General features: G+C 39.9%; 2 protein-coding genes across 5 annotated transcripts; one reads left to right on the top strand and one right to left on the bottom strand.

Moving 5' to 3' along the window:
* Positions 1 to 6496: 6496 nt before the first annotated feature.
* NSUN2 (NOP2/Sun RNA methyltransferase 2) lies at positions 6497 to 27022 on the bottom strand. Its single transcript, XM_040548291.1, has 19 exons — positions 26711 to 27022; positions 26470 to 26627; positions 26277 to 26381; positions 26037 to 26142; positions 25321 to 25392; positions 23593 to 23677; positions 22409 to 22601; positions 21972 to 22046; positions 19740 to 19870; positions 16180 to 16253; positions 13634 to 13764; positions 12958 to 13054; positions 11788 to 11963; positions 11190 to 11282; positions 10611 to 10746; positions 9190 to 9270; positions 8823 to 8961; positions 7813 to 7852; positions 6497 to 7167 (listed from the first exon to the last, which is right to left on the bottom strand). Exons 1-19 carry the CDS (start codon positions 27005 to 27007, stop codon positions 6762 to 6764), a joined length of 2595 nt encoding a protein of 864 aa, XP_040404225.1. The 5' UTR covers positions 27008 to 27022; the 3' UTR covers positions 6497 to 6761.
* Positions 27023 to 53374: 26352 nt separating this feature from the next.
* TENT4A (terminal nucleotidyltransferase 4A) lies at positions 53375 to 115466 on the top strand. 4 transcript variants are annotated; one of them, XM_040548288.1, is made up of 12 exons: positions 53376 to 56565; positions 69942 to 70065; positions 71488 to 71534; positions 72427 to 72547; positions 74288 to 74395; positions 75204 to 75332; positions 76383 to 76596; positions 82891 to 83017; positions 91419 to 91519; positions 91777 to 91949; positions 103344 to 103502; positions 113237 to 115466. In XM_040548288.1, the coding sequence occupies exons 1-12, from the start codon at positions 55685 to 55687 to the stop codon at positions 113411 to 113413; spliced, it is 2361 nt and encodes a 786-aa protein (XP_040404222.1). In that variant the 5' UTR covers positions 53376 to 55684; the 3' UTR covers positions 113414 to 115466. The 4 variants fall into 4 exon arrangements, with proteins under 4 accessions (XP_040404224.1, XP_040404222.1, XP_040404221.1 ...); XM_040548287.1 differs by having other exon boundaries at positions 53379 to 56565; positions 113234 to 115466; XM_040548290.1 differs by lacking the exon at positions 103344 to 103502 and having other exon boundaries at positions 53375 to 56565.
* The last annotated feature ends 717 nt before the right edge of the window (positions 115467 to 116183 follow it).

Raw genomic sequence — 116183 nt, 5'->3', positions numbered from 1 at the left:
AAACTGAAAGAGAGGAGACAGGAAATAATGGAAAAATCAGCTTAACTTCAAGGCTGTCATTCTGGCACCTTCCACAAGCTCTAAATTACTTTTACTGTAACAACAAAAAATATAAATCCAAATAACCTAAGCTGATTCTGCAGCAATTTCACACATACACCAAGAAAATTTATTACTAAGGTGTAAAAGAACACGTTTTTAATGTGTTTATAATGGCCTCTTCAACTCACAGCTGAGTGCACTTATACCTCTACACTTAAAAAAAACCCAACAAACCAAACCAAAAAAACAACCTCAGATTCAAAGCTAGGAAATTGTAGGATGTAGAAATACATAATAAAATGAGTTTACTATAAACTCAATAAGGTCTGTGCCTACGCAAACGACAGATGTACAAACAGGAAACAGATCAACCGCGACTGCAAAACATGAGGTGACGTTAAGATGTCTGTGGCACAAGAAAAATGGCAATGTTCATCCCATTTGGAAAGTGAGGGGTGTCTTTTACTTCTTTGTAAATTGCCATAAAAGAAGGTGTCAGCTCATTGTTTCTGTGGACTTATGCTTAATACCCTATAAGCACTAAGAAGGGGCATTACAGAAGATGGAGGGAGCTTTCGTCAGAAAAGATACATACCTGACTATGGGCCTGTAACACCCAGCTCCACCTGTTATCTGTGGGAGAAGGTAAAAGCTCTAAGAAATATGAACTCCTCTTTCTCTGCAGTTTGGAGAGCATTTTCACCAACATGGCAGGTAACCTACTGCAAACAGCGAGACCTGATCATGTGGTAAGGGCCTTACACCAAGTAGTGCACGTCCTCTGCTATCCTGGCTATCTAGAGGCCTCTCAGCAACGTACCAAGCCTATGGAAACACGTTCGTTATCTTCCACCCATCCTGCTGTCATAATTATCCTTTTTGTTAATTGTTTTCTAGGAGGCTGAAGAAGTTAATTGGATTCTATTTCTCTGATGAAAAAAACATCATCTAAAACCCTGACTTGGATGTCAAACTAAGGCAGACACACACAGAAATCCAGGACAGACCTCAGGCAAGGGGATGAGAAGCAGTTTGCATCGCTGTTTCGTTAGCACTTGAGACTGTCCCCAGGAGCAGATCCATTATACATCAACCCAGACAGTAAGACTCAAGGCTCTCAAACACCCCTTGCTTGTAGGGGAAGTGGACGAAGCTGGGAGCTTCTGCCTGTTCCTTTTTTTAAAAATGGTGCAGTCATGACCTTTAGCTCCATTCTGCACTGCAGACAGAAGCTGAGGAACACATTTTCTGCCTCCACAGCCCATATTTCTTGGAAATTTTACAGGCCCACTGAGAGATCGTGAGGCATTCCCACAAGTTTTTCTGCATTAAGAGGTACATATTTTAAATTGGGAAAAAAAGGTATGTAACTTTGCATTAAAAATGATCCATGCAATTAATATGATAATTTAAAAAATCGTCCTTCTAAATAACTGACATTATTTATCATCATGAATATGCCACCACATAAAAAGCTCTTAACCTATGATTACTGAAAAAAAATATATATATATTTTTCGTATTTCAGAGAACTTTGCACAAAGCTAGTTATATTTTCTCGTTGTTTACTAAATTGGAACATTTCACACATCTACAAGGATTTTTTTCTGTCATCAAGAGAAAAGCAATTTGAAAAATTAGAATATGAAAATGAAGTTATAAGGCATGGAAAACCACCGAGAAAATTCTAGAATAAACGCAGCAGCATAAATGTCATGAAAATACAGAGACATGAAGTAGCCAGGGGGTTGAGGGTAGTGATCGTTTCCCTCTGCTGATAGCTTGTGAGCCTGTACCTGCAGTACGGCCCATTACAATACAGCCCAAAGTCCCCCATTAGAAAAATTATCAACATTACTGGAGAAGCCAACTAGTAAAGACCCACCAAGAGCGTTAGGAGGCTAGTCTATGACGAACAAGGAGAGGAGAGAGCTGGGTTTGTGTAAGCCTAGAGAAAAGGCTTCCCCCCCTTAGCCAAGGGTTCATAACAATCCATTTTATCAGGAATTTCCTATCATCCTTACCACCATTCCCTGGAGTTTACCAGTCAGCCTGTTCTCACTGTTACTGGGCACTGAAGGTGTTAGCGCTATGACTGTTGCATCAACAGCAAGCTGAAGGTTTAACAGATATACTCACCAATACAAGGTGAACAATCGAAGGTACCTGATTTTTCGTAGTAAAAAGCATTGTATATGGGCAAAGCATAATCAACTGCACATTTGAGTACTTTGTATTTCTTCAGGGAATGCTAGTGCCTCAGTTCTACACCCCAAAAACCAGATGTAAGCATTAGCGACCTCGTGTTGGAATTGGGATAATCAGTTTCTCTGTAGTAAACTGAACACTTAAAAGTCACCAAAAAAAAACAAACAAAAAAAACACTTACCCAGTTCATCTCTCTGCTTGTTTTTAAGTGCCTGACTTCAGTCTTCCACAAGGTCTTTAACAGTTCCATCTGCTGACTTTTTATTTTAGCATTTTCTTGCAGTTACAGAGTATGCTGTTTGGAAGGGACCTCTGGAGGTTTCTATCCCAACCCCGTGTTCAGAACGGGACTGTAATAAACACTCAATCACGTCAGCTGTGACTTTGGCTGACTCTTGAAAACCTCTGAGCATGGAGATTCTATTTAAATGTCATTATCTCAAGAAACAATACATTGTAGAGTTGTCTAAACCTTTTTTTTTTTTTTTTTTTTTTTGGTCAGATATGTTGACTTCTGTACATTTATTGTAGCCCTGGAAGCCAAAAAGAAATCTGATGTTTGAGTAATGACTGCAGATGAGGCATTATGAGTACTAGATACATACAGAGTTTTGCGCTGCTGCTCTGTTTGGAAGGAGGCCAAACAGCAGATGCTAGAATAAATATAAATGAAAGTGCATCTCTTTCCGTAAGTGACAACAAATTGCTCTGGGTTACTCGTTTACTCGTTTAAAGAAAAAAAAAGCAGCATTAAAGGCAAAAGTGTATGTAGCCAACAGCCTGCTTAAATGTAACTGAATAGAAATACCAGGTGCAGAAGTAAGAAAACTTAATTTACATTCAAAACAAGGAGCCATACTGCGAGTAGTAGACAAGACTAGTTGAAGAACAATCCTCAGGTCTGCTGCCGTGGCTGTCCCATCTGTCTTCCAGAACAGGGGTTTTCTTTTCACTCTCTCGTGATGCCTGAACGCTTTCCCAGCCACTCTCACTACCTGTCAGTGTTCAGGTTACAGCGCTTGCTTCAGGGGAAGGGGAGGGAAAAAAAATATGTGCAGTGCTATGAGTGCATCAAGCAGACTTTATCAGGATGCTCAGTGGCAGTAATGAAACGGCCGTGCTGCCCGTGCTGCTCTGCTGGAGCTTGTTTACAAGACTCGTCCTGCAGAGACACCACGGCACAACCACGTGCTGACCTCGGCTCTGCCAGCAATGCGGCATGAGCACACAACTGCTTGTTTTCTCCAGGCCGGAGTTTTCCCACTGGGAGAAAGCAGCACGCTGATTGCCCTTTGCTGCGGCCCGGGATAGGGGTTGTCACGGGAGCTGAATCAGTTTCTTTTACCGATAACACTTTACTTTGCAAAGTCCTGCTGACTTCTAATAGGCTTCAGATGTTTAAGGAAAAAAAATAATCATCCTGGTGCCAAGAGATTACAGTATATTAATTCAGAGGCAAACCAAACTGTCAGAATTCTAACTTCCAGAGAAGCAACTAACATTAGGTAAACACTGAAGACAAGGCTACAAAACAGTATCCACTTGGTGTTTCCCCTCCTTTTCTTTCTAATTTTCTCATGCAATGGATGATTTTCTAACAGCGCCATCAACTTCTTCTGAGGGCATCTCTGAGCAGAACCTAATCAGAATATTCTTTCAGATGCAAGAAACTTTTTATTTCCCCTCTATCACATTTAAAACACCCTGCCACCAGTGCAAGCATCTACAGTCCCTCTGTTTCTAAAAAATGTCAACCTGGAGAAAACTCTCAAGACATTTAATAGGGACTGTTTACAAGGATGGACTCAATTCATGAACTGCAAACCTAGTCATTTTGAAGACTTCTACATTCTCAGACTTAAGATTACTGCATCACCTCTCTTCCTTTTAGACTGTTCAGTTATCTGCAGCAACCAACGCTCAAAACCACCCAAGCAGAGGTTCAGCCATCTGACCATTAGAATCACAGAAGCACATAACCTCACAGAGAAAGACAAATATACACCTTTTCATTGGATTTCCAGTCTGGGAAGTCAGGACAGTGTTTTCAGCCACTGCCTAGAGTCTTGGGCTTCTTTCTGGCAGTCAAGGCAAGAGTAACTAACTAGGACAGAGCAACCACAATAAGCAAACCAGCACTATTTAAACAAACAACAAAAACGTCTGTGCAGCGTTGTTGTTTTTTGGAGGGGGTGGTGTTGTTTCTGAAATACAGAATAAAACTGTTGATCAGTGCAAGAAAAGTAGACTCCCAGTTTCTTGGCTCAAATCTCCCATTACGCTTGACAGGAAAAAAAAAAAAAAAAGGCAAAATTTTGTAGATATTGCAGGAAAAGGGGACTACTCAAAGAATTTAAAATGGTCTAGATGTGGGCTCTTCATCTATTACTATTAAGTTATACCTGATTTAAATAAGTTAATGATCTAAGACTGCACTTTCCTTTAGCTCCCAGACATAAACTTTCTATTCTCATTTTAGTCTGACAGTGGCAAGCTGTCAGAAAAAAAAAAAAAAAGCCATCAAGGCTGTTCTTTTTTTATACAGACAGCTTTTTGCCAATTGTTGCAATCAGCTGTATCAACAAGTACTCACATCAACTGAACCTGCCATAGAATGGAAACCTTTGCAGAGTCACAGATTGAAACAAAGCTTAATTTACTGCTCAAAGGCACCAACAGATGCAGTAGATGCAGCCATCAGTTCTGATTTTTTTACATAATTTTTGACCTTCTGATAATCTGCGGACATCATTAGACCATAAAAATAATGGCTGCGTTATATAATTAGTCCTTAAGGCTGAGTACTGCAGACTGTGTGATAGTGATCTTCCAACTCTTCCTCCATTTCAAATACCCAATATGTAAAAATAAATGCAAACATATGAAAACCAATGCTAATTTCACGCTTTAAGTTGGATGCTGCTGTATTAGCAGGATGTATTTTCTTATATACCTTGTTAGAATTAAAAATTATACTTTATATATACTTTCTTTCAAAGGAAAATTCCGCTATGCAGGACCTGTCAAAAAAGCTACCCATCCAACTGCAGCTCTCAGTTCAAGGAATGAATTCAAACCTTGGTTGTGGATATGTACAATCCAAGCAAAATACACGGGTAAGAACGTTTTTATTAACCTATTTTATGAACTCTCAAGAGGAAAATGAGTCCTGTCAATGCTTTTTCACTGCATGAAACTTCGCATCTTACCAGAGGACATGTCACTATTTTGGTTTTACACCTCTCCCTCAAGAATACACCCTGTGATGAAGTAGTTCAAGGGCAGGCATCAGAAAGTCTGTTGTAGCAAGGTACAGCAAATGGATCCAAGCCATGTTAGGACTTCATCGGGAAAAGCAAACATTGTAAATTTAGTTTGACAAGCAGCACAAATATTTGCATCACGTGGTTCTACTGGAGGACAATAACTTGTACCACCCGTCACTTTCCTTTCAGGTCAACTTGAAAAATGTAGAAAGAAACTAAGCCACAAAGGGTGGAATGCAAATTATAAACTTTGAGGACAGCCAAGTAATTTTTTTAGTCAGCTTATGTAAATCACCCTTTTGGCTGCAAATACCCTCTTTTAAACATCTACTCTATGACAATATACATACCACTTTTTTAAAAAAAAGTATTATTTTAGCTATAAACAAGTATCTTGCAGAAATTAGAGACAGCTCCCACTTGATGAAATGACTGAGAAACAGAGGACTACTGTAGTCGTGAGGCACAGTCACAGACTCTTTCAGGCACAATTTCAAGACATGAGTCTGAAGACGTTCAGCGCACCTGAAGATCTGGTTAAGGACACTATCTCCCTTACAAAGAACTTGCCACTCTGAAGAAAAATACCAGACACCACTCCCTCACAAAATGCATTCTGCATTTTTTTTGCCAGGATGCTGCGCATTATTTTATTTGAATAAATGAAATGGGGTTTTAGTTAGGTATCCTATATGTTTGTGTAGTTGTATGCATACTTGCAATGATTCCCTGATCCAGTAAAAAAAAAAAAAAAAAGCATGTAAATAGTACTCAGGGTGGGTGGTTGGTGGGGTAAACAATCTTAAAGGAAAAAATGTTATTTCTAAAACTTTTATGCTTTGAATGAAACACCGTGGGGTTTTTTTTGTTTTGTTTTTTTTTGGTTGTTGTTTGCTTGTTTTATTCTGAAGTAAGTCTTCATAAAATGCAGAACAGTTCCAGAGACAGTTTATTTGTACATACCATTATTCCATTTCAAAGACAGGCTTTAGATTTTATTGGTGCATGGTCCATTGCCAGCAACAGACACTCAACCCACCAGTGAAACTGAGCTTAAAAATGGTACAAATAAGACATGCTTGAGGAGAAATCTCTTTATAGTTTTGATTTAAAAAATAAAATAGGTTAAACTTTAAAAAAAGAAACATCACATCCCAACTGAAACTTTAAAATATTCTTCTATATTAAAAGCAAAAGACTGAATGTGAGTTCTCATGGAAGCAGCTAAGTAACAGAGAAAGAAATTTAATCTTTCACATCATTTGTATCACTGTCTTTACTTTCCTTGCTTACATGATTGTTGTTATTTTTACTAAACTGACCCAAATCCTCAATTTTATTTTCTACTTCCATAGCACTGCTTTCCACAGGACTGTGAGAAGATTCTTCACCTATTTCTGCTTCCATTTTTGTGAATGAATCACGTTCTTTATCTTCCACATCCATTCCTTCCTCCGTTTGCGCTGCTCTGTATTGACCTTCTTCCTCCGTTTTACCTTCTGATTCCTCCTCTTTCCTCTTTGCTTTAAACACTTCAACTCCCATCATCCTCAGGTAATGAAGTCTCTCATTCTTGGGCACAAAGGCACGGAGTGATGTCTTTCCTTGCCAACCACATAGCACTATAGGACACTGAAGCTCATCAGGTTTTCTACAAACAAACAGTTACATTTGATCAACTAGGAAAAGGTGAATCTTGAAAACAATTTTATAGGCATATCCTGATAAACAAACACAATCTTTAACAGTAAATGCAGTTTATAACTATTTGTAGGAGATACAAGTACTTTGTTCGTAACTTCAATATCTAAACATTTAGCTGCTTGTCTACCAGCAAGGAAGGAAAAAAAAAATGAAGCTCAAGGCTATTAATGTCTGCAACATGTAAAATGATTTTCTGGCTCTGATGGCTTCTAAAACTAATTTAAGCAACAGTGAGATATAAGCTTACATTTAAAAAGATATCTCAAAAGCTTCTGAAACTGCTTAGGCAAAAAAAAATGAACAACGGAAATGTTTATTTTTTTCCTATTCCTTAACAGGGAAACAAAAACATCACATGCAACGATACTGTGCATCTCTGGCAGAACTAGTGGCTCTCCTTTATAGAGCTAGAGTCCACAATTGTTTTTGAAAGCACAAAGCCAAGATAACTTCTTTACCTTCTAGTTCATGGCATTCTGTCTAGCTTTATTGTTGATATCAATGCATCTCCACTTTTGTTTATTGCAGAGTGAAAACAAGCTTTTAAAATTTGGACAAGAACAAGTAAATGGAAACCAACGTATCTACTTACTCGGGGTCTGGGTCATACTTCAGAACTATACTTCCCATCGCTAGGGCACGGGGAGTGGGGAGAAAAACAACAGATGTGTCACTTGGTGCAATGTTAATGTTGAATGATTGTAATTCGAAAAATATTGAAAAAACACAACATTTTTAGACAGCCTCACAGCATGACTTTGACAGCTGATTAGCAGTTACCTAAATCAATAGCATAAATTATAGACAAAGCAGTGCTTATTTATTTATTTATTTTGGCAGACCAAAAATATTTACAGTTACATCAGCAATTGCCTAAAAAGGCCCCTAAAGCAAACAAATTAAGCTACAAAACCACACAGTGGATTAATTCACTCAGAAAATCCAGCACGGAACTTTTACTTAAGTAAAAGGGACATGGTTTAGTGGCTGATATTGGTGGTAGGGGGACAGTTGGACCAGCTATCTTGGAAGACTTTTCTAAGTTTTCTAAGATTCTACGATAAGAGTATGCCATCCCAAACTTTATTTCTGAAGTTTTTCCCATTTTGTCTCATCACATATCAAAGTAGAAGAACCAGTGATGACTTGGAAATAAAATGATATAAATAAACAGAAAAAAAGTCTTAATTTCTTCAAGCACCCAGCACGGAGGAAAAAAAATAAAAAAATCAGCATGAGTACATATTGCTCCCTATATTTAAGACAATAAAATCTGAGTACCTAACTTTGATACGCAGAATCATGAGAAACAATTCCAGATGACAAGGACTTTCAACTGGCACACTAGGAGGAGCAAAGATCAATAGTGAACCTAAAAATCTTTCTTCAGGTATTTTAAACCTTTCTGTGACCAGAAAGGACTACAAACCCTAGTAGTACACAGGGCTTCAGTAATGCTTAACTACCTAATTAACAGGTTTAAGATAACTTTAGTCATTTTTTTAAGCAAATACAGTTTATGTGACAGGATTTTTTTTCCAGTTTTCCATTTTAAACATCATATAATGATTGTTTTGTCATATCACAAACTAGAAGACTTACCCATGTCTTTGACTTTCTTCTGTGTTTCACTGCTAAATTTACTTAAGAATGGATTTTCCTGGGTTAGCAGGATTTTAACATCTTCTATGCAGACATTTATAATCCTTGCATGAATGAATGGGTATAGAGTATATATTCCCTGTATAATAGATAAATATAATTATTTTGAAATGCAGCCTCTGCTTTCTGAAGGAGAAATGTTAAAAACAGTACATGCTTTAGCCAATACCAGAAGAAAATTTTCAAATGTTAAAACATCCTAAAAATGCAAATTGCCCTTAATCTGACAAATTTAGTGCCAACTGTGCTCTAAGCTCAAGAGGACTCCAAGGTTATCTTCTCTGAAAACACAATACTATATAATTACCTCTTGTGCTAATCTGAAGGCACATCCAAACTGCTCACCATCACTGTTGCGAGACCATACTTTTATCCCTGTGTTAATAACCTGCAAATGGCAAAGCAAATAAGCATCATGAAAGAGTACAAATTCAAAATTACCACTTTGCTTTTCTTCAACTGCTCGACTAAAACTAGGAAAAAAGGCTAACTCTGACACATCTGCTCGTTTGCACTAGGCACTTATTTAAATTCATGTGAAGATTCATTCAAGGAAGAAAGGAATTTCCAATATCAAAATACAGTTCTCTCTCAAGTCAGACAACTTTTATTCCTTTCCATGTTGAAAACTGAACAATGAGAAAAAGAGGTAGTCTTAAAATGAGGGCACCCAACTATCAAGGTCTAATTTTAATCTTTGTCAGAAATTTCTGTGTGATTCTGGGAAAGTCAATCAAGGACAGGATTGTAAAAACAGAGATGCTTAATATTAGGACACATATCCTTTGTGGTACCCAAAGTCTTACTGTCTAGTGAAACGCACCAGTTTCTTGAAATTTTCAGTTTTGTAGCCATTTCCTGCATGTGGGATAAAATAATAAGTATTTATCTATCTTGAAGACCTGTAATGTGTACTGGACATGCTCAGAAATTTTCAGTTTTCAACTGAACAAGACCCTAAACCACATCTGATCTAGCTTTGAAGTCAGACCAGTTTATTCAATGACTTTTAAGGCAAATCTTTAGCATTTGGACTATTTATTTATTTATTATGACTTCCATTTAGCATGGGAGTCATAAACACTAAGATGCATTTGAAGATTTCCAATGCAAACTATCCTCCATGGCCTGACAAATCCATTTAGCATGGGAGTCTTATTAAAAGAAAATAAATAATTCTCCTCCTCGATCTGTAATTCACAAAAAATATTTTGTATGTCAACATTATTCGGCTTAACCGTTTTATAAAACATTCAGTTGTTGAAATTACTTTAAACAATGCCCCCATATAACGCACACAGTTAATAGTTCAACTGAAGTTAGCTGTTGTTTTTGGTAGGCTTTCAAGGTCTTAATACCTCCTATAAGGGGCTCATATCTACAACAGCATCAACGTAAACTTGTGATTACTTGTGAAAGTACTTGAAGATCACAGAAGAATTCATGTACACACAGTGCAGCAGTTATATAGTCCCTTCCTCTATTTTTCAGTTCCCTTCCACCTGCCAAGCATAATAGTGATTTTAATCTTGGAGACTGATATTTACCTCTCTGAGGTAGTACTTCATCTCTCTAACAGAGGATGGAAACAGAGGAAAACATTCACTCAGACTACGAAGACGCCTATTAGAGGGCTACTTTTCCATATGAATGGTAAACTCTGCAAAAAAAAAGTTAAAGTAGGCATCCACTGATGCTTACAATCTCTGTTGTGAAGATGAACCATACCTTCATCTTTTCACTGTTGTTCAAAAGCACGTTCCTTAGCTCCTTAGAAACCATGTACAGCTGTCTCTTCTTTCCTTCTTGAGTTCGAGTTAGTAAATTCATCTTGGGAAACGAAGGGTCCAATGCATAAAACTTCCTGTGGCCATATAATAATTGTTTTGGTTAAATGAACACTGAAATCACATACTCAAAATGTACAGGTTAGCATATTTGCTCAAGCTATCTCTACAAACACCTTCAGTCACTTGACACTGGCTTCAGTACACAAAAACTAACATTTCTGAGATTTCTAAGTACAAAAAACCTAACATTTCTAAACATGAGAAAAGATTCTCGGTCATAAATACTAAGATGCATTTGAAAATTTCCAATGCAAACTATCCTCCATGGAATGCCAAATCCAGACATTTTAGACTTTCATTTTAAGAGCTCAACTGTGGAGGAGAGGGGCATCTTGTAAAAAGTTAGGGAAAAAGCTTATGTATGATCGAGTAGACCCATCTTGTGTGACTAACTAAATTATTAATATTCCTAGACTATTCATAATCCTACTGCAAAAACAGAAACGTTTTTTCTTACTGGATAGGTTCGAACAACGGATCATCTTCAGGGAGAAACACAAAAGGATCTTCTTTAAAACCAAACATCTTCATTTTTTTAGACGGCGGTGGTCTAAAAAGCAAATACCATTGTCAATTTTAGCAAAAAGTAATCAGTTTAGAATCAGTATATCCAGTTCATTTAGTTAACACTTGTCTTATTATAATGGTAGCATGCCAAACTCGATAGTGACATTTTCCTGTACTTCAGTAAGACAATACTACCTATAATTTAACCTCTTAAAATGAGGAAGTGAAAGTAGTGCTTGAGAGCAGAAACCACATAAACAAGTACGCAGAGATTTGTGAGGGAAAAATTCTGGAGGCAGTTAAAGATCTTCCAAAGGTTAACTTCTTTTCCTTGACAGAGAATAAAGAGCTAACAGACTTTGCAAATGCTAATAGGCAAGATGGTCATTTTCTAATTTGCTTAAATACAAGACAGACACAGTAATGTAGACAACTGAGCAAATTCAGTAATTCTTATTGACCCATTTCTAAAAGTGTCCAATAACAGAAGAACTAAACAATACTCAGCTATAATGAGGCTGCCACAAGACGAATACTTAGTCTCTTACCCACATACTCCTCCTTTTTTGCTTTGCTCAGTGTCTGAATTCTGAGATTCCTGCATTTTCTTAGACTCTTCATTTTCAGCAAGTGTTGGTTCCTCAGCAGTATCTTCAGAACCATCATCTGCATTCGTTGTTGTTACTTCAGCATCTCCTGTTCTTTGTGGTAATTTCTGATGAACCTATTTCAAACAAAGTATTTTCAACAAAGCCAAAGCAGTACTTAATTGGTAACAAAAGGTACCTATGTCCTCTCTTTGCATGTGCTTAGTTCTATCAATTTGTATGGAAGTGCTTCAACAGATCCATTTAGTTAGTTAATCTAACTACTGAGGCCCACAGGTTGCATTTACCGCTAAGCATGGCTCTAGACAATGTCTTATCAAGTTTACAAGAAAGGTATTCTTGTACCATTTATAAAATCACGTTCAAGCATTCACAGAGATGATCACTTAAAGCCAGGACCTGCTGCTTTCCTCCTAGCACTCAAAATGACACACACAGCCTGCTGCACAAGATGTGTAGCATTAAACTGCACTTGAGTGCTACAGCATTAAACTTAGAACAGTATAAACTATTTGGATGACGCTTACTTCTGAACAAAAGCTCTCTCCTTAGTGCCACTGAAGTTTTACTCACAAGGGCTTCTAATGAATTCAAATAAATTGAAACAGCTAAAAGGGATTCACACAAGAAGTTTCTCAAAGATACAAGCAGCCTAAGAGATCAGACGAGTCATATCAACTTAAAATGCTAATAATTAAAAACCACACAACTGACAACAATGGATCAAAATCAAATGGCTGAAGCTGCTGCTGCTCCTTACAGTTTTACGTCCATTCCCCCTGCTGATGATCTGCTGGACTCTTAATCTGCTAGCAAATCACTTCTGAGCAACCCATCACATAGTAAGATAAAGTGAAATCAGTATTAGCTTACAACACGGTAGAAAAAAAACTTTAGCAAACAGATCACACAGCTGAAGGCAGTGACAGCTTTAGCTACCCTGTCCAATCTGCTTCTGTAATTCTTTCACAGTCTTAATTTTCTGTTCAACTTTTATCTTGCTATTTCACAATGATTTCAGAATTCCCTTTTTCTCCCATATTAAAAGGGGACTGTAAATTCCAGAAATGTTATTGAAAGGTAGCATTTTGCTCTTTTAAAAGAAGTTACCTTAGGCTGGCGTTTGTTCCATGGCATTGGAGATTTTTTTATTAAAACAGCCACAAAAAAGCCTCCCGTGTTCTGGTGATGCGGCAATATCCTAAGACTAGAGGAAAAAAAAAAATTGCAACAGATTCATCATCAGCATTCAGACTCTTGCAAAGTACTGGAAGTGTCACATTTACTTTCAGAGTAAAGTATCCCTATCAGGATTACGCAGATTTAATTCAAGGTAGGAACAGGATCTAAAATAGAGCGTTCTGACAAAATTACTTGCATCAGTGCAACGCATTCATTTCACCATTCACATCTGAGCTTTAATGACTCATTTCTAAACACTATTTTTAGAATAGCTATGAAAAGTCCTTCATAGAAAATAAGTCACGGTGTTGAATTGATAATGCTTAGTATACTTTTCCAGTAATTTTGCCCATGTATCTTTATTGGTTGCAAAGAAGCTGACCTGTTGTATTAATACCTATTCCTTGTAAGCAACGTTCACTGAAATCTAAATATTATGTATTGACATTACCTATGAAGCAATCGAACTATATTCAGACCTATACAAGCATAGCGTAGACATACTGCAACACATTCCTAATCTGAACTCCTACTTATAATTTGCCCATCACTATAGAAGGTAGCCATCAAAACCTTGTAAAATCTACTCAGGAAAAACTCTTACCAACGCTCTAGATTCATTGCCTTTAGCTTCTCTTCATCCTTTACTGGAAACATAGTGGGACGTATTTGTGTTTGTCTATTTAAAGGCACATCTTTCCACTCTTCAAACCATTGTCCATCTTTCAGCATGACCTTCAAAGAGGAAATATAAATAACATGAAGAATACTGGTCACCATTTCTAATTAAAATACTTTCCAACCAAGATTCAGATGCCTAAAAGTTATTTTCTGTTATAATAAATTAAGTTCTTTAAAGCACCTTATTTCTTTAAAGTGCACTGTACTCGTGCACTTAAGAGCAGGAGATTCTTGCCAGCCATGCCTCTTTGCTCTACTCTGCATGCTTCAAAAAGCATGCAGTCAAGTAAACACTGCTGCAGAATCAACTGCATTATCTCTGTTAAACTTCCAGAACGTATAGAACACCAAAATTCAAAGAAGGAAGGTCAAAAGTGGAATATATAAGATTAGTAAGCCATCATATAGAGTATGTTACTTCTTTTTCTCCATGAGACTGGCTGTGAGACATCCTGCTACAGGCACCTTCCAAGCAGTATACAAAGAAGAAAGCTAATCATTCTTCTTTGCATTCCAGGAGAGACAAGAAATGAGGAATCCCCATTTTATTTTTTAGGAAAGATATAAGAACAGAACCCCATGACAAATACAACGGTCACAGGTAGCGATTTTTTTAAGGAAAGCTACTTAACAACCATGTGTATAACATCATCTTATTCCACTGAAGGCTCAAAGCTTTTCAAGACTCTTAGGATATAAGCAAAAGTTCAGACACTGAACTAATTACACCTAAAATACTACTCTTTTGCAGATATATCAAGTCCAAATATGCTGCATGCCATACTGCTAGATGGAGACAAGATAGACTGTGATTCTGAACTGTTTTCCTTTGCAAGTCATGAGTTCAGCTGGGGAGAAAAACCACAAGACTGATAAACAACTGGATGTGTAAACAAGTCTGGAATTATAGTGGATACTAGAATAATTGCCCAACAGCCCTGCTCTGTTCAGTTTCGGTTTGCCAGTCAAACCTCCCAGTGTAACTGCTGGAATGACAAACCGTCAAAAAGAAGGTACCGAACTCCTCTCTATCACACGTTTTGCTAGCTTCTTGTTAAGGTAGAACAAAGACTAAAAGTGATGCAGAAGCAGATTACCATTACCCAAAGTTAAAAAGGTTCTTTCCTTCAAGATTATGAAATAAGTCATTAGAGTTCGCACATCATCTGGCTTAAGGACAGAGTACTGAATGCTATTTCCAAGCATCTAAACATCACATGAACAAAACCTTCTTTTCCTTTTGCTGTTTCCAGAGATCTACAGTGAACTCATGCTCAGGAATATTTAATGTAATCACTAAGTCAGAGAACTCCCATTGAACAGATGTTTCACCAGGAAATAAAAGACTATACCGAGCAAAAACCGTACCAAAGCAAGCTAATACATTCAGCGACAAGCTAGCCAGCAAGGCTTGAAAAGGATGTAGTAGCAGCAAATAAAGGCTGAAGAATGTCTTGCAAACTTCCAAATTTTATTAGCCTAGTTTTTTTAAGATACCCATTAGGGAGATTTGTATTTCAATTGCAATCACAGAAATAAATGTTCCTGGGAACCCAATATAATCTTTGCATCTTTACGTATATATTTTGTAGCCTTACACAGCACAAACAAAATAAAACAATGATTATAGAGCCAGTTATGAATTTTACATTTACCTTTCAGCTACAAGAATACAATTGAAACTTATGGAATTATAACAGCCAAGAAGTCAGCCAGCTTTTTGGCTGGATTTCTAATAGCAGAACATAAGCAAACCTTTATTCTATGTATCTTGTTCATTAGCCTACACTCTGGCACAAACCTGCAAGGCAGGTACCTATAAGTAAAATTTAATCAGAGCTCCTTTCCCTACTACCAGGATGGCCGCCTACTTCTCTTGATTATACGCTTAACTTACTAAGTTGAAGAAGCTTTGTGGTTTCCCCCCCCCCCCCCCCTCTTCCCTCCCTACTAGTCTGTTTCCAGAACTGAAATCAGATAAGGCCTGGAACAAAATACTGAACTTCTACTAGTACACTAGGATTACTCACATCACTGCAGTTTTTATAGTTTATTTCCATAGTGGATTTAACAGCGTTTACTTCCAAATGATTCAAATGGACCAGCTAAACAACTCTAATATCTAACAGCTACAGACTGTAAAGAGGGAGGAAGAGGGCTAAATTAAGATGTGCCTGAAATTACGTTGCCATCTACAGGCCATCAGCTGCACATCATAGGAAAGGAAATCATTAAGAAAGCAGAGGCGATAGAGCCAAGAAAACCAAAAGAAAAAGAGAAGAGCAGATGAGAAGACAAGAACTTACCATTAGAAAGATTCTACCTCTCTTCTCTACAATACTACGCAGTCTAAAACTCTAAACAGCAAGTTGCTAACATTATTTCAGCTCAATCTAATGTTTTGAAATTTCCATAATTTAACACACGACTACAGACCAAGAACATCACAGAAATACCATGTTAAAGTACCTTCCATTTTGTAATTCCTGGCATCCTCTTCAGACCTGGCAACTCAGAAGAGACATCAGCAAGTTCTAAGGCACCTGAAATGTCACAGATACAAAAAATTCTTGAAAACACAATTTGAGAGCTGTTCTCCTAATTAACTTTTATAAAAATAGCTTTCCTTAAAGTTTTAAGACCATTTCAACGCCATTGCTTTTTAAGACTTCCAAGGAACAAAGTACAATACAATTACTACAGTGCAAATTAACAAGAAAGATGCTAATTGCTGCTCATACTAACTACAGATGTTTGCAACCGATAAATCAACCAAAAAACAATGGTTGGTTAGACACTTTTCCCAACTGCTACATAGAGTAATTCACCACAACCTATATAATTAAACATCAGTGTTCCAGGCAGTGCAGTCATAGAACAGCTTCTATTTTCATTTACTTAGCATTTGGATTCACAAAACTGCTTAAGTATTTTTCAAAGAAGTACTCTTCTGGGATGAAGAGTAACCTCATAATTACTTTTTTGTGATTCTGAATAGTTATTTAGAAATAAGGCAGACTTTTCTCATGTTTTGCACAATTTATCAACCTCTTCTACATGACTAAACATTTACTCTTACAGCAGCTAGCTGTATGTGACAGTTGAAGTAAGTCTTTCAAATAAATGAAAAAAGTGATACAGGTATACATATTCTAAAATGTCAAGTTGAATAAGATTCAAAATGTCATTTGTGTCTCTCCTTTGAATATTCTTGACTACTTCCAGCATGACTTCAGCTGATGCCTCAAGACTACATCAGACCAATCAGACATTAGACCAGGCATCAGAAATACTATAATTCCCAGCAGAGAAACGTGGTACAAAATTGCCGTTTCCTTACTCCTCCTGCCCTGAGGGGAAAGGAAACACTGATGTGCTCCACAAGAAGCAGTATTACAAAGTGCTAGGTACTAAGGACTGACCTAAGCAATTCCTCAAGGTGCACTGCCCCTCACAGACCACTGCACTACTACTTTGTCCTTCTTTAGCCACATCTATACTCAAAGCCCTGTGAGGATAGCATTTGCTCACTGGGATACCCAAGCGAGCCGTCCATACGCCATGGCCCAATACTGCAGTCAAGATGCTTACTTCCAAGTACTAAATTTGCACCAAATACTGCAATTGCTGGCCTCTGTCCATCTCCATTCTGGTTTGTGATCCTAGCCCAAACAGTCCTTAATACTTTCCAATCTTGTCATCATTCAACTTTTATCTCTGGCCTAACACAGCCCTCAAAAAAACACATATGTAACAACTTACTGGAAACAGACCTATGTTGTTCTTTCACTCAAATCTGCCAAACAAACCACCTTTAAATAAAAATGTCTTTTGAGTGAAAATTAAATAGTCAATTCCAAATTATCTGCAGGCATTTTAGCTAAACTGCTGTTTCAGAGACAATGAGATTCCATACTTAATTTGGGGCCAGAATAGTGATTAGCGCAAAGAAAACATTGCACAGAACAGGCAATTCAATTCTATTTCCAGAGCTAGCACAACTCCAAGGAATAATATAGCTGCTTCTGTACTGTACTTGGCTCAAATTAATAAACTCTGTGGAAAAAATCCTGCAAAATCCAGTTAGATGTCTTCAAACTTCAAGTTATTGACTCAGAAGAAAATGTCCCTCAGCTAAAGGAAATTTTGGCTACTGAACCCTAACACCACAAATTAATGCAGTGCACCTTCCCAGATCAATTTTTTCACCTCTTGTTACTTCAGGTGATTGAGAGTTAACAGCAGCATATGCAAGCCTTCACATGCAAGCCAAAAATGTACAAAAACACAAGCCCAAACAAATTAAAGTTACAAGCATGTTAAAACGTGAGTCAAAGGACGCTAATGGTATCAGTGACTCACACCTACTGGCGCACAGAAACATTCCTCAAATTGCTTAAGGACAGTCAGATTTTTACTCCTATGGCATACATCAGTAAGATCCCATGCTATGTTTTCCACAGGGAATGTGAACATCAGTCATGGTGCCCAACCAGTGGAATCAGTCAGAAGACAGGTAACACAGACTGACTTTCATTGACTCTACTGTACTCTTTTGTGTATCATTAACAGAACTAGGGACCATTCTTAACGGACCGATAAACTTCCAGCCGACCCCAAACTTGTGTGGGATGTGCTGCTCCAGCTGGATGCAGCTAACTCCATGGGGCCTGATGGGATTCATCCCAGGGTACTCTGGCTGATGTCAATGCCAGACCTCTCTCAATTATTTTTCAATGGTTCTGGGAATCTGGAGAGGTCCCGGTCAAATGAAAGCTGGCAAATGCTGTCCCAGTTGTCAAGAAGGGCAAGAAAGAAGACCCTGGTAATTACAGGCCTGTCAGTCTCACTTCAGTGCCTGGTAAAATTATAGAGAAAATTGTTCTGTGTGGTATTGAAAAACACCTGAAGGACAACACAGTCATTGGTTGGAGCCACTGTGTGTTCAAGATGGGAAGGTCCTGCTTAATGAACTTAATTTCTTTTATGACAATGTCACCCATCTAGTTGACCAAGGGAAACCAGCTGATGCAATCTTTTTTAGTTTCAATAAAGCTTTTGATACTGTTTCTCGAAGTATCCTTATGGGCAAAATGTCCAGCACACAGCTAGATAAATACATACTATGATAGGTGAACAATTGACTTATGGATTGGACTCAAAGTGTTACAGGCTGGCAGCCAGTGGGGTTCCCTGGGGCTCCATTTTAGTTTTCCTTCATGTTTTCATAAATTACTTGGATGCAGGACTTGAAGGAATATTGAGTTTGTGGAGCCGCTGACTCCCTCGAGGGCAGATATCTCTTTGCCTTGCAGAGAGATCTTGACAAATTAGAGAGCTGGGCAATCACCAACTACATGAAGTTTAACAAGAGAAAGCGCCAGATTCTGCACCAGGGAAACAGCAACCCTGGCTATACGTACAGACTGGGGGATGGGAAGCTGGAGAGCAGCCCCACATAATGGGATCTGGGGGTTTTAGTCAATAGCAAGTTGAATATGAGTCAACAGTGCGCCCTGGCAGCCAAAAGCACTAACTGTACCCTGGGGACCATCAGGAATGGCATCGCTAGCCAGCTGAGGGAAGTGATTGTCCTGTTCAGCTCTGCACTGCTGCCGCCTCACCTCAAGCACTGTGTGCAGTTTGGGGTGCCACGATATGAAAAGGACATAAAACTATCAGAAAGTGTTTAAAGGAGGGCTACAAAGATGGTGAAGGGTCTGGAAGGCAAGACATATGAGGAGTGTTTGAGGTCCCTTGGTTTGTTCAGCCCAGAGCAGAGCAGGCCGAGGGGAGGCCTCATGGCGGCCTGCAGCTCCCTCACAAGGGGAGCGGAGGGGCAGGCGCTGAGCTCTGCTCTCTGGGGACAGCGACAGGACCCGAGGGAACGGCATGGAGCTGGGACAGGGGAGGGTCAGGCTGGGGGTTAGGAAAGCTTCTGCACCCAGAGGGTGGTCGGACACTGGGACAGGGGGAGGGGAGGACTGAAAAAATAACATTTCCCCTACTATCCAAGATTGCATTCTCACCTTGACTCTTTTCCAGCAGAGCTGCGATTACAGCTTCATTTTCGATAGGATTCAATGAACATGTAGAGTATACCATTCTCCCACCTTCTGCCAGCTGTTCAACACCACGGGTCGCAATTCTTAACTGCAATCTAAAAGAACATTCTTGGTCTAATCAGGCATCATTCAGGAAACAGAAACATTTCCCACCATTATTTTTTCCAGGGGAAGCTATGGTACCTATACCTCAGACAAACAGCTCTCCATGGGCTAACTCAGCACATTCTGCGTTCAACGGTTGTCACCAACTGTAGTGGGTTTATGTGGCAAGGTTTTGGTAGCAGGGGGCCATAGGATTGGCTTCTGTGAGAAGAATCTAGAAGCTGCCCCGTGTTTGGTAAGGGCCCCCCTGCTGACCAGAGCTGAGCCCGTAAGTGATGTTGTTTGCGCCTCTATGAGAGCATATTTTTTTAAGACAGGGAAAAAAAAACATTGCGCCACACAGCAGCTGGGAGAGTGAGAGGAGTGAGGAACAGCCTTGTAGGCGCCAAGGTCAGTGAAGAAGGAGGGGGAGAGGTGCTCCAGGCGCCGGAGCAGAAGTCCCCTGCAGCCTGTGGTGAGGACCCCCGCCGGAGCAGATTCTGGGCCAGACCTGTAGCCCATGGAGAGGAGACCATGCAGGAGCAGGTGACCTGGCAGGAGCTGCTGCCCATGGGGGATCCAGGTTGGAGCAGTTTGCTCCTGAGGGAGGGACCCTGTGGTACGGACCCATACCTGGAGCAGTTCTTGAAGAGCTGCTGCCTGTGGGAAGCCCACGCCAGATCAGTTCAGCAAGGACTGCATCCTGTGGGAGGGACCCCACAGCACAGGGGATGAGAGTGACCGAGAAGGAGCGGCGGAGAAGCAGCGCTATAGACTGACCACAGCCCCCATTCCCCCGTTCCCCTGCGCCGCTCGGGGTGGGGGTGGGGGTGGGGTGGGGCAGGGGGAGGAGGTGGAAGAGGGTGGATGGGGGGGAAGGTGCTTTTGGTTTCTTTCCTTTGTTTCTCGCTTCTCCGGCTTGTTAGTAATAGGCAATAAATCTTACTATCTCCCTATGTTGAGTCTGTTTTGCCCATCACGATAATTACTGCGTGATCTCCCTGTCCTTATCTCAACCCTTGAGCCCTTTTCATTGTATTTTCTCCCTGTTCCTCTTTGAGGAGGGGGAGTGAGAGAGCGGTTGTGGTGGAGCTCGGCCGCCCACCCCAGTAAAACCACCACACCAACACACAAATTAAAGTCAGTTGTAAACTGTCAGCTATCTCTATGCTGCACACACACTCACAATTACACCTGTTAAAACAGCAATTAGGTCAAACATTAATAGGACTGCATGGCAAGTTTTAACACAATATTCTCTATTTTGTTCTATCTAGTGCCCCATCAAGTTTATAATGAAGTATGCAAAACTAGAAAACCCCCCAAGCCCTACTTTTTTCAGAAATCTAGAATTAAAATGAAGTGTAATATGACCGTTATCACAGACAAAAAAGCTTAGCTAACACTGGACTTCAGTGAAGAGTATCACTGAGCTGGATGACCAGCTGATTCTATAGCTGCATACTTACAGCTGAAATAAACCCTACAATTACCAATGAGTTACCAAGCAGTAACATGTCATCACAGGTCAGGTGAGTCACGCTAACTGACTGCATTCCCAGCTTGCAACAAATGCAAATAAAATGTTCTATGTTTTTCATCTATGCTTAAATTATGGCTTTTTTACCTAGTACCTTGTACTAAGCTAAATACTCATTCACCATAAATTAACGTAAGTCAGTCTCAGGTAACTGAAACCATTTATGTATGGGCTCCAATATTCTAGAATACATTAGAACACCACTATTAAATTTTACAAGTTTCTGTGATTACATCAGTTATTTTCCATTGTATTTCACCTGCATAATCACTAAGAATCCTATCCAAATTATCTGTTCCCTATTTTATTACCTACGCTGTAAAAATTAATTCACTGAATAGTAGTGTCATATATTCATAGCAATACAAGCAATTTCGATTTATACATCTCACTGGAGGTTGACCTCACACCTAAAATATTAGCACTTTCTCAGAATATCATATAAGCTCTTGATTTGAGAGAAAAGTAACACTGCTTTGTCATATATTAATATACAAATGCATGCGAGTGCTAAAAAGGTAGGAAGAGGAGGAGGAGAAATGAAAAGACAGATGTATAACAAGCATTTTTACCCATGGAGCTGCAAACTGTTCTGTGTTGTCCACTTCTTCCATACATCAATGTTTTTCCTCATGGTTCCATCTCCACTGTAACAGAGGTCAAACAAATTTGTATTATTTGTGGGTAAAATTCATTCCATATCCAAGTCATTTACAATTGCAAAAAATTAACAGTCCCTCTCCCATGTTACGCTGTATTGTTTATTTCTATGCTGTATTTGTATTTTAATATTCTGAGCATAAAATGAAAATTTGTAACCCTTCAGCTAATCAAATTTAAGTACCACTTGGAACAATAAAAGGCCACCTTGATTTGGTATCCCCTTACCTACGACAATTTAAGAGATTCACCTCTTTTGGACGTAACCAAAAGTGGTAATACAGTAAGCAACACAGAAAACGTAACTTGGTAACACAAAAACTGAAGTACTTGTATGCATGCAAGATACCTGCAGGGGACATCACATAAAATCCTGTCATAGAAGAGGACCTCTTTTTTTCCATCAACGTCTATTTGTAGATTAGGAATACTGGAGGCATCGTGATTTACCACCATGATGCATGGACTGTTTAATCTTTTAGCCTGATGAACCAGCAAATAGCACCGCTTGTTGTCAACATCGTTAGCAATTACAAAACCCTCTGTGAACATAAAACAGTGGGAAGAAGCGTTACTATTTAACAGCTAAATAATTTACAGAGTGGCTTGCTTTATCTTCAAATTTGTGCAGATCTTTTACTAGAGATTCTTATTTAGAGGACCATTTATAAATAGAGGACCCCTAACTGAAAATAAATTAAGAATGGTAAGGTTTAACTAATGTGACAAATTAATCTCAAGATTTCTAGTTTTCATGCAGCTGAGTTTCCAAAGCACAACCAAGGGCCCTTCTCGTTGTCAAAGCAAAACCCTCGGAGATAAAACCTCCACCACCACCAAAGACAATCTCTGTGTTACCCTGAAAATCTGCTGATGTACAGGAAAAACCCAACCCCCAAATTCACAATTTATAGAGACAGCATTTTCTGTGAGCATCTAAGTAAAGGTAAAGATTTGAGGGTGGTGAGGCATTGGTGCAGGCTGCCCAGAAAAGCTGTGGATGCCCCATCCCTGGAGGTGTTCAAGACCAGGCTAGATGGAGCTTTGGGCAACCTGGTCTAGTGGAAGGTGTCCCTGCCCATGGCAGAGGGGGGGGGTGGAACTGGATGATCTTTAAGGTCCCTGCCAACCCAAACCATTCTAGGATTCTGAAGTTTAAAGAAAGATAATTATGATAATCTTAATTTAAGGCTGAAACACCTTAAGCCAAGTGCTTGCAGGATACCAGTAGAACATAAAGACACACAGACCACCACCTAGTAAATGAACTTGATTTACATACAAAAATTAATCTGTGATCGCATCTGTTGCACTCTCAGCTGTGAAGATAAATAATCCATCTCTCTTCTTCAAGCCAAGGAAGCCCACAATGTTTCAAGAAAAAGGCAGGGGTACTTTCCATCTCATATAATTCAACCAACTATGGAATTCAGTACATAGTTAAATGCAGTTGCTATCTGTGATATTAATCTACTACATAAAAAGGGGGAAATTTAAAGCCACAAATTTTTTTGCTAATTTTTCCAAACTTACTGGGAAAAGGATCGTTCATGTCTGCATGCAACATTTCAATGAGCTGTGCAGTCTTAGATCCTGGTGCAGCACACATATCTAGAATCTAAAAAGACAAAAAGATTTAAAAAAAACAAACAAGCCCTACCTTTTACGTACTTGAAAACTATGCTATGTATTCTTGGTTAAATACATATTTTTTGCATATAAATGCAAAATGATTATGATTACTCAGAACACTGATCTGCAAGAAACTACAAAGTACAGTTCTGTTCTTTAAATGCATCAAGAAAAACAGTTTTATCTCTAAGGGTCTACAACATGAGAAGAACTTTGGCTTGTAGGGAACATCTAAACCAGCGGGAAAAAAAACACAATCGAAATAATCTATCTCCCAGACTCTTCATGCAACAGGATAAAGATGGGACAAGTTTGCATAGATCCTCATGTTAAGCTCCCAGTAAAAATAAGACTAAATTGGAAAGCAGACCCCAATGAAACTTAAAGAATCACTTTGTAAGACACGATGTACAGAACATGCTGGTTAAGCATGATAAATAACCTGGAACACTAGTCATTACAAGCAGCTCTGAATATACGGCAATAAGAACCACAGAAGTTCCTAAACGACAATAGCTAAGGCACCATTACAGCAGCTCTTTGTTGCCTAATCACAAGAGAGGATAAAGAACTTACTCTGATTTATGAGGAAATTTGTGAAATTTTACTTGCATTTCTGCTAAGCACTCACCGGAATACAGTCACCTAAGTTAAATACGCGATGCAAAAAATGTACACTGCTACCCCAGTATAAGCTATACAAATAAAGCATGTGCAAAAATATTCAGACAATTTGTGTTTTACATCAAGTCAAACACATTTACTACCTGTTCAACCCCACACGAAACTCAAAATCCACCTGTGACTCGTTAGGACAACCTCTATCGCTCAATCCTTTCAGTGAAGAGAAAGGGAGATTTAAAATTTTTATAAAGAAGTGCACAACACGGCTGCCTAAGATCACAGGGCACTTTTAACTAGCTCCCTGACTCAGATTAAAAGAGTAAGGCCACCTGACTGACATTCATTCTGACCTGAAGTACAGTGCGTGCAAACATGGCCAAGTTTAGAACAGGAAGTCTGCTACCAGATACTTCCATCCCTATGATCTGCCATTAGAAAGTGTCTCGTGCATTCCTTAGCCACCTCAAATTTAAGTTAGCAACCTATAATTTTCAGCCACCATCAACAGCAAGTTTCAGCTCACCGAAATTACTTTGCCTAATAGATACACAGATCGGAAGTTTGCAACTTCTTCAAAAGGTATGAAGGACTGAAAATCAGCTGGTAGAGAACATGACTATTGGGATCTGGAAAAGCATGTCTGTTCACAGTGTGACAGATAACAGGAAGTTGAAACATTTAGTTACCTTACTTTAAAAGGGGGGTGTAACACAAAAAACAGAATACCTAACTTGGATACAGCTAATTACATTTACACACTGAAATTAAGATCACACAACTACATTAAAGCTAAGTCTTTTTTCCTTAGTATTGCTTATAGCTGAAAAAGCAGGTGTCCCTCTGACAATCAGTTTATGAACTGAACACTAGTTGAGTGCTGTGGCCTACGTACAGAAAGTATAAAACACGCCAACACAGAACATTAGCATTGATGCTGTCACTGTAGGTCCAGTTTAATCGTCACCTTCTAGGAAAAATGGCTAGCACGCATTGTATTTTAGTTACCTTATGATGAGGATTAACATTAAGCAGCAGAGGTGGGATCATACTAACAGCCTCCTGACGACTGATATTTCCCTTAAAGAAAAAAAAATAAAAAAAACATTTGACAAGACAAAGCATTTGTTTTACAATAAACTTAAAGTAGTCAAAAACACAGCTTCAAACTTAGAATTAAATTATGTTACCATATAACAATCAGTACTTCCTCAAACTGGAATTTCAAAGAATTTCAGATTTACTCTGTTTCTATTGATTCTACAGGTGTGATTTCTGTTCAAAAGAAAAGAAAAACTGGCTTCAAACAAGTAAAAGTGTGAAACATCCACTACTAGAGTTAAGTCTTGGTATGCATACACGTGGTTTTTACCCCGCTCAAGAAACTGTTTTTTAACAGCAACCAATTAATGCAGAGGCATTCGTTTTCACATTACTCCAGATGCATTCATCTTCACATTCCCAACCAAAAAATTGCAATGAGTTTAGCAGAAATATTTGTATGTGTAGTTATGTGCTGGAGTTATGGGATGAATCAATGTAATATGGAGCAATATAATGATGTACTGGAGTTACTGGATGAATCAATGAAATATAAAATCCAGATTTCTTCTGAGTCAGGCGATTTCTGGGAGGAAAGGCACTGCCTCGACTTGTCACGCCGTGCTGAAACACAACTCCACGTGGGGCTGGAGAGCAGCGCCAGGACCTGAGCGGGGACTTACACACTCGGTCTCGCTGACCAGGAACTGATGGAACTTCTCCAGCTGTGGCGACTTGCGTAGGATTTTTCTGCTCAGGTTGGTGTGCCAGGCTAACTCCTCTGGGTACCTGGGAGAGGGGAAAAAGAGATGGAAGAGGGTAAAAGGTGGGATTAAAGAGGGGAAAAAGGGGAATAAGTGGGGGAAGGAGGTGAGATGGAGGAGGAATAGGTGGGGAGGGGTGTGGGGAGGGGGCTGGCTCACCAGCTCAGCGGCTGCGGCATCTCCACCTCCTGCCCGTCGACGCGGAGGCCGCGCAGCTCGGCGAAGAACCTGTCCTTGAGGCAGTGCCGGATCTCCCTGGCGTGGCTGCGGGGCGAGAGGCGAGGCTGAGGGCCGGGCCCCGTACCCACCGCCCGGCCCGTCTCGGCCCGGCCCGGCCCGGCCGCCCGCTCACCTCTTGTAGCCGGTGATGCGCAGCGTGGCGGGCAGCGGCTCGCGCAGCGCCGCCATGAAGGCGTCCCACTCGGCCGCGGGCACGACGGCCTGCTCCCGGTAGTACCGCTCGAACAGCTCGTTCTCCTTCACGATCTCGGGGTAGCCGCCGGACCAGCCCTGAAACACACCCATACCGTCACGCCGAGCCGCCACACCGCCCGGTTCGGCACGGCACGGCACGGCCCGGCACGGTCTCTCACCGCCTGGTCCCCGCCGCCCCGCTCCTGCCGCTGCGGCGGCCGCCGCCGGTCACGGGCCTTGCGGCCCATGGCGGCCAGGAGCCTGCCCAGCACCGTGATGGCGGGAGACGATTCGGCACCGCCGCCACGCGGCGCGGGCGCATGCGCCGTTCCACGCCTGCCACCGCTGTCACCGCCGCCCCGGTGGCTCCGCCGCCGCCCCGGCGCTGGCCCCGCCCCTCTGCGCTCATTGGTGCGCGGCGCCGCGTGGGGATGAATGGGGGCGCTCGGCTCCCTCCCCCCCAGCTTCGTGCCCATTCGGCTCCGCTCGGCTCCGCTCGGCTCCGCCCGGCCCCCACCATGGCAGCAGGCGGCGGCGAGGGCCCGTGCGCGTTCTGGCGGCGGGTGTCCGGCGCCGAGGAGCGGCGGCTGCTGGAGCTGCTGGCCTACGGGCTGGTGGCGCTGGGCGCCGGCTCCGCGCTGCTGCTGCGCTTCGTGCCCATGCCCTACGGCCGGTACTCGTCGCCCCGCTTCGGCTGCCCGCTGCCCGCGCGGCCCGCCTGGGCGCTGCAGGAGCTGCCCGCGCTGCTCGTCCCGCTCGGCGTGGCCGCTTGTGGGGCTGCCGCCGGCCGCTGGCCCAACCGCGTCCTGCTCGGCTGCTTCGCGCTGCACTACGTGCACAGGTGGGCTCGGGACGGGCGTCCGGGGGGTGGGGGGGGCGCCGGCCCTGGGGGTGTCCAAGGGAAGGGTGGACGTGGTGCTTGGGGACGCGGGTTAGTGGGTGGCAGTGGTGGTAGGGTGACGGTTGGACCAGGTGATCTTGGAGGTCTTCTCCAACCTCAGTGATTCTCTGACTCTATTCCAATATTTTAAAATTATTTCCATTAGAGCTCCATTGCATTCACATCGAGGGGATTCCTTCTCCTTTCCTTGCCAAAGCCATGAAAATTTGCCACGTGGAAAATCAGACTTATAATTGGCCTCACAGTCAACGTAGATAGCGAATTCATCAAAATATCTGCTGGATTTTCACATTTTGCAATGAATTAATAGCACGACCTATAAAGTTTGGCAGCCGATTCACAAAATACATCATACGTCCCAGCCCCTGAGCACAAATGCCCACCATGCGTGCACAAGTGCCGCCAGTGTAAGGCGTATGGCGTTGCTCCGCGGGCTGGTCTAGCTGCTGCAGGTTTTTGACTTGCCCCAGTGTGACAGCTCAGGTGCTTTTAACGTGGCTGTCCATCCTCCTACTATGTTACTCTACTGAACGGTGCCGTACAGGTAAAGGCGACGGAACTGTTGGCTGCAAGGTGTCTTGGTTAGGTTACAGTCCACTGCGGTGTGTTTCGCGTGGGCTTTTCCACCTGGTAGATTTTGGATAGGATTTATGAGCCCACGTTCACTTCTAAGCGCTTGATTATGCCATTCAGCAACAAAGGTGAGCAAAACTAACTTGTGCTTAACATCGTTTGTCTTTACTGCGCTGGTCAAAGTAATTGCCTTGGATGCAAAGTTTAAAATTTCCCTCATAAGGGGAGAGTGGATTTGGCTTGCTGTTCCTGTTAGGCAGCAGAAGGAATGTTTGGGTGTTTAAGCATAACTATCCATTTGAGCTGGGATCAAAGACTCCACTGAGAATTTGGGAAGCAGGATATGGAATATGGATGGCAGGTTTGGAAACCAAAAGTGTTATATCTATTTATGCAACAATTCTTCTTCCCTGGTTCGTTATAGGGCACTCATATTTCCTTTCCTGATCCGGCAAGGAAAGCCAACACCATTTTTTACCTTCCTGCTAGCACTTCTGTTCTGCATTTACAATGGATACTTGCAAGGCCGAAGCTTAAGCAACTATGCAGAATACCCTTCAGGCTGGTTAAAAGATCCTTGTTTCATTACAGGTGAGTTAAGACATTGTATGAGAGCATTAGGAGTAGAAATTTCCCTTTGTCTTCACAGCTTTGTTTTTTATAATGTTATAGTATTCTTCAATCACATTTTACAGTTTTTCTGTGTTCTAAATAAGCTTAATTATCTTGTTTGTGGTAGTGTAGCTGGAAGCCTTTTAATGGTTTTTATTTTACATTTGTAAACAGATATTTTTTCCTGTGATACCAGTGCTAGATGAATGTATTACTGTCTTTATTCCTTAACGCCGAAGTGAATAAGAGCCAAGTGTTGCTTCAGTATAGGAACTGCAGGCCTTAAATGGAACTAGCAGCATATGAGTTTAGAACAAATCAGACAGATTTTTCCACGTAACACGTAGATTAAGCTAAAATTCCTTTGCTTCTTGATGCTATAGATATTAAAGGTTTATATGTGGTCAAACAGAACTGAACAAATTCATGAAGTAAAGTCAGTTGCTAAATACCAGGATACCACTTCTAACATCAAAAGTCCTTGATGTTAGGCTATTTTTTATAAACATACCTATCTCTTCCCACTGCAATGAGTGGGCTTTGGCAAAGAACAAAACTGTCCCACAAGGGTGGAGTTGGAAGGTTGATCATTCAGTCCTATCAGGAGGTGAGATTACACTTATGCTTGAAGCCAGGCATATAATTAAAAGGACACGGTGTTTGCTGACTGTATTCTTTGCCTTACTTTTTGTTTGCTAGGCACCTACTTTTGCCTACTGTCCAATGTAATACCATTTCTCTGAGAAAGTATTTACTGAAGGTTCTCTGTGATCTGAAGATAAGGCAGAATATTTTGCCTTGTCAGTGAAAGATGGAACACTGGGTTGTGTGGATTCTTAATCTGACCCAGTACAATTCTTGCTGTTTTTCTGGAGTCAAAGCAAGATGGTGTTTTTCACAGATTTCTCAGGCCTTGTACAGCAAGAATAAGAAAGCTTTATTTTTATTGCAGCATTATGGCAGATGACAGTAGAGGGACACTGTGCTATAATGACTGAGATTGAAGAAATTTAGGTCTAAATAGATTATCTTGCAAAGTTTAAGAGGAAGTATTGTTTGTGCTCCAAAAACGGAGAAAATGAGATACAAGGGAATATCTTGACTGGGGAGGTAGGTAGTCGTATGGACATACGTGAAACTCTCCTGGTACTTCTGAAGTTCTAGTCTCTTGGTTAAACTTGGTTCCAAAAAAAGCGTTCAAAAGAACAGTTGATCAAAACTGTTAAAGACTGATGCAACACAAAATAAATCTTTGGTTTCCGGTGTCCTACTTTAGTACCTTAATCAAAAGATTATCTCAAAACTGTGCTGTAAACAAAACATGAGTCATGAGGCATAAATTAATGCCTCCTTACTGAAAGGTTAGGAAAAAAAGGTAATAGGCCATGTTCAGGTTTCCTTGATTTTTTTTTTTTTTTTAATGCTCTATTTTAAGGATTTCTGAAATATGTAAATGTATAAATAATAATGTTTAGGTTCATCTGCCTTTAGTTATGATTACTTCTGTGTACGAATTTTAACTTTGTTTTGCAAGTAATACCAATGTGGAATTAATTTTTGTATTTCCTCTACTCCTAGTTGTAAGAGGCGTTGGTCTCATGACTACAAGGACAACTTATTATTTAAGTCTAAAGTTACCCTGAAAAGTAAGGAAGTGGGGATTCTTGGTATGCATAGCATCTACTGTAGTACTGTCACTCACTGGCTTTTTTTGAGACTTTTTGTAATAAATCTTGAGATAGGTCAGTATGGGTCTGAGAGAGCCAAACCTAAAACTTCTTTCTTTTATTCCTGCTGAAAGGGTATACATACATACATATATACATTTCTAACTTGGAATGTAGTGGCTATTTACAATAGTTACCTGGGACGAACACAAAATAGCACCATTCGAATATCTGCAGTTCATGCTTGTAGTTTTTGGTCTCTCAAATGCAGAAGTGCTTTATTGTATGCCAGATGCTCCCTGAACAATTGGGCTATGTTCTGATTTTTCAGAAACGTGTCAGTGTCTTTAAGGCTGTGGCTGAAACGACCAAAAATGAGAAGACTGGAGAGTAGCAGGAAAGCACATTTGCCAAGGGTTAATAAGTTGTTTTAGTCTATATGAAGTTACACAAGGAACAAAAATGGGAGTGAGTCAACAAGTAGCAGACAACAAGGTTCAGATGAAAGTTGAAGAGAAATTTGCAGCAAAGATAGAGAACGCATTGTTTCTTTGAGACCTCCCACCACTGTGGTTAATTAGCTTCACTTCTCCAGATTTCTATATGTGGATCCTTAGGATACTGATAGAATGTCTGTTTTCAGATGCTTAGGAGTTAATTTGGAGAAATCAATGCCTTACATCTACACCAGCAATTGATTTGGAGCACTAATATAGCTTTAATGCAGTTCCCTCATGGTTTCTCCAGGCTGCATCGGTTTAGTTCAGAGCAGTGAACTAGTCTGTTTTGAAAGGAAAGCAAAAAGTGCTGCTTCAAAGGCAGCACAACATGTGATAAAACAAGCAGACTAATGAAGAATACCCCACAGGCTGCCTATGAGAGCTCTAGTCATGCTTTCTCCAATTCTCCCTTTCGTTGTTCTAACTTGCAGCTCTTTTAAGGTTTGAGACCTCATGAGAGCCTACTCACCACTAAGTCTTCACAGCTAAGTTCTGTTCAGACGGATGAACTCCCAAATGACTTAGGGCTGTTTAAGATAACCTTGTATAGGCTAATATTATTTGCTGCCTACCACTGTTTTCTCCCTTTCACTAATATCACCAAACATATATTCAAAGGAAGTCAAAGATGAACAGAAAACTAGTGTTCTATTGAAGTGTTGAGTGTCAACCTTAAGCATGCTTTGTCCACACTAGAAGCTGGATTACAACTGAAGCAACAACAGACTGTGAAATTAGTTACCTTTGCTCTGTGGATCACTGAATATGAATTGTATTCAGGTTCATCTCCTATTTGCCAGGTTGATAGATCTGTAGAACTATCAAATCTGTAGAGAGTTTTAAGTCCTTTTATTTATTTCTCTTAGCTTTTTATTTTGACTTCACTGGAGTTCATTCTCTGTTACAGGTGTCTCAAAAATGCATTTCTTGTTTAGGTTACAGAAAGAAATCTTCTATGACTTTGGACTGAGCTTGAGACAGTACGGCAGAAATTTTTCCCTAAAGAAAGTCCAAGCTCTTTCTCTCTTTGCATCATACTTGTTGAATAATTGCAAGCTCCATATTTATAGTGCTCAGCAAGACTCTAAACCTAACTTCTGGGAACATGATTATGTTTTTTGTTGGTCTAGTGTTTTTTTATTCCTTTTATTACAGAGTGTGCTGTGGAAACTCTGGCATATTGTCACTTAAAAAAAAAAAAAGACAAAGGTGCTGGGAATGAGAATGGCTGATTCCTTCAGTGTTGTTTAAAATGTTGGTGTGTTTGATTTTCTTTATGCAAGTTAGGGGTTATACACATTACGTGTGTATATTTGTGCACACATACATTTAAATATATGTGCATACCTGAGTTTGGCAACATGAGAATAAAACTTTATACTTAAAAATATTATTCCTGTCAAGAGGCCTTTTGATTACTGTGAGCTTTACTGGCCAAAAAGCTCATTGTGGGATTGGGATTGTGCATAATGTCACTAGAATTGTTTATCTTGCTTACATTACTACTGCTTTGAGACAGTATGACTAATGTTTGAAATATGACTTTTTTTTCTGATTGAGTGCTTTGACTCAGTGTATTAAAGATAAGTATTTTAAATATTTCTCTTCAGGTTTTATAGGGTGGCTGGTCGGCATGGCAATCAATATTCATTCTGATCATATTCTTAGAAATCTGAGAAAACCAGGGGAAACTGGTTACAAGATACCAAGAGGTAAGTAAAATGTTACAAAAATCTATCTAGCAAAAGAAGCATGTTTTGTGAGGAGAAGCTGAGAGAGCTGGGATTACTCAGCCTAGAGAAGAGAAGGCTCATGGGGATCCCATCAATATAATAAGTACCTGATGGGAGGTGATGAAGATGAGGGAGCCAGGTTCTTACTGGTCCACAGTGACAGGCCAGAAGGCGATGAACACAAATTAAAACAAATTAAATTCCATGTGAACACAACTTTTTTACCATGAGGTTGGTCAAAGACTAGAACAGGTTGCCCAGAGAAGCTGTGGAGTCTCCACCTTTGGAGATGCTGAAAATGTGACTGGACACAATTCTGGACATACTGCTCTAGCTGACCCTGCTTTGAACAGCGTGAGGTTGGACTAGATGATCTCAAGACCCTTCCAACCTAAACTATTCTGCAAGTCTGTGTTGCAGAGACCTTCCAAAGCTTGGTATATTTTACTGGAGATAGACAAATTGCTATTACCAGTTTCCTGTCATATCAAATGACTATCTTAGGAAGTGATTTCATAGCGTTTGTATTATTCACCAAGAACATAACTTTGTATCTTTACATGGGCAGTTGAATTAACATCTGTTAAGATGAATACAGACATAGTGTGAGATGTTCAGTGTACAAATGTTTAGAAGGAAATAAGATTTGTTTTGCTGCATAATCAGGAGGAGTTGGTCTTTTTGATATTACTTATCCAATTCTAGTGCTAGAATTCTGCTGTTTTGTCACAAAAGCAGAGTAATTAAAAGCAAGGTCAAAACGTGTCCTTTATTACGCTTGGCAAATATTTGCTTGTTTGGTCCCACTAGACCATGCACTTACTGAGATGTTATCAATTTGTACTCTAACTTTGGAATTAGGGTGAAAGTTCTTATTTTTTAAAATAACTCCCAGCAGGTGAGTACTGACTGTTTATGCATAATTAGCTGTAAAATGTGTTTAATACAAACTGCCAGTTATTTCTATTGATGAGGGTCAGGATTGAAGTAGCTAAGGTGATCTTTCTCCAGACCTGGCAGGGCACAGGAACAAAAGGGCAATGCATCTTAAGCTAGAGCATAAATTTGCAACTTAAATTTAGAAAAATATTCTTTATCATTAATATAATTTGAGATACTTAAACTGGAGAAATGAGACATTGTATGCTAACTAACCCTAGGTGTATTTTATGGGATTATTTAAATGGCATTTTATTTTCTATTTTTTGCATATTAAAAAAAAGAAAAGGTTTAGTACATGGTCAGTTACAGCTTGAAGTAACCATTTACAGAGGTATGGAATCACTTCTGGTACCAAGTCTTTCATGATTCAAAGAAAAGTGGAACTGGAGAAGGTCTGTTTTAGAAGAATGTCTGAAGTAATCCTTCATAGTACAGTTTGAACTGGAAAACAGTTTCCACTGCCTTTAAAATTATATGTAGACATTGGTGATATAGGTTGTCTTAGACTTACATTGAATATGTCCTTCATTAAGGTGCTTTTCAAATAAACCTGTCCTGCTTTTAGGAGGAATGTTTGAGTATGTCAGTGGAGCCAACTTTTTTGGGGAGATCCTGGAATGGTTTGGGTTTGCCCTTGCCTGCTGCACCATCGAAAGCCTTGCATTTGCATTGTGTACACTTTTTATCTTGGGCTCTAGGGCAAAGCAACACCACCAGTAAGTGTTTGTCTTATTTCTATTGTCTCTGTGCCACACTTCATTTCCAATGTATAAATTATACCTCATCCAATAGGGATGTTGCAGAACAAGTCTAATGAAAAGCTGTTAACTGCAATGAAGAATGAGATAACACTTCAAGCAGCACTAAACATAAGATTGCAGCAAAGTAGTGTTAAGGATAAGGAATATAAGTGCACACAATGTACAATGAGGTAGTCAAAATAATGGCTATTCATTACATGAACACAATTCATCCTGGATCTGTGAAGATCTGATACATTTGGGAAAATTACCTTTGCTTGATCATACATTATAGTCTACTTTCCATTGCAGCTCAAACTTCTTACTATAGTATTAAATTACTGAAAATAACCAAAGGTTTCTGCTACAGGCAGGACCATCAAAATCAAGTCTATTAAATATCCATTTAATAGAGTTGATTGCTTATTTTTGTATATAAAGGCTCTGCTCTGTAAATAAACTATCAGACTGATAATGTACTGTATTCACATTTTGGCTTTCCTGTTAATAGAAGAATCAGTTTGAGAAAACTTCTTGAAAGAATTCTTTTTCAGGAATAGCACACTTAAAAGAACCTGAACACCCCAATCTTAGTTATTTTTGGCTTCCTGCTTTGGCTGTTTTTGTGGAACTTGGTGGCATAAGAGGAAATAAACTTAAATAGAAGGAGGAGGTAGACTGGAAGAATGCCATTGCTAAGTGTCAGATAAGCCATGGTTTTGCCTAGCAGAGTCTTGAAAACTTCCAGAAATAAATATCTTTCTGTACCTTGTTGGGTGTTCCACTTCTGTATTACCATCCCAGTGAACAAGATTCTCTTACTAAACAAACCTGAACCTTCCAGGTCACCTGTGACTATTTCTCCTTGTTCTACCACCTGCCACTGCTGAGTGAGCCATAATGTACTTTGGGTTGGGAGGGGCATCTGAAGGTTGTCTAGTCCAGTTACCTAGTCTGACCTGCTCCTGCCAAGGCTAACACCAAAGCTATACCCTTTTGCCAAGTCCTTCATCCAGTTGAGTTCAGAGTGCCTCCAAGGATAGAGATTCTAGCACCACTGAGGAAAAAAAATCCTGTTCCAGTGCTTTGCCATGCTTATGGGGGAAGGTTGTTTTCCTTTTGTCTAGCTGGAATTTTCCATGATGTAGCGCTTATTCCCTGCCACTTGTCCATTTGCTGTGCACCTCTAAAAAGGTTATTGATATTCTCAAATATCTTTGGGTACTGGATGACTGCAATTAAATGCCCCTTCAAGCTGACTAAGACTAATTCCTTCAGCCTCTCCCCATGTATTTTATGTTCCAACTACACAGCTGTATTACTGACCACATGCTGGACTCACCTCTATTTTGTGGGCATTTCTGTTGCACTGGAAGCCCAAAACTGGATGCAGATTCTTGACTGATGAATAGTGGAGAACAAGCACTTCCCTTGACTTGGTGGCTCTATACGTGTTAAAGCAGCCCAGTACACAGCCCTGTCATCACTGCAGGGATCCATCACTGACCCATGTTCAACTTGTCCACCAGAATGTCCATGCATTTTTGTGCAGAGCTGCTACCTAACCAATTAGTCTCTAATCTGTTGTCTAGCATGGGACTATTACATCCTAGCCGTGGGAGTTTACATTTTGTTCATAGTTTTGCTCTGTTGTCTGAAGTAACTCCCCTTCCAACTTCCAGTAGTCATATGCGAAAATAACAGGGTCCCTTGGCTTCTTCCTCATCAGACTGAGTGCTAGATTCCTCAATCTCTACTCATACATTATGTTCTTCAGGCTCAAATTCCATGGTTGGTTTCCATTTATCTTAAGCCTTGATAAAACGTTGAGCTCTTTACTTAGAGCTTTATGAAAAGCTAAGGGTTGTTAAAGAAAATAATTTGCGTTAAGGGAATAAATGCATAAAACAGGAAGAGGAGTGAAGGAAAAAAAAAAGACAAATAGCAAAGCCATGTAATTGAAGAATATTTTGGTTTTGGCTGTTTGGAAAACTTAAAATAAATGGCTGAAAAGGATAAATAATGTAATGCTGGTATCCCACAGCTTCAGGTAATCATGCAATGTATGCTTTCTATAGAAGAAATCACAGGACTTCCTCTCACGTGTCACTGCAAATAGGCCACAAGCATTTATTCTAGAGGAAAACTATGAGCCTGCACAACACCAACATGTTTTAGTTTGTCAATTTTGTTCTCTGCTTATTTGAACTTTGATCTTTCAGTTGATTATTGTTATATGAACACTTGCAACTTTGAGGATCCCAAATGAAGTTATCAAAAGGAAAAAAAGGAGTTATTAGAGAACTGGAAGAACTATTTGAAAGTGGGAGTAAATGTTTGTTGTAAGGTGATCAGAGAAATAACATTTATTAGTGCTATACAGTCATTCTTTTGAAATTGTCCAGATTTGAAAATAGTTAATTTGAAGTTGATTTGAAATAATAATTTGAAGAGGGTTAGTAGTAAGGCTACTATGATGTTTGAAGTGTCCAGTTTGATTATCCACGTCCTGATTGGGGTTGAAGATGTTTCTGTCCAGAAGAGAATTGTTGTTCCAGTGTGTAACGCATCTCTTGCTTCTACATGTAGTCATTATAAAATTTGTCTTTTTATCCCTTTGGATATTATTTTTTTCTCTACTTCTAAAATGTAAATAGGATGCATTACAATACACATCTTACAAAAGAAGTCCGTTCCTTCCCTGGCTGCTTTCATCGCACCTACTAGTTTGATTTCCCATTGCTAGCAACGGTAGCTTTGTTTTGTTGTGGTTGGCAATTAGATTTCCTTAGAATGAGTGTGGTAAATAGTGATTTTCTATCCAGAGTAGGTTCTAAAGACACTTTTCTGGTTTGTATCCAAAAAATATATAGATTAAATTGAAAGCTTTATATAGTTAGTTAATTTCCTTGACAATATTTTAAAGATGCAATACTCATCACATTTGTACCTTTGTTTTTCAGGTGGTACCTTGAGAAATTTGAAGACTACCCAAAGGATAGAAAAATTCTGATTCCATTTGTGTATTAACGGATGCTTTGAATACCATCAGGTTCTGGTGGTAACGCTGTTTTTGAAATGGTTACTTTTTGGAACAACTAACACTTCACAAGTGTTAGCCAGTTAACATACTCTGTTCACTAGTGACAAAGCCTTGTGCTGCTATTAGTTACTGCTTTTCTTAATGAAACCCCCAAATCTGATGGACATGGTGAACAGGAATGAAAGTGCTTTTGCAACAACACAGCACCGTTGTGAATACGTAAGGCAAGATGATTGAATTCACATCATGGAAACTACTGTACAGGATTTCTGATGTTTCATTTTCAGCCTATAGAGTGTTCGGGTATTACCCATCTGATCTAGCCATGTCCTGAGGATTGTGTTATGAGCCCAGTCACCCTTAGTGTATAATTTGGCTGGTGCATTTTGCCTCTCACTTGCCTGCATATGCAAATGGGGTTGATTTGTCTTGCCTTCCTAATTTTCTTCCCCTTCCCCGCATTTCCAGAACTGATGCAGACCAAAGACATTGAATGAATATAGTTGCTGTTAGGCGAGAAATGTTCTTCCTCCTCTCTGCACTCTTGCACAGATATGAATGATATATAGGTAAAATGTAATACTGTTTACACCAATAGCTGTAGTGATAATTCTCCCAAATAACGGATTTAGTCATCTACCTCTAAAACTTCATAACTATCTCAAATAATACTCAACATGTGTTTTTGCGTTCAGCACTATTTTTAGAGGATATTTTTTATTAAGGGTGGTCACTACAGTCTAGCACTGTTAATAATCCTTTGTAATATTCTCTAAAGGTTTTTACAGAATATTCTTACTATGCAGTTTTAAAAAAGTCTTTCTTTTCCTGTTGGTAATGGTCTAGTTGATTTTTATATTCAAAGTTTGGAATCTTTTAGTGCTTCCTTCTTGTTTCATTAGTGTTAGTTCTCACTGCTATATTTTTCTCCTGAAGGAATCCAGAGGGATTTCAAAAACATGATAGGATGTCAAGTGTACAGGCTTCTGAGTTCTGGACACATCTATGTCCTTTGAATATTTGTGATATTAAAGAGTGTTTTTTAGAATTGCAGAAAAGTCAGGTTTTCTACAGAAACCCTCAAGGAAAAAAATGAACTGCTGCAAATGTATTTTAGAAATCTATGGAAATCAAAAACAAATTGATAATACAACTTTACTAGATGTTGAGTGTTCCGGTATGGTATTGTGTTAAGCTTTGTCCAGTCTTCAAAATTCTTTCTTTGCTATGACCTACACGGCTTATAGTAATCCATGTAATATGAGGGTGGAATTTTACTTTTCTAATTTTAAGTATTTTCTTTTAAAATGTACATTCAAGAAATGGGCAGTGAAAAAGGACTCTGCCACCCAAGATTTTTCTTAACAGTGGTGTCTTCCTGCTTTCCTTCTTGTAACAGTTATACAGTACTTAGTGCACTGAAGTCTTGGCTATCATTAAGGATTTATTCAGTGATATAGAGAAATGTAACACATTTTATCATTATTGACTGAAATAGTCAAAGGATGGAGGGGAGAGAATCTGTCACTCATACCACGATGATAACTTATCCTACAGCTAAGCCATTGGACTGCCAGTTGCTCCTCACAGTGATGACCAGTTACTGCCTCAGCCGTCATCCGGGAAGTGCAGCTTATGGAGAGTCTAGGAATACCCACTCCTTTGAAGTTAGTGTCAGTTGGCACATTGCTTGGTTCTCAAATTGTTTAATCTTTTATTTGATGTTTGTCTTTTACGTCTTTTCTTAGTGTTTTACAGAAAACTTGAGGCTTTCCTTTTTATTTATTTTTTGTTATCATGCTATAATGCAACACTTGATCCTAACTGTTTTGATGAAAGTTGGTCATGAAGTCTCTCAGGGAAAGGATGACTTACCCTCAGTGGAGCTAGTGGATAACAGAAGTTCAATAGGATCACTTAAAGCATAGTCTGAAGAGAATTTTAGGAACTGTTTTAATTTCCAGATATTTCTAAGCCCTTTTGCAGCGTGGTATCTAAGCCATCCAGTTATCAATATCTGTTTTAGAAGAGCAAAATGTATCAACATCTCATCTAGGGGTTTAAAGACTTGCATGGTTTACAGTGAATTAATGTTTATATTTTGGGGTTAGTTTAAAAAAAAAAAAAACACTAATGGTACAACCATTTATTATATATTATAGTCTTTATTATTGTTTACAGAAAACTTTTATTGATGCCTCAATTTTGCTCTGGTTCTATGCTGCTAAGTGTTTATCTTGACAAAAATTTAACTGGTTTTGCTCACAATATTAATTTATGGTTTACATATAGGGGAATGAAGGTCTGAAACATGGCGCTCTGAGGGTTTATTGACGGTTTTTTCATTTAGTTTTTACAGAAAAGGAAACACTAAGTTGTATGGGATGTGAATGTCAATGCATTTGGAAATTCTAGTTAACTGCAATATTAAAAAAATGCAGAAGAAGGTTTTGTTTTTTGTTTATATTTTATATTCTAATCATACTGCTGAAACCTGTCACAACTGAAGTACAGAACTTTATTTAAGGCAGTTCATTCTTATATATCATACAGTATACCAAGGTGAACAGCATTGGTGAAAACCATATAATCAATTTGCTCAAATTGTAGAAATGTCTCTTATTTAAACAGTATTCCCTTTCATTTTTAATACTTCACTTGTACTCTCCTACCCTTTTAGGAGCATTGACAGAATTTATCTGAGAAAATATCTAATACCGAGAAATCTTTCTTCAAAGTACGTACTGTTAAAATGAATTATGTTCTACCCTTTCCAGAAGGAGAAAATGTGTACACTCTCTATTGGGTGGTATTAGCTATAGCAATTTCTAACAGACACGTATATTCAGATCACCTGCATCTTTCACAAGGATCCCCTACTAATAAAACATAGTTTGTGGTGTTTTGCTTGAATACTTTCTCCTGTTAGCAGTCATTGCTATAACTTGTGGAGATTGGCTAAGGGTTTTTGTACCAGTGCTTTCAATATCCCAAGTGAGGTCTTGAGGACTGTAATAGTAAGGTTGTATTAAAATATCCCAGGTACATATGTGACCTTGACTAGATGCACTCAAAAAAATAAAATAGAAGTTACAAGGTAAGTTGTCTAGTGATACATTTGTATGTAAAGCAAAGTAAGTAACTGAGATGTTCTGTGCTTTCATATAGATAGATTAAAGAATAACAGAAGCAGAGGCTACATTTTCAGATTCTTCCTCTGCTAGTTCAGAGTGAACTTTTCATTTGGACCAACAATAGCACTTCTGTGCGCATGCATGAGCAAGCAATTACGGAAATTTCTGTTGGAAGATAATGGAAGGGATGAGCTTATAACAAGGTTTGCACCTAACAGTGGCTCAGCTTCCACTTGATCTTGTTGAGCTTCTGAAAAAGTCTCGTAGATCTCTTGTTTAATTTAATGTTGGCATTGCAAGCAAAACCAATACCTTGTTTTGTTGTGTATTTTTGTTGAGTAGAAGCAATAAGTTCGTTTGCAGAATTGAATGGAAATATTATAATGAAAGAATATAAATCTGTATAACGACTGATTCAGCATGTGGTGATCTAGTTCATCAATTGAGGTAATGTGTTTGATTACATAGAGGCCTACATGTAGGTCATCTTCTACAGATACTCAAAAGTCTCCTTGAAATGCAGTCTCTGGATGTAGATAAACTAAGTAAGGTTTTTCTGCCATAATAGTTAAATTTTACCTAAGTGTTCCTAAAAAGTATTCCTGTAACATTATGGACATCATTTTTAGATCACTGGCTTAAAATGGCAAGGAAGAAGGTGTCATGGAGCATATGGCAGCAGCCCTTCTTAACAAAGGCTGCCTTGTTAAACTGAGCACAACTTTCTTGTTCTGTTATGTTCTCAATAATGCTTCCAAGAAGATGCACTTAAATCTCTCTTGAGGTGTTTCTGGGAAGGGATACCATTGACCTGCCAGGGTAGACGACCTCCAACACAGCTCTGAAGAGTTGCATTTGTTCAATTGCAGTGATCAGCAGGGGTTGCAGTACCCCACTAGTTCACCCAAATCTCAGAGGGAAATAACCTGCTTGTAAGACTGAGCTTTCTCTCTTTAGCCAGGCAATTCCACTGAGATAGTTTTATATGTGGATTATTTTAACTCTTGTTTTCTAGGTTTACTTTCTTGATATTTTTAACGATCTGTCCATATTCTAATAAAATTTGAATTGAATAGAACCTTACTTTTCCTTTAAACTGATCTGTTCTTACAGCTCCCACTTATTTCTTTTACTCACTGAGATCAGGTCTCCTCATTAGATACCACATAGCTATTGTTAGTGGAAATTTCCTCCTCCAATTTCTTTCCTTTGTATGTTTATCCCTGTAGCTCTTTACTTTGATTTATTGTAGTCTTTAAAATCCCTTTCAAAAGTAACTTTTTTTCTTTATGCCCTTCAGTCTCTTCTGTTATGCCATAACTTACTCCAATATATAAGCTTTTTATAGAACATTATTCCTATTGCTATCACTTTTTCTCATAGTTACTTACTCCTGCTGAGACAAGTTTATGCAAATTTTATTTTTTTAAATTGTGAAATAAAGCAATTGCATTGCACTTGTAGGCAGAGGTCTTTTTGTCAATTGCTTTAAGCAGTTTTCTTAAACTGAAACTGTTACACAATATTTTGCAAGGTAGACATTTCAAATCTCAACTGATTCATAATTGCTACTTTTAAAAGGGTTACTAGCAAAAGTCGACAAAAGTCAAGTAATTATACTTTGTTTCCTAATTCTTTATGATAGATAGATCGCCATCACAGTAGCTTTCAATTTCAGTTCAGTGTAGACAACATAATGCAAGTCTTCTGCAAATGTACTCCCATCTGCTACTGGAGCTAAATCACAGATATCACCAAGCATGCACATTATTTATATTTCTGAAAGCTGATGATACTGCATAGGTAAATGTCAGTCCTCATATCGCAACATCACTCCTGCTAATGTTCTTGAATGTTCCAGTTCCTTTTACAGATAAAATAAAATTTTACAAGTAACACTGCAGATAACCAACCCTGCTTTATTTTTTATCAAGTAATGTCATCTTCTATTATGTGGTGTGCTAAGCTAACTAGAAACATGAGCTGCATTATTTAACTTTGATGAAATCCAAACAATTGAATTCTTATTGTGGAACTGCACAGATGTGGGTTTAGTGGATACCTATAACACTACAGCTGCCCTTTCCCATTAAGCGCTGCCTAGAGCAGAAAGAGCAAGTCACACTAGCAACTACAAGGACAGTCCCCTCCTCTAGCTTAAAGTTATATTTCTCCCAGCTGTGGACCACAAACAGACAAGAATGCACCTCAGAACAAGCCTCTAAAAGTCATCAGCAAAGGTCTTTGCCAGTTGTTTGATTCTTTATTTCACAATGTGTATAGCAATAAAGGATACTAAACTTTGTTCTTAATTTTGCAATGAATACAGTGTCAAGGAAGTTTAATAAAGTGTGTTACACTTCTGGGCTGTGAAGTCCCTTTGGTTAGGTGGCTTGGAGGAGCTGGAAGGGAGGGCTGTTAGGTGGAACTGTGTTTTCAGTCCTGATGATGATGATGAAAGCCAGAGACAATGCCAGACTTGTCTCTGCCACGTACAGCATTTCAGCACCATCCTAGAGTAGTCATTCTCAGAAGGAGCAGTCAGGCATTGGGACGGGTTGCCCAGGGAGGTGGTGGCGTCACCGTCCCTGGGGGTGTTCAAGGAAAGGTTGGACTTGCTGCTTAGGGACATGGTTTAGTGGGTGACATTGGTGGTAGGGTGGTGGTTGGACCAGATGATCTTGGAGGTCTCTTCCAACCTTAATGATTCTGTGATTCTAAGTCTTGTATCCTCCCTCACATGTTCCCATTTTCCCCTCAAGGCACTGCAAATACCACTGTTTGAGCCTCTAGATCGTTCTGTGGCACAGCCCCACAAGGAAGTGCAAATCAGCTAATGTGTGCCTGGAACTGCAAAGAGTGAGCTTAGAAAAAAAAACACAAAAAAACTAGTACCTTGATCTGCATAGTGCTGGAGTTGACCACGGAGCAAAAAAAGGCTTTAAAAGTGCTTCGAGAAGCCTCTTGGGCTATCAGCATCAAGTGATGCCACATTGACTCTTAGGAGGTTGCCATCTTCCCCACCATTCCTGTTTCGAAGCTGAGTATTTGCTCAAGCAGTGAATTCTGTCAGGTGTGTGGAAGTGGCTGGTTGGCCAGGCCCAGCGGATTGAGCTGAGTGATCAGCTCGATATCTAGCTGCTGTGTGGTAAGGAGTGGGGCACCTCAGGCTTAAGACTGATTCCCACATTGTTCGGTATCTTCAATAACAACCTGAATGGTGAAACACAGCGTGCCTCCCAGCGAATTGGCAGATGACCCAAACTTTGAGGGAGTGGCTGAAAAGACAAATAGCAGTGCCCCAATTCAGAGGGATCTTGAGAAACCTGAGGACTGGGAAGCAGAAACCTCATGCAGTCCAGTACGGAGAAACGCACAGTTCTGCGTGGGGTTGGGACAAGATAACCACAAGCATCAGCATAGGCCAGGTGAGCAGAAGGCCTGCTGGAATGGAGCTAGGGTTTACAGCCTGTGCCAGCAGCGTGCTCTTGTTATGAGCAGGCCAAGCCACGCTTCAGGCTGTGGGCCGTGTATGTATGAATGTATGAGGGAAGTTATCATTTGCCTCTGTTCAGCACGTGTGAGGCCAAGTCTGAAATAGCATGTCCATTTATGTCCTCTCCCCCTGCAAACCCCGCAGTCCAAGAGGACACTCAGATGCTGGAGAAGGTCCTGCAGAAGGCAACCAGGGTGGTCAGAGGCCAGAAGCACATGTACCGTCAGAAGAATTTGAGGAAGCTGGTCTTACTTAGCCCGGTGGAGAGGAGGCCATGTAGTAGTTGCCTGAAATGACTTGAAGACAGTTGCAAAGGTGACAAGCTAAATTATTCTCAGTAGTGATTGGGATTCAGTTTCTGCCTAAATATCCACAGATGTAAGACCAGGAATGAGCATAACAGAGTTTGAGGTGTTGGGGGTTGCCAAATGCCTTACCCAACAGAGGCGAGGCTGCCACAGCTCCATGTCCTCAGGTCCAGAAAGTATCAGGGCTGAGCCTGTGTTCCTGATAGGCACACACACAAACACCCATCTACAACACACACATGCATACATGCGTGGCTGGCCACACAAATCAGCATAAACAGACACACTCAGCTCACCTGCAAACACAAACAGCACCAACAGCCTCATCCTGTTCCCCCACTCTGGATGATCAAGATGAAGGTATGTTAGTGGGAAATACATAAACCTGTATGTGCAAGGTGGGTCTCCCCAGCACCTGGGCTCAGGCACTCAGCCTGTCCAGCAGCTGCCCCTGGATCCCAGTCTGCCCAGTTGCTGGCACCTGGATATACCAGCCCCTGAGTTTGCAGCCCTGCTCCAGTTGCTGGCACAGCGCTTGCTAACAGCCACACACACGGAGCTACACACACACATGGTAACTGTGCGTAGACATGGATGGCACCACGTAACTGGCTCTGGATCCTTGCTCTCCTCAGCAGCTGGTACATGGGCATGCAAAACTGACAGGCCTGGTATATTTAGTCTGTTCTCTGCTCAGATTTTCTCTAAATAGCTTCATTTAAACAAACAAACAAACAAACAAACAAACAAACAAAACCAACAACTATTTAGCATTTTGCTCATATAACATCGTTCTGCAGTTTAAGAAATATATAGCCAATTTATGGACTACCTAATGAACTGATCACAGGAAGGATTATTGGATACCAGATACTTGAAAATCATTAATTGTGCTTAGTCATCTTCAATATTCCTTCTGTTTCTTGACTAAAGAAACCTAACTTTTGTAATATATTTTTGCCCCAAGTTTATTCCGTTTAGTAAAACATATTTCCCTTCGTGATCTGAAACAGTGACATGAACACAAAAACTATTTACGACCTTTTGCACAAACAGAATTATTGTCTGATGTTCACAAAAGGAATTTAGCTTCTCTATCTACTTCCCAGAATTGAAGTAATCATATGTAAAAATAACTATGAAGCAGACTGGCCTGTGCACGTGCAGGCTGAGCGAAATGGCCTTTCAAGCACCCAGAAAGGAAAGTGAGAGTGTGGCCAGCTGGGGAAAGCAAATCTCTGTATATCACCCAAATGCTTTCTCATTATTAGTCCCTATCTAGAACATAACCAAAGCAAAGTTTTACCTTAAAAAAAAAAAAAAAAAAAAAGAATTGCTGGTACTTATCGGAAGTAGATTTTGGGCCTACATTTATTAGCAATTTGGAACTTTAACATATTCTAAAATATATGAATGTAGCATAAAATGTAGGGTAAACATACTAAATATATAGCACAGCTCTCATTGTACATAGAGACTGATTTCCATAGCACTGTATTTTTCAGCCTAGGGAAGCATGTCTCCATAGTCATTTTGAATGGCAGCCTTTGAATGGGCTTTGATTTTAAATAAACCAGTTTTCTTAAAGGCTCTCCAACAAGCGTTTGGAATGGATATCAGTGAGGTTTCCAGGTAGTACTGGTTTGTGGGAACAAGTCTCTAACCTCTGTTAACGTTCATACAGATTCCTCCAGGGAAATGTACATTTTCTACTTTCTGCTCCAACAGCAAGGCCAGCTGTTTGGCAACAAGGCTGGGCACTCAGCCAGAGCTCTACTTTATCTAGAAGAGGTTTCATCTGTCCTAATGTATACTGTAAATATTTTGTTCTAACAGATCTGATTTGAAACTTTCCTGGGTGACTGATGAGATCTGCCCTGAGACATCACAGATCATTTCTCCTTCCTTGTAGGTAACTGAAGAAGTAATTTCAGTGAGATTAAAACATTTTGCCTGTAATTCTTGCTGGGTTCCATGTGGCCCAAATGAGAGGTTCAAAATGAATGAGAAAGTTTGAATCAGGTACAGCAAACTACAACGTCATACTGTACAAATGTCGTCAATAAATTGTTCTTAGCAGCTATGTGGAAAGCTGAGGCAGAGCTGCCTATCCTATAGACAGCACAAACATAGCCAAAGTACCTGGAAAACCACTTCCACCCTGTCCTCTAGCCCTGTGCCAGAGCCACTGCTGGTAACGACAGATCATCTCCAGGCCAGCACCAAACAACAGGACTCTTATGGCCAGGCTGGGTGTGCATTATGCACCATTACCATGTTCTGAACAAGAAACACATTACACTCAGGACAGGGGAAGGATTTCCCTTGTCACAGAGATGTAGAAAGGAAGAAATACAGGGCAAAAGATGAAAGAGGCAGCTTCCACTTCCTCAGGACAGCAGCTGTACACAGATTCTTTCATCATTCTTGCTCTCTCCACTCCTAGAAGATACAATCCAAGGGATGACTCTGAAGTGGTCTGCACTTCGCGGCCAAGACTCAGCCATGGAGTTCTGCAATAGCACTCCTGAAGCATCCCAACAGGTAGTATGGGGTATAGGTTGGTACAACGTATTGTTCTCATAGGTGAGTTAAGGAACAGGATGATCAATGTCAGGTGACAATCCCATTGGAGGTGGAGAGGGACTGATCTAACTTTACAAGCAAGGAGCTAGAGGAAGATGACTATACCATGTAGGAAGTGGCTGAGTCCTTGACACAACATCCCATAAGAACACTAATATCAGAAAGGGTGGCCTCTGGACAGCATGACCTAGACCATCACAAAGGGAAGGAATGAACATAAGTCTTTAAAAAAGTGGCAAAAAAAGTTGTCAGAGAAGCACTTTTCAAGCAGTAAGTGATATTTACACATGTGCAGCTGGAAAGGGCAGTAGAATGGCTTTATGCTCAGAATCACCTACATGGTGTTGTCTGCATGGCCAGTCTGATTAAATTCCTCCTAATTCATGGTAGATGAACTGAGCAAATAAGAGTCAAAGACCACACAAGAGTTACTCATTCAATGCATTTTGTTCCAGTGTTTTCTCCCACCATGCAGGACTCAGATCTCAACTCAGCACTGGCAGCCACATGGCTTAACTGAGTTCTGAGAATTTTGCACAATCCACAGAAGCTCAAGGTTTACACTGTGTTAATGTCTGTCACCTGACTCCATGGCCAAGAGAGCACGTCCACCCAGCTGCTGTCTAACAAAAATATTTATCAGGAACCTTGTCTACCACCATCTCAGGAAGAACTACCTGGAATCAACTTCATGGGTATAACCAGGTACATCTGAATGAGAAAACAGCTACAGCCTGGTGATGAAGAGAGGCTCTCCAGGTTCCACCAGCCAGCCCTACAGCCATGAATGAGTACTCGTGTCTTGTCTCCAGATGAATTTGCTGTTTCCAGATGTGAGAAGAAACTCCATGCACCTTGCCACCACACCAAAAGGAAAAGACTGCTGAGCAAATTCTGTTTCTGAGAGCAGAATGAGTGCCCAATTTACCTGCTCCATGGTTTCAGTGAGTACCACACCATTTTCTGCCAGAAAAGAGTTTCCCGTTGGTAGCTTCAAGCAGCAGCAGCCATGATAAACAAATAGACAACTTCTACTTAGAGTTGTACTAGTGGAGACCAGACTGTTCGAAGGCAGGCTCATGGCTGCAGGGCAGTCAGACCTTTCGCTCAGCTGGGGAGAACATCGGGAATGCTCAGGCCTTTCACTCGTCTGGGAAACATCAGTGAACTGGCTGGACACCAGGTTTTAGAGAGTATCACTGATCTCTGAGGCCTCCTCGTGACCTCACAGGAGGAACCTGGGGCTGTTTCCATCATTCTGGATGCTTTAAGCCTATGGTGTTTTTGAAGTACGGAGAATAAGTGAAGCTGCCCCTTCATGAAGTTACAGGCTGCTTCAGCTTGGCTTGTGGCAGCAGGTATGGCAGTCTCTCCTTGTGTAGGCCCCTGACCTACCTGGAGTGACAAGAGCTATTCTCCCGGCTCAACCTCAGCACATTCATCACAGGCAACCACAAATCCTCAGTTGACATTTCAGTCCCCCTTCCTCATGCCTTTTCTGCTCTCGGCACAGTAAATGACTACCTGTCCATACAGTGCTCATCAGTCCAGGAGCTCGGAGTCATAGACTTGTTGTGGAACTGGTGCTTGCTGAGATTGGACACTGACTGGTGAACACGCTCCTTAATTTAATTCTTGTGGCTGTGGAGGGGAGATTGCCATTGCAGATAACTATCCTGTTCATTGCTGGTACCTACAGACAGGAGACAGAGGCGCTGCCGACATAAGGAGGCCTTGGGGTGTTCTGGTGTGTCTTGCTCATCTGCAGCCTTCAGGATCCCTAAGGCATGTCTGTTCCTCTGCATGGGTGTAAGATCCTGAGATGAAATGGTACGGACAAACTGGAGAAGCCCTGGAAAAGTCCTAGCTGATTGCTGGCCATAGTCTGTCCATGCGCTGAAAAGAATGATGGTGAGGCTGTTTACTGTGTCTCAGGGGAGGCAGAGGAAGCTGTAAAGGGACTACCTGGTTCTGTTATTGAGCTAGGAGGTTTTGGTGCCAGAAAGCTGGAGTGCTACTAGAAAGTTTGGGAGAGAGACGTCTGAGTGCTGTCCAGCCAATCCCTGGCCTTGACTTTAGCTCCTTCAAAGAGGAAATGGCAAAGGTGTGTACTGACAGATGAGTCAGAGCTGTGGGTTTTCATGCTCCCCTGGTCAACACCTCCATCTGACCACTTCACCTCCTTTGAAAGTTCTCCTCCTTCCTAGTCCACATCTTTCTCCACATCAGACTAAACGTTCTCTTAGTGACTCACACTATTCCCATCCTTGTTCCTATCCTCATTCTAAACGACCTGCTAAACCAACCATGTTATTCCTTACCATCAGTCCCCACCTAATCTATCCTACACCTATTCCATATTAATGTTATCTAAGAACCCTGGCAAAAAATTTGCTCTCCTTCGATCTTCTGTACTTCTCTGCTCACTTATCCATGGGCCAATGTTCACATGGCTCAGGTCAGCACTTTCATACAGGTATCAAGCTGTTTCTCTTCTAGAGATCTCCTTCCTGAGATGTTCAAGTGATTTAGTTGTGGCCCAAGAACAGTGAAAGGTAATAGCTTTTAAGGTGGAGATGCAGGACATAGACATACTCAGGTGGTGGGAAGTGCATTGCAACAGAGTGCAGAACAAAAATATGTAGGTATGTGCATGTGCTGCCTATAGATGAGGTCTAGTGGGCAGGATAAACCAAAGAAAAATAATTAGGCAGCTGTCCGCACAAGATCAATTAGCTTGTAGAAATCTGTACAAGATCAAATACGACTTTGATCTAGCTTGGGAGCTAATAAGACTGAGCTTCTTCTTTCACCATGATAGTCTTTGCTGACACCTAATGTAACTTTTTTTAACTCTATCCATAGTCATTCTCCTACACATAAATGATTCCTCCAGGTTTAGTGTTGAAGCAGCTGGTGCCCTATTGGGTGCCATGTGAACACGGCAGATGAGGGCTCAAGGACACATCCTCACTAAGCACATTTTACATCAGCTCTCTCATAAATTTTCCAGTACCTCTTTGCAATTTCTTATCCTGCCTTTTTTTTTTTTTTTTTTTGTTAATAGTATCTTTCCTCAGCAGAAACATATCAAAACGAACAGATGTGAAAGTAAGCATTTTTTTCTTTATTGTAATATTGTTCCTCGGAGGAATGCATTACTTACAGATTCTTTTCCTAGCAGAAAGTCTAGCCAGATCTGCTTTTTCCTTCCATTTCAGAGCACGTGCAGCCACATTCTGAACTGGGATCCCTTGCACTCGCCAGGATTCACACAGCCCTCAGCTGTCTTCTAAACAACAACCTAGAGAATGACAACTTAATGATGATCCTGGGACCTCCTTGGCTGCAAACAAGAGTAAGAGAGGAATCCTGACCAGTTCCAGGAATTCGTTGTCATGAACTGCCAATAGTCCCCTTAAAGTGTTCTGTCAACCTGTCCTTTAATGGCAAGTTATCCTTCTTACAAAAGCAACTCTCTGCAGGGTTCTCCATTATCAGGACATGAAGGCAGAACATCTGAATTCTTACAACTATTCAGATCCCACTTAGAAAAATACTTCCAAGAGCTTTATAGATATTTAACATAAACTTTCCTTGTTTATGATCTCTCTCACAGATTTTTTTTTACACCTAAAAATATTCTTAAAATGGTCTCTGTGCTTGTTACCACAATTTAATTTCCATGTCTAAATAAGGCTTTGAATAAAGGAAGTTGTCCTCTAGACAAGGAAGAGAGACGAAATAGAGCATAAGAACAATTTACAAAGTTGCATTGACCATCCTTAAAGCAGAACAGTTAAATATTTTTGTCATAGAAAACTATAAAAAAATAATAGTGTTAAGAGTATAATTGCTGTGTAATAAACCAAGACAAATTTTCATAATAAAGCAATGTTTTGAAAGTAACCCCCATTAAAGCCCCAAACATATTAAGGGAAATATATTGTGGGTATATCAGTTACACATTTATCTCACTTCTGCCGTAGTACTGCAAATCTATACGATGTACGTATGATGAAAGCTCTCCAAGGCAGAGAGCTCCAGCAAGAAGCATTGACACACATCCAGCATTAAACACCGGTGGTGGGGCAAGAATCACACCTGGCTGTCCATGCAACCTCTCTCTCTCTAATTGCCACCCTGACTGCACGTGTAATTGAGTGACTTGTGAACTGCCTCCCACGTTTTCTCCATCTACCACCCAGCTATTTTATATAGGCAGCTAGGAGAGGCTTTCAATGCGTACAAACGTGCCTGGCTAGAAGCTGCAGCTGTTCAGCAGTTGATTTATCATCTGTTCAGCTTCTCTGACACAGGGATGGCATCCTTTGTAAGACTGGGGGAAGGTGGAGTGGGAAGAAGAGACGGCTTGTGGTTGACAGCTGTTTCAGCCTCTGCAGTTTAATTCGCTGCTGAATATGTCTCAACACCCTAAACTTGGCGGAAGCTCAGCATTCATCAGAAATGGACATTGAGCCAAGAGAAGAAGGACTGAGCAAAGTGGAAGATTTAAGGAGGAAAAGATGACATGATTTTAGCCTGTTCAGCGTTCCAGACCTTCTCTAATGGGAAGCAGAAGAGGCCATTTTGAAAAACGTAAAAGCCTGGGTTTCCAGAGGACAGATTGCAAGAATGCCCCAAGTCATGCCTTGTAAGAACCAGAAACTCCAGTTCTGCCTTTACATTCACCTCCCCAGTTTGATCCTCTCAGCTTGAGAGATGAAAACTGTATCGCCCCCCTCATGTCCAGGAATGTATTTACTGGAAAAAAAAAAAAAAAAGTGACAGGAATGCAGCTAATGAAACTATCTCCCCTTTACCTCCTCACCTGTCTCCTGGTGAATAGCGCACTCTGAGGGTCAAATGTTAGAGATGCACCTCCTTGGCTGGATAACCTTTCTCTCGTGCTTCCATCCAGCTACAAAAAATAGTTTGCGCTTTTCTTTTCTATTCCTGTCTTCAGTATATACAGGTCTGATCAGAAATACTGCTGAGCCTGTCCCTGTGTCTTCTCCATACATTCTGTGGACTGCAAAAGCTATGGAAGAAGAGCAGAGGCGGTGAGTGTGAAGGAGGCGATGCGTCAGAGGCTTGCAGAGACTGTGGATGGCCAGAATGAAGGTCATATGGGACAACATCCTGGAGCGGTGCTAGAGAGCGTGAACTGCCGGAGAACCTCTTGGTCACCTCTCAACTGCTGCATTGCCCTGAGAGAATCACACCTGTGGCAATTGCCAACTTCAGAGAAGGGAATTAAGGTTGCATCACAAGGGTATGTTGCATTTTCATCTCATCATTTCCAGGGGTGTAAACTGAGCCATGTTAAAGGTATGAGACATTACTGACTTATCTCTGTATTAGTGAGTTCAGAGTGTTTGTTTAAAAAGCAGATTAATAGCAAGCGTTGGGCAACACTGCCTTGTATATTCCACTTAGGTAGTCAACTCAGCTGCCATTATTTACTAAATCATATGAACTATTCACGGAATTGGAATTGTGGTCATCAGGACATCAAAGTCATCAACCACAAGGTTACCAAAGACTCCAGCACTGTCGCTGTTGCCAAATCAAAGATGTATTTGGCTGAAGTTGAAACCGAAATACAAGCTTCATCCAGAAGGGAGCTGTGTGGTTGTGTTTCCCGTGAAAAGTAGCCAGATTAAAACACTTTATAACAGATTAATTAAATGGCCTCAGAAGTAGTGAAACCACAGTTTCAGTCATTATTTGTATCACTTTGACTACTGCCTTCAACTACTACCTTAAAGAAATAGAAGTCACTAAAAAGAGCAGATATGGGAGTATTGTGGTACTGGCATGAAGACAGGCAATGCTGGTATGAGGCATTTTAATATGCCATTAATAGTCTGAATCAAGCATGTGAGTTTCCCCACAGCAGGCAAGGCATTCCGCTTCCTCAGATTAGGATCATCTCATTATCCAGGTCCTCACAAGTTCACCAGTGGGAAGGAAGCTCTTTCAAAAAAAAAAAAAAAAAAAAAAAAAGCAAACAAATTTTTCTGACAATCAAAACTATATTTGACTTTCATACTTTCTGAGAGTCTTACCTTCAGTGAATATTTTCATTCAGGAAAAGACAACTGAATTAAAATCAACCAGGCTTTTTATAAAATCAGTCCTTACAAAGGAAATTTTCACTGCCTTTACAGGGAATGTCTCATTTTAAGGAGACAAGATGTGAAACATGCTTTCCTTGATTACCTGTTTTACATATAGTCCCTGAAATCTTTTTGATCCAACCACTTAACTAGTATGTGTTTTTTTTTCCCCTCACTTCCTTCCCTTCTTTTCTTTCCTACTCATTTGCCACGGACTTCCAGGTATTTTGTAAGTCGACAGATTTCTTAAATTCTTTTAGAGTGACACCATTTCTTCCACAGGTCTAAAAGAGGACCTTGAACTGTAATATCTAGCACTGGATTCACAATAAAGTTATCTTCCAAGCTCCGATTTTGATGGAATCTCTCTATACAGAATTTTAACAAGAACAATTACTTTGGCTGAAAAGTGTCAAATTATTAAAGAAAAATTGTATGCTAATATGCAGTAGTAATTTTATTATAGGCCATAATATCACGAGAAGATTGTTTTCCAGACTGCAACTGCCTTGTATATTTAGATATTAACAACATAGTTTTATTCATGAAATACCTTGATCAATTGCATTCACTTACATTTGTTTCCAAAATCATGTCCCAGTGTCCCCAAATGGGAAAAGAATGCGATATCTCTCCCTTTTTTGACCAGAAGGAACACAAAAAGCAAGACATTAATTTATTCCTACAGCCTTAATAACAGGTTACTGTATTTATGTGAGAGCTTTGTCTGTTATATGCGAGATTATGTTATGGATGCAAGATAACTTTAAACAACTGAATCAAAACTTCAGATTTCTTAATGGAGAGTCTAGAAACAGAGAAAAGTAAGAGCTGATGAGTAGGTAGAAGATGATAATTTTCCTTGTCCTTGTGACACAGGAAGCAATTGGCTGCTGTTGTTTCATATTACACACTTACAAAAGAAAGCATGTAAATGTCTCCTCCTTTTCTGCAGAGATATTTCACTGACCTGTTGCAAGCTTCAAAGAATCATCATGAGATACATCAGTGGACTGGCGTGTTAATAAACCACTGCTTACAGATTTATCAGAGGAGACTTCTTCTTCATATTCTTAAAACGTGGAGCAGGTTATGAACTTTGTGTAGATTGTGCCCCAAACTTCTACCCCATGCCCACTATTACACATGGCATTTGCTGGCATAGAAAGAACTGACAAAACACCATTATACAACCAGAAATTCTAAATAGAGGAACACAGTTAAAACCAGTGAGAAGCAAACCCTTCTGAGAAGATGGTAGGTACTTCAGGGAACAGCCTGGTCCTTCCAAAACAGTACGGGGACTGGTGAGAGTCCCTGGAATAATGTGTTTCTCCTCAGTCAAAAGCTGCTTTTGAGTTATTGCTTCTTCAAGCCAGTGGTCTCTACCAGCTTTGCCTCAAAATGAAGGTGGAGATAATTTTAGCAAGGTGGGAAATCAGGTGCTGTGTTTTAAGGATATCGGCAGGGCAGGGAAGAAAATAAAGATAAAAAAATAAAATAAAATAAAATAAAATAAATCATGAAACGGCAGAGCTTGGAATTGCCTCCATGATCCGTGCTTCTTTTGTTGTTGTTGTTTTGTTGTTGTTTGTTTTTAATACTGAACAATATTTCTTCGTTAAGATTTTTAACACGGCAGCTTGAAGTTGTGATCTTTACCTACTGTGTGACAAGTCAGTACATGGCTAACAGGGTTCAGGTCTGGGCTTTGGGGCCTCCTGGTTCTTCATGGTATTTCAGAGTGGATCTACAAAGCAACCACAGGCTGAGGTGTGTGGAGATGTCGCTGACCCCCAGGTCCTCTTACTAAATCTGGGCTATCTTGGAGACAAGGATGCGAGGTATTTGGGGATATGGGGATAAAAGAGGAGAGAGTGTAATTTTGTGGTTTACTTCTCATGGCACACATACAAGCACAGAGGTGACAGCCCTGTCTGTGTGTCTCCAAGTTAAATTAAAAACAAAGTTATCCAAAATCCTTTGGGGAGATGAACTGCAAAACCGAGGGCTCAAGCAGCTGAAGAACTGTGTCCCGGGTTGGATAACCAAGTTGGAAGGGCACTCTGGATTCACTGGGCGGAAACTGTGGTGAAGGTGCTTTGTGCGAGACAAGACCAACGTTTCTCTCATGTGGTTGGGCTTTGGTTAGTTTACTGTGTACTTTTATGTGCGGTGTGTCTGTTATTCCTGAAGGCAGGTCTGCTTCTACAGAAAAAGAAACGAACGGCCTGCTGTTTGACTTCAAACAATAAAAAAAGAAATAAAAAGGAGGCTCCGCGTAGTTACTCTTCCCCTGAAGTTTAAGGGAACGCAGCTGCCTGAAGCACTCTACGTTACATACGCCCCTCACAGCACAGCGCCCCCCGGCCGGAGCAGGGCCGCTCTGCGCAGGCGCGGCAGGCTCGGAATCGCCCCCCCTCCCCTCCCCGATCTTTTCCGAACCCTTCCGAAGCCCCTTCCCGGCCGCGCACGCGCGCCGCGCCTGTCGGGAGGGGGCTAAGCCATCGCAACGTCCTTTCCGCGCCCCCCTCCCTGGCGGGGCCGGCAGCGCGCACGCGCGGTTGCCGGGGCGGCGGGGCCAAGGGGAAGGGAAGGGGGGTGCCGGTTTAAACGGGGCGGCGCATGCGCGGTGCGGCGCCTGGCTCTGCCTCGGGGGCCGCCACATTGGCTCGGCGAGGGGAGCGCTGCGGGCAGCGCCGGGCCGGCCGTCCCCTGCCCGTCCCCGTGCCCGTGCCCATGCCCCGGCTGCCGGCAGCGGGCGCGGCCCGGCGCTGAGCTGCGGGCAGAGCGTGGATGGATCCCCGCGTGGCCTGGATCCAGCCCGAGCAGAAAGGCCCCGCGAATGCGCTCTGGATGCAGATCTGGGAGACCTCGCAGGGCGTGGGGGGCCGCGGCGGCGGCGGCGCCGGCTTCCCGCACTACCTCTGCCTCAACTCCCCGGCGCTGGACCCGGCCGCCGCCGCTAACGCCGCCACCGCCGCCTCGTCCCCTCCGCCCCGCGGCCACGGCTGCACCCGGCTAGGGGCGCCCGGCCCCGGCTGCTGCTCCTCGTCCTCGCCGCCTTCGCCCTCGCCGTCGCCGCCGGCCCTGCTGGCCGGGCTGCTGCCCGCCGCCGCCCCCGCCGTGCCCCCCCCCGCCGCCGGCCCCGCCAACGGTGGCGGCGGGGAGGGAGGGCGGCGGCTGCAGAAGTCACCGTCGGTGTCGTCGTCGTCGTCGTCGTGCTCGTCGGTGGAGTCCGGCACCGAGAGCCCCGGCTTCTCCTCCTCGGGCTCCTGCGGCGGAGGCGGCGGCTCCTCCTCTTCCTCCTGCGGCCCCCGGGCGGCCGTGGCTCCTCCCGGGCTGCTGGGCAGCGGGGCCGGGCCCGGGGAGTTTTTTAACTTCCACGAGAACGACAAAGCGAACAGTGTGAACGGGCACCACCCGCCTCCCCCCCCGCACCTCGCCCGCGGGCCCCACCACCCGCCGCCGGCCTCCCCCCAGCAGCACCAGTACCACCCGGGCCGGAGGAAACGGGAGAATAAAGCCAGCACCTATGGCATGAATTACCTGCTCTCCGGCAGCCGGGGCGTCGCCGCCAACACCTCCCCGCACCAGCAGCGGCAGCCGCCTCAGCCGGCGCTGCAGAGCCCCGGCACGCCCTGGAAGACGAGGAAATACAGCCCGGGCGTGCAGGGGTGAGCAGCCCTTCGGGGAGGGGGGGGCAGCGGTGGCACGGCCTCCTCTGGGGCCGGTTTGTGGCACCGGGGGGGGCACGAAACGGGCTCCTTGCTTAAATCGCCTCTGGGTGGCTCCTGGCTGGAGCAGTGATGCTGGGAGCGCAGGCACAGCGGGTTAGGCCTTGCCTTGGGGCAAGTTCAGAAGTGAAGGTGTCAGGCTGCTGTTGAGTGCCTCCCGCAAAAATTCAAGCGTGGATGGGCAGGGGAAGCTTTTCAGAGCTCTTAGGGGTTGATTCAGCTTAAAAGGGAGAAGTGGAAGGCTGCAGTCAGTTCACAGGACCTCGAAGGAAGCCTTTGCAGCAATTTTTAAAAGCCTCTGCTCAGGCTGGAACAGATTGGCAGCTTGGGAAAGTGTTAAGGACATCCATTGTAAGGGAAGTGCCCAGCTCTGGATGAAATAAATGCAAAATTCAGTGTGGTCTTGTAACGTTTTTGAAGGAAGCGTGCTGCCTCTAAAGTAGACCCAGCCAGCCAGCGTCTAAACTGAAATCTTCCCTTCCTGAAGGGTGAGAACGCTTTATAAAAAGGTTATCCTCTTCCATGACCATCACTTTTCCATATAAATGGATAGTTGGGGAGTTGATTCAGTCTGCTGTGGAACTATTTAGGAGGGACTGGAGGTTGAAGAAAGCACCTCCGCGAGACTTGTCTTTCAGCTGTCAGATTTCATTCAGTCAAGGGATAACATTGCTTTCTAATTTTAAGGTTATCTTATTCACAGAAAAAGTGCTAGCTGCACTGATGGACTGTAGAAGATTTCTGATGTCATCTCAAAAATATTTTCTTGGAACTACTAAAATCCAAAGCTCTTGGATGCAAGTGGGAGTAAAGGCGCTGCATATCTGTGGAAGGAAATAGATAACAAGGTGCACTTCCAGAGCTGGAGAAATTGAGCAATTTGACCAAAGAACAGTCTCTTTCTTTTCTCTTTTGGGTGGTACGGTCAGGCATTGGGTGCGCTGAAGTTGTTCAGAAGTATTAAAACATGTTTTTAGAGTTCTGTTTTTGCAAACTGTAGTCTCTCCTGGTGGAGGTCAAGATTTAACTACTCTTTTTATTCCCAAAGTGACGCTGTAAATGAAAATTGCTGGCAGGAAGCTCAGATGCATGTTTAAAATTCTAATAGCATCTCAAAAACAGTCTGAGTTTCTTTGCTTTATTCCCACAGATACGCAGTAGAGTGCTTGCTTAACATCTTAATCAGTGTAAGACAAGTCAGTGCCACTGAGGCAGGGCTACAGGCAGACAGATGACAGAGTTGCCTGAGGTCGTCAAGCAGGGCAGTGGTGAAGCTGGGAATCAAATCCGGACGCTGCAAGTTCTGTTCTCTGGCTACTAGGCGGCATCACCTTTGTTACCCGCATACCTTTCTTGTCTTTTGTCTTCTGCCCTTTTTTTCTTCCACTGGGTTTCCCTTAATAAAAGTGATGCCAATTTTCTAGTATAAGTTTGTAGAGAATCCATGTACAATAAAGTTGTTTAGCCAAGCTTCATTTGCACTATTCAGTTGCTTAATACAGGTTGCTCTTCTGCTGAGGAGTTGATGCCAAGTTGTTGGCTAAGAATCTTTTGAAAGTGGAAGCTGTTTCCTGATCTTCTGTCCAGAATCTGTGCTATTGCACTGGGACCTGATGCTAGGGCAGATAACTACAGTGTGTGATCCTGTGGTTCTAGATTGTCTCACTATTAATTTGTCAAATCATTAAGCTTCACAAAGCTGTTTGTCATAGGTTTTCACAGAGTAACAGGGCACTAGTCCTGGAGGACAGCATGGAAGCTGAGATGACAGGCTTATCTAAGAAACAGTTCCTGCCTTAAACTTTCAGTTCCGTTACTGAGGGTGAATCTTGGACAAACGTGTGTTCTGGAGCAGTTTTCTGGTGTTGAAATTTTTTTCATGAAAGTACTCATGATAGAAATAATACAAACATATTTTCACTGATGGAATGGCTTTAGGTGTCTATTTTCTTCAGTAATTCCTGGCTGCTGGTGGGTTTAATTTCATTTTCCCAAAGCCAGGCTGGTGGAGTGTATGTTCAAATATAGTTTGGCTGTTCAAATAATAATGCTCTGAGAAGGTTGGTGTGGGAACAGATCTTTACAGCAGTTGCTTCTGGATCATTTTTCCTAATTTGTTGCCCAGCATTACTTGCAGTTGTCAGCCCAGCTCTGAAGCATCACTTCTGTGACCGTGGTGGTCTGTTGGCAGAGTACGTTCAGTGTGTCCAACTGGTGTGTGCAACTGTCTAGGCAAAAAGGCATCCCTGCAATCTTCAGTTGCAGGCTGCTTTGGGCATAGATAGGAGGAAGAAGGACTTGATCATAGATGCTGTTATACTCCTTATAGGCATGAATGTTACCTGGTAATGTTGTAGAGCATAGCTTGCTGTGTATATTGTTCTTCGCAGAATGTCATTTAAGTGCTGTAGAAAAAACAATAAGCAGTAGCTCGTGGTGTTCCGTAGCCTTTCTTGGTAAGAGGCGAGGAATGGGTGGGTCCTGCTTGCACTCTTCCAGGATATGCAGTTGGGCTTCTGGTGAAATAGCTGTGTGCTTTGAAGTAGTTTTGTGCTTTCTCCAGTTTCTCCTTCAGAGCTGGAGGTGGTTTATTGCAGTTCATGGCATCGCCATTTTTTTCAAAGGGATCATATTCAGAGGCCTCAGTGATGCTAAGCATAGTGACTTTTGGCAACGCTGCATGCTGTAAAGGCTCTGCTTTGCTTTATTTTATGTACAGTATTCCTTTTTCTCCAGAGGACTCATATCTATTGCTTTCACCACGTTTTGACAGTAGCATGCCAATGGTTGCGCTGTAAAGGAAATAGTCTCTCATAAAACAAAAGTGTGAGATTAGCAGTGCTTGATTAGATTTCATCCTAAAGCTGTGCTTTAGTGTGCCCTAGGTTGACCTGTATATCTCTTCCCAGATGTTTGGAAGATGGTGAGAAGAATGAGCTTTATTTGTTGCACTGCTTCAGTGGAGTGATTAGTTTAGCACCAGTGTAAATTCCTGAGTGCTTGGGTTTAGATTAGGAGCGCAGCAGAGAAGGGAGGATGAAATGATTGATTTCAGATGTAAGCAGATAAGTGTCCTGTTATGTGACTAGGTTAGCTCAAACTTTTGTGACTGTTCAGAACAGCAAGCGAGTCCTTGCTAGTTTGAAGTACCTCGTAAGTGGCTTTAAATTAGACCTACAATCTTAGTCGACTTTCTTTGTACATCAAATTAATAGCTTCTGTTTCTATAAAGTATGTATTTAAAACATATTTGAATAATCTTAGCATTCAGAGGAGCTTCAAAGTGCTGAAAGTTTATTTCAGAATGTGAAACTAAGCTATTGTGAACTTCTTAAGGACTGCTGCTAAGTTTGCATTGCTCGTGTAAACAGGAATATGGCAATTTCTCTTGAGATGTAGCTAATAGCTTATGAGTAGTATAAAATCATAGCTGATTTAATTCTTTGCTTTTTAATATGAAACTAAGCAGGTGAATAAAGAATTGACATATTTAACTGTATAAGCCTGTTCTGCTTAAAACTCGGTTCAAAATATTCAGATTAATTGTAGATGTTGAATGAGGTTAGTGCTGAAATACCTGGCATATCTTCTTGGTACGCTGCAGCGCTGTGCAGAAACAACAGGCCTGGCTTGCTGAGGGCCAGCGTGGGTACCAGAAGCCCGATGATGCGTTGAAATGGTGCTCTGCCTGCGTTAATAGCTGTGCATAGCAGCTGGCAGCTCGCAAAACTGCATCCACTTCACCCCCATACCAGTTGTCTTTGTCTCGTTAGGGAGAGGCACAACTGCTCTGTCGGAGCACACGAGTGCAGACACCTCCATGTGTGATCTGCCTGAAGGAGGATGCAGGCTGGCAGAGGCTGGTGGCAGGAGGAGTTCTTATGAGCAGAGTAAGGCTGCGATGATGCTTCCCCAGACCACTTGTTTCCCTGTTCAGCAGCTGAAGGATACCGTCTGGCAAAAGCGATGTCCTGAAATTCATGTCTGTAGCTACTGGGATGTGGTGTTCTTATTGTATATCCAGCCTATATTAGGTTTTGTTTTTCTTCACCTGTGTGGAAGCATTTCTAATCTTCTTGCTTATTTTGCTTTTATGATCTGTTGCGGAACTTGACCAAGAGAAATCCAGCTGGATTTTGTGCTGTGCAGATCGACTATTGAAAATGCTTTTTCAGGACGTAGCAGAGCTCCAATTCTGTGTTTGTCAATTCTTGCCTTTTACTTTGCTGCTGTTAGAGCTGGACGCTGCAAGTTAATGTGTAGGGATGCCATATGGACAGCCTCTTTTGCAAATGTATGTTCTCTTGTATTTTGGCTGAGCTAACAAAATGTAAACTTTGGAAACTGAAGCTTTTGCTGTCTGCACTGGCGCATCCAGCATTTGTAAGGGCCTTATGGGTTTCCCAGACGTGGTATTCTCACTTTTCCTTATACTTAAGAGTGCTGTCTTGTTATTGTGCCTTCTAATAAGGAATCAACGCGGTGGTCTGTTAAACAGTCCTGTTAAAGCTCTGGTGTCGGTTATCCACAGCTGTAGGTGGGTACCTGCAGTGAAAGTCTCCATAGAAGAGGCAGGCAGTGCTGGCAATGTACAGTAGACCTGGCTTTAGGAGCAGGGCAGAACGAGGCAGTATATACCGTAATATGCATGGGAAGGGCAGAGCAGCTGCCTGTTAGTCCTAAATGTGTGGAGAGGGACTTGGGAAAGCATCAGGAAGCGGAATTACTGTTTCCAGGCCTGGAGGATGGTGCACAGCAGAGTTCAAGAGTAGCTGCTGGATGGATTGTCAAAGCGTGCAGTTCTCTTTTTGTAGACAACTAAGCTAAGTCAGTGAAACTCAAAAAGCTTTCCTTGCAGAGTGGATGCCTAGTGTCATTAGACTGCTGCTTTCGGTAACGGAATGAGAAGAAACTTATGGCAGCAGTAGACTTGAGGTAGAACGTAGTGGAGATAAAGATCAGAAGGGATGCTCTACAGTGGTGTAACGGGAGGTGAGTTTGCTTAAGAGATGCTTGTGTTTGTGTAAAGGAAAATAAGACATACTTGGAGCAGTTTAATCTTGGTGTCAGCCCCATGGTGATTTTCACAGTTACTAGGTTTTTGGCAGTCAAGGTAACCAGCATTAAGGGTATAAACAGCTGTACTAGGTGAGAGCATTGGAGGTCAATGCCAAATGCTGGGAGAAGAACCTATCAACATGGGCCTGTGGGGATATTTCCTGGAGAAAGCCCTTATTTCAGTGATTTGTGGCTCTTGGACCGATAGGGCTACAGACAGTGCATCATGCTTATTGTGGATTTAACGTATGAATTCGTACCTGCTCAAAATGAATCGAGCTTCTGGGATGAACAGTGTCCTGTGGCATGGTGTTCCTCAGATAAGTTATGCATTGTGTAAAGAACCATTATTTTTTGTCCTGGGTCTATCACTAGAGTTGTAATTGCTGCCAGCCATGACTGTATTATCCAGGCAATGTGTGCCTTTTGTATCTAGCTTGATAAAACTTTTCTTTCACGCTATTTAATCGCTTCTGCTGAAGTTGTTCCCTGCCTCTAAATGTTTATCGTCTCTGCATGCTTGACGGTTCTGCTCTATCTCTGGAACTTGGACAAACCAGGCCTGCGTGCGACAGTGTCACCGTATTCCTGCATCCTGGGGCTTTCTACCTTGTTCTCTGTTTTCCAGCACTGGACTTGCCTGTTCTTTTTGGTTACTGGGTATTAAACAGACTTTTGCAGAGTTCTTACTTCTGGATCTTGACTCTCAGTATTGAGAGTCAGTGCAGAGCCCCTCGTTGTATCCTTGTAGAGACAGGCTAAGTATAAAGCACAACAAAGATGATTATGAGAAGACTCTTATCTCAAATTCTGCCTGATAATTATTCATTGTGCAGTCTTTTAATGTCCACCTGCAGTTCTTCAGCTGGCTTGTTCCTGATAACCTTGCTGCCTGAGATTTTTCTGCTTTACTATTTGTCCATTTTCCAGATCGCTCAGAGGATGTTGAATAGCACAGGACTCTTTGGGACTTCGCTTGTGACCTTCCTTCAATAGAAAAACTAAGTTTCAGCAGCTTGTTTTCCATTTAAAAACAGTTCTTTCTCTACTAGAAGGCCTTCACTTCCACTTTATGTCAGCTTACTTCCTTTGTAAGTTTTTGTAAGGATGTGGATTTATCAGATGCTGGAAAGTAGATAATAGGATTTCCTTTGTGGTTCACTGATTTTTGGCAAGTAATTCCCCGTGGTTTTCTTTAAGAGACACTGCTTCCATATAAGAAAGCTCTGCTTACATGTGGACATAGCCATAACTGTTCATGGGTTGCACTGATTTTATCTTTGACTAGTTGGACTATAGTGAATGTTAAAACTAATTGTTTTAATTAAAAAAAAGATTGTTTCTTAATGTTCCTGTGATACAAATGCAGAACTGAAAGTTGCTTTTGGTGAATACCAAATTGCCAGGAATAGATTTTGCTGTGAAGTATTTCCAGCTAAGACGCCAATTTGGGGCAAGTGCTCGCTGTAAAGTAGGGATCAGGGAAACATCTCTGAGGGAGAGAAAAAAAGTTAGCTTGTCTTGCATTGTGATCATTTAACCTTCTCTGTTCTGATCAATTAATTCACTTGAAGCATTTTTTTTGGCTCGTGAGCTAATTTATCCTTTCCTAAGCTTAGGTTTGTATCTTATGTTTTTCCTCATGATCCTTTTTAATATCCTTAATCTTCCAAATCCTCTTTTTCTGCTTTGCACATGACTTTGGGTTTTTGAAGACATCTTCTGATGGAATCCTACGACAAGGTAGCGGAAGATCTCTTTTCCCTAAAATCTGATTAGTGATGCAAACTTTTGCTGAGCAACTGGTATGATATCTTCGATATTCTCTTAAACACCCTCTTTTGGTTAAAATTCTTAAACTAAGGAGCTTCCTCTTTTATGTAGTGAACTACAGCAATACTTAAACCCCCAAATCCTTTTGTTGCCCTGCAGAGAGACTCGATGTGTAGGGTTTGCTGCTGTTGGTGTTCAGATTGATGCTTTTTGGGTTCAGCTGTGTGCTTGGTACTCAAGACTAAGTTATAGTGTCTCTGAAAAGTTGCAGTGGCTACTGTGATGCGATGCATAGCTGCTGCATGGGCGTAGTTTCTATCGTTGATGTTTCTGTCGTTGCAACCTTTCTGACTTGTCTGGGATGTTAATCACTTGCTATCTTTGGGCATTTGGAAAAGAATAGTATTAAGACAGGAATTTCAGTGTTTAGCGTTTCTATTTATTGGCATAGTGAGCTTGCTGATCCAGTTCCAAGGTTTAACATATGGTATGCTCCTTCATTGATGCAACAAAATAATAATGTGATGTTTTCTTGGTGTTGTGGCAAGGACAAGCAGCCTGTCAGGAGCCATGTACAGCTGTTCAGAAGCTTGCATAGCAGATCTGTTTTGTCATGTATCAGCTTGGAGATAATACTAATATATCAGTTTCTTTTCTGGATTTTAGTATAGTGCAGCTTTTTCAAGGTCATTAAGAAGCTAATTGGTTGGGTTTTATTAGATTGATAGACTTTGAAAAGCAGATTAGTTTTGATTGGTTTTCTCTTCCAAAATACAAACAAATTCTCTTAAGTCTGGAAACTTGCAGCATAAACCGGTCCATTTGCAGTGGAAAGGGAATTTAGTTTCGTGTGTGCTCCTAAGGTGTAAAATTCAGTTGACCACAAACTTGATCTGAAATTAGGACTGGATCTGACTTGGGGCAAAGAAAGTTTAGAGGGGAAATAAGATCACTTGTGGAAAAGGTACAATAAATCTTAAAAGACTACCCTCTGTGTTTTGTGGATGAGAACAAAAGTTCTTTTCTTCCGTTCTCCCTGAATTTCTATTAGGCTGAGATTTTACCTCTGCTGTCCAGAGTTTGCTGTCTTCCATGCAATTACAGCGATAAAAGTAATCGCTGTCTGAATTACAGTGTAATGTGAGACTGGTTTGCAGCAATATCATATATGAACGCAGCGCTGTGTTTTCATAGCTTTTCTGATCTGCAGGCCTTAGAATGCTGCATAGGGCACAGTGTGCTATTACCTGAGCACTAATGGCACAGAGAAGTGCAGGTGCCTGGTGGGTATTGAGTGGGGTAGGAGGAGAAGAACTGGGAGCTAATGGCCTCTTCTGGGTTATAGTTCCTGCTTTGCTACTTCTGTAGATGTCTTCATTTTAAATTATATTGGTAAAAGTCTGCATCTCGGAATATATTATTGCTTCAATTGTGCATGTTCATTTGTGTTGTTAAACTGTTCCTCAGTTCGACTGTAACACTGGTGTTAGCTATTGAATGCATTTAGTTGTTGTAGCTTAGAGGTTTCACTTACATTTCCTTGATAATACAATTGTGCTTTGCAGTAGTTGTAGGTGAAGGTAAAATATTTCAACAGACTTGAGAAATACACACAGTGGCTTCTGGGACTTTACCATTTAAGCTTGAGACAGCTAAGTCTTCAGGCACGTTTCAGAGTTCATACTTCACTGAAAACTTAGCTTATTGTTTGTAACCTTTATTTCAACAAAGCTCTCAAAATGCTGCCTTTCCTGCTCTGTGCTGGTATTAAACACACGTAGCTGAGGCATCTATTCGTTCACAGGGATACTTGGCTGATGTGTTCTTAATTGGAAAAATATTCATGCAGTAATGAATATATTTTAAAAAATAATACCAGTTCCATGTAAATGATGCAGTCATGTTTCTGCCCAAGAGTAAATTTGTGCGCTTAATAGTGCAGACACGATATTGAAGACAAACAGTATGCTTACTGGAGGGAACAAACACTCTGTTGCTTTTCATTCACTTTCCAGTTTGCTGATGCAGTTTCAGAATTTCACGTCAATACACTGAAGGCAGCCCTTGAGGTAACAAATGAGCTATGTATAAAATAGTACTCGTAGACACAGTAAGTAATGAGTAAAGTAAATGATCTCCTCTCTTAGAAACCTGCCTTTAAAGAAAAACGTGATGAAAGACTAAGGACATATCTCCTTGGTCTTGTTTTAACCTGAAGCCCAGAAGTGTATCTCTGCCTTTCCTAACACAGTAAAAGGGATATTTTTTGGTAAACAAAGGTGTTTATTGTGTTTCATAGTTCAGCCTGTAAGCAGCAGATGTTTACTGTGTTTAGCAGTAATGGCATCAGTGAACGGTTGGTTCCTCCGGGGTGTTAAAATTAGCAAGATTAATAGTGTTTTAAGTGCAAATAGCCCTTTTTCTACATCCCTGCATTCTAATCTCTTCCACCCTCCATTAGCAGTATAGTTACATTTCGCCAACAAATCTAATTTCCAATATTTTAATAGAGTGAAACTGCCTTTTTAAAAAGTCAATTAAAATGCCCAGCTTTAAGAAAGCAGTATAGCAGGAGTCTTAAACCCAGAAAGTAGGTATGTAATGGGATGCTCTTATAGCGTAAGTTGTTTAAGAAGCTTGTGCTATATGTTAAAGGAAGCTCTATTTTTTTTAAAAAAAGTCTTACTTTCACTTGCTAGTGCCTCCTGTGCTGCAAATGGAGGTTGTTCTTAATGATGAAGATCCTGTTGCAGTCCTAACCAAGAAGGTGACAAGTACTTCTGAAGATCAGAGAGAGAGGGTACATGGGCAAAATGCTTAACTGGCAACTATCCATATATTAGCTGGGCGAATGTCATGTTGTAGCCTGTTTTTAGACACCAAATCATTCCTGCAGCTAATATAGAAGTTACTCTGGGATTAGTCCTGAGCAGCATCTGGCTGCGTATATCAGAGCTACTTTTTATGTGACTAGCATTCCAGTAATCTCATCTGAGCAAAGAGGCTTAGAAAATATCAACAGTAATAATACTCAGTTTTAAAAACAAAACAAAAACTTATTTTTGAGAAGCTTCTTTAGAAAGAAGCCAAAAGAAATGGCCAGGAGGTTAAAATACTTGAAAATGCTGCATTAAGATCAAGTGTTTTGTTGGGCTGACTCTGATGATAGCATTGATTCTTACCAAAGAGTTCTGATGATGTTTTCTGAGAAATAGAAACTGTTGAAATAAGGAAAGTAGAAGGGGAAGTGAACAAAATGAGTCTGTTAAATCAGTTCTCAAATCTTCTGTCTTGTGAAGTGCATTAAAAACTGGAAGCCTTATGCATCAAAAACAAGGAACTTGCCGGAGTGGCCAGGGCTCATACCAGGATTAGAGATGTGAAAGGGCACCAAGGGGAAGTCAGATCGTGCACTAAAACCTGAATGATCTAATTGCATTGCTATTTTTTATTTTTATTTTTTTGCCAGAGGAGGACTTGAAGTTCTCATCTGCACTTTCTTTGACTTTGACTGTTGAGGAATTGTCATGTTGAATTTCAGTAAGGAATATTTAAATCTGTAGGACGGTGACTTGTATACAGCCACGTCTGATGGCATGTGCTGAGGAATTCAAGAGGAACTTCACCATGAAACCGCAGCATGTAGTTTCAACTTGCAAACAGCTTTGATTATCTAACTCCTGCAATGTTGTCCTGTGCAAACTGAAGCATTACGTGCTTTCTTGACAGGGCAAGAGTGGAAATGTGGAGCTGACTTGTTAAAAAGTAGATCAGGGAAGGAAATGTTGAGTTCTTCATAATATGCTTAAAGATTGCGACGCTTCCTGGTCTGAGCAGAGGCTCGCTGGGGCACTGCAGTGGGAGAGTGCATGTGTGCTTGCTCTGCCTTCTCTTCTTTCCTAATACTGAATGGCAACTGCAAACACAGCTTTTTGCAGGAATGCCTGGATGTCCAGGAGTGGTTGAACCTGGCTGATATCCTAACGGATTCATTGCTAACCCTTATTAACGTGGTCATTGGGATAACATAGATCTGTAGGATATTTTTTCTTTTGGAGGAATGTTTGAGATTCTTTTTTGAAGGCTTTTTTAAAAGTCATAGGCTTGCTGTGCTTATGGGTTTACCAACTGCTTAGAAGTAACAACGAGAAAGAATAAATTATTTATATTGTAATAAAGGAAAGGTACCAGTGGAATTATTCAAGACATGGTTGCACAATATATTCATAAATACCTGGAGGGAAGAAGTGAATGGGAGAAGGACAGAACACCAAGAGAAACAGAAAGCCAGAGCTGATTGCAGGCAGTTGTAATGGGAGTTCATTATTCAGTAGGTTACAAAGCTGCAGATAAAATTAAATGCTAGTAAACATGGAGACAAAAATCTGAAGAAAAATAACTCAGGCTGCACATGCCAAGTGGGTGGGCAATCGGTGGCAGTTGTTCAGAAAACATCTCAATGCTCCTTCAAAATGCTTTCTTTTAAAGAGTAGCTGTATGCTCCGCTCCTCAAATAGCAATTAGTAGCAGTAGGAATGAACAATAAAAAATAAATAACAGGTGTGTCATGGGCTAAGTGGTGTAATTACATATTGACTGTGTGCCTTTCTGGTCACCTGCCAAAAGCGTGGTGCAACTGAAAACAAGCTGAAGAAAGTCAGCACTGATCAAACTTTGGACGTGCTCCTGTGTCAGGGGAGAAGAGCAGATGAGGGTGGTTAGCTTGAGGGGGAAATAAACCGGTGAAAAAGAGACAGGTGAATGTAAATGCAGAGTCTGCAAAACAATGTTTGGAGATGAGCTGCCAGTAATTATTTTTCTTTTCCTAGAAAAAGAGCATTAAGTAGACTCATTCACAGGCAGGAGTTTAAAATAAAACACTTCTTTACTCTGATGCATATTTAAGTTGTCATAGAATGTCATGAATGACAAAAGCATAAATGGAGTAAAAAGACATGGAAAAATTAGTGGAAGAAAAGTCTTTTGAGCTAATACACCTGTTTGGTATCTGCCCCAAAAGTATGTCAGAATTACTGTAGACTTGGAAGAATTGCTGCAAGGGAGTTGGATAACTGCTTTGTCTTCTCTTGCTTTCACCCTGTATCTGCCTACTGCTGATTTTTATGAACAGGACAATGGGAAGTCTTTAGTTGGGTTTCATTGCTGTTTCATGTATTCAACAATTTCCTTTTTTTTTAACCTTTGAGAGGGGGAAGAAAATCGTGCTTTCTAGAAACAAACAACATAGGGGCATGTTGGTTTGTACCTCCTATCTTGCTCTGAAGTTGTGAAGTCAAGTACCTCCATCAACAAATTGAAAAGTTTGGTCTGCCTGCTGTGTAGTTAAGCGTTCAACTGTGGATCAACAGCTTAAGATAAAAGGAAAGGCACATGGTAATTCTAAATATATACTCTCTAAAAGTAGTGTCTTTATGTTTTGCTGGTGAAATCTTAGTGTATAGAAAGGAATCTTGACACTTAAGAAGTGGGCAGTGCCTTCTGAATATGATCTGTTGAAGGATATCTGATAGGGAAGGAATTCTCTAGTAAAATCTGTTGCAAAACAGTCTCAGGAAAATATAAGAGTAGTTTAGAGTCCTGTTAGACTTAAACAATTTTTGTTTTGGAAGGCAAAGTGTATTGACTATATATCAACACCAAAAAGATCTTTGCTAAAATATCACAACAGCAGCTATTGTCCTGTTTCAAGAAATCATATTTTTTTGCCTGGCACGGCTTGGTGCTTTTCCATTGTAAACAAGCATTTATGTTCACCTGAAAACTTAAATTCATCTTCATTCATGTTTGTCAGTGAGTACCCTGTAGTATCAGGAAGATGGGAAACGGAAGCACTTAACAGGTACAGAAAGATGCTGTGTGAGAACTCCTCACCTAGTGCTGGTATTAATGTATTTTACACTGGAGAAAATGTTACACTCTTTACTTTGAGTAGTTCAGTTGAAAGGTCATTTCCTGTATGAATAGATGGCTTATAAAGGACTTGAATTGGTAAGGAAATCCCTATTTGTACAAGTGTTTGTCTTTGTATCAAGGAATAGTCATATGGCCCTTTTATAGCCCTTTGCAAAAACTCAATGTCAGTGGCCTGTAACTTCCCTGTTGAGCGTGTAGGAAGGTTAGCAAATGTCTACCAGTGTTTGTGTCCTGTTATTTGACATCTTTAGGCAGTTAGGTAATGTGGTGAGAGCTGATGTGTAGGCATTGCTGAGATTACTGTGAGGTGCTGCCATGGAAGTCAAGTATGGATACATCTTGAGGCCCTTGCCTCTCTGCTGATCCTAGACCTCAAGCTGTCTGGCTTCACCTTCCAAAATCTAACTTCTGTGGTGCTCACCTCTCTCTTGAAAGTACCGTTGGTTTTGGTTAAGTGATATTAAACAAAACCTATGGCCTTATTTAGGGTGAGTGTGACATTATTGTAATAGTTAAATCATCAAAATAATTGATGGTACTTTCTCTTTTAGACTACACGAAGAAATAATTGATTTCTATGACTTCATGTCCCCTCGTCCAGAAGAAGCAGCTATGAGAAGAGAAGTGGTGAAAAGAATAGAAACAGTCATCAAAGATCTTTGGCCTACAGCTGATGTGAGTGTAACTCAAGTACTGATTTGCTTCTCCAGTAGATTGTAGAGCTCAATTCATGAAGCTATCTTTTGTTTTTGAGAAGTGAACAGGTAAGTTTTTAAGGTGATTGACTTGGATAAATATCATAGCTTTTCAGAATTTTATTTTAAAAAGTGGAGGAAACGTAAAACCTAGATATCAGGCTAGTGAAGGCTACTGGTATATATATTTTTTAATTTCTTAAAGTAAAAGCTTATTGAATGTCAAAATGAGCCTGACGATGTATCCACTTCTACAGTGGATCCTGACTATGTGGATATTTGTAAATACAAATACTTCATAAAAGAACGGTTTCAAAACTAATCTTCCTGTTTTGTATATTTCACAAATCTGACATTTTTTGAATTACTTCAGTTCAGCTTTAGTGGGAAGATCGGACTTTTACTTTCTGAGGTATCTTTTAGCCAAAATTGTTTTGTTTTCAAACCGTTTATTATCCAAAGAGCAAACTTCCTCCAAACAAAAAACATCCAAACGGAACTTACTGCAAACCATATCTCTATTACCCTGCTCATATCTCATTACGCTTCTGATTACAGATAGCAGAGTTGTTATTAACAAGCATAACAAAATTTCAGACCGTTGTGATTTCGTAGTCTTCAATGACCAAAATTGAAGGTTATGGGCACGGTGTTGAGCTAAATACACTGTAAAGCCTATCTTCATCTTCACCTACAATTTTTCTTAGCAATAAGATTTTTCTAGACCACGGGAACGGTAATAGTCACTGAAATGGCCCAGCCTTCTTATGGGTCGCTTCAAAGAAGTAAACTTGCAAACTGTGCTGTAAATGAGAGAGAAGAAAATCTCAATTTTCTAGGGTGGAAGTATAGTGAAAGTATCTGATCTGGACTATGAATGTCTCTTCAGCATAATCTCTCTGCGCGTGCCTCTCCCCCCCAAACATCTACTACAATTTCAGTCATCCTTACGGTAAAATCTGGAGTACTTACGTTTCTTATGAATTGAATATTTAGTTGCACTTGTTGTTAAACATAAGAATTGGGAAAAAAAAAAATACTTTCCTTTAAACAAACAAAATTAGTAAAGTTGCCCTATGAGGAAAGAGGGCAGAGGAAGGAAATTTATAACAGCTTATACTTTCATAGAATGAAATAAATAGGTAAAAGGACTTTTCAAAAGTTTATGCTGTCTGGCTTTCAGGCTTGGTAGTCATTTCATGTTGTAAAAATACAATTTCCCGTGAAGTTGAATCTATAAGAGAAGGTGTATTTGTACAAGCTTAACAGTATACAGCAAAGTCTGTATACTGACATGTAAGCCCAATAACTTTTTTCACTGGGCTGTATCTTTAACAGGTCCAGAAAATCTTAACAAATCTTAAGTGAGCGTTCATAACAAGTGATGTCATTTTTTTTTCAGGTCCAGATATTTGGCAGCTTTAGTACAGGGCTTTATCTTCCAACTAGGTAAGTAATAATTTACTTTTATCTAAAGCTTGTCTTTCAGTTTAATGGTAAAACTCAAAGGGGAATTTAGACTGTAACTTGTAAACCTATCAAACTTCCAGCAAAGTTCTTGCTTAGTGTCCCGTGTGACCAAGGGAAGAGCTTTCGACTTAGATTTGATAAATTTATTTGATTTGGTATATCAGTGCCAGCACTACGTACTTGTCAATGCTTTGGTGAAGCACTGTTTATTCCTTTGGGCTATGCTTTCAAGATGGAGTAAACTGGCAAGTTTACTACTTGCTATGAAAATGCTGCGTTTTGTTAAATAAATCTGAGTGTCACAGTTACTGTGCAAAATTGGTGGGGTCATCACAGCAGGGTTTTCTCAACTCTTTGGAGTGTAAAGTGTCTTAATTAAGTGTTTTATGTCACTTAAAATTCAACAGATATTCTGATGGTCACAAAGTCAGTGGGAAATCTGTTTAGCTGTGTCTTAAAGACTATCATCTTTACCTTTTCAATAATCACTGGGAAATCAATTTCTGTAAAAAAAACAATTACTGATTTTAAAAAGAGCAAAACTTATTTGGACTATTAACATACCAACATAGATAGGTGGGGGACAGGATTGGGCTGTGGAAGTCAGAATGGGGGAGCAAGGAAGAAAAAAGGAAGGAGTCATCCAAAGAATTCATCGGAGGACTGGAAGTAAGGAACTAGAGTACTGAATTTGGGTCCTAAAGCACGCTAGCCTGTCTCTAACATTGCTAAAGCAAGCTCCTTAGAAACCTAGATCATTAAAAGTTGCAAAATGTTTATCCTGGACTTGTTACATGTACGATGGCAGTTTTGTTTGCCGACTACCATGTCTTAGACATAATGGATTTCATGCTGTGTTCTTTTTGTCTAGTGATATTGATTTAGTTGTTTTTGGGAAATGGGAACGCCCCCCTTTACAGCTGCTGGAGCAAGCACTAAGAAAACACAACGTGGCTGAGCCATATTCCATTAAAGTACTTGATAAAGCTACGGTAAGTAACAATCATTGGAACACTGAACAGAAAAGTTTTTAGACTACTTAATATAATACTACATGATAAATAATATTCTTTAAGTAATTCATGAAGAAATTGATGTCTTAAGCACAATGATGTTATCTTGTTTTGCTCTATCTGGGCAAGATTTTAGTAAAGATTTTAGTAGAATGTGTATGTTTTTAGCAGTAGCATAGAGAAGCTTTGACACAGAACATTAACAGAATCACAGAATCGTATAGGTTGGAAGAGACCTCCAAGATCACCTAGTCCAACCTCTGACCTAACACTAACAAGTCCTCCACTAAACCGTATCACTAAACTCTACATGTAAACATCTTTTCAAGACCTCCAGGGATGGTGACTCAACCACTTCCCTGGGCAGCCCATTCCAATGCCTAACAACCCTTTCAGTAAAGTTCTTCCTAATATCCAACCTGAACCTCCCCTGGTGCAACTTTAGCCCATTCCACCTCGTCCTGTCACCAGGCACGTGTAACTGTACACTGTATTTGCTGGAAGGCCATTTTTATGCTCACTGCTAATAAAGAATGAATTCCTATTGTCAAGAAAAGTTTGTATTTGCAAAATATAAGACAGTTTAAATATATTGCGTTTTTCCACTGAATTTTAAGAGGACTTGTGTTTAGCCAGGGACTGGTAGCTAGAGTTGTGTTGTTTGATGTGTATTATTTCTTGCACCTGTCTTGTGAACACAGTGGATCAAACATTGAATGAGCTGAACACTTAATGTAAGAATTTTGCTTTACCAAACTAGTGTTTTCTCCAGGAGACTAAGCAGAATATTGCAGACTTCTATTAGTAGGCAGTTACCTTCTGTGTTTTCTGAAAATAGTGACTTTTAGGACCGGAAGACTCCTACAGCTTCTGCTGGAATAGCAATACATAGCAGGAGCTCTGATAATCTTTGGTTTACCTGAGAGTGGGATTTTCAGTATTAGTACCAGGTAGCTAAGGAGAAAGGCAATATGCTTACTAATTTTACCAGCCTCTTATTTTATTCCCTTTGCTGTTAGTATAAAATTATGCTGTAATTCTGCTTTTTTTTTTTGCTTTCCATTTCAGATGAAAAATACATGCAAGAAGCTCAATTCAGAATAAATGTATGAGCTGAAGTTTAGGTTATGATTGTGAGATAACATGCTTATAATATCATTTTGTTGGATACTGTCTTCAAGGTGGTGGTGTGAGACTGAACTGCATATTTTGTAGTTCTGTAATGATTTATTGCTGCCAGGAGAGGAAGTACTGCTATTCCTGCTTTGCTTTTATCCATTCTGGCTTTCATTTGACTCTGCAGTGAACCAGTTCAGCTTGATAAAACCAACAGGCAGCTCTTTATTTTTTCTGCTAGGCTAAGTCTTCTGTCAGTTTAGCAAGCTGAATGGTGCACTGCTGGGTCAGATGAATGCAGTTCTTACAACACTGATATTGCAGCTATGGAGGCAGATGTCTAACAGCTGTGGGAATGTACATGAGTGATCGTAAGTTAATGTGATCGTACACGCCAATATTTCAATCACCTCACTAAAAATCTAAATATTGTTCACTTGTCAGCCAAGTTAGGATTGTTATTCTTTCTCAAAAACACCTTTTCTTGTCTCCCTTGTCATTCATTTGGACTGATAGTACGCATGCGTGTTAAGTAAGTAGCTGGAGAGGAGCAGTGGTGTTGTGTTTTTGGGGACTCATAAAACCTTGTTTTAACCTTTTCAGGTACCAATAATAAAACTTACTGACCAGGAGACAGAAGTGAAAGTTGACATCAGTTTTAATGTAGAAACTGGTGTGAAGGCAGCTCGATTTATCAAGGAATACATGAAGGTATCAACAATACAATGAATGTTAACTACTTACCAAGGATACGCTAGATGCTTAGCTAACCTTTTTTGGTATGGCTTAAGACTTTTGAAAAATTACTGTTGAAGACTATTTTCATTAATACTAATTAAACATGAAAGTCTTAATTTATTTTCTGCTGGTATCTGTTCAGTGTTGCCTTACTTGGTAGAAAGATATTAAGATTTTTTTTAAAAGCTTGAGCTTTGTGAACTAGAAACTGTAAACACTGAAGCTAAATGTGGTTACATAGTTTTCTAACAGTTGAGTGGTAGGTGTTTGTTCATAAACCTGTATATTGAAAGGATTTGTGCAGTCGTATTTAGATCTGGAGATAGGTACTAAACTGTTTCTAAAGCAAGGTTGTCCAAGTTTTATTTACCTTGAATTTTAATAGTGCTTGCTTGTGAATGCTGCCTTGTTAAGCAATGTCTAAAAACAATTCTGCGCCTAAGTACTTAAACCTAAGTTTACTTTTATGCTCTGCGGTAAAAGCACTGTTTAGATGAAAAGCACTGACTGAATGCCACTTGCATTCAGTGAAGATGTAAAAGTCTTCCTGTTGGGGAGGAGATGAGGGAATTAAATTTGTATAGGCTACTCAATCAAGTATGAGTTTTTCTATTTGTCTCAGTTTCTAGAATAAAAAATTGCATGTTTTGTTTCTTCCTTAGGAAACATAGCACGCTTCTGAACAACATTTTTGTGTTACATTAATCTTACGTTGAGATTGTTTAGTATTTTGGTTTGGAATTTTGACGTTATCTTTGATAAGAATTATTTTGCTTTGCAGAAATACTCTTTGCTGCCTTATTTGATTTTAGTATTAAAACAGTTCCTACTTCAGAGGGACTTGAATGAAGTTTTTACTGGTGGAATTAGCTCTTACAGCCTAATTTTAATGGCAATTAGTTTCCTGCAGGTAAGTCTGTTTCTTATTTGCTTAAGTTCTTTAAAATATTTTTGTTCCTGTCACTAAGCCCTGTTATGGAAGACGCTGTTTCTTTACAATCCCATAGCAATGCACAGCTTCATTTTGCTATGATTCTAGGTGTTTGATCATTGACAGCTCCTATAGACTACCTCTCAAACCTAAGATCTATTCACTGTGTGAACTGAGACAGCAGCAGGAGACTTGTCAACAGCGTAGAGGTGGTGCATTGCTTTCTATAACAGGTCCTGTCATGAGGGTTACGGTGCTTTCCCATGTCTATTCCAGTTCTAACCCTGAATGATTTTACTAGTGCTAAATCTGGTAGGACACAGTTTGTCTGTTACTTCCTAGACTACTGATACTGAGCGTGGATAGTAGCTGATTTCGGTGCTTGTTAAAATTAAGAAATTAAATGGTCGTTTTCTAATTATGTTCATTGGTTAAGCTTTAACATGCTTAAAACGAGCAAGTATTTTAGGTAATTACTTATGAGATCATTAATGAGCTGTTACTACTTCGAATAAACTTTTGTCACAGTAAGCTTTGTGGGAGTATGAAATACAATGTTAATGGAAAAACATGTGTATCACTGCTGCTAGTGATTAAATGAAATAAGACTATAGATTATATATAAATATATAACATGCAGAGATTGAGAAAAGAACTGCAGTTAAGTTGGGGTAGATAGTTCTTGTGCTTCTGAAAACATTAAGCCTGGTGGATTTTTCTTTAAAAAAAAAAATCAGCTATTACTCTGTTACTAAGCCTTAATGTGGCACGTAGTGCTCTATTGCTTCTGGCTTAGAAACAAGAATGTACTAATCCATAAAAAGTTAGAAGGTAAGAAAGAATTTTTTGGCTCCTATATGCTGCTGAAGTGCTGCCCCCTTTTGGTTACGTGAAAGTAGTGTAAGTACATGACTTAACTCAGACTTGGGTAAAGAGATTATACTCGGCTGTTTAAATGAGAGCTTGTTGTTGTACTGTTATGGTCAGACAAGCATTTATTTTTAATAATTAGTAACTGTTCTGTCACAGCTGCATCCAAGAATCGATGCCAGAAGAGCTGATGAAAACCTTGGAATGCTTCTGATAGAATTCTTTGAACTCTATGGAAGGAATTTTAACTACTTGAAAACTGGTATTAGAATAAAAAATGGAGGTGCCTATATTGCCAAAGAAGAAATCATGAAAGTCATGACTAATGGATACAGACCATCCATGCTATGTATTGAAGATCCTCTCCTGCCTGGTAAGACTGCACTTCTTGCTGTGTTTTGGAGCTCTGGCTCAACTCATACTCCAACGTATTTTAGAGTTCCTAAAGTCTGTTAAACGTGTTGAATCTGCTTGGAGAAAAGACTTCCTGCTGGTGAGGTACAGCTGTGGAGGTGAGCCAAGGGATAAGGAACTGAATTTTGTAAAGATTTTTAGCCTGAGTAAGCTGGATTGCACACAAACAGTGCAGATAAATAATGCATTGGAGATTCAGAAATGTGTTGAGCTTATAAAAAGGTTCTCTAACAGTGCTGAGGGGCAATGAAGGAGAGAGGTCCAGGAAATCCTGGAAGGGGAGTTGTTGGAAGGGACAATTCTTCATTCTTTGTTATGAAAGAATGAGAAAGGAAGGTGTAGCTTTTCCTGCTGCAATCTGTGGTGCTATGCTACAAATGTATTGTACTACATGGAAATGAAATGCACTAGATGAAGTATCTACCCTGCAGGGCAGTACACTACAGACCGCACAGAAACACGGACACACGGCCATAAATGTGTAGCAAGGGAATGGCTGGAATATTATGTTGGTGTGGAGAGTCTGGTTTGCATAACTGGCTTCTGCAGGGACCTTCACAGGGACCTTCAGAGAATGTCACATTTGGTTGTGTGTACATTTGAAAGTAATTTAAAATACTTTTTTTCCCCGAAGTCTTGTTTTTGTTTCAGGGATGTTCAGAGTAATGAAGATTAATTTTGGTTAAGTTCCTGAAAATTGCCAGCTAGTAGTGCTCAGTTTGGATTCTATTGAGACTGTCCTAAGTGGCTGGAATTCCAGAACAGCTTTTTAATAAAATCAAGTTCTGGTTAATTTGGACTTCAGCTTTAATATTTTTGGGATGTAATTGGCACTCAAACTCCATACTGTCACGTTTTGTGGGTAGACTGCTTATGTATAGCACTTTTAAAGCAAATACCATGGATCAGGAGCTGAAGTTTGGCTCCTTTCTAAATACTTGTGTACTGAATGTTCATGCTTCTCTAGAACAGGCTGTGTGCTAAGATACTCATTCGTCTAGCTACATCTGATACGTATGTAGCTTTGAGTTTGTGTCCATCATGACTCTTGCACTTGGCCAGGCATAAGTGTGATTTTTGGAGAACATCTATCGTGTTGAGTTTTCATGCAATAGCTGTGCACTTGCCTGAAAGTCAGTTTTGATGGCAGCATGACTGCATTTCTTTAGAACCAAAAACCTTACCTGGACTTCCAGTTCTGTTCTGACTTTCCAGCTGAAGACTAAAGGAAGAGAACTGATTGGTAAGGAAGATCTATAGTTACATGCTTTTAAAGAGCTGGTAAGAGCTAAGTTTTAAGTGAGATTCTGTAGGCTGAGATAATGTAGCTTTTCTAGGAGAAAGTGTTTTGGCAAGGCAAATCAAAGCGGATGACTTGAAATAAATGATTCCTTTGGGACATAGTAGTCAGATATTTTTTGGTAGCTACCGTAGAGCTGCAGAACTTGCCTGATGGAACTAGGAGGAAAACTTTACAGAACGTGTAGGGTGGCACTTTGAATCAGATCTCATGAATACAGCCCCCTTAGATCTAGGTGTAATTACATGTTCTTAGAGTGCCTCAAAGTGCCTGTTGAGTGTAAGATAATGTAGATAACATCTAGATTTTAGCTTATTCTTGCTACTGCTTGTTTCAGTACAAAATACTTCCCCAATGGTTCAGGTCCTTGCCCAGTTGACAGGCCATCACCTCTGCTTGGTTAGTTTGTGCTCAGATCTGCTCAGTGTCTAGCTCTATGGTGTTCACTGTTGGCACTGAAAAGGAGATGGGAATAAATATCTTGGGAAAGGGAGGACAGCTGTTCCTTGATCTAGGTTAACATAAGGTGCTGTAGAGTTTTCCCCAAAATCCGTTTATATACTTCATGCACTAGTTCTTAATCTCTTTGGGGGGTCCTTTTGCAGCTTGATCATAGCTTTCTGTAAAGTTCTGGTTAAGCTTTGCAAGAAGACCTTGCAAGGTGACTTCTTAATCCAGAAGTCAGACACAAAAATACAGGGATGCAAAAAACCCTTTAAATTCCTTTAGATTATCCAAGCAGTTTAAAAGGGCCTCTTATGGGTGTAGGCACAAGTTGTGCAGTAGGATGCTGAAAGGTAGTATAGCATTAGGGGGCGACAGGATTAAGTTCAGTGAGATTAATTCATTTAAGTCTGTGGAATTGTTTTTTCTTTAGCATAAAATGGTGTCTGGCTAACAGATAAAAGATGTCATAGTTTGTTTTTTTGTGCTTAGGTCATTCCGTCCTAGATCTGGAAGGAACAGACATCAGTTTTGGTTGTAGTGGGTTTAACTCAGATAAGATTCTCCTGGGTGCCACAAGGTTTCCTTTGAGAGCCTCAAGACTTCATTGGGCACTAGAGGATTATAATTTCTTTGATTTGAGATCAAAGAGACACCAAGAAAGACATTGAGAGTCTATACTTTAAGTGGGAAGTCTGTTGAAACTTGGATTTGAGATGCCAGAATTATCTATCCTGTGATGCAATTTAGTGATAGTTTCTATCTGATCTTCTTAAATACCTTAAAGCTCTTCATCTTGAGTTAGTAGTGTCCTAGGGCAGGGTAATGAAATGAAAATCTCTCCTTCTCCAAGGAAAGGAGTTTGTGTAAACATCTTTTAACTGCCACTGCTCCAGTTACTGGAAACAGTCATCCTTTGTGTAAAAAGTAAAAGCACTCTTTTAGGAGAATTGCAAAGTCAGGCACTCAGGAAGTCTGCTCATGGGAACATGTTGGAGCAGAGTAGGTGCTACCATCCTAGGAGAGGTTTGTATGTATGGAATTGATCCACCCATATCCTGTCCTGGAATACAGGACTCTGGTTGTAGCTCAAATCTTTCATCTGTGGTTTTAAAACAATCTTCGAATTTATTTAGTAAGTTATTAGAGAAGCTTATTAGTTTCTTTTATCTGAGGGGAATGTTAAGGTTCTTCAGTCACACTTTTGATGGTCATGACAGAAGTGATTTTGATCTTGGTTCAGATTGGCAGCAGCAAGCATAGCTGCCACAGTCTATGATCTTCATCTCTGCTGCTCTCTTCATGAGAAGGGTGGTGAATTTACCAGTGCCTATAGTAAAGTTCTAAATGTTAATTTTTATATGGTTTTCTTGAAGGGACTGTTTACAGGACTAATTATGCTTCATGTTGCTTTCTTCTGAATTTTGATAGGCCACAAATGCAGGAAGTAACTAGCTTTGAGACGACAACTACTGGGATTCTTTTCTAGCCTTAGTGATTGTCCGAAGACAGTCATCACAGCTCTTCAATATCTGTTATTTGTCGTTAGAACCTGTGAATATATACGTGTGTGTATAAAATGCATACATTTATAAAAAAAAAAAAATGCAAATTGAGGCTAGCAGCTGAAACAATCTCTTCATGAATGTTGCAAAAAGTTGTTTAGTAGGTAAGAGCTTAACACAAACAAATTTGCTTCAGTCCTAGCTCATGGTCTTACCTTTGATTTTCCAGGCTGTGTCCTTAAAACTGTTTCAGGTAATGGAAGGCTACTTGATAGTGATTAATACTGATAGCTACTGATGGGAGTCTCAGACATGCTCCTTCAGGGATGAAGCTGTACTTCACACAAAAGAATAAGGATTGAGTTATATGTGGAATTATACACCATTGTTATCCACTGATGTTTATATCAGACTTGAAGGCTGGCTTTTTAAGAGTGAAAGCATTTGGGTATGTGCTTTAATTGTTCAGTCTAGATTGTGTTAAAAGGCTGCCTAGGTATGTAAAGGTGATGTGTTAGGCAGGACAATCTCACAGAGGAAAACCTATTCCCTAAAGAATCCTTTTTTAAAATTTATTTTGTTTTTTAGAATTCAGAACTGCTAAATGCATGATCTTCTGGCTTCTCTAATATGTTGCTCCCTGGATTGAGTAGGGTCACCTTCTATGCAGGCTTGACTGGTACTGTTCATAGTAGCTTCCCTAGCTTTGGCTTCCATATCTGCTTTTCAGCTGCAGTGCAAGTCAGAAGACCTGCAGACTATAACTGAATAAAACTGCTTATTCAGACTTTTTAATGAACTAATTACAGGTGGAGAATGAGGCAATCCAAGAACCTGTGCATGCTTTGGCATGAGCTATTCTGCCTTTTCTCACATCTGCTTCAATCAAGACTCATACACAACTCGGTGGTTTAAACTAAACTGCCTGAGTTTTCTGTAAGTGGATGAGGAATGATTTCTGATTTCTTTTGCTGGCAGAAGAGCAAAAGTGATAATTGTCAAAAGGAGTAACCAATAATAAGTAGCAGTAGTGTCTTCATTTTAGTGTAGCTCCTTTAATGATGCACATTAAATGTAGTTGCCTTAGCACTATGTTAGACTACACTAATGCAATTTGACAGTATATTCTCAATTCCTGTTATGTAAATTTAGTGGTAGGTGCAATTGCATGTTTAGCCATTTGTAAATATTGTTTCTATTTATTCCTTTTCAACTTAATTCTATTTTGTATGCACCTTTTGTGTGTTATTAAGTGGAAGGTGGTATTGTTGCAAGACAGTTCTTCCCCTGGAAAATTTGTACTGAATTCATCTGTTTTTCTAGTGGAATTAACGTGTTCATGTTTTGGTTTCTTGACCACTGAACTTCCCTTGTCTCTATTCAGCTGTCTTTGGACAAAGTCCTTTGGGAAAGTCTCCGATACCTACTTTGCAGTGAAACACTGAACTACAGTGTAGTTCTTCAGAGATCCACTTTCCAAGGCCTACATTAGCTTCTGCTTCTACTTCAGGATAGAGTCCAGTTGTAAATATGCCATTTAAAGAGGCTTCTGTAATTCTGAGTCTAGCAGCTGTTGGATACTGCGACAGTACATTCAGAGTGAGATACTCAGTTACTTCATTAAACATGAAGTCTTTTCTTGATCAACTTTTACTTAACAATATATGTTATTGAAGAAATCCTGTCTTCCCAAAATGCCTTATACTCCACATCTATTTTCATTGATTACCCTTTCCTGTTTAAGTGGTGTCATTGTTGGAGAATCTTGAAGGGCTAATACGTGTTGTCAAGTAGTAAAGCCAAGGCTGCTTTTCACCCTGGGTGGCAGATGTTGGCATATTTATCTATAATGGCTTGCTGGACAAAATATTTCAGTGAGTGAAGGGTTCCTCTAATGTCAAATTCAGTCTTATTGGATTCAGTCTCCAAAGGATAGACTCAATCCTTCACCTGTCAATTTTAAAAGAGGATTTTTCAATATAACTTGTTTGTGGGCCCTGATTTGATTTGCAAGCTTAAAATAACTACTTTTAGCGGTTCATCCATTTCCAGTTTCTTCACAGCATTTCAAGTATCATTCTAAAGGAGGGAACCTGTTACTGTAAGCAGCTTTCTACCCACTCAAGATCTAATCTGTGTTTTGCACATGCAATTTGGAGGAAGTTGTTTTAAAGTGTTCCTTAAATTGAGTGGTGACAGTGAACCTTTGGTGTCTGGTGCCAAATATATCTTAAAAAAAAAAAAAAAAATCCCAAATGATTTCTTGCTGGTACTGGCAAGATCTTTCTAGGCATCAAACAGAAGACTGATGCCTGTGCAATGTCACTGATACAGCAGCTTTAGCACCTTCTTAACTTCTGCAGTTCTTCTCGAGTGGTGGTGGAGGTTTGGAAGGAATTCTGCTATAAAAGTCACCCCTGTTTAAAGAGGGGCAGTCAAAAAGTACCAGTAACTTGATCAAAAACAATACTGTACAAAATTCTGGAAATCCTGGGTGATAAAGATTTTGAGAAACTGGTTTATCCTGTGGAGATAAGCAGTCTGTATTTTATTCAGCTGTAGCTTTGAAAAGCTTAAGTAGGGTTGGTATAAATATACCTGGCCACATGAAGATAAGGTGGTTGCACAAGTGGAATTCTAAGCTGAATTTGGTCTGCAAAAACTCTACTGGTAAGTGAGACATGCTTTGACCTTGGTATGTTCCCCATTAGAGATCAGCTTAAAACTTTTTTTTTATAGTTACCTTTTCTGTTTATTTCAGGCTCTGGTACATCAGTATTTTACAAATGCTGTATTGAATGCGTGATGTTGAGCATCATTCCTAAGGCTAGTTTCCCTTATTGAGATTGGCACAACTTAGTTGTTCCTGATATGAATAGAGTGGGCTGACCAGTTTAACAATACAGCTTAACTCTTGTTTAAGGCTTCTGATCTCTAAGTGTGAATAATTTTCTGGTTACTGATATTAAAAAAAGATGATCTGATCACTGTCACATTATTTCAGGAAACGACGTTGGCAGAAGCTCTTACGGTGCCATGCAAGTGAAACAAGTTTTTGATTATGCCTACATTGTTCTTAGCCATGCAGTATCACCACTTGCAAGATCATATCCAAATAGAGATTCTGAGAGGTAATTAGTTCACTTTTTGAATATTGTTTGTTTGTGTAATTATTTAGGAATTGTTTGGGTCTAATCAATAAAAGGTATATTGCTATTTAATATTTAACTGCAGCTGTATTGACATCTGCCCAGAAATTTTGGCTGGCCCAGTGCTATGAGTGTAATACCTTCATGTGCAGCCCTGAAATAAAGACAGCATGACAAAACAGGATGATTCCAGTGTGCGGTTCTCCTAGTGTGGAAGGGACCCAGAGGATAATTGGTCTTTCTACAAACATTCTGCTTAAAATATTTCAAAGGAAGGACTGCTGGTTTTAACATTCGGTATGATTTCTGTGTCTGTACTATGGTGGAGAAATGGGTGTGATCCAAGTTTTATATATAAAACTAGACAACAAGACTAGAAATTTACCTTGTTCTTTAATATGTGCTCCCATAAACTGTTCTAAAAGGCTTGACATGCAGCTAAGCTGTTAGAATCAATTCAGTTTGGCCGTAACGTTAGAACTACTGTTAAAAGAATACTTCTAGATACATCATTTTTAGCACAGTTCTTCATGTCTGTCTTAGAAACACTGTACAGCTTATTGTGGTGTCAGCTCTCAAGCTCTCACCTTTGCTAACTTTTTTTGATGGAGAGGGAGAAAGAAAACAAATACAACATGTTAAACATGCCTTTTCATTCATGTATCTGTTCTAGCATGTGTTACTTAATTCTAACCTTCAGTATAAATTGGGGCTAGATCAGAGGACATACCTTCCCTGGGACTTCCCTAGAATCGCAATAGCATTCTGAGCTCCCTAGCTAATTTCAGGAGGGAATGGCTACAGAAAGTCATGTTAACCATCTAGATATAATTCCAGACTTTATTCAAGTTGCTAATTTTCAATATTATTGCAAGTGGTAGGTGAAATAGTTCTCCTATAGTAAGCTTAGTACTTGTGGTAAAAAGACTATATATAGTAAATTTACCATACAGTAGGGATTTAATACTGACAGGTTTTAATATTGCTTGTGCGTCCCTGGGTTTTCTGTGGTACTAAATTTACAACGACTGAGACCATACACATTCCTGTGATGGGGATATGTAGGAAGAGTGGTAAGAGTTACATTACGCATTCTCGTTTGAGACTGCTGTTTTAAGTTAAAGGTGCATTTATTGAATATGTACTGTCTGACAGTTCTTGTTGCTGAAGGAAACTTTATTGTTATGTAAGTATAAGTAGAACAACCTAGGGATACCTGAAGTTTTGCTTGTCTTGGGCCCTGGTCTTCATTAACTTCTCTGTGGTTCTTCAAAGGATGTGGTCGTTCTCTTATGCAGTGCCTGAATTTATATTAGATATCAAAAAGTATGTTTGTAAGTGCATTTAATGCAAGTCTCAGATATCATCAACATGTATACTTACTGTATTCAGAAAAATGTTTGAATTCTGTCACAGCTTCAGACTTGAGAAGTCCCAGCAGCTGTGTTTCAGCAGGTGCTGTACATCTGACCTGTTTTTTTGCTAGTTTGGACTGTCTGTGCTAGTGATACCTGTCTCAGAGCTTGTCACACCCGTGACTTGCCACTTTATCAGAAGGAATGGTGTCATAGGAGGAGCAGCTTTCAATGAAAGTCCTGGTTTCAAGTAGTTTCCTCAGCACCAGGACCTGTAGGTGGATGATGTGCTGTTTGGTACCAAGCTTGTTGCAGAAACTCAATAGCACTCCATGTTCAGTTTTGGTTTTTAGTTAAACTGAATGTGTCTGGGCAATCCAGGTGCTTTTCAGATCCTTCTTCTGCCTGTTAGGCAGAGTTGTCCAGGCTTGGTATAAAGACTTTTTCCAGTGGGCTGACCTAAAGCACTAGCCCTGCAGGAGCCCTTTGCTATGATCCATTTTCTTCTTTTTCTAGGCTTGTTAGTGGCAGGTTAAACTGTAAGCAGGGGGATTTCTTTAAGAGCAGTGATAGCTATGTGACATTTTACTAAAAGAATCAATAAATAGTAAATGAACACTTGAAAGGGTAGGAACTTGCAAGATACTAAATGCACAGGCTGACTTGTTCAGTGCTGTCATAATTGGGGCTATCTTTCCCTTAATTGTGAAGAACTGTTCTTGGACTGCCTGGTGGATTTCAATTCATATCAACTCTTTCCAGGGAAAACTTCTATGTACATCTTGTGTATGCAGTCCTGTCTTGTAGATGACCATCTCAGTAGCTTTCAAATACTTCATAGTGATCATTACTGCCCTTTTTCAGGGTCAGTCCAACTCAAAGGAGCACAAGCCTAAGGTAATTTAAGGCTTTCTAGTCAACTGCTGCTTCTATTATTCCCTATTTCAAAAAAAAAAAAGTCAGACTTTGTATCCTTCAGCATAGGTCTTGTCTGTTCTGTACTAGCATAACCCTCAGAACACTATGGGCAAATTCAAATTACTCTCTCCAGTGTCCTGCTCATGCTTCCAAATACAACATTTGAAATGTCCTGGGAGATAAAAGCTATCATTTGTCTGACCTTCTCATTGTGTTTTGGCTCTACACTGAATGGAAACAGTAATCAGTTGAGTCCTGAAGGTAGTGGTTCAAAGCCCCAGGAATTACCTTAACTCTTTTTTGTCCCTAGTCATCCTCACACATTATTTTTCTAGAATGCCTCAAGGAGAGGTTCAGAAGATTTTTAGACAGAAGATTTCTAGACCAAACTGATTCCTATCATCTTGGAAGGAGAGGTTTTCCTAGTAGGAAATAGGCTATACAAGGTATAACGTATCTATGTATGGACTATATCCTGTTATGAACTCAGTTTCTTCCTTCTCAATCTACATATTCCTGACTTTTGCCTTGGATCAGATCCAGTGATCCTGCAGTCAGAAGGTAAGTCAGATGAACTCTGGTCTGAATGAAAACAAATACATCAGCACTTCTATCATCTCAAGAAGCTGATCCAGTTTGCATTGTGTCTACTTGATGGGCAGATCAGAAGCAAGAGAAGCAGAAGGAATTTCTTTGGGATAAGATGGAAGAGAGTGATATTCTGTTTGATAGGCATAAATTATGCTGGAAATAAATGTCTGGATGTGACATGAATTCATCCTTGCGGTAATAACATGTCTGTAGATCAGATATTGGATTACATACTAGCTTGTCATATGGTTGAGGTATAAATGTGTGCTCAGACTGCATCTCTAAACAGCAGCATAGCCATATGCCTCCGTATTTGGGAGCAGATTGCACATGAAATGAGGAATCACTGAATGGTGTGGGTTTGAAGGGGCCTTAAAGATCACCCAGTTCCAACCCCTTGCCATGAGCAGGGATACCTCCCACCAGACCAGGTTGCCCAAAGCCCCATCCAGCCTGGCCTCGAACACTTCCAGGGATGGGGCATCCACAGCTTCTCTGGGCAACCTGTGCCAGTGCCTCACCACCCTCATGGGGAAAAAATTTCTTCCTAATATCTAATTTAAATCTACCCTTTTGTAGTTGAAAACCAATATTCTTTGTCCTATCACTTTGGTGCCTGACAAGAGTCCTTCCCCAGTTTTCTTGTAGGCCCCCTTTAGGTACTGGCATGCTGCTGTAAGTTCCCCCCAGAGCCTTCTCTTTTCCAGGCTGAACAACCCCAACTCCCTCAGCCTGTCTTCATAGGAGGGGTGCTCCATCCCTCTGATCATCCTTGTGGCCCTGCTGTGGACTTCTTCTGGTAGGTCCATGTCCTTCTTGTGCTGGGGGCCACAGATCTGAATGCAATACTCAAAGTTGAGTTTCATGAGAGCATAGCAAAATCACTTCCCTCAGCTTGCTGGCCATGTTTCTTTTGATGCAGCCCAGGATACAATTGGCTTTCTGGGCTATAGAAGCTGCATTACTAGCTCTTGTTGAGCTTCTTGTCAACCAGTACCCCCAGGTCCTTCTCCTCAGGGCTGCTCTCAATCCATTCTCTGTTCATCCTTCATTTTTGCTTGGGGTTGACCTGGCTCAGGAACAGAACCTTGCGCTTGACCTTGTTGAACCTCGTGAGGCTTGTGCAGGTCCACCCCAAACTTGTCAAGGTCCCTCTGGATGGCATCCCTTCCCTCCAGCGTGTCAGCCACACCACACAACTTGGTGTCACTGCGTCACCGTCAAATGTGATGAGAATCCCACTGTTTGTGTTGCTGACAAGGACGTTAAACAGTGCTGGTCTCAGTACTGACCCCTGGGGAACACCACGCATTACTGATCTCTACCTGGACATTGAGCTGTTGACTGTGACTGAGTGTGACCATCCAGCCAATTCCTTGCCCACTGAGTGATCTATCCACCAAACCCATGTCTCTTCAGTTTAGAGACAAAGATACCATGCGGGACAGTGTCAAATGCAAGTCCAGGTAGATGATGTCAGTTGCTCTTCCCCTATCCACCAATGCTGTAACCCCATCGTAGAAGTCCACCAAATTTGACAGGCATGATCTGCCCTTAGAGAAGCTGTGTTGGCTGTCACCTATCACCTCCTTATTTTCTGTGCGCCTTAGCATAGTTTCCAGGAGGATCTGCTCTAGGAGGATCTGCTACACGATCTTGCTGGGCACGGATGTGAGACTCACTGGTCTGTATTTCCCAGGGTCTTCCTTGTTTCCTTTTTTAAAAAATGAGGGCTGTGTTTCCCCTTTTCGAGTCGGTGGGAACTTCACCAGACTGCCACAACTTTTCAACTGTGATGGATAGTGGCTTAGCAACTTCGTCTGCCAGTTCCCTCTGGACCTATGGATGTATCTCGTGAGGTCCTGTGGACCTGTGCACCTTTAGTTTCCTTAGATGGTTTTAAACCTTATCTCTTCCCACACTGGGTAGTCCTTCATTTTCCCAGTCCCTAACTGTCTTCTGGGGCCTGGGTTATGTGGCTAGAGCTTTTGCTGGTGAAGACTGAGGCAAAGAAGTCATTGAGTACCTCAGCCTTCTACATATCCCAGGTAATGAGGTCTCCTCTTTCCTTCTGGAGAGGGCCCACAATTTCCCTTGTCTTCCTTGTGTCACTGATGTACCTATAGGAGACTTTATTGTGGCCCTTGATGTCCCTGGCCAAATTTAATTTTAATAGGGCTTTAATTATAATAGAACTTTGAATGGAAGTCAGATTCTGCTGTGATGTGGCCTTTCAGTATAATAACTAAGACTTTTGAAACCTTTCTTCAGTTCCTAGGATTCTGGATTTCTAACCAGTTCTTCCTTACTGGAGCCTTACGAATGGTGGATGAGGGAAAGGGACTATTATGCCAGTGGGCCGGAGTTGCAGGAAGCCTTGGCAAGGTTTTGCTGCTCTGTGTCTGGAACTGTCATTTGTAGGTGACAATCTTAACAATAGTCTTGTGCCGTGAGTAAAGTGGTTTTTCCAGCTTGAAAGCTGTTTGGTCTATTCTTAGTCCACTAACTGCTGGCAGGCCTGTGTGTTAGGTTTGCTCCTGGTTGGCCAAGGTAGCTTTCACAAATTAAGGCCTACCAAACAGTTATCTTGACTGTTCTTTCACAGACAATGTGTTTTTTTTTTTCCTGCTGTGGCACTTTTTCATGTAGAGCTTTGCTGGAGCATTAGAGATACTGGATCTCATTGAAACTTGCATCAGCAATCTGAGCCTTTAAAGAGTGATCTTAAGATCGATTTGCATCATGATTAGTGACAGCTGGAAAGTGTCCTCATGAACTCAAGGCTTACAGTTGAATTAGCATTAGTGTAACAAAGCTGTGTGGCATGGAAAAGTGGAGATTCTAGGCTCTTTTAAAATAAACTGGGTATGCAAATAGCTTGTTATTGTTTTTACTATTTGATGATAATCAGGGGAAAAAGTGTAAGGGGGCATCTTTCATGGGAGAGCTGTCTAACCAGTTAACTTGGTGTTTTTCCCCCTTTTCTAAACAAACATCTTTGTATAGTTGTGGGAATGTCTCACTCTGGCCTCGGGGAAAAAAAAAAGTGTGGAATTTACTCATACTAGAGGCTGGGTAGGTCAATAGCTACTCTTTGTTCCTAAGCATTTGCAGTGTTGAAATCAGATAAAAGCACAATTTTTAAACACTTATTTAAAAAAGTCCCTTGACCCTATGGATATGCTTGAGTCCCATATGTAATGAAACGGAAAAGTATCTGTTCTGATCATACCTGCTTTTTTGTTTTTTGCTGCTGTATTAAGTATATGGCAGTGTAGACGTAATCTGCTTTTAGTTTCTGATGTGTCGTAACACTTTTAATTTTAGTGTGCAAGTAATGTAGTATGGATCTGCCTTCAAATTCTTGATAAATAAGTAAATTTACTATTTTTCTGCCTTGCTTCCAAAAAATGAGAGTATGGGGCTTCAAGCTCTGTCCTCTGCAAAAGGAGCTAGTGAGAGGAGAAATTCCCAGGCTCTGTGTGCTCAACTCTGCTGCAGTTCTTGGGGTAGCCCTAGTTTCACCCTTTACACCTGTGATACCAGGCATTTTTCGTATAGCAGTCTTCCACAGATGAAAAAAAATAAAAATGCATCTTATATACCAGAAAGAAAATGAATAACGTGAAGGCATGACTACTAAACTACTATGGGGAATGTACTCTAAGAAGCTTCAAGCTTGACAAACTCCTTTTCCATAAGTGTGTTATTAGGTCCGTTATCATTTTTCTGTTTTGAAGACCACTGATGGTAATAGCTGTGAAACTTATGGGCCATCCTAGAGTAAAAGCTCAAAAAAAGCTCAAGTCTGCTTGAAGGCATCCTCAGATGAAACAGCCGTGAGATTTCCTCCTTTGTCCCAGTGCTGAAGAGCCACCCAGCATTTGTATGTTTGAGTTCTATCCTAGCATTGCTGTCTGGGGAACTGCAGCTTCAGGGCCACAGCTGATTCTCTGTAGTATTGGTTGTCCTTGTCTGCAGTTCTTCAAAATTACTTCTCTGGTTTAACGTACTTCTTGAGGCTAAGAAACCAGAATTGCTTTAAGTATTTAAAATGCTATTATGTTGTGGGATTGTACATTGACAAAATACTACTGTTTTGTTCTGTTCCTTTTTTAATGTGCTCTACTTAGCTATTGAGCTGTAGTTTCCAAATAATTCCCAATGGTGACAATCATGTCAAAGCATTTAGTTCTGCATGTAAAATTCAAGATGGTTTTCCAGCATGCATCATTTCATTTATCTGCATTACATAGGAGAGTGGTAGATGATACTCATTCTGTCCATAAGGATTGCCTTCACCTCTTGGACTTGTAACTTAAACATTGGGCCAAATGACATTATCTGCTTAAAGTGCAGGGCTGCCTGTTTTGGTACTGATGTCTTTAAAGTTGGAAGTCTAAACGCGGAACAAATAGTATTTGGTCTTGCAATGAATTTGTAATCCCTAATCCAGGAGAACAATTGTTCCTTTTTAAAGAGTACTCTAAAATGACCTAGTAAAGGTAGTGTAAATGCACTTAGACTATGTATGCCCCCCCCATTACACACCTCAAACGAAAATTCCAATAAAGGTACAGTGTACCTTTATGATGTGAAATGAAGAATAAGCTTTATTACAACTGTTGAAGATTTTTAGAATTAAAGTAACTTTACCTCCCTTCAAGATGGTAACTTTTCCCAGCTCACTTTTGTACACTAGTCAGTCCTTCATGGATCTTGATCATGGAGTTTATAAATTATTTTAGCTGCCAGCCACCATTGAAAGGAAAGCTTGGAAGTTAAATCCTTAAACCAGGACACAACTCCTCCTCAAAATGACATACAGTTCACGTATCTGAAAGTTGAGAAAATATATTGTAAAATACTGCTCTGTACTTGTTGACAACTGGTCACAAGTTAAGAGGATAATAGGACCAGGTCAGCTTTTTCTCAGAACCAGGTGCCTTTAAGAATTTCCTTAAATTCTAAGTTGTTTGTGTTTTGGAGCCAGTGTCTTGTTTCCACTACCTCACGATCCATGGTACTTCCTTTATAATTGTGGGGATCTTTAAAGATGTCTTGTAAATCTGTAAGGAAGGACTATTGAGAGTCTTTCTGTTCAGTGATGATCATTTGAGGGGGCTGGGACATCAGTTTCTTCAGTGCATCGAAAAACTTCCAATTGAGATTCAGTGAAAAAATGCATCTTGTTTGGAGAAATGCAAGAACATGTACATTGCTTTTATCAAATACACTATCATCTGCATGTATTTTCTTGATAATTAAGATGCATTCCATTTAGAGTAAAAATCTTACCTGTTTCAGTGTTTGCATGTTAGTAGGGTGGAAGATGAGTAATATTCTAGTTTAAAAGTGTGATTCTTCAGAGGCCCAAATGGTGATCTAAGAAAACGAAACTTCAGAAATTCTTTGGTTAGGAATATCTTAAACTGATCTAATGTAATTTTATTGCTTTTTGAAATGCTTGCAAGTATGTAACCAACAGTCTTTAATACTTAATTTAAAAATTTTTTTAGCACATTAGGTAGAATCATCAAAGTGACCCAAGAAGTGATTGACTACAGGGCCTGGATTAAAAAGAAGTGGGGGAGCAAAATTAATTTATCACCTGAACTTGGTAGGTATAGCAGAAATCTTTGAAACCAACTAAATCATTTTTTCTTGCATTTGGTGCAATTCAAAATACCCATGCCTAGAAATTAATTGCTATTTCAGGTATGAAAGAAAAAGTAGAAGGGATTTGTAACTTTCTAATCCAAGACGTTTTCTGAGGCTGTTCTTCAGTTTGTTGGCTTGTTAAATGGAAGTTTAGACTTCAGGGTTCATATGTTGTATTCTGTGCTCTTGATTGATGCTTATGTTTTCTGTTAACAGATAATAGGTTGAAAATAAGAGACCAGATAGCTCCATGCAATGGAGAACAGCAACAGAACAGAGACTCTGAACCATCTTACAACCAACGCTTGGCTTTGTCACTAGCTAATACACAACAGTTATCCTCTGGCTCATCTGCGTCTTCTGTATCATCGCTCTCCGGCAGTGACATTGTAAGTTTTTTTTTTAATTTGTTAAACTGTTAAGCAGAGTCTATCATGCCATTCAAAACCTCAACTAAAAAAACAACAGTTAATATGATACTGTCCCTAAGATGCTATAGCAAATTAATAATTTCCTCTGCTCAGAAAAATTACTGAAATGAAGTATTTTTCATTAAATGAAATGTGTCTTAATTCCATCCTAAACCTTCGGTACCCTTTGTGGTAGTACTTTAGATGTAATAAGATATAAAGCACCAGGCTAACAGTAGCTAATTAAGCAGAATAATAGAAATCTCTTCATAGATCTTCCTATCAAGAAAAATCTCATTGACAATTTCCAGTCCTTTCTTCCCACGCTCTAGATTGAACATATGACCACCGTGTCTTGCTGCGAAGGTGAATAATATTCCATAGTGTTTTCAGCCAAGCATTCAGTTCATCCTTTAGTGGTAGGAGGCCCTAATACGTAAAGTCTTGATACCAGCTTCCTTGTTGGAAAGTGCAGTTTAAGTGACTGCTAGGCTTATTATAACTTTCTGAAAGAGGAGACAGACAGTAGTCTAGGTTTGTTCCTAGAGTCTTAAGACCGTCAGGTGTTTTCTTTTGGTATAGATTTAAGTCAACAAAGTTGGGCTGTAGAGATTATAAAGCACAAACTTGCATTGCATGAGGCGCTCATAAATCAGTTGGATGACTTTGTGTTAGGTGCAGGTGTTGATTGGAAGATGTGATAGTTAAGTACAACAGTGAGTAACTGTGGATGATGCCAAGAGAGGTCCAAGTACTTTTTTCTTGACTGACTTCAAAAACTGGTCAAACATGGAATTACAAGTCGGGAATTGTATTCAGTGAAAAAACTTTTGAGGGACAAATGCATTCACTGTATGTTCTGGTTACTTTCTGTAATTCCTTAACACTCCTGAACTTTCTGTGTTGAATTGTCTTTTCCACCTCCAGTAAATATGGTAAATGCATAAGTTACAGAATCTGACAAATGAGGGGAAAAAAGCAGAATGATGCTTGGCAGTGATAATGTTAGCTGTGCTCCTGGTTTGAGTATGTCAGTGAAGATGTTGCTGTAAGATAAGTTTTATGAGAAAATGCAAATATTTGCTTAATATTTTGCAGTCTAAACCTAACCAGGGGGGAGTGAACAGTTAGGACTTTCCCCTTAGGTATCCCAAAAGTAAATCTAAGTGCAACTCTTTAGAAAAATAGCCTTATGCTTGTGTGCTTGTGACAGTTCCTATTTTAAGCCCTGGTCATTTGCTAGTATTATGACTTTAGACTACCAGCATATTATCTTAGTTTGCAGTGGAATGGCAGGTTTTGGACAAGTAACCGAGTCTGTCTTACTCGGTTATGTGAGGATGAACCAGCTCTGGTTGAGCAGTTCTGAACTGTACCTAATTCAGTAAGAGAAACTGTTCTGCTGGAGTTGAGGAGGCACTGTTGAGTGATCTAGTATAGTTCTTTGCTGGAAGTTGGGCATAGAAACATCTAGCGTGTGCGGAAATAATATTTGTGCTAAGACTTCTGGTGCACGCTGCAAGTAGGTATGATGCAGTGAATTTTGGTACTAGTTTCAGAATGAGGGAATATTATGCATCACTGTTAAAGGTATGTGTGGTGTTAGATCTGATCTTGTGGAGAATTGTTCTTCAGGGATGTTTCCGTATTCATTTAAAGTTAAATACTTTTTTAAAAGTTTGATACTGAAGACTGAGAAGATGCAGATTGTAAACCAAGAGCAGGAGATGAGGAGATACTAGACTGACAATTTGACCTCTTCCCCAAAATTAAGATTTTATTTCAATAGCAAAATAACCATCCCTGTGTTGCTGTTATTCCATTAAGTACAGTCTGCCTCAAGACATGGTTTCTGGAGATGTATTTTGCACAACTGCAGGCTAACTTTTAACGTGTATCAACTATAAGAGACTAGACGTCAAATTAGAGTGTATTTGCTTTGTTCTCTACTGTGAAAGATGACTGGTCATAGTGATCAGCTGCACCTTGATCTTGCTGGGACCTGTCTGGCAATATAATAGAAGTCAACTCCTTTTATATGTTGAGGAAGAGGAAGTAGACTTGGCTACTTGTGGCGTTACTGGGTAAGATTGCCTCTCTGAACTTCATCTTCTAATGAAAGTCAAATACTCTAGCACAGAGGTAGCTGCGGTCTGCAGCTGTCACATTCCTCTATATGCTGACCGTAAGTCTAGAGGCCTTGTATATACTCATCAATATGTCCTGGAAGAGGTATTGGTAGTGTATGTCAAGTATTCAAGCATTATCAAATCAGTGCAGTATTGCTAGTAGAGACCCTATAATTTTTTATTAAAAATTGTAGCTCATGTTATCTACAGCTATTGGTTGTATTACCGTGTGCTGTATGGTTTTTAAGGATTTGGTTCACTGAAGTTTTGACAGTATTACAGACTTTGCCTTACTCTATAAATACGGTTCAGCAGCTGAATAGTCAGAGCTTCTGGTGCCTTATGGGCACTTGAGATAACGTGGGTTATAGACTTGTTCCAGCAGCAGAACAATATTAGGCTAATAAAAATGAGCAGTTTTTTTTCTAGAGGCTGGATTGGTGTAGATCAGAGATAACATTTAGAAATTAGCCTCAAATTTTGTATGTACTCATCAAGTGTAGGGATATAAAAGCTTAAAGCTACTACCCAGGCTTCTTTCTGTTCCTTCTGCTGCTTTCCTTCCTTCAGGAACCATACCGATGATAACCTCTCTCAGATGAGAGCTTGCGTACCACTGAGGAGTGTGAGAACTGCCTCCTTCAAGGACAGCTTTCTCTCTGTGTATATTGTAGATGTATATGCATTTCCTCTCTCAAATTCACTGTCTCAAATTCAGAAGGATGATTCCTTTTACCTCTGCAGGTCCAGGACTAGCTTGCCAGTCTACAAGGCCCAAAACTAAGAACAGGACCTAATGAGACTAAACCATATTTTTTTTCAAAGATAATCTTTTGAGGATTTTCTAAGGAAGCAAAAGCTACTTACAAAATGCCTTAGGCTAGCAATGTCTGGTTGATGAAATTCTAGTTGCTTTGTCTTTCATAAAAGTCCTAGCAAAAAGTGAAATCCGTCATTTAAAGAAAAAGCTTTCATAAGGTGCAGTGAATTTCAGATCGAAGTCTGCTTAGTAGTGAAATATGACTTCTGATATCCCTCTTGCTATCAGAGATAGCTGTTCAGTTTATGGATTTGTCATACTACATGTCAGTACAAACCTCTAATTCTCACTGACACTCCTAATATACTTCACTGTAAAATAGTACTGAAGTTCCCATTCTATTATCTCAGCTCTGCGTACAGTGTAAATATTATTAAAGAACTAAGCAGGAGCAAAATGAGGAACACTGGAAACGAACCTATGAACATAAAGAATCTGGTTTTCAGAACATATTTGGCTGCACGTTTTTTTCTGGCTTCTCTCAATTACCAAACTGATCTGTGCAGTATGTCTTTTTCTCAATGAAGGATTCTGCTGTGCAGGTATTTAAAATACCATATGCTGCCCTGGTAAAAAGGCAGCATGTATTCTGCTCTTACTCTTGCCCACAGGTAAGTTTCAAAATACTACACATTCCCAACAAATGTTGAAGTGAATAATTCTGCTGGTTGTACATAGATCTTCCTTTGAAGATGCTTTATAAATATCTTTGCCATTAAAGACAGCGCAAAGTGTGAGCTTCTCTATGGGAGCACAAGTCAATCTGCTCCACAATATAAAATAAGCATCTGGCATCAGGAAGTCTCATTTTAACTTTCTTACTGAGTTAGTGACTGCTATGGGAACCTGAAACCTGATGAAGTGAGCTATGTTTGTGTTTGCCTCTCTGCCAGCTCTGGCTAGTTGCAGATATTGGTCTGGGAACTTGAGCAGTAACCAAATTCTTCTTGAAAATGAAGTTTACTTTTTCCTGGGTGTTTTTTTGTTCTGGACATGCACTCTGCAACTGCTGACCTGGATTTCCAGTTGCATTGTGGAGAGCCTCCTCTTGTTAGCTCAGGGAAATCCTAGAGTTGTGCTGGAGAATGTCAGCCTGATCAACAGTCTCTGCCAACTGAAAATAGTTAGAGGTATGTTTCTCCAGCCTCATTTTAGGCTGATATGACCTGGTGTTAAATATGCTCTGCAGTTTTGATTCTGTTGTGCCAAATAAAGCTTAGCATTTAGTGCAACAGTGGTAACTGCACATCAGTAACTGATGTAACTGATCATAGGAAAGTTTTAAAGCTGTTCTTGATATCTAACGGATACATAACCTTAGATCCAGTCCAGCACAATCTCAAAGTTTGGTTAGAAGTTTGGATCTCAGAAATCTCACACACCTTATCACAAAGTGTTTCTGGTGGTATCTTTTGGGCTTCTATGACAAGATTCTTTCATGAAGAATTTGGAATTCTCAAGACCATGCAGTCATGCCAAGATACTGGAAGTTCCAGTGAACAAGGTACCTGTGTAGTCTATTTAACTTTCTGAGCTTTTACATATGTTCTTTCATACTGTTCCTGACATGTTAGCTGTAACAGTTGCTGTTCAGGCTTTATAATAACATTTTGTCAGACTGTCACTGCTTGATCTGCCCTCCATTCTGCCCGTCAGGGGATACGCCAACCAGTTCCTTAACTGTTTTGTGGAGCGTCTCTTCACTGTCTTCAAGTATTAAGTATTCAGTACTGTGATCAGATACAGTTCTGAGAATAGTCTGTAAATGACTGATAAGACTGATACTCGTTATTGCTATCATTCTGCTCTATGCATACAAGATGCACGCTGACTTTGGAACAGTCACTTGCTGTGCAGTGTTTGTGGCTTTTGGTACTTGGGCTCAATGTGTTTAATGAAGCGTCACCATTTCCCCTTTCTTCTATTAGTTAAGGGCTGTGAATTTCAGCTTATTGACAGGAGCTGTTGTATTTCACTCTTCAGACAGGTGGGAAAAAACATGACGTTCTGTCCTGATAAATGTTGCTTTTTAAAAGGGATTAATTTTGCAGGTGTAAGGTATGTGCTTATCTGCAGGAGAGGGATAGACACTGATGACACTTCAAAACAGCTACTGTAACAGCTCTTCTTGGAGCCTTGGAAAATCTGTTTAACGACTAGGATTAAATTTGTAGAGTTCCAATTAAAAATGTATGGGCAGGAGGGGGTGGCCTAAAAAAAAATTCTCAGTCTAAGAGCAGGAGCTGCACAAACGTATTTATTCTACCTTCTTCTGTGAATATTCTCATGCCCTAACTGAAACAACCATTCAAATGTGTATGGGTAGTTGGCCATCCTGTGGTAGAATGCATATCTTATCTTACTGTCCTTTCTCTTTCCTGAACAAATAAAGGGAGGCAAGATCTCTTAAGAAGTAGGCAACTCAATCTTTAGTCTTTCAAGAAAGATTTAAGTTTCCAAATAAACCAGTCAGCAACCTTGAACAGTGTCTGCCCCCCTTCCCTCCTAAATCCCTTAAAACTACTCTTTTTCCTGTTCTTGCTGTGCAGGCTTCTGACAGCTTCTAGATCAGAGAGGAACAAATTTTTCCAGTGCTGCTCTTGCCTGTTTATTTTCCCTTTTCACCATATTGTCCCATACGTTGTTTCGGTTTTCTTAATCCATATTCTTATGTGCTGTTTTATACTGTCTGGTGCTCTCCTTCAGTTCTTCTGTCTAAGTTGCTTGAACAGTCTTTACTTCAAGTGGATATACATAGTAAGACTAAACTTGTGCAATGCTGCAGCAGACACAGTTTTGAACACAATTATAAAGTCATATAATTTACTCTAAGCAACACAGGGCACAGAGGGAATGTGTGAATCAGCAAGTAAAATTGGATTTTACTGCTGTGATGTCAGCGAGGTAAGGAAAGGGAAGCGCACAACTTCATTAATAAAAACAAACAAAACCCTCAGACTACTTTTTGATGCCATGGGCTAATTGTATTCTTGCCATATTTTAATACTAGCTCACCTGAAAAAGGTGCCAAGGCCATTTAGGATGGAAGAAAACCTAAATTGAATATTTATATTTTAATACACTATGTTCAACTTGCATTAATAAGTCTTATAACTTCATGCCTAGCTTGAAAAACATTTACATGCAAAATGTGAAATATTACTGTACTCCTAACAGTACAGACCAACTGAAAGCCTGTGAAATGGAAGTATTAGGGGTAATAAAAGAAGCTTTAAATAACATGTTTCTGGGATATTGTGTTTAAGATGGTTTATTTGAAATACAGCAAATATTGATAAAAACAAGCAGTAAGTTGACAGACCTGGCAGAAGATAATTTGGTGAGGTTAAAGGGGCACTGTGCTTGTATTTAATCTTCGAGTTGCTAATTAGCTTAACTTCTTAGTTGTCTGTCTGTAAAACAAACACTAATGGTTTTGGAGGATGCATATTTTTCAGTTTGCTTGTGTTGTGTATTTATTCTTTCACTTTTTTCCCCTCCTGTTAGCATGACTAAAGTATTTTGCTTTTGTAATGCAGTATAACTGAAGGCAGAAAAATCAACCAATTGCATCTTACTGGAGGCTGTTTTGTACTGTTCATAGGCTGGCAAATGGAAATGGTGCAACTTCATTGATGCAAATTCACTATCCTGTGACCTGCTGTAGACATAGAAATTTTGTTCATCTCCATTCTACTTTATTATACCAGTTTACTAAAGTTATGGCTCCACCTACCAAAAAGGGAAATGGCACAAGCTGGCATGAAAGAAATGGGACGGGGGTGTAAAATCCATGAAATCACCTTGGTGGAAGTATGTCGGTTTGTCAAGCAGAGTTAAGTATGCTGGGCTAAAACCATTCAAACAAAGAGTGTGCATTGAGGTTTTGCTTCTGTTGCCTGAACTTATGTGAAAGGTCTGAAATTTTCTGGCGTTAGCTTCTCCTCTAAGGAGTGTAGTGTTTCATTGCTGAGCCAGTCTGCTAGTTAGATCGTCTGCTAGGGCTGATTCCATTCAGTAGCTGCTCCTGTTTTTCTTCTACTGGTGTTCACCTAACCTTCTGGTGAGATGATTCAGAAGGTAAAGCTAGAAAAAGGGAGATTGCTGTTTCTGTGGCTCACCTCTGAATTGGCTCATAATGTCAGATACTAATGCAGATACAATGGAGAAAGCAACAACAAAAGAAGAGGTGAAAGAAGTAAGAATGACAGCAGTTACATATTAAATCACTTCAGCTGTAGTGTTAAAACTGCACATTGAGAGGAGCATGTGGAAAAATCTGTTTAGTGTAAAGTGTTAACTGTAGACACCAATTCTCCCACTTTCAGTTCCTTTATTTTCAAAGATTTTTACTGAAGTAGCAATTGTTCTCTCAGCTTCCAGTTCCTGAATGTTGTGGGAAAGGAAAGAAATTTAACTAGTGGGAGAAGGTTGGAGAATGGGAGCCATAAGAACATCTTTGCCAAGATCTCTGTAGTTCATGCTCAGATGTGTAGAGGGGACATCCCAAATCTTTCATACTAGCAAGAAACTTGCATTCTTTTGTTACACTTTTGATTTCTGAATATTGACTTCTAGGATAGCTACAGACTTCCATCTCTGGGCAATTTAAAAACAAACAAAAAAAACAAAACACACACACAAATCTTGTTTGGCCAATGCAACTTTAAAAGACATCTTGGAAATCTGAAATTTCTAAAATAGTAGCTGTTGGGAAGTTAGAATTAACTGACTGTATCATGAAACAAGAAACAAAGCAGAAGGCTTTTCCATGATTCTAAACACATGAAAATAATACTTGTGAGTATAATTGAATGCACTTGAAATTAGAGGAAAGCAAACTATTATGCTGATGGATGGGTGTACCTATAAACTTTACCTTGTATCTTAAGCCTTGAGCTATAAATGAAATTTAAATAAGCTCTTATGGCAAGACCTAGTTAGTAAGGGACTCTGAAAAGTAAATATTCTCTTGCTAATGAAATCCTGGGACATTAAAAGGGGAGGTGCATTCTGTACAACAACAAAATTGTTCTCTCCTGTTGTCAGGAAAAGAAGTTTGCTTTTTTGCTTTATAAGATTGCTTCAGTTTCATCTTTGATATGATTCTTGTTTCAGTTTCTGTCTAGACAGAAAGCTGGGGATCGTGTTACTAAAGCAAGTTGTGGTTAAATGTGAGTTCATCAGTAACATTTGCAATTCCAGGACTCTTCTATACTTCTTACCAACAGTGAGGTAAATTGAAGAGTCCTCATTAATCAAGACTATGAATAGTAGAAATCTTCCTTCTGGATACTGTGTTCTTAAGAAGTTGAAATTGATTTGAAGAGTTGTTTTTTAAATGAAAGCTTTCCAGTAAATTTCCAGAGACTTCCCTGACAGTCTGTTTCCAAAAGCATCTTTTTAGGTATTTTCCTCACAGGGTGAGGGGATCTGATTGGCCTTCATAGTAGTATTCAGGAGATCAAGAACTTATCTGGGCTCTTAGTACAGCCATTGTAGCTTTATCCCTATATAATTTGCTAAAAGCAATATAGAGGGATCTTATCCCTTTATTTTACATGCATATTTTTAGTGTCATCTCTGTAGCCATTATGCTGGTTAGGGTCAGAGCTTTGTCTTCCCAAAGTGAATCTGAAGTGTTGAGTGTTTACTTCTAGGTTTCTGAGCTTGCGTAATGCTTCGGGATTGTGCATTACACTGAAGAGTTCTGTCCAGAAGACCAAGTAAGACTTGATCCTTTAGTGTAGGTGATGAATGTGAAAATGAGTTTTGATCATGAAGGTTAGTCCTTGAGGAAGAAGGGTAATGCTCTACTTTAGAAAAGGATTTTGATGCTGGTAAGTTGGCCTGTCAGATTCCTATAGTAATTCTGTTAGCTATCTAAGATGACCTAAAAATAGGAATATAGTCTAGGTGAATGGGATATGTCTCAGTAAATAACATTGAGGCAGAAGAATGTATCTGCTACGAAATTATAAGAAGGCAACGCAAGCTGCCTTGTACCAAAGTTTATGTAGTCCCATTTAAACCATGTGACTCTTCTTTCATCTGTTGCTGCTTCCATGCTGGAGAATTTCTTGCTGGACAGAAAACTGCCCATATGGGACACTTCCCATTTAAAAGATTTCTTTGTGATTCTTCCAAGGGTCTAATGGCACCTGAGCAAAAGATAGAGGAGGCTCTTTGGAGAGAGTGAAACTGCTGCTTGGTCAGTTTTGCAAAGGTTGCGTCATAGAAGCTAATGCATTGACTTAGGTAGACAGTAAGATCCCTTCCCCCCCCCTTATTTGTTTACTAATGGCTACTATGCGTATTCTCACAAGTTGATCAAATATGACTATCCCTCTTTTCCCTCATTTTGTAAACTTTTTAATAGCTTCCTGACAAGTAGGGTATTAAAAAAAATCAGCTTAGAAATCTTAAGTTTTTGCCCCTGTACCTAATTCTGAAAACACTCTTAACTAATTACGTGATAAACTTCTTTGTGGAGACCTTAGTCTGGTTAATCTTTTGTAGGATGAGGGCAAAAAATTGCCAGCTCTTCCAGGCACTTTGCTTTGCATGTGCAACTAAGCTAAATTTTTTGAATACTGCTACAGCATGTAGTTGCCCACTCTGAACATATTAAATGGTAAACATCTGTTCTCATAAATAAGAGTTAAGTTTCTGCCCAGATTCTTATTACCTGTATCGTCTGTCTTTTCAGTGCATTCATGATGCAAATATCAAAGCACTTCACAAAGTCATGCAGTGACTTTTACCACCAGTTGAGCTTGGGAGAGCAGATCTTTTCTGCCTTTCTTTCTATAACTTAGTTTTTAGAGAGCACAACTTTATATGTACCAGTGAAGAAGTGATTGTTCTAATAGCTGATACTACTACCAAGGGCTGTTTCTACTGTGGGAATTCAGTTAGGATGTAAGTTTTGTTTTCTAGTAATTTGTTGTTTCAGCTGCTTAGTATTCACAACTATCAGTGTGTCTTAAATGATCTTGTGTTTTCCCCAAGAAAGAGCATTAAAATACCTTCTTGTTCATGTTCTTTAAAATAGTTTCCTAGACAGCCTGTTCTTTTAACTGAAGAATCTCATTTGCGAAGCCATAGGAGGGCAAGTATTAGTAATGGACATCTATTTAATGTTTGCTTGGTTTGGAAGCAAGAACTCTTCACTTAAAGCAATCAATTGTTGGAGGAACAGAGGTAGAATATTTCAGTAATCACTTAACATCAGATTGATGATCAGTTCATCATCCTTGATGATCTGAGTCAATAATGTCTTTTAATTTGGTAACTCCTAAACTGCTAATGAGTCAAGTGTCTCTTGCTAAGAGATGAGTCTTTCCATTATTTTCGAGCTCAGAATACTTTGGAGTTAAGGAGGGAAGAAAGTAAAAAGCAGCAGTAAAAGGTAGGGAAATGTACCTTTTTATTACAATTGTGTTAAGGTTTAAAAACATTTTTACAAGGTCTGTGTTCAGAGTTGTATTAAAAGGCTGTAGTCTTCAAGTTTCTCAATTTAAGACATAATTGGTCACTTAAGAATTGAGGTAGTCAGTTTGGTGTTTACAGGAACTACTGAAATACGAAAACTCCAACTTGTGCTTAGCTCCTTGGTTAGGGGTGTTGAGTACTCCAGACATGTAGTGTTAACATCAGTATGACTCTGCTTATGAAGCATGTATAATTGCTGTTGGTCAGACTGGAAGGAAGAAGAAGAAGAAAACTAGTAATAAGTTTCTATTACAATATTTCTTTGCATAATCCTACATCAGTCTTATCGTCCTTCCCCCCCTTTCCCCCCCCCCAGTTATGCAGACTTTCAAAGAAAAGTGATGAGAACAGAAGTCCTAACTAGCGGTTGAGTGGGTAACTGGTGCTTACATACTAGTCTTGACTAGCAGACCATCATCTCCTTGTTTCTTGGTAGGTGGAGCCTTAACTTTGCTGGGTAGAATGGGAGACTATAACAATTACAGTGAGTAACTTTGCTGTATGGATAAGTACAATCCAGAACGCTCTTCAGAGGACTCATTCTGTCATGACAGCTGAAATTGTAGTCATTGTACCACTAACAGTGTCACTGTTCTTGTTACATTTTTCTCCAGCCTTAGTTCCCGCCTTTTAATTCTAATTTGGTTGAAGAGATTTTATTTGGCTTCAGTTTGAGCTGGCTGGAACTGATCTACGATTGCCATAGGCCTGTTGACATTGTCTCCTTGATGCAGGCTCAATTAAACTTTCGCTAGATGTGTAAAATAAACATAGTGCTGGCTTGTATTTTATTTTTTACCACTGAAAAAAATCTTAAACTTTACAGTATTCACATGAGTTGATATTTGGCTGCATTTTCACATGCATAGTCTGTATATGCTGTACTTTCTGTAAAGTTGCTTTTCTTTTCCCCTTTTTCTCTGCCAAAAGGATTCTGATACACCACCTTGCACAGCTCCTAATGTTTACCAGTTCAGTCTGCAAGCACCGACTCAACTTATGGCCAGTTTACCACCCGTATTGCCTATGCCAAGTGGTAAACCCCAATCTGCGCCTTCGAGAACCTTGATAATGGCCACCAGTAATCAGGTATGAGCCAACGAAATGGAGCAACTTTTTCTTGAGGAAGTGATCCAGTCAGAAGTGTAGATCATTTGTGCTGTGCTGACAGTCTAAAAACCTCTGAAGATATTCTTCATATAGCATGTGCTAAATCTCTTGTAACCATAAAACTTACCTGCCATGTCAGAAGTGCGGAGAGAAGGCTGGGTGGGAAATGTTTGTATTTGAGATTTTTGGAGCCCTTCCACAGCTCACTGACACCTAGGAATGTTGATTGGAGTGTGTTAGACATCTCTCTTTAAGCTGTATTTGAGACTCATGGTGCCTAAACTAGTGGGATATTTGCAGATCTCTAGGCTGTTTAACCTCCTGTTCTTAAAACAGAAGCTTCTCATAGGTGGTACATCTGTAAGCTAGTGTTTGAATCTGAAGAAATATTTCTGACTTGTCTAGGTGTGGTTAGTGGCCTTGACTTTGAATGGCTAGAACAGATCTGACTACACCTGTAACTTTTTGTAATATGTTTTAAGGGGAGAACAAAAAAAATGTAGGCATGTGTCCAAGAATTCTACCCAAATATTAAAAGTGCTTAAATGTGCAGGGATACTGTGTGCTATCTAACTGGTATTTTAGCTAACGCATCCATTATAATGCAAGGATAAGAAAAGTCCTCAATTTTTTCTGACGGCCTTGGTGCTTCTGTCTATGGGAAAATACTCATTTTTGATTATTAAAACTACTAGTCAAAAGAGGTGCCTCGTGAACTTTTAATGCAAGCTGTGGGTAGTACATTGCCTATGATAAGGAAACGAGTTACTTTTTGACATTAGTTTTGATCAGGTTTTTGCATGATCTCTCAATCCTCCTGCTGCAGTTTGTGAGATTGTAGGACCAGGATATTTTTAATTTAATAACCTTGTTTTTTTGATCTGATTCACAACTGCCTTGACATTTTGGTCATAGAGTCATAGAATGGTTTGAATTGGAAGGGACCTTAAAGATCATCTAGTTCTAATCCATCTGCCATGGACAGGGAGACCTTCCACTAGATAAGGTTGCCCAAAGCCCCATCCAGTCTGGCCTTGAACACTTTCAGGGAGGGGACATGACACAAGATGTATCTGTTTCAGTTTTGAGATTTCTCAGATATTTGAGAAATAACAGAATAGTTGAGGCTGAAAGGGGCATTGAAGTCATCTAGACCAATCCTCCTGATCAAAAGAGCAGGTTGCTTAGGGTGTTGTCCAGTCAGGTTTTGAATATCTCCAAGGATGAGGACTCCTCAGGCAACTCCTCAGTTTTCCTCCAGGCAACCTGTTCCAGTGTTCGATCATGCTTGCATTTAACAAGTTTAACCTTAAATTTATGTGGTATGTCCTGTATTTCTGCTTAAGCCCACTGCTCCTTGTTCTTTTACTGGGCACTCTTACTGAGAACAGTGTTGCTTCGTCTACTTTACAGCCCCTCATTAGCTGTTTAGACTCACCTGTAAGATCCCTCCTGCCCTGAGCTCTTCCTGAGGCTAAATAATCCAGCTCTGTTGTCCTTTCCATGTATGACAAATGTTTCAGTGTATTATCTTCATGGATTTTGAACTCACTTCAGTATGTCCACATCTGTCTTGTACTGGGGAGTCCAGACCTGTTCAGAGCACTCCAGGTGTGGCCTCACCAGTGCTGAGTAGAAGGGAGGGATCACCTCCCTCCACCTGTCAGTCATACTCCTAACATACATTCATCATACTCATCATACATTCATCATATTCATCATACTCCATTCAGTCATACTCCTGCATACATTCCTAATGCAGCCTAGGGTGCTGTTGAGCTTTCTTGATGCAAGGATACGTTGCTGGCTCATGTTCAACTTGTCTACTGGGAATCCCTGGTCTTTTCATGTCAAGCCGCTTTCCAGCTGGTGTACTGGTGCATGAAATGATTCCTTCACAGGGACAGAGTTTCTTATTTCACTTACAGTTCATAAGATTCCTGCCAACCCATTTCTCTAGCCTGACAAGTTCCCTTCTTATGACAGCACTCTTATGTATCAGCCACTCCTTTCAGTTGCTGGTGGTTACTGTCACATTATCCAGGTCACTAACGAAGTTGTTAATTAGTATTGGCCCTGGTATCAACAGCTGGGATGTACCACTAGTTGCTGACCTCTAACTGGACTCTGTGGTGCTCGTCAAAATACTTCGAGTCTGGGATGTAAGGGTATACTTTTCATTCAGGTTGTGAGTTTGATTTTTATTTCTAGAGATGGCAACTGCTACTTAATATACATTTAAAACAACAACAACAAAAAAGTGCTTAAAAAGTTGGAACTTTAGATGAATAACTAAGAAATTTTATCTGAACAGCTTTTTCAATGTTCAGTAATAACAGTATTAAGTTATGGCATATTATATAGTTCAGTACCCAAATTCTTTGTAGTTGCTACACAAGCATTTATTTTAGGCACTTCACAGAAATCTTTTTCACCCCCTTTCTTTCATTTAGGTCAGGTTAGTGTCATACTGCAGTGCATACTGCTTGTGTTCCACTAGTTCCTTGCAGGTAGGTTAATACAGAAGGGGCAGTCTTTGAAAACTGTTCATCACATGCTCTCCCCAGCTATTCCCTCAGCAATCCTCAATCATCTACCAAGCTGCCATTTGTATCTTCAGGCATGCCTTTTGTTTTAATCTGCTGAATGATAAATCTGATTTTTCTCTGTTTACCTGTCCTTTCCTATGACTGAGTCTTACCTGGGCCGAAACAGCTTACTTGAACAGGACTTTTTTTTCTATCACTGAGAAGTCAATAGAACCGTGTTTTGCTATTTTAGTGTCTGCAATGGAGTATTCATGAGTGTATGATCTGAAACTCCTGAAGTTCATTTAAAGTATTCTACTGTTTTACGCTAAACTTCACATAAAATACAAGCTTAGTCTAGTTTGTTCTTTTCCTTAACAACTTTCTCTGAAGAGGTATCTTGGAGCTTAAATTCATCAAAATTACATCAAAACACAATCCAGTTTTTAGGCATGCAGTTGTTGGTACAAAACAAGTTGGCATTGAGTTGACTTGGTTGTGAAGAGGCAATGTGTTGAATGAATTTTGGACTGTAGTTGCAATTGGGAGTCTTGGAAAACAACTGTTTTACAGCATTTTCTTTGGTTTTCTGTTACTTGGCTGTCCTTTACTAGCATGTACAATGCGTACATGTTTAAAACTGGGAAATTTTCTGTGACTTTTGCTTGACAAGGATGTGCCCTTTGGATTCATGTGAAATCAGAATTTTCTTGCTATCTACAGTGTTGGGATGATTTTTTTGGCACTGAATTTAGTGAAAGCTTGTATTATATAGTAGAAATGTTCTTTTTAGATAAAGTTTGTGGCCAGCCCAGTCAAAAGTGGGAACTGAAATCATTCTACACAGAATATTATAAATGTATGCTTTTCATCTGCAACTTTCTGGAGCATGATGGAACTGGATTAGGTTGATAGCTTTCCTCTTGCAGTTGATGTTACTGGAGAGGTGGTAACATCCTATATACTAGTATATCACTTTTAATAGGCTCATCTTTACTAGCTGTCCACTGGGATCAGCAGAAGATAAGGTATTGGTGTGCATGTCCAGGTCAATGGAGGGGAGAAAAATTGGCGACTTCACATTGAGAGAAATGTCATCTTGGGATGACAAGCTCTGTTCAGTTTGTTCTTGGATTGCTGGTCACTTGAAAAGTCACTAATGAAGATGGAAGAAACGTAGTTGTTCAGAACTTTTTAACTTTTCAAGTTTTGTTTTTTCCCTGAAGAGTGGTCTTTTGATTCAAAAGTATCTTAAAAAAAAAATCTAAAAATAGTGAACACCAGTCCTTCTGCTGCAATGGCTTCCAGTGTGTCTGTTCTGTCCAAGAGCACTATTTATTCTAGCATTGAGCTAGCATTTGCTAGCTCACTTGTGGAGGACAGAAAACAACTAGGAAATGAAATCTTAATGCCAGTGCTAAAATACCACAATCTAAATTACTTTTACAAGAACGTATTTGTTTTTCAATTTTTTTTGTCCGGCCATATAAAGCAATGTAAAAGAGCACTGATAGCCTTATAGGCACTTCACTGGCTAAAATACTTTGCTTCAGAGCTTGCTGTTGCCTAGAACAATTGTTGATGGGGTTACTTTGTTTGGCAATTACGATAGTTTCAGAGGCAGTTCAACTGAAACTAGTGTTCAAAATATTTTATTGTAGATTGTCATGTATTTATATGGGTAGTCCTTATGTGGTCATATCCTTCCATGTATGGAAACCGATTCAGGTAACTGGACCCTGGATGACCTACTATAAGACTGCTTATAGCAGAAGTTGGATTATATGGTCTCCAGAGGTTCTTTCCAACTTTCCAACCTCCATGCTTACATGACCGAAAGTTTCACCACTGTAGTGGTGGCTGCTTCCTGAGTGCTTGACACAGGCTAAATAGCAGTTTCTAGGAACAGGAGTTCACCATAAATTTAAACAACCAGAAAAACCACCAAAAGAATCTGTAAGAAGATGTAGAATTATTACCTGTTTTTTGTTTGTCTAGCACACCTTTCTCTTCCGATGTCACTGTAATCAGATGGCTGGCCCCAAAGTCAGATTGGTTTAAATATCTGCATATACGTTTCCTCTGCTTTTCCTATTTGCCATATTGACACGAACTCATCATTTGGAGAGTGCTTTGGGTTTTTTCGCTGAAATAGATTTTCTAGCTTAATACTGGCAGTTTTAGACCTTAAAGACAAATCTCTTACTGACGTTTCTCAGCTTTTACTTGGGACAAAAATACTATCATCTCCTGTTCTGCTTAATAAGTATTCAAATGAAAACACACAGGCCATCTCACGATAGTATCAAACTCGGAGTACGAATTCTGTCTTCCAGTAGTTTTATTTTGACTCATCTCCAGTTTTTGAAACTTGACATGAAAAGATCAAAGAGTATTTGTATTTCGTGCGTCAGATTCAACTTCACTCTGTACTCTCTTACTCAGTCACTCAGGGAAATAGGCCTTCTGATCTCTCAAATACCAGTTTATCATTGAACTACCCAGATTACTAGTTGCCTGACCAGTTAAAAGGGAAAGACAACCAAAAGCTTCCCTTTGTTTTTACAGGCTACTGGCAGAGCAAATGTACAAAGTAGGATAAGGTGCTAAGGGCTGATATAAACTGTTCCCTTGTGGCTTTGAGTCTTTTGGTTTCCTGGTGTTAGGAGATAAGAGATGATGAAATTGGCCAGTAGGCCCAAACAAAGGGGGTCAAAAAGGAGGGGAAGCATCTCTGGTATTTGAGTGCTTTGGGCCTTATTTCCACAGATTACAATTCTTACACGAGTTGCTTAGAATTTTTTTTGCTGTATTTCAGCTTAAAAAATATAAACCATATACATCTTAACAGGTAAAGAGTATGCTCAAGTAGCTGGTACAAGTACATTGTGTGATCTTGTTAGCTTAAAAGTAATGAGGCTAATGAACCATTGCCTAGTACTTAGTTTATCAGTAGTGTTTTAATGATTAAAATATCAGGTTGTTTCTCTGCAAAACAGTGTTTTTTTATAAAGAATAAGGAGTTAAATTTTATCTGCATACAGAATGCTTTTTAGTGTATTTCGAGATGCTATGCTCAGTGGAAAAGTGGATGTAAATCCTCAAAATAAGGGTTGTGGGTTTTGCTATATGCCTGAAATAAAGTTTGGAAACAATGTGAGAAATTGAAAAGAACTTTGAGACATTTTGAGGATGTATAGTAAGGTATTTAAGGGGATACTTAAAATGTTAAGGGTGCATTAAAAAGTGTGGTATGCCACAGAAAATATTTTACGTGAAACGATTTTGAAATATGCCAGCTGAATGATCACAATTCCTATCGACTGCAGACTGGATTCAATCATGGCCATTAATCTTGTAGCATTAACAATGTAATAGTAATAGGTTTTCTAAACTTATTTTCTAAACTTTCTCTTATTTACAAATTGAGTGCTGTATGTATAATGTCGTTTCTTCTGAAGTTGAGTATTGATGCATCATTTCCATTGCTTTCTCTCCTTTTTTCTCCTTATTTTAGAGATGATAACAGACAAAAAAAGGTTTAGAAACTGTTCAGACTGCAGTTTTGTTAATTATGCAGTTTGTGTTGTTTTTGAAATGTAGGTGACTTTACTTTTGGCTAGAAATTCTGACTGGATACTGAGTCTTTGACTGTCATCACTTTCATGTAGTAAATTTGCCAGTATTTAAGATGAAAAGTTTAGTTTCTTTAGCAAATAATTACCTGGCTTTTCAATTTCCACTGGTTTTCTGTCATTTGGAGTAAAGGCTAGGAACACTCTTTTCTTAAATTTCTGTTAAAACATCTGGAAAATTTTTTTAACCTGTTACAGGTTTTTCCCCAGCTTGTTTTAGACTCAAGTTTCTTAAGTTTTCCTCTACATCTAGCAGCTTTTATTTGCAGAAGACCAAGTTCAGAGCATGCTTGTCAAAAACAAGCAAACAAAAATCTATCATTTAGTTGTTGAATCAGTGGTCATATGTTCTCTTGTCGAGGGAAATAGATCTAAAGAAGTCAAAACATCTAAACTAAAGACATGTAAAGATTTGTCTGTCAGATGGTAGATACGGGGCTTTCGTTTTGGTTATTGGAGCTCTTTTTCTAGCTATCATGTGATTAGACATGCCATGTCTCAGTGATTATGGGAGTCCTGATCATGTGGATATCAAGAAATGTGTGGATAAGAGTAGGCACAGTCTCTTGGAATTTCCACAAGACATTAAACTTCCTTTACCAGAGATTCTGGAATAGTGAAAGAAGCATGTCTTCTTGTAAACAATGAACTAGTTAGATATATTTTATAACCTTAATGAGATAAACTTAAGACATAAAAGATAATCTTAAGTCTTCATAGTAAATGGAGTTCATCGTTTGTGTTGCGTCTCATGTTGTCTACCATCTAAAAGGCAATGGATAATGTGTGGCAAAGTTTGCAGGTGGAGTTAACCTCCTGCAGGGCCAACCAAGAAGAGTTGTGGAAGACCTTTCGAAGGGGTCCATCAGGAGAGAGAGAGAGAAATGCTTTAACTCTTTGCAAAGGGCGGTATGCCCTGGGCTGACAGTTTGTTGCAAAGATGAGATCTTGACATTTTTGCAGAAAACTGCTTTGATAATTCTCAGTATGAAATCATGAAAGCATTAATTGTCAAACCAGATTTTAGGCATTGTTAGGAATAAAGAATGGGAATGAAAACATCACAGGAAAATTCATGTGCATCCCCACATCATGAATGATGAGTACAATTTTGCCTCCCACATTAGAAGAAAGTTACAATACAAATGGAAGAAGAATAGGGAAGGGATGGCAAGGGTGATCAAATATAGAATAGGTTCTCTACAAAATGAATGATTCAGTCTGGTGAAGAGAATGAGGAAGTACATGGTCAAGATCTCACTAATCATCAGCAGCATGGAAAAAAAACAGAATGACAAAAAATGAATTACTCCAAGAGCTGAAAAATCACCAGCTAATAGGTTCAAATTAAAGACGATGCACATTATGCTTTTGCAAATCAGAAAAAAACTAATGAATGATAGCTAGTAGAGACCCACTAGGTATAAAGTTATCACCTTAGTACTTAGTTGACTCAGGGACCTCTTATGTCTCTTCCTTAAGCACCTGTCTGTCAACTGATGGAGCCATTAAACATTGAGATTCTGCTCTTAAAAAGATGTTCAAAGTGTTCTATGAAAAGCTAGAGATGGCTTTCTGCCTAGCTTAGTAGCAATTATTTGGACATTTGATTACCTCTTCAACAAACCAAGGATATAACTTCTTTTTAGGATACAGGCAGAGAGGGATTAATCATATTTGCAGTGGTGGTTGGCTGACGTGATTTGAGTGAAGCATTGTCTGCCAACACACCGCCAGTAATTTTTTTTTTGCTGAACACTCAAATTGAGGACTGAGTTGCTAGATAGTTCATTTCCAGTTGAAGATGATGGGCTTGCTTAGGTTCTGTATCTGCTTTACTCAGTTTTATACTGGTTTTACAATAGCAAAGTTGAAGTTATGTCTCTTTTTCATCATATAGTCAAGAATAACTGATGAGTACTGGCTGTTCTCAGTGTTTTGACTGTAGTAGGATCATTTGTAGTATTTGACCTCATTTAATCGTAGTGACTTACTTGATACTTGTAGGTGCTTGATTGTCTGCTTATATAATTGATAGATGTACACGTTGAACTAGAAAATTTTGCTGCACAAGAATGTGACAAATGGTGTTAGTTTGAAGGACCACTTGCCAAAAATTTTTTTAGCTTCTTTTTGCTGACTTTGATAAATAGCTTTTGGTAGGTATTTTGGCAACATACTTCAATAAATAAATTTGGAGTAATTTTGTCTCCTGAGAATGAAGGATTCTCCTCTTTAATCTCTTCCTTTTCATCCTTGATTATTTTACCGTTGCTAGCCTGAGGAAAGCACTTAGCATGTCTGTCTTGGGAGTTTTAGAAGTTGCATATTGGAGGCTGATAAGGTAGGTCACCACGGGGCACTTCCTACAAATGAAATGAGTTTGAGTTCTTTTACCGCCCTGCAGTTAACTGCAGTTATTCCTCAACACTAGTCTTCACTGGCTTTTTTTCTGGATGCTCAGTGTCTCTTCTAGCTATGTTTTGACAGTAAAAAGCTGTGTATGGCATTATCCCTTAAATAGTTTTAATGATGACTTGTTGTTGTTCTCATAATTTCTCTTTCTACTCCAGACTTGTTTGGAAATGTGAGTTAATAAAGTATCTGCAGATATTTCGTATTCTAAGCAGTTCCCTCACATTAGCATTGTGGTGTCCCTGCTAAACCACTTAAGGTAGACAAAATGGTGTATTAGCTTTTGTTAAAAGCAGTCAATTGTCTTTATTTCCTTCAGGCATCAGAAAAAGTTGCTTGCATTGAAGTTGCAAGTGTTTGGAAAGTCTGTTTCAATTTCATCTTTCGAAATTCTTGTACCTATCTTAAGTACATAAATACTAACCCAACTTACTGTGGTGCTAAGTGATAGGGACAACTGTAGTACCTTAATAGCATACATCTACCAAACCATAAACATTTTCAGCAGTTGCTGTTCCAAGTTATTGGAGATTCTCCCAAAGACATAGTGTCATGCTATATTCCTGATTGTTTTGCCTTGGTCTGGGTGTAGGGTATGGATCAGACTGGGAAGATTTATCAGAATAGGCCCAGATGCTTACAAGCCGTAGCTAGTTTACCTGTAGCTCAGTGAGATTATTGGCAGAATGAGCTTGTCCTTTGTCTGCATCAGCTCATGTGATCATGCTCCTGTGTTCCTTAATGATAGTGTTCCTGAAAGTCTTATTGGATATTTCACTTGGTCATGCTCTTGCTAAGAATCTTTAAAATAGACACGACTGTCACAATTAGTGTTTAATGTGGAAGGCCTGTGTTTTTATAAGGGTGAAGCATATTTCATACTGAGATGAAAGGTTTTTAAGGATGCTTTTAAATCTACATTTTCATTTGCAGGACGTTTTCTGAAGTAAACACTTAAGCTGTTAGTGCCATTGGACTTGAGTAGCTAAAACTAGACAAGCGTGGAAAGATAAGTTGTGTCAAGCGATGTTCAGTGGGAATGATGTATGTTGAGGAAATACTACTGATATGTGCTTTGTTTCGTTTGTTTGTATGCCTAAACTGAGTGAATCTTTCTTTTTTTTTTTTTTAGCAGCACAGTGGAATGAAGTTTTCTATGAAAGGAACTCATAATCAAGGCAACAGCTACAGCCCTGTCAGCAGTGGAGGCATGAGGCAACCAGTTGGTAACAGAGGACACCACCAGTACAATCGTAATATATGGAGAAGAAAAAAACACAGAGACAGTTTGCCTATTAGTCTGAGCAGATAATGGCAGATGCCAAAATGACCTTCCCTGTTCAGACAAACTGAGCGAGTGCCACTCGACTTGGGGGATGGAGACCAGCGTCCAGCACATCGTTTTATTGGTGTTGCCAAATATCTGCAGCTGACTTCTTTGCATGTTTCTTTGTGTGGTGGTTCAGTCCATCTTCAAGAAGTAGTTGTGCTTATCTGTGAAGCCTTATTAAATGTGGAAGTTTGTTTTTCTGCCTTCCCACAACGGTTCATACAGTGCCGAAGCAGCTCTGACAATGGAACTGCAAGGACATTTACAAATGCTGTGGCTTTTTTTGCTGTGGCTACATCTGTTCCTTTGTGGGTTCTGTTTTCTTTTATTTTGGAAGTGAAGGAAACTTCAGCCCCTTGGATTTTTTTTCTTTGCAGCAAATCAAGTTGGGAATTCATAAAAAATAAATTTGCTGCTCTCCTGTTTGTTTCAAAGTTCAGAATTTTTTGCTCTGTAAATATTGGAGGTATAATTTGTGCAATAACTTGGAATTTTTAATTTAATTTCATATTGTCACATAAGTTATATTTAAGGGGAAGAAGTTTTTTAATTTACAGATCCTTTCCCAGGTTGCATTATCTAAGTTGGGTTCATAGTTTTGGCAGGTTGTCTGAGCAGTGTTACAAACATGACATTTTGGTAATATTTGAGGCTTCTCGATTCACAATGAAAGTGCGATTTGGCTTATGGTTTTAAGAAGGTATTACGCTCCAAAGCATTTCGACCCTATGTTTTTTAGCTCATTGTCTGGCCTCTATCAGTTGTCTTGCTCTGACCAATGAGTTTTAATTTTATTCCTTTTACTAGACAACAAATCCAGCATTCTTAGTACCAGAAAGGAAGCTTTTGGGGAGGGGGGGAAGGTTGGTTCAAGTCCTGATGTGAAATTAAAAAGCTGTGAACTACACGCTTTGATGCATTTTAGTAATGTAACCTGTTAATGTTCGGGTTCAAACAACATTATTAAACAGAGGTACCCGGCTTAAGGAATGTGGAGAAAGGAAATATGTTGATTCCATTAAGGAATCTGTATAGCAGTATGCATTAGTTCTGTTAAGAGCAAATATATAAAAAGTACTTCAGCTGCTCTAAGCATTATGAGAAGTATCTTTTAATGTATTGCAGGAGAGCACAGCCCAGTGTTGTACACAGTATGAGTGGCTGGCACTTAATTTACAGATGCATACAGGTATACTATGCAAGTGTGTATTGCCATGACAAACACTGTCTTTAACTTTTTGAAAAATGTACATCCTGCCTAACCCTGAGTTTTTAAAGCACCACAGTTGTCCTGGGAGTAGGTCACATCTCATGCCCTCTGACTTCCCATTTTTTTAATGAAAGTTCTTAAACTATACAGAAAACTACAGATCAGTTCTATAAATCCATTAGCAGAGAAGGCTGAAGAATCCTGTTAACAGGACATCTATACTGTGTACAGATACAGGTGGTTTTAAAACTGATATCTGACTATTAAAATGAGGTGTCAAGCATGAAGCTTTTTAATACGCTGTATGCCTTTGAAGCAGAAGTAGTTCATGTTATTACTGAATCTGTTGAACAGAACAGGTCTTTGAGGGGAGAGAGGGCAACATTCCAAAGTAGAGTAGTGCATATCTGTTTGCAAAAAGTTTGTCTTAATGCTCAGATTCATCACAATTTTAAATAAAAATAAAAATTGTGAGCTGATTCATAAATAATATCTAAGGGCTGTTACATGAGCCTGTACTGCTTAGTCTTCACACACTAGCAATATTGAGCATAACTACATTAAAGAGCCTTCAAAGGCTTTAGTTGGTGTCTTATACTAGCGTCCATTTTAAAGCGAAATTCATTTGAAAAGTGGTATCATGTAACACTTCAGTCATGGTGAACCAAATAAATTGGCCTGGCTATCACTGTGGTTATGTGCTACAGGTTTAAAAAAATCATGTTTAAATTTTTTGTGTGGACAACTATGTGGAAGCTAAAATTGACATATTTTTATGTAAAGTTTTCTATTCTTTGATTTTTAATAAACTTTGGAGACCAGTCACTCTTCTGTACATCTTTATGAGAAATGTAATGGACGAAGTAATATTTGACCTTATCCCATTGTTTGACAGGTGCTTTGAACATCAGCTTCAGTGTAAATGCCAGACATCTTCAGAACGAGCTTGGAAGGTGGATGGGCACTCTCTGCTCACTGTCCTTTGTATTTATAAAGGGAGCAATGAGTATGGCTGTTGGTTTCATAGTTGTGCATTTGGTCCCCTGATAATATGAGAGTGCAAAGGAGCTGGAGGTAGTCCCCAACAACATTCTTAAAAGAGGTGATTGATTAACTGATCCCTTGAAGTACCTTAACTTTCCATATAATTTTTAATTTCTCCCTGTAACTTCTAAACTCCTTTCAAAATTTTTGTCCAGTTTTTAGCCACTTCAAAGATTGGATGCATCTTGTCTTTTGTTTTTTATTAACCCTCTGAATTTCAATAACTGATTCAAATTCAGAATTTCAGAAATCGAGTCTTCGGAAGGGACTTGTCTAACTCTGAACTCCAAGAAAAGTTAACTGAACTATATTTAAATGATAGTAATGAAGGGCTAAGGATTCAGAACCAGAGAAGTCTGTGATACTTGGTCATAGCATCCATAAGGTGGGGGAGTAGGAGACAGAAAGCTAACCAAAAAGCATGTGGTAGTAGTTGGGATAACAATGTTCTGTTCAGTTCAGTTAGCCAGTGGGGCATGGCTGATAGAGGGATATATA

The sequence above is a fragment of the Cygnus olor genome, chromosome 2 (genome assembly GCF_009769625.2).
Source record: "Cygnus olor isolate bCygOlo1 chromosome 2, bCygOlo1.pri.v2, whole genome shotgun sequence".
NCBI classification, from domain to species: Eukaryota; Metazoa; Chordata; class Aves; order Anseriformes; family Anatidae; genus Cygnus; species Cygnus olor.
Note: the sequence above shows the minus strand (reverse complement) of the source record. Positions and strands in the feature narration are given on the sequence as shown.

Bases quoted from the DNA above. Each gene is read 5' to 3' on its own strand.
- NSUN2 (XM_040548291.1), bottom strand. From the start codon at position 27,007: ATGGGCACGAAGCTGGGGGGGAGGGAGCCGAGCGCCCCCATTCATCCC. The intron at 16,254-19,739 runs GTGAGAATGCAA...GTGACATTTCAG, and splicing joins TCTGCTGGAAAAGAGTCAAG to GTGCCTTAGAACTTGCTGAT. The intron at 10,747-11,189 runs GTAAGAAAAAAC...ATATGGCCACAG, and splicing joins CCGTTGTTCGAACCTATCCA to GAAGTTTTATGCATTGGACC.
- TENT4A (XM_040548287.1), top strand. From the start codon at position 55,685: ATGGATCCCCGCGTGGCCTGGATCCAGCCCGAGCAGAAAGGCCCCGCG. The intron at 56,566-69,941 runs GTGAGCAGCCCT...TTTCTCTTTTAG, and splicing joins TACAGCCCGGGCGTGCAGGG to ACTACACGAAGAAATAATTG. The intron at 76,597-82,890 runs GTAAGACTGCAC...ACATTATTTCAG, and splicing joins TGAAGATCCTCTCCTGCCTG to GAAACGACGTTGGCAGAAGC.